General features: G+C 36.4%; 3 protein-coding genes across 4 annotated transcripts in view; 1 reads left to right on the top strand and 2 right to left on the bottom strand.

Annotated features, from left to right (window-relative positions):
* Positions 1-15,752, bottom strand: part of TM6SF2 (transmembrane 6 superfamily member 2) — a 21,319-nt gene extending 5,567 nt beyond the window's left edge. Inside the window, exons 1-6 of the mRNA XM_074307020.1 lie at positions 15,325-15,752; positions 6,760-6,863; positions 5,775-5,872; positions 5,589-5,692; positions 2,327-2,409; positions 132-256 (exon numbers count right to left, since the gene is read on the bottom strand). Of these exons, the coding sequence (XP_074163121.1) occupies positions 132-256; positions 2,327-2,409; positions 5,589-5,692; positions 5,775-5,872; positions 6,760-6,863; positions 15,325-15,419 (609 nt within the window). The 5' untranslated portion in view covers positions 15,420-15,752. The remainder of the gene's footprint in view (positions 1-131; positions 257-2,326; positions 2,410-5,588; positions 5,693-5,774; positions 5,873-6,759; positions 6,864-15,324) is intronic.
* A 6,863-nt stretch (positions 15,753-22,615) lies between these two features.
* SUGP1 (SURP and G-patch domain containing 1) lies at positions 22,616-59,839 on the bottom strand. 2 transcript variants are annotated; one of them, XM_074306986.1, is made up of 14 exons: positions 59,496-59,839; positions 49,967-50,138; positions 46,817-46,920; positions 44,236-44,463; positions 42,893-43,016; positions 42,535-42,638; positions 41,435-41,558; positions 39,452-39,795; positions 31,973-32,079; positions 31,014-31,191; positions 27,050-27,156; positions 25,524-25,669; positions 23,648-23,777; positions 22,616-22,797 (listed from the first exon to the last, which is right to left on the bottom strand). In XM_074306986.1, exons 1-14 carry the CDS (start codon positions 59,515-59,517, stop codon positions 22,771-22,773), a joined length of 1,917 nt encoding a protein of 638 aa, XP_074163087.1. In that variant the 5' UTR covers positions 59,518-59,839; the 3' UTR covers positions 22,616-22,770. The 2 variants fall into 2 exon arrangements, with proteins under 2 accessions (XP_074163087.1, XP_074163095.1); XM_074306994.1 differs by lacking the exon at positions 59,496-59,839 and adding an exon at positions 54,865-54,953.
* Positions 59,840-59,854: 15 nt separating this feature from the next.
* On the top strand, positions 59,855-126,959 carry MAU2 (MAU2 sister chromatid cohesion factor). The gene is made up of 19 exons (XM_074307008.1): positions 59,855-60,237; positions 81,773-81,790; positions 81,983-82,048; positions 83,960-84,055; positions 87,912-88,006; positions 89,366-89,393; positions 94,935-95,090; positions 96,719-96,865; positions 97,983-98,073; positions 98,398-98,501; positions 99,414-99,491; positions 100,879-100,944; positions 101,705-101,788; positions 106,889-106,938; positions 108,011-108,088; positions 112,765-112,876; positions 120,144-120,234; positions 125,603-125,730; positions 126,742-126,959. Exons 1-19 carry the CDS (start codon positions 59,899-59,901, stop codon positions 126,814-126,816), a joined length of 1,902 nt encoding a protein of 633 aa, XP_074163109.1. The 5' UTR covers positions 59,855-59,898; the 3' UTR covers positions 126,817-126,959.
* The last annotated feature ends 17,220 nt before the right edge of the window (positions 126,960-144,179 follow it).

The following is a 144,179-nucleotide window of genomic DNA, read 5'->3' as shown; positions in this document are numbered from 1 at the left end:
AAAAAACCTTTGTAAAGCTGTTAACTATTATTATCATCATGATAAGGGCTTTCTAGAGACAGAATACTCCCCTTCATTGATCTGAGTCATTGGCCAGAGTACAAGAAAGAACATAGAGGCAGTAAACTTACCATATTGGCCGTGGAGCCTGTTGGGCCCCGGTCCTGGCTGAAGAGGTGTACACCAGCCCAGCAAGGGATTAACATATAGGGAACGTTAAATAAGAAGGACAGTCGGAGCTCCGAGCTGTACTTGCCTGGAGATTGGAGAAAAGAATTCATTTGAGAAGACAGATCCAAGAGCTGACTCTGGCCATGGGACTGCTACTTTCTTCCATCCTCCATCTCTGCAGCTAGTCCTCCCAGCATAATTAATAGAATTTATATAGTGCTTTAAGGTTTACAAAGAATTTTACAAATATTGTTTCATTTGATTGTCTTGGTGCTATAGTTATCACCATTTTACAGATGAAGAAAATTAAGCAGACAGAAGTTTTCTGCCTTTTCTATTGAAAAAAAAAGTTGATCTTACAGTTACTCTCCTTGTTATTCCCCATACATACTTTTAAATCCTTATTTGAAATAAGGTTATTGAATAAGGACATTATATTAAAATAAGATTATTTTTAATAACCTTATTTCTCTGTCTGTCTGTCTGTCTGTCTAAACCCTGTAATCAAGAAAGGGAGGGAGGGAGAAAGGAGGGAGAGAGAAATAGAAGTGAAGGAGGAAGCAAAGGGAGGGAAGAAGAAAAGGAAGAAGAAAAAGAAAGGTAAGGATGGAGGGAGAGAAGGAAGGAAGATGGGAGAGAGTTTGAATAGTGGTACAGAGGACTAGCTAGAAGCAAGGCTCATGGTCTGGGGGTACTGCTATTTCTAGAGTTCTTGAGTTTATCTACCTTTTGGTAGGAGCTGGTTAATAATTGGTGTTGATAATGGTGGGATGGAAGAAATCTTATTCACAGGTATGCTATGATAGCTAGACGTTAACTGCCAGGGCTCTTAAGATAAATAAGACCTTGTTACAAAGCCTCCTTTCTTTCCAGAGGTGAAGGTCTATGAATGTGGAATATTGCATGCACTCTCAAACACAATGGATGTATTCATTGGTTTTTCAGGGCTATTTTATTTTTTCTTTTTAATCTTTGTCACAACAAATATTTCATTGGAAAGGGGAAAGAGAAAGGTTATATTTGGAGATGAATGTGATGGAATAAAAAAGATATCAATAAAATAAAAAAACACAGTTCAATGATACATGCATAAGAAAGGGTAAACCAAGTGCAAGGTAAGATGAAGGAAACAATACTACTGACCAAGAAGATCAGAGAAAACTTCCTGGAGGAGATGGCATTTGTTTTAGGTTTTAACAAATGGGCAGGAATTTAACAGGCCCTTGTAACTACTGTCCAAGTGAGAGACAGTTGTGAAGATACTCTCAGGCATCTTCCTCTGTAGATGCTGCAGAGAATAGGTACCTAGATAGCCAGAAAAGAAAGGTCCCACCCCAAATTTTTTAATTTATCCAGTGGTTTAATGACAAAAACAGATATGATTTTATCAATAGAAAGGAAATGGAGAAAATGCATGATCATCTGCTTTACTGTTACAACCTAAGGACCACGGGCCCTTTCCATACAATTTAAAGCTGAAAAATCCAATAGGTAACTCTTGAAAGCATGGACTGTTTTGTTTTTTCTACTTGGATCCCTAGCATTGCCTGGTAAATACTATTTAAATGTTTTTCTTCCTTCTTTTCTCCTTCCCTTCATTTCTTTCTGCTCTTCTTCCTTTCTATTTGTTTTTCTGCTCTTCTTTTCTCTTTTATTTCTTCCTTTTTCCTTCCTTCCTCCCTCACTCTTTTCCTCCTTGCTTTTCTTTTTTAATTTTTCCTCTCCATGGCTTCCTTCCTTAATTCTCTCTCTTCCTCCCCCTCCTTCTATCCCTTCCTTTCCGTTCCTTTCTTTTTTCTTCCTTCCTCTTTCTTTCAGTGAATGTTTGTTGAAAGTGAAGAATCCTTCCCAAAAGCTGTTGGTAAGAGGCTATGTTTAGCAAGATGAATCCTCTCCCACCACATACCCCAGAACTGAAAACTTGGAATAGGTCTCCCTCTTCTCCAATGGAAAAGATGGCTTCTTCTGGGGGAAGAAGGGTAGCACAGGAGAAGTCTGACTGCACTGGTGGCGAAGCTCCTGGCCCTCTGCCTGGATCAAGTTTCAAAGTTCCCTTCTTTCCTTCCCTCCCTCCCAAACCCCCTTTCTCTGAAGCTTTGCCACCAAGCAGGTCACTTACCAAGCATGTGGTACATCTCAAAGGTATCACACTTACCAAGGATGTTTCCTGGAACAAAAACCATGATGCTCATGACCAGTGATCCCAGCCAGTATAGTCCCAGACTTCTATATCTCTTCCTGAGGGAAAGAGGAAGAGAAGATGGAAATATTCTTGATGGGCACATGGGTAAAAAGGTTACAAAGGTAGATTCCCTATACAGAAAGGGAGGTTGGGAGGAGAGATCAAGAAAACCAAGTCAACGAAAGCTTTCAAGGTTGGAAAGCAGTAAGAAAAATGGGCCAGTAGGAATTTTGACTCCATTGGCCAAGCCTGAGAATGTCTAGTCTATTCTGTACCAAGTCTCAAATCTTCTCTAAGCATTTCTGGCAAATGATCATCAAACCTTCACTTGAAGGTTCCACTGGGAGCAAGCAATATGGTAGAGGCCGAGGTGAGCAGAGAGAGGCAGGGTGGAAGGAGGGAGAGGGTATCATGTCCTGACTATTAGGGTATTTTTCCACAAGTAAAGTCAAAATCTGCCTCCCAGCAGCTGTCCCCCATTGTTTCTAGTTCTGTCCTTTGGGTTCAAACAAAATGTGCCTGATCCCTCTTCTTGCACATGACAGCCTTTCAAATACTTGCAGACCATTATATGCCCCTTGAGTCTTCTCTTCTCCTGGCTAAACATTCCTATTTCCTCCAACCAATCCTTGCTAAAGATTTTTTGGCAGCCCTTCAAATACTTGGAGATAGCTTCTTAATTGGTCTCCCTGCTGCCAGGCTTTCCTCTATCTAATCTATTCTTCACCTCATTGCCAAATTGATATTTCTAAAACACACATCTCACTCTATAACTATGAAATTTCTCTTATCAAAACTTCCGGGGCTTGTACTCGCTTTATGGTCCCATACAAAATCCTCGTCTGCCATTTTAAAGCCCTTTCTTCCTTCTTTCTTTTCCCTCTCCTTTCTTCCTTCCTTTTAAAATTTTTTCTTCCATCCTCTTCCTTCCTTTCTATTTTTTCCTTTCTTCCTCCATCCCTTCCTTTTTTCTTTCTTTTCCTTCCTCTCTTCTTCCCTCTCTTTTTTCCTTCTTCCTTCCTTCCTCCCTTTCTTTATGTCCTCCCTCCCTCTCTCTTTTTCCCTTCCTTTCTTTCTCCTTCTTTCTCCTAATACTTATTGAGGCCCTCTAAACAATAAGTGCTTGGTAAATGTTTGTTAAAGGTGAAAAATCCTTCCCCAAAATGTGCTGGCAACAGTTTGGGTCCTAGCTATGTCTCCAGTTTTATTTTGTGTTACCTCTCTTCCCAAACCCTCCTTCTTGTCACAACCTAACCTTCCAGCCGTTCCTTGAGCAGTATTCTCTTACCTCCATGCACCATGTTTGAAATGTATTCCTTTCTCAGGGTCACCTCTTAGAATCCTGTCTTTCATCCAAAGCACAGTTCAGGTGCCATGTCCTATAGGAGGCCTCCCCTTCTTCTCCTCCTCTCCCATCCTAATTATTAGGGTTATCTCCATCCATTTCATATTATTTAATGTGTTTATCTACCTAAATATTGTAAGCCTCGGTAGACTGAATATATTCATAGGGAGGTGTCATATCTCTTGCTTTGTAACCAGGTATAAGGAGTCTTGGTCAAAGCACATCAGTAGTACCATATTCAAGTCTGGAAGTATGTTTCAGGAAGGATGCTAATAAGCTAAAGAATGTTCAGAGGAGGGCAGCTAACATGAAGAAGGGTCTTGAGATCAGACTATCTAAAGATGGGTGGAAAGAACTCCTCAAAGTAAAATAGAAAAAAAAAATCACTAGCTTTGGAGTGAGGAGAACCTGAATTTGAAATCCAGCTCTGATACTGCTACCTTATGCTTATTATTTCTGTACTTCATTTTCCTCCCCTGTAGGAGGAGAGACATCCTTCCCAGCTTTAAATCTATGGTCCTGTGAACTTTTTATTATTTAGTTGTTTTCAATCATGTTTAACCCTTTGGGATCCTTTGGAGTTTTCTCAATAAAAATACTGGAGAGGTTTACCACTTCCTTCTCCAGCTCATTTTACAGGTGAAGAAATTGAGGCAAGCGGAATAGAGTGACTTGTCCAGGATCACACAGCTAGTAAGTGTCTGAGGCTGAATTTGAATTCAAGAAGATGAGTCTTTCTGACTCCAGTCTGTGTATTCTATCCACTATCCCATCTTTTTGTTGTTCCAATGTTTGAATCATCCCAATTCTTCCTGACCCCATTTGGGATTTTCTTAGCAAATATGTCAGAGTAGTTTGCTTTTCCTCCTCCAGTTCATTTTATAGATAAGGAAGCCAAGAAAAGGCACATGAAGTGCTTGCCCACACAGCTAGTTAGTATCTGAGGGTACATTTGAATTAAGCAAGATGAATCTTCCTGACTTCAAGGACCCAGCACTGCCCACTGCGCCACCTAGCCGCCTTCTTGTGAACAATTTTAAACTGAAAGAATACAAGATTTAAAAGTATTTGTATTGAAATCACATGCAAGACCGATTATACTTGTTCTGCTTAGCCCCAAGGATAAAATTCAGAGCAATGGAGAGAAGCTGAGAAAAGCCAGGCTTATACTTGATGTAAGAAAAAATGTTTCAAATACCAAAATATGTTTAAAATAAGTGCACATGTATAACATATATCAGATTGTTTGCTATCTTGGGGAGCAGGGAGAGAGGGAGAGGAAAAAAAACTGGAACTCAAAATTTTACAGAAATGAATGTTGAAAACTAATTGGAAAATGTAACTAAAAAATAAAATACTATTGAAATTTCTAAATAAAGGAAAAAATGTTTTAATCATTAGAGCTTTCCAGAAGTGCAAAAGGCTCTCTCTGAAGGCAATGGGTTCTTCACTGGAGATCTTTAAGCAAAGGGTGTCTGAAAGCAGGAAAAGGACAGATTTCTTTGTCTCTGTGACCTTAAGTAAACCTTTCTGAACTTCAGTTTTCATACATATAAAGTGAAGGAAATGGCCTAGATGATTTCTCATGTTTTGACAATCTAGGTTCTAAGAGCCCTTCTAGCTCAAAATCCTGTGTTTTGTGTTGCATATTTACTTCTAACATTCTAGATTGTATTTTCTAGAGGCACTTCTAGTTCTGAAATTCTGGATTATAAGGCTCCTATACTCTTGGGAATTTCATGACTTCACCAACTTAGTCCAGAACACCAGAAACTAGAGTTGTACCCCAAGAGTTTATTTCTGAGTCTCAGCCCTGATGCTTTCCTGTCTCCTTTCATAACAAGAAATCGCTTTTCTTCTTGCCTCAACTCTTCCAGGAAGGCTTCTTACCTCTTAGCAATGGCCCCTGTCATGATGAGGTAGAGCAGATAATGGACAATGCCGTCCCAATAGCAGCTAAAAATTCCATGGGCTGTGCGCAGGTATGGTTCTCTCTGGAGTAAAACAGGAAAAAAAAGCCAGCCTAGAGACAGCTCATGAGTCCTTCCAGCAGAAACAGGGAAGGACAGGGCTTACCTCCCGAGTATAGAATTCCATGAAATCCATCCCATAGCCATCCTCCTGAAGGGCAATGAATAAGTCGATGAGGGAGGTGAAGGAAAAGATGGTAAACACTGTGGGGAGAGCACAGACAGGTCAGATTGCCCTCCCCCCAGGCCCAGTTCCAGTAAGGTAATTTAATTCAGCAATGTGTTCAAGGCTCTAGATACTGGAATACAAAAATGAAACAGTTCACAGTCCCCACACTCAAAAAACTAATAATCTTAATTGGCTCGCAAGGGACCCAAATGCAACCAAACACCAAACACAAACCAACCAAACCAAATGTTAGAATTAGATCCTTAGACATATAACAAAGACTGAATGAAGGGGATCTTAGAAAATGTAGAGAAGGGACATCCCTGGATGTGGACAACTTCTCAAGACCCGTAGTACACAGAATGTCAGAGCTAAGAGGGCCCTTAAAATGCAGAATAATGTCAAAGCTGGAAAGGCCCTTAAAATTCAGTGTTAGAGCAGGGACCCTCCAGAGAGCACTGAATGTCAGAGCTAAAAGGTTCCTTGATACATAGAATATTGGATTTGGATAGGCCTTTAGTATATAAACAAGATCAGAGCTAGAAAGACTTTAGATACAGAACATGGAGTGTTAGAGAGTAGCAGACTTGGGAGGAGACACAGAATTTAAGAGAGAAGACTCTTTAGAACTTAGAATATCAGAACTGGGAGTGGAGAGGTTATTGAACAATGAATGACAGAGCCAGAAGATTCATGGAAACACAGAATGTCAGAGTTGGGAGCACTTGAGAACCCAGAATACAGAATATTGAAAGGGACCTTGGAACTCCTTGGTTTGGGAGGAGGTACATGCTTCCCTGATACCCATCCCCAAGTCTAAAGTCAGGGCACCAGACCAAAGGTCATAGTAACAGAGGATTTTCCCCACTGTAATTCCATGAAACATTCCGTAGCTCCATCTCCCTTGCCCCCAAGGACTCACCAGCAAAAAGTGGGTTGTGGGAGGTCTCTCCCTGGGCCAGACTGGAGAAGGCCACAAACAGTAGAGCCAGGATCATTGCACTCAGGATAGCCACACTCAAGGGACTGGGGAGCAAATGAAGAGTCAAGATGGTACCCAGATAGGGGATAGTCTGACACACTTGGGACTATCAGGAAGGACCCTTGCTAAAGTCCAGGGTATTCACTTCCCCCCTGCCCACTCACTCCCTTCAATATTACTTCAGCCCTCATCATTTTACTGAAACTGTTTTCTGTAGTCACCAGTAACCTCATTTCCAAATCTGATGGCATCTTCATAATACTCATTTTGGAACAGCAAAATAGACATGCCCAAGGGGACATGGGTAATAAACTTCTGCATTGCTTACGCTCATGAATACCTTTCCCACCTTCAATACTTCTTCCTTCCCTTGACATCTATAACACCCTTGGTCCTCCTAACTTGTCTTCTTAACACTACTTCTTAAATTCCCTTTTCTCCTCCTGGTCTATCAGCATTTATTACCAAGTGCCAGGCACTGTACTAAGCACTGGAGAGGAAAAGAAAGGCAGGAGAAAGAGCAGTTAACATGTAAACAACTTCATGTGTACAAAATATAGAGAGTGTAAATGGAAGATAATCTCAGAGGGGAAGCACTAGAACTAGAGGGGAGGAAAGTCCCTGAATGGGAGCAACTTCCCAAGCCCCTCCACCTGCTTCTCTCTGTAAAGTCTCTCATTCATTCCCAAATTTTCCCCATCCCCAACTTCTCCACAGAGTTCTAGTCCCAGACATCTTTCTGATTTTCAGCTAGACATCTCCATCTGTGGGTTCTACTGGAACTTCAAATTCATCATGTTCAAGGTTGAACACAGCCTTTTACTGCCAAATCCATTCCCAGTTTCCCTATTTCTGTTGCTAAGAGAGGTAACTAGGTGGAGCACTGAGTGTGGACTTAGAAAAACCTGTTTTCAAGTCCAACCTCATATACTTATTAGTTGTGTGAGCAAGTCACCTAACCTTTTTTTTTTGTTTCAATCACCTCAACTGTAAAATGAGGATAATGGTAAAACTTATCTCCCAGGATTGTTATGAGGATAAAATGAGAATGCTTAGCACAGTGAATGGTACGCAGTAGGTGCCATATAAATGCTTATTCCTGTGAAAGCAGTTTGCAAACTTTAAATTAATATGCATATAATGAAATACAAAATTAAGTTAAATACAGAGAGGGAAGAGGAGAGGTAATCAATCAATAAACATTTATTAAGTGTGTACATAGCTAAACACAGGAGATGAAAAGAAAAGCAAAACAGTCAAAAGAAGCTTTCATTTTAACATGAAAGACAACATGTAAATAATTAGTTACATACAAGATATAGATCTGAGAGAAACAAGACAGTTTCAGAGGGAAAGATAGTAGGGGAATAATGTGTAAGTATAGAAAGGAGCCAAGTTATGAAGAGTTTTAAATGTCAGTGGATTTTTCTTTTTTTTTTTTTATCCTAGATGTAATTGGGAGACATTGCAGTTTAAACAAGGGAGTCACCCAGTCAGACCTGTGCTTTAGGAAAAATTGCTTTGACAATCCTGTGGAAGATGGAGTAGGGAGAGACTTGAGGCAAGGAGACCAATTAGGATCTTCTCATTAGATAATATGGAGTGAGAAGAATGAGGGTGAGGAGTCAAGAACAGCTCTAAGGCTGTGAACCTGAAGTTATGGGAACTGGAAGGGGTGTGGTATCTGTGATAGTAATAGGAAATTTTGGAAGAGGAGAAGTTTTCTGGGGAAATATAATGAGTTCTTTCTGGATATATTTAGTTTATGATGCCTATGAGACTCCTAGTTAAAAGTGTCCAATAGGAAGTGGAGCTCAATGGAGGGACTAGATCTGGATTGAAAGGTTATAAAATCATCTTCATAGGTATGATCATTAAACACATAGAAACTGATAAGTTCACCAAATGAGATTGCATAGTGTGAAAAGAGGAGAGGTCTCAGGACAGTGCCTTGGGAGACACCACAGTTAGTGATGAAGACCCAGTAAAGGGGACAGAAGGATTGGTCCAATTGGGAGGAAAAAACAGTTAATATTACCCATTTCTTCAGAGATAACAGGAACGATAAAGAAGACAAAGGAGATGCTATTGTATCTAACATTTAAGAGATGATTATTAACTTGGAGACAGTCATTTTCGTTAAGTAATAAGGTTGGGAGCCAGACTACAAGCCAGAAACAAGTAAGAAGAAAGGGAGTAAAGATGTCTGTTTCTAGGAACTTGGCCATGAAAAAAAAGAGAAATCTAAGATGATAACTTGAAGGGATGTAGGGTCAACTAAAGCCTTTTTAAAGGACTCAGGGTGGTTTGTAGGCTGCAGGGATGCAGCAACTGGTACTTAAGAAGAAACTGATGATGAAAAAGGAAATGAATGGAAGGGTAATTTTCCTGTGGAGATAGGTAAAGAAAGAAAGAATGAAAGATGACAAGATTTCTAGATGTAGAGTGGAAAGGAAGAGAGAGCTCTTTAGTTTCTGAATAAAGTACAAGGAGAAATCCTCTGCTGAGAAGGGTGAGGAGTGGGTGGTGTGGGTGACTTGAGGAAGAAAAAAAAAGATTTGAAACATCTACAGTAGGGAGTGTGAAAATCAATTAGGAGTAAAAGAATTGCTTTTTGGTAATTAAACCCCTTCGAGATTAGACAACATAAATGTGCAATGGACCCAGTCTATACTGTTGGACAACTACCTTTATTGACTAGTTTATAAGTAAGAACAAAAGAGGTAGATAGTAGGAGTAATTCAGGGATTGTTTTGTTTTTAGCATGCATGAATTGTATAAGGACACGTTCTTTCTAACTAGGGTATTGAGGAAAGAAAAAAAAAAAAAAAACTCTAATCTAAAAGAAGGCTCAACTGGGTCCACATCCTCCCTAATAGATCACAGACATATGTAATGGGGATAAATGCAGAAGCTTGAGATAATTTGGGACTTTGGGGAGAAAGCAAATCGCCCAGAGCAGGAATGTCACTGAATGTCATAGCTTAGAGGATCCTGAACAAATAAGAGCTGCAAAGAACCTGACAGATCATGTAAGCCAACCTTCTATCTGATACCATAAGGGAATGTCTTTTACAGCTTTCCTTACGCATAATTAAGAGACAGTTTGATTCTCAAAAGTCTTTCTCCCTTTTCTCCTTATATCTTCTTTTCCTCATCCACCAAAGAGCATCTACTTTATTTTCCAGATGGAAAAATTGAAGCCAGAGAGAAATTAGGGCCTGCTGGAGACACATTCCAAAGCAGACTTTCATAACCTGATCCCAATCCATATTTTAATATTCATGGAATAGGGGGAGTTCAAGAGTCAAGAAAAATGTAAAGGAGCTAGGATTTTGTTGCATCCTTCCCTGGCCTTAGAGTACCCCTCCTTTCCAAGTCATAGAAAGGGACACATAGTTTCTTCCAGCTGTGACATCATTTGATTTATAATCAGAACATCTGGATTCAAATCTCACTTCTGCTATTTGTATGACTTTGGGCAACATACTTTCCTTCTCTGGACCTCAGTTTCCTCATCTGAAAAATGAAAGGATTGGACTAAATGGTGGTTCCTTCGAATCCTAATTCCTATGAAGCGTCTATTCTCTAAACATATATGTTCCTTCTAATGTTCTAATGCTGTTTTGTGAGTAACAGTAAAGAAAGGCTTTGTGGAACACATTTTGTGTACAGGAGTGACCTCAATTGAGGTCAAGAATTGTCACAAACGTGCAGACTGTTCAGATGTGAGACCACTCTCTCTCTGCAGACTGCCTCTCTTCTGACCTACCCACAAACTCAAAACCAGCAGAATGAGACTTTTGCTGGTCACATAGGTGGCAGGGGGAGGCCTCTATGTCAGGAGGTTCAGAGTCCAAAGTAAGCAGGTGGAGAAAAGAGGGACCATTCCAGGAATACAGCTTGTTAGAGCTAAAAGGGACCTCAGGGATCATCATATCTGACCACCTTGTTTCACAGGTTGGGAAGCAGAGGCTAAAAGGCCAATTGATTTGCCTAACATCATCAAGTAGCCTGACATTCTAGGACGGTGGCAAGCTTTTAGACCAAACAACCCTCCCACCCCAACTCTTATGTGTCTGGGGAGACAAGGTAGCCATAAAAAACATAGATTAACAGACTATAGATTAAGCAATTGTTTCATATTTAATTACTGGTGGAAGGGGAGATCAGCAGACAGACCAGTGAAGTCTGAAGAAGGCAGGGAGAGCTGGCTGGGCATGAAATTTAAGTTGGGTCTAGAGAATTATAGGATTTAGATAAGAGGAGAGAGAGAAGGCAGGCATTTCTAACCGAAAGAAACTGAATTAAGATAAGGATTATTATGCGGGTGCTAATGAGACTGATCTGGCTCATCAGTTAATCAAACATTTATTAAGCTAATGTGTATTAGACATTTTGATTGGTGACCTAGAAATTAAACAGTCCTTTCCCTATAGGAGCTTACATTCTATGGGGAGAGACAACATGTATGTATGTATGTATGTATCTATGTATGTATGTATGAAATAGATTGGAGGTCTTCTGGGAAAGGAAGCATTAGCAGCTGAGAGATAGAAGTGAGAAAAGATTTCATGTTAAGAGTAAATCTTGAACTGAATCTTAAATGGAATTAGGGATTTTAAGATGAGAATGCAAAGGTCTGGAGAAAGGAAATTGAGCATTATAGGTTAGGAACATTAAAAAAAATAAAACTATTGCTGGATGGAAGAGTATGAGGAAAGAAATTTTAAATAAGCTTAGAAAAGTAAGTAGGATCAGATTTGAGATCCCCCCCCCAAAAAAAAATCTGTATTTGATCCTAGAGGCAATAAGGAGCCAGTGGAGTGTATTATGGAAGGAGTCATGTAGTCAGACCAGCACTTTAGGAAAATCACTTTGGCAGCTATGTGTAGAATAGAGTGAAGTTAGGAAAAGCAAATAAAAGGCAATTGAAATAGTCTGATTGAGAAGTGATGAGGGCCTGAACTAGGGTGCTAACCAAATGAGTAGAAAGAAAGGGCCTGTCTGGGAGCATGCTACTCAGCTCCTAACAAAGAGGTAATAGATAGAGTCAGGCTGCAGAAAGAAACATGTTTTTTTTGTTTTTTTTTCAGATAAGATGAATGTGGAAATTTATGTTGCTTAACTGCATAACTGTTACTAGGATTTTCCTTTTCTTTTTTTTAATGGGGTAGGATGGGAAGGAGAGATCATTTATTTTTGTTTATTAGAAAAATAAAATAATTTTTAAAAGAAACAAAGAAACTGGGAGGCAAGAAATTTTCTAGAATTATCAACTGATAGAAATGTGAAGTGTGAGAGAATGAAGAGTGAAAGATAATTGAGGCCATGAATCCAGATGACTGGGAGCATGGTGTGTACTCTACAGAAATGGAGCTGTTTGGAAGGGGGCAAAATGATCTGACTTTTATTGATTCTATTTACAATTCATTGATTTTTGTCTTGTCACACTGCCTAAATCATGGGATTTTTTGGTCTCTTAACTTAGCTCAGAAATTCAGCTGTTATAGAAATCCAGTTCTCCTTTAATCAGTCTTCTATTCTTTCCTCAAGGAAATCCGTTATCCTTGAGGGATGCAGATGGACGCCAGGGAGTCTATCTTTATAACATCAAACTATCCTTCAAGTAAATAGTAAATATCAGTGCAGGGATCTGAACCCAGTTCTTCTCATTTCAAATCCAATAAGTACTCTATCAGATAAATAAGAGTGATAGAACTGCTCAAGTAGGAAGGAGCTACTACTGGACTTTGAGACTGGCTGCGAGTCAGGAGCTAAAATAGACCTGAGCAACTAAAGTTTGATTCCAGCTTCTTAAACTGTGGTTCTTGACTGCATTTGGGATCTTGTAATTGGATCTGGAGGTGGTGAAATTATGATTTATTATCAGCAAATATCTTATTTATATACCTATTTTACATACTTATATTTAAAGTTCACCTTTTCAGATGAAAAAGGGTCATGAGTGGGGAAAGCTTAAGAAACCCTGAGTTACATAATGTAGTTTAGATTAGTCCCCAACTCTAAAACTAGTTAGATTTCTTTTTATAGACACACTTAATGATATTCCCTTGTTATTATTTCTGAGTCTGGATGTTTTCTTTTCCTTTGTTAATTTTCTTGTATTAGACTTGCGATTTCATTAATGTAGGGAATTCCCCTCTGATGTAAGGAGATGGAAGAGAATGTAAATTCTCTCTGCCAGTGCAGTGCCAAGAGGGAACTGCTATGAAGCTTACAATTTAGGAGAGTCGTCTGGCATCCTAAGAGATTAAATGGCTTGCCCAGCCACAGAGACCATACATGTCAAAGGTAAAATGCTAATCCAGGATTTAATGACTCTGAGACCATCCTTTTATACACTATGCCATGGTTTTAAACTCTTATGATCTACCTACGTTAGCTTATTTGTTTCTGTAACAGGATACTTGGTCTCCAATATCCATGCTTTTGAACTGGCCTAGAATAGTCCCTTTTCCCAGACGCTGAAACCTCTGTTTTCTTGGCTTTTTTTAAAGACCGCTCAAATCCCACCTTCAGCAAGAGGCCTTTTTCAGGTCTTCTCCTGCTAGAGCCTTCCCATCTACTACTATTACTCATCCCTCATTTTTGAAGAGGACCGATGGCATTGCTTGAGAAGTGGATTAAAGTGAGACAGTTGCACCGTCATCAGCCTCTCTTCCAAAGTTATTCAAGTTCGATGGCAGGACAAAAGCCAAAATGTCTGACAAAGCTGTTAGCTGCCTTCAGGGCCTTTGCAACAAATTGTTCTCAAATGCTCATTCTGCCAAGGGAAGTCTTCATAAGCTTTGGGCTAGATATCCCCCTAATTCACCAAAAGGCGAAATCAAGACAGTTTATTGGGATGTGGCCACTCTGCAAGTTACAGCTTCTTTGGAGCCCCAGGGGACAAGGTGGACACCAGAGGTAGATGTGGAGTCCAGTGTAGGACTCGGGAACACCTCCCACCAGTTGCTAGTCCTCCCTGAACAGCCCATTCATTCCAAAATTTGTTGTTGTTGTTATTCAGCCATGTCAAATTCCTCATGCCCTGTTTTTGGATTTTGGATTTACTTGGAAAAGACACTGAAGTGATTTGTCATTTACTTCTCCAGCTCATTTTACAACTGAGGAAATTGAGGCAGAGTGAAATGACTTGCTCAGAGTCACACAGCTAGTGCTCGAGACCAGACTTGAAGTCAGGAAGATGAGTTTTCCAGATTTCACAGATTTTCTGTCTGCACTACCTAGTGCCCACAGATTCAGGACCTATTAGATGGCACAGAGAAAACCAGCATTGTCTTGGGAAGCAAAGGCCTCTGGTTCGAATTCTGACTCTGACAAGGACGACTTCTCTAGGTCTCAGTTTCCTCGTAAAATGAGAGGGTTGTATTAGATTGCCTTTGAGGTCTCTCCCACTTCTAAATTTATGAAGCAGTCAGTGAACAGAGCAGGAAACCGAAGGTCAGAGACAGAGTAGCTTTCCTAAGATCACACAGCGAGCTAATATCATAAAAAAGAATGGGATTATCCGCCTTCAGTCATTAAGGTGCCTCTCAAAAATCGATCCGGGGAACCTTCATTTAAAACACTACTACTAAAAATGGGAAATTGTGCCATGAGGAGGAAGGAAGAGGGCTGTGTCTCCAGGAGTCCAGAAAAACAACCCTTGTCAGGGAGTGAGAATGTCTGATGCTGTCAAAGCGGGAGTTAGCGGGCCTCCTTACTATAGAGGAGAAAGCTGACGCCGGAGGGTCGGTGATCTGGCCAAGGTCTCCCGCCCGTAATCTTGGAGAACGGTTACCCTATGCACGCGACTCTCACAAGGTATCTTTGCCAAGAACCTTGGCCCTTGAATATCAAATTTGCATTTAGTTAACCTACTCTGTTATTGTTCTCTACCGGGGAGTGTGATAAATCCAGCCTTTGATCACCCCTCGGATCCAAGAGGGCAGGGACTGTTGTCTCCTATGGAGACTAAAACAGGAACCAGGAAAACCAAAAGCAGCTCAGCGCTGGCAGCCAGTGGTTGTTGGCAGCTTTGGGAAGCAGCTTTCCTGGGACTTGGATTGTCCCTCCGACTGCAGCAGCTGGCCACCCGAGGCCACCCTCTGATAGGCATGACCAGTCTGGGCCGTCGGAAATCTGCCTCTCAAGCCCCATCAGCCTCAAAGGAGAAACTCCCAATCCAGTCAATTTAGCGAGGCTCTTTAGGAAAGAGAATGAATTTCCTGCCTCCCACGTACACTCCGAGGGGGGAGGTGACCACGGGGACAGCGGGTGGGAGAAAGCACCGGAGCCTGGTGGCCTGCACTTTAATAAAGGCCGATCTCCTAAACGATTAGGTCCCTTACTCCCTGGCACTGGTCTCCACCCCTCTTAAAAAAAAAAAAAAAAAAAAAAAAAAAAAAAATTAAGTTTCCTTAGTCGCAGTGAGTAAATCAGCGTTCTTCTTGGCCCTCCTCCCTCCCCTCCCCAGCCCCTGCCGTGCCCAGCACTCACTGGGAGAGCTCAGAGAGGTGGTTCAAAGTGTAGCACACAGGGAAGGCGGTGAGGGAGAAGGCGATGACCTTTCCGGACAGTGCGGGAAGCTCCATGGCTGAGGAGGGCTTGGGGGCTGGCGACGGCGGGGCGGAAGGCAGATGCCACCTGACCAGGTGCTGTCGGGTCCGATCCGATCCTCCTCCTCCAGGTGTTCGCCCGTCCTATCCACCGCCAGTTGCCTCGTTTCTTCGCCCCCCGCCTCCTGCCCACTCCGACCAGCCTTCCCACCTGGGCTCGCGTGGGTCGCCGGGTATGGCAAGGAATTGGCTCCTCCCCGGGCGGTCAACTTGGGAGCCTAAAGCTCCCGGCCCGAGGCCCGGATGCCACCCATGCAAAGGTCACTGGTGCTCATCTCTCCGGAGGTCCTCGATCCCTCCCTCGATGGTGATTTCGACATCTCCGCTGGCCTTTAAAGGGACTGTGACCTCTATCCTCTCACAGCCACACCCACCCTCCCAGTCACAGCCCCGGCCTCCCCCACCACACACAACACATGTCCCAGGGAAAGTCCCCGACTAACCGACCTGCCTCGAGTAATCTTGAGGACAGATCTGGGCCACGCAGCGCTCCCAGGCCAAATCACCAAAGAGGTTATTCACCTCACCTGGAAAAGAAAAAAACCTCCAGCAAAGGCAACGTACCCTACCGGAAAGAGCAATGGATCCGAGGATTTCTGGAATTAAACTAATTGATTCCTATAATTGCTTCTAGCTTTAAAGATCATGGTATCCCAAAATGTGGGAGCTCTAAGTATCTATTCTAACGCCCTAACATTTTACAAATGAAATTCATAGACATTGATCACCTCTGCCTTCTCTTATTTCCATCGAAAGAGCTGATGAAACATGATCCCTACACTCTTAATATCTTTTCTTTGCAAACCCATAAAAAAAGAGGAAAACATGAGATTCTGAGACCAAATCTTATTTCATCATTGTACTGCCCCCTGCCTCCTAAAACAGGCTCCACAAAGAGAAGGCAGGAAATTTCATTTCTAGCATCCTCCACAGCAGCTCGATAAGTAGGGGAGTAGGTTCTCTCTAAACTCCAGTAAAATTTTTCCAAGTACTGGGCTCCTACAAGCCCAAGTGGATTTTCCTAAAGGACAAAAAGGGAGTCAGTACCAGCTGATACATCCACTGTAGTTGATCAGAAGAAAACAAGCATTTCATCCTAAGATCTGCTAAACTGGAGGGCTCTTAAATCCACTTTTCCCTGGATGGTCATATTGTGCCTTCATTTCCTGATCAACAGCCTCAAAGTTCTCTTAGTCTGCGTTTTACAAATATTTGGCTTTAAAAGAACTAAGACTTGTCAGTTTTTGCCCCTTGAATAAAAATGAAGTATGGCTTGATGGAAAGAGCATTGAACTGGCAATAGGTGACTGAAGTTCTTACCCTGGTTCCCCTATCAATAGCCATCTTTAGGGTGGGGCAACCTGAACTTTGTCCAGAATGTTGAAATGCCCCCTTCTAGTGTTCACTCCCCACCCTGATCCTCTGATCAAGAGAGGGCAGATTCCAAGTTCCTGGCATCCACAGGTAAGAAACAATGCAGTGGAAAAGCTGAGATCTGGGCAATGCAGGAATGAATAGGACAAAGGTGAACTCCACTAAACTACTTTCCATCCACAAAGAGGGGATCCTTCAGGGGCCACAGTTGTCTGGCCAGAGGACCACCTTCCCTGGATCTCATTCCACCTGAGAAGATGGGTCACAATTCTTGGGACAGCCTCAAGGTCTTTCTAATCTAGAACATGAGAGGACTATATCATGGCAGCATATAGGTCCCTTCATAGTTAAGTCTCCTACATTAAGAATTGAAGGACTGCTAGAGATTTGTTAGAGGTTAAAATAAAGACATTGGGGTTTAGGTTTTGGTTAGTTTTTTTTTTTTTGTTTTTGCTGAAGGATTTGGGATCACACAGCTAAGTGTGAAGTGTTCTTGGGGCCACATTTGAACTCATCCTCCTGACATTAGAGCTGGTGCTCTATCTATCTACTGTGCCTTCTAGCTGCCCTTGGTTTTTTAAACCATTCAAGATGAAACTTGAAACTTATAGAAAAAATTCAACAATCACACTGCCACCACCCTAGTTCAGATACCCAGCATCTTACCTGGACACCTAGTGGATCTCTCTTGGCCTATTAGAATGTAGCCTGCCTAAGGGATGGGACTCTTGCTTGTTTGTGGCTAGCTCATAAGGTATTTAATGCTCTAGCTAGCTAGAGTCTCTCTTATGCAATCATCCTTTGCCAACGCCATCACTTCACTGGCAGGGAGTCACAGAATTTAGATCCTGCCTCTACTACTTAATCCTTGTTCGTCCAAAGTGTGGGGGAGGGGAAATCATTTGATCTCTTTAGAAATCTGCTTCATCTTTAAAATGAAGGGACTAGATTCAAACTTCAAGATCATTCTCAGTACTAAATCTATGATCTTCACATGCAGATCAATTTCCTTCACATTTAACACACCCCCCCTTCCTCTTCAGACTCCAACCTGTCTTTCCAAATTCACCCAATGTTCCCTACATGCCAAAATATACTGTCTTCCATCCCCACAATTTCATTCCACCCCTTTCCACACCTGTGTATTTATATAGATCTCCCCTCATCATGATGTAGAGAATATGAACCTTTCATGTTTGTTATTTGTTGATTCTTCTTTCCTTACAAAGTCCAGTTCAGATTCTGACTACTCCAGAAATCCTCCACCCCAAGCTGAATCACAGAAGATAAAATTTCCATGAGATTAATGCAAATCAAAACAATTTTGAAATTCTCTACCCCCAGTAAAAATGGGAATGGGCAACACCAGAGGGGCTATTTTATTTACATGTAGTTTCCCCCATTAGAATGAATTCTTTGAGGGTAGAATTTTCACCTTTATTTGATACTCTATAAATTTGTTACAGTGCCTAGTATGTTTAATCAATGCTTGACTAATATATATTGCTGGTATAACTATTAATTGGTCCAACCATTCTGGAAAGCAATTTCAAATTATGCTAATAAACTGACTAAAAAGTTCATAACCTTCATCCCAGAGGTTTCATTACTAACTAGACTTATATGCCAAGGTCACCTTGATATTCATCATCTAAAGCATATCTAATCATGTGTATGTTTTCTCCCCCTTCAAATGTGACTGTCCTTGCCTTTTTTCCTATTCTCCTGGTGCTTGGCAAGATGTCTAACATGCTCACTGATTTGACATGATGGATACTGAACCTGCCATTTCCACATGAGGCATTTCCCTCTAACAATACAAATGAGCATACCTCATCCACAACAATTTTAAGGAGTTGCCTAGAACACTAATGGCTGAATGAATGGTCCAGGATCATACAGCCAGAAGCAAGACTTGAACCAAGATCCACTATACCATGCTGTCTCTCTGACATAAATGTAATGGGAATGATGACTAGAAGAATCCAGGGGAGCATGGGAATACTTACATAAGCTGATGCAAAATAAAGGAAGCAGAATCAGGAAAATATATATAAAATTACAATATAAGTAAAAAGAAAAAAGAAAATGATGAAGTTTATCCCTGAAAAAATGATGAAAAAGACCTCCCCTTCCCTTTTTGCAGAGATCAGGGGACTCTGGGTATCAAACATTGCATCTACTGTCAGACTCATGAGCCAGATTGAGAAGTTAGTAGATTTTGCTAAATTGCTGGCCCAATTATTTTTTCCTCATTAAAAGGAATAGCTCTCAGGGTGAGAGAGAGTGTAAGAGGAATATCTGAAAACGATGCTTAAAAAAAAAAAAAATAGCAATACACCTAACAAGTCCCTTAGCTCCTATTTCTCATGTATCCATACTTATGTATTTATATTTGAGTAGTGCACATATACCATACCTTTCCTACTAGACTGTAAGCTCCCATTTACTTGAGACTTAAGTTTCATTTTTATACTCAGCACTCAACACAGGCAATATGCACTTAGCGGATGCTGCAGCAAACCAGGTGAAAGTTATGAAAAACAAAACAGCCTCTAGGGCAATGCCAGTCTGGTGGAATGGAAGCCTCTTATAGAGAGGAAAGAAAGAAAAAGCACTCAAAATATACAAAAACCCAAGCTCTCTTATTCAAGAACATTAGTATTGTTAAGAATTTCATATGAATATGGAGTTTATAAAGCACTTACATAACTAGCACCTCCCTGATCTTCATAACACCCCATGAAAGAGGCATCCTGGGTATTATGTTTATTTCATAGATAAGAAAACTAAAGCTTTCCCCCCAAGGTAGTGATGGAATTGGCACTTGGGACCTAGGCTCTCCTTGCCCAGTCCAGTGCTTTACCATATCAACTAGTAAAAAATGTGCAGGAGCCTGGGGGCTAAGCGCAGAATAATTTTTAAAGACAGAATAAGAGACCAAGGCATGTCAACTGAAATCCTTCTCTGTAGGCAGAGGGAGTGATCTTTTGTGTGATGTGATTTGAAGGGTACCTCAAAGCCCCTCCCTTTTCCTTTTCCCAGTCTTTTCCCTTCCTATGTCCAATGTATCTCAAATCATATAATCATTTATGTTACAACATTTAAAATCTCAGTTAAAACCAAGCTTTCTTTCCAAAAAGGGTGACACCAAATTCTAATCAACAAATATTGATTCCTATAATGTATAGTGCTGAACACTAAGAGAGACAAAAATAACTAAGACATGGTTATTAAGCACAACAAGCATCCATCCATAATGAGGGGATACATGAGGACATAGATAACTCTACATATGCAGGGTTTAAACTAGGGTGAGAGGCAATGGGTTTAGTAATTCAGGATTCATGAGATCTTGTTCCCAAAATGAGTATAATGATAGCCACACTGTCCTGAGCTCTCCTCCTATACAATGGACACTCTGGAGGGCATAGGAATGTTTCATTCCTGTCTTTGTATCCCCAGTAGAGTGTCTGGCATACAGTAGGTGTTTAATAAATAGCTTTTAATTGGGTATCCCAATTAATATCCCATATCAGTTCTGGACAGGTTTTAGGTAAGATACACAAACTGGAGTACACAGGAGTGTGAACAGGATGGGACAAGGACTAGAAAGAAGGCCATCATAAGATTCAAGTGAAGCAAGTGGGGACATTTAGCTTGACAGAGAAAGAACAGACTGATAGTTCCTATCACCAAAGTAAGCACTTAATAGAGAGACTAGAATGAGCTGCTGCAGAACACCGTAAAGGGGAGTCTTGCTCATCAGGTACAGGTTGAGGCTCTGAGGACACCACAAGCAGGTTTTCAGAATTCCTTTCATATTCACATGGCACCAGTCATCTTAACAAGTATAGGAGGCTGTGGCAATATTTTACAGCTGAAATAAATACACTACAAAAGGTAAGCAGATTGGGCCTAAATTCCACAACAGCAATCAAGAGGCCAAGCTATTCATCCCAGCCATGGCATATAGGAGTACCCTTTTGGCCTTAGTTTCTTCATCTGTAGAATAAGTGACTGGAGAAACAGATCTCCAAGCTCAATCTACTGCTTCTGCTATTACACCACACTGTCTCTGACTTAAGGATGTCTGGTTACCTTTTAGAAAATGAAAATGACATTTCATCACATCTAAAAAGTTCTTCACAACCTGGTTCCAAATGATCTACAGACTCTTAGAACTCCAAGTTTTCTTTAAAACTCAGTCCAAGTGCTACTTTCCATATGAAATCCTCATTGGGGCCTCCCTCCATCTCTTCCCCCCACCACAGATACCTGTAGCTTTCTTCTAACAAACTAAGTTCTTTGAGGGCAGAGCTTTTTGCTTTTGTCTCTATCTTTCTTGTGCCATCACCATGGTTGGCATACAATAGGTGCTTAATAAATAATTGCTAATTGATTCTAAGATGAGAAGGACTTGAAAGCAACCCAAAATTAAACATACTAGTAGGCTAAGAAATGGAAATGTGGGATGGACATGCCAAGATTACTCTTCTCTCCAAAGTAGAAGAGTTCAGGAAGAGACCCAAGTCCCTGCTAAGAGACCTGGCCTATTTCCGCTGTCTTTAAAGAGTAATCTAAGGCTCAGTGAATTTTGAGATTAGATACTCAAAGTTGAAATTATGCTCATTTGGAAAGGATTTTGGAGCACAGAAGGCAAGAGAAGGATTCTGAGAAAGTAAACTGATCCCAAGTGGACTGGGGGAGGTACTGGCATCTTGGGCTCCCAGGTAAAGTAATGGGGAAAGCTTTTCATTTAAGAAACCTAACATACTGATTTTACCAAAGGGCCAGGTTCTGTCATGGACTCTAAAGAAACCACATAGTCCCCAGCAAGACAAGCACCATTATCAATTTAGAAAACTTCATCATGCAGAAAATAGGATTTGAAGAGGCTATATAACTGGAGACCAAGCACATTTAAGAGCTCTGAGTTACAGAGGAACATCTGAAGGATGAGGACAGGGAAGAAGGTATAGATTAAACAATATATAAAAAGGAAGCTAACTAGGCTCTTCGTGTTAAGTATAAGGCATAGAGTTTTTTCCTGTTCAGGGAACCTGAACTCTCCTTCAGATAATCAAGTTAGTCACTGAAAGGCAGCCTCCCACGAAGAGTCATAAAGGACCCTGCAGGTGATCCCATATCAACAGGAAGTTAACAATAGTGGGGCCTCCCACCAGGAATTCTTGGAGGTATAGAGACTCCTCTTGTTTATAGACTCAAAAGAAGCTGCTGGGTTTTTCCAGATATACCTCAAAAATTAGAAGCAGGCAAGTCCAAACTGCCGACTAGGATTCTAGATAAAGGAAATGAAAGGGATTTAGGTTGGAAAAGTGAAACTTAAGTTTGTTGCCTCATATTGTTTGAGGACAACCACCTAATGATAATTGTCACAGTTTAGGATATAACAATGTCTGGGGCAGAGGACTGGCTCTGTCATGAAATTTGTATATCAGGCTCAATCTTTGGACCTCAGAATTTTGTTTTGTTTTGAATCTGTATAGTGAGAGGGATAGATTAAAATCTAAATTTCAACCCAACTTGGATATTCTATGTTTCGAATCAAACTAATTTTTGTCACTGGTAAGGCGGTATCTATCAAGAGAACATTAGAGGATTCTTAATGAATTCTTTGGTGTTCCCCTTTGGAAAGGATGTTATAGAAAGGTTTCCATCTTAATCCTTGCTCTTTATTCCTCTATGACACCACCACCTTTGCAAAGATGCTGTAATCAAAGAATCATGTGTTAAGTTTGTGTACCCACCTGTCAGTGTTACCACACTATTCTGGGTGAAGGAGAGTACTGTGACTTTTAATACATTTTACAATATTTGCAACAAAGAAAAAAAGACAGGGTATGGGGGTGGGAATAATGCAGTTCTGTAACATTTCACAGTAAAATTACATTTGTACTGAAAATACTTTTTTTTTTTTTTGGGAAAATACTCAGTAGTAAGGTCTTCTGGGATTGTTCTGTAGGGAGAAAAAAAAAAAGGAGAAAAGAGTATTAATATTTACAGATATAATCACATCATCCAGAATTAGCCAGCAAACACTTCAACTATAAAATGAATAAAAATATTGAGGAAGAGAGGAAAGCAAAAGTCTGCTTTCTCCCCTCTCTTCAAAGTCCATCCCAGAACAAAAGTCAAACAGAAGTGTGTGCTTCAGCCCATGGGAAATTCACATTTAGAACAAAATTTGGTGGGCTCTTTTCCAGACCAACTGCTGTTCCTTTTGTATGGGGGAAATGTGTTAATACTTGGTCCAAGTGTCAGCTAAATCAAAGCTGTATTGTTAAAAATAACCTCAAAGTAAGTTGTCCATCATGTTCTATTCTGAGTAATTGAACCATAGTTGCTAGATGAAAACTCAAAAGGAGAGAAGGAAAAAAGGAAACCTCCCAGCAGGAAGATATGTGCACATTTCACAGATGAATTATGATTTAGCTTGCTGAAAAATAATCCCTTTTTTGCACAATTCTTTGTATTTTTCAAAGCATTTTTGCATACACTCTATCTCATGTAAATCTCACAACCAGAGTAGGTGTGGTAAATATTATTCTCTAATTTCCAAACTCTTATAGAAGGAACACCAGTCAGAAAAATTATGCTAGCATCCTCATTGATGCTTACAACTGTGTACCTATGTCCCAGAATCTCTCAGCCTTAATTTGTACAGCTGAGAAATGGGAATATTACTTCCAATAGCTGCCTCACCAGGATGTTGAGAGGTTAAATCACTATTTACAATTTTGATGCATTCAGTAAGTATGGAAGAGTGGCTAGAGAACAATCTGTTTGCCTAAAAAGGATCGCCATACCAGCGGATTAGGTCGGAATCTGTAGGCCAACATCATTCTTTTACGGAATGCTTCATACTCATCATCTTCTTTAGAGAGCTCAGCAGGCCGGTCAATGCCAAATCCAGCTCCATCCACTGCCGTTGTACCCCTGGAAAGAAACCCATTCACAAGATGAGAGGATGAAGGCTTACTCTGTTCTTTTCTCTGTAATACCAATAGGGCATTAACTTACTTTGCCTTGTCGGGAAGATATCTTTATGGGATTCTTATGATTTTCTTTGCCCTTTACTAAGTCCTGACCAACAGAGTTTTCAGAGCTGTGTTGTTGAAATGGAGAAAGAACTATAGGAAATGTATACACACACACACACACACCCTGCTTTGAGCAAACCAGAAATAGGAAACACCACATTCAAGACATGAGAATGTTGCAACTGGAGAAGACATTAAGAGATCATCTAATTAAATTTGCTCATTTTACAAAGGAGAAAATGATTATTGGGGGGGGGGGGGAAGGTGAAATTTCTCCAAAGTTAGAGAAGACAATAAAAAATCAGGCCTTGAACCCAAATCTGATTCCAAATCCATTACAATAGAGGGGATTCTACTATATCACAGCTAAAAAATTAGGGGTGAGTATTCTCTTGATAAGAAAGCATTCATTTATCATAGGATTTCTTTAAATATCAAATCTCTTTAACTTAAAATACAAAACCCAAATTACTTTAGTGACATTTTACACTTAATTTACAAAGGAGTGTGCATTTATATATAACATTGTTGGGGATGAAGAGCAAGGAACAATGGCTGTCCAGTAGGACTATAAACAGCATGAACTCTGGCCTGATCCTCTGGCCTATCTTAAGGTCTAGATGAAATTTCCCTGGCTCCAATACCAAGAAAAAATGAGTGACCTCTTCCCCACCTCCATCAAACATCAAAAATCCCTCTTTCAGGTTTCTGAAGCAAAGTAGCCTCTTCTCTTCCAAAGATTCTTCCTACCTAGAAAGAGCCTATGCACTAAATAAAAGTAGGTGAAGGGCAAAGGAAAAAGTTTCCAATTCAACTTCCTTCCCTTCAGAGGCATAGAGGCAATATGCTTCACTGGAATATGATGTGGACTGCAAGCTAGGAGATCTGGTCCCTCTTTTGTCATAAACCAGCTGTAAGATTATATTGCCCAGGGTCACATAAAAATTTCTTGGGCAAAAAGTAACAAAAACAGAAAAAGTTTAAGAAGTCTTGACATAAAAAGATTAGGAGGCCTCCAAGGTCTTTTTCAGATGAAACCAAATAGGTAATAAATTTCAGTAATCAGGACAAAAAAATCTTAGACACACTAAAAAAAAAAAAAAAAGCCAAGGAAATGACAGTCTGATTCCTTTATAAAAAATGCCTTTAAGGTTCTGCTAAAACATCATCATCTCCCCCCTTTCCAGAGTCTCCGAGTTGAAAGTTATGCCATTTCAATTAAGACATTTATGAAGCACCTATGGGCCTGACTATCCAAGATGTTTCTCTTCTCATGAATTTACCATTTGTAGGTTCCACTTCTGTATTACTTATCCATCACCATGTTTATCTTGGGTATCACCTATATCACTGATGCATCCTTGGGTATGTTACCACAGATGTTATTTCCTGTGTATCCTCTGAGTATATTCCATATATTCTTATGCAATCCTATGTATCCCTGCCTCCTACATTTTAACTCCTTCAGAAGCAGAGGTTAGTGTCAACATTACTCACAGCCTAAAGCCCAATGTCTCATCTACAGCAGTTGCTAGCAAATGGGTGATGAGCTAGTACTGAGCAGGGAATGGGAACAATGGGAAAAGGAGTTTTGAAGCACTAAGTTAATATCATTCACTTATGAACTAAGCCATTTACTTACTTGTTAACTGGGTTTTTGATCCCCTGCCCTTCTGAGCCAAGGCCTTCACCTTCCTTCCAGCCCATCTTCACCAACATTTGGTAACCAATATTCTCCACAGTCAACTTGAATTCTTTGTACTCTGAGTAGTCTGGCTCACGACCTTCCTGCAAAGGTGACAGATCTTACTGATTAAGATGAAAAGGAGTGCCTTGTCTGGCCTGGAAGCCAGAAGTTAGTCTAAACTGGCCCTGGAGGGCTCTTTGACATTCAACAAGGTACTTCTCAACTTTTGTTAAAGAGTTAGGATTTCTCATTTGTAAAATAAAGGGACTGAATTAGATTATCCCTAAGGTCTCTTCTTGTTTTGATAGTTTGAATCTGAGTCCATTTACAAGTTATTTTAAGCTAATAAAGAAAGCTTTGTGTGGCTCCCCCTTTTAAGTTTCTCTTTCTAGCAGCCTTGGAATAGTAAATGAAGCTTAAATACTATTTGCTTATTGCTAAGAGGGATATTTTCAGTTACAGATATCTCCCCATGGCAAAAGGGTACTAGCCATTAACTATTCTCCAGATGTTAAGAGACTCAAGTCTTTCTCTGGCACACTTAACAAGAGGACCAAAAGGTATAACATTTTGTTTCTTGCTCAAACTGCACATACTAATGGTTTCAAGTGAGGTTCTACTTTTCCATCAAACTTGATTGATATATGCTAGCTTCAATTAGTTTTAGCTAACAAAAAGGAAAATTTTCTACAGTTTCAAAAGTCAATAACCAGACAATAATAAAGGCTACTAAAATTATGACCATCATGCACTAGAACCCTCTAAAGAGTATGAGAGAGAAAAAAATTTATGTAGGGCTAATCCACCCATTACCAGCTATCTTCACATTTAGTCTAGGATTCAATCTCCAAATGGCAAGGACTTGTATGACTCATCTGATTGGCCTTTTTCATCTTTCCAAAGGAGGTTCTTGAAGAGCAAGGCTTCTGTGTTCAAGTAGGACCATATGTACCAAAAAACCCCTCCCATAGTGTCTGGGATCCCTCCTTTAACTGGCCTATAGTATGAATCTGACTGTCTTCTTATAGGTCAGTCTACTGAGGACTGGGATAAGAGAAGTGAGCATATTTTATTCTTGTGTTCTCCGGACATGGAATACTCTGAAAAAAGAAGCACTATTCATCTGGAAGAAAGAACTGGCCCAAGCAAGTTAGAATGCTAGGAGGCCCACATGCAGCTCTGGCCATTAAGACTCACCTCTCTAGTATGGCAAAAAATTTAAATGAGATCATGTATAAAAACTACTTTGGAGGACCAGCCCTAAGTCAAGAGGACCCGAGTTCAAATATGGCTTCAAATACTTAACACTTCCTAGCTGTGTGACCCTGGACAAGTCACTTAACCCAATTGCTTCAGCAAAACAAAACAAAAACAAAAATAAAAACACTCCATCCCCTCTGTACACCTTTAAGAATTATGTAGCACCATGTAGCAAAAATACCCTCTCAACATCAGTTGATTCAGTTCTTTTTCTCCCTTACCTTTAATGCCTTGAATGTCTCCATGAACTTCTCCAGCTCATCAGGGGGCAAGAAATCACCAATGAAGTGCTTTCCTCTGCCCATTTTAGTCAACTGCTCCGCCCATTCTATGGAGAGATATAGGAAAAGTGAAGACATTAACAACCCAACAAGGAAAAAGAAATTCAACTGAAGCCCTTCCCTCTCATCACATATTTTCTGAGGGGAAAGGGAGGGAACAAGCATTTATTAAGCATCTTCCAATGCTTGTTGGAAGCATGTTCCAAATACTGTGTTAAGTACTTCACAAATATCTCATTTGATTTCAGCAATAAGCCTCAATGACTCACTCAAAAAGCAGAATCAATTGTCTTGCTTTACTAGGACCTAAAATAATCAGAAAATTCACACTTTAATATCCAGTTCTACTTCGACACCAAGTTATTTCTACATCCTAAACGCCTTTGCTGTTGTACTAGAACAAACTCTACCAAAGGAAAAATCTCCAACAGGTTCACATGGCAGTTAATAAAAGCAATAGAAGACTACCAAGACAGGAGAGCTGTTTTCAAACCTACTCTATCACTAACTATACTAGACTGTGTCCCTTTCTCTTCCTGATTACTAAGGCAGATAGGCTGCACAATTAGTAGTGCTCAAGTTAGGAATTCCCAAATTCAAAATCTGCTTCCCTTACTAGCTGTGTGAACCTAAGTCTTTTCTGTTATTATCCCCAGAAACTGAGGTGGAGAGATGTTAACAGAACCTACCCTGTTGTAAAGTTTAAATAATGTATGATTGTTTTAAGGCTCAAATAAGGTAACATATGTAACTGCTCTGTTAACCTTAGCAGTTTTATCTAAATGCTAAGCTATTATTTCCCATTTGTAAAATAAGGAAAGGTAGAATAGATGATCTTTTAAGTTTCCTTCTGCCTCTAATATTCTAGAACTCAATAATGTTCTTTTCGTACAGAATTTTAAAAGATACTCATACTGAATGCCTAAGATATTCTTAAGAATAACAGCCAGTCTTTATAGAGCATCTTAAAGTGTGCAAAGTACTTACCTTACAATCCTAGTGGGTTTTTGCAATTATGATCCCAATTTTATAAATGATAAAACTGGGGCATATCCAAATCACAATTATTAAGTGACTGAGGCTATATTTTACTCAGGTCTTTCTTTTTAAAAACATCTTTTCCTCAATTATATGTAAAGACAATTTTTACCATGTGTTTCCTACTCCAAGACAGTAAATAATTTCATATAGGTTATACATGTTTAGTCATGAAAAACATATTGAAAATACAGACTCAAAGAAGAAGCAATATGAAAAAAAATGCTTTGATCTGCAGTCAAACTCCATCAGGTCTTTGGAGATGGAGAGCCTTTTTCATCATGAGTCCCATAGAACTGTCATGGTTTACTGCATTGCTGAGAGTAGTCCAGCTCTAAAACTCTATCTACTGTACCCAATTGCCTCCAATTAAACCAGTAATCATAAATAAGCACTTATTAAGTGTCACTAGTCTTTTAACAATGCCAGAAATTGGGAATATAAAGACAAAGACAAAGCAATTCCTTCTTTGGAAGATCTTATATTCTAATAGTGGAGACAACAAGCACATACATACTTTTGTATAAAACAGATACAAGGTAACCTTAGGAAAAGAAAAGCTCTGGCAGCTGAATAGAAGCTTGGGCTAAGTCCTAAGGAATCCAAGAAAGGGAGTCCATTCCATGGATAGGAGGTAAGGGAAAACATAAAACACAGAGATGGGAGACAGAATCATGTGAGGACTAACAAGAAAGTAAACGGGGCTGGACAGTGAGATGGGTGAAGAGGAGTAGAATGCAATAAGGCTGGAAAGGTAGGGTGGCATGGGGATATGAAAGCTTGAAAAGTCAAAAGAGAAGTTTAGATTTGATCCTGGAGGTAAGAGGACATCTTGGGATTTGATGAGGACATAGACATGATCATAGACATGAGTGGAGACTGGGTACAGCAGAAGGGGATAGAAGAGAGGGAATCAGGGAGAAGGGTTACAAACAGACAAGCAAAAGACTACTGCAATAGTCCAGGAAAAGGTGGTGAGGGCCAGAATTAGAATGGGAGCAGTGAGTAGAGAGAAGGCAATGTATGTTTAGAAACATTGTGGAGGTAGAATGACAAAAATTAGCCACAGAAGATGAATGTGAATCTTTTTGGTAACTGCTGTGAAGACAATAAAAGGAGAATAGATTCAGGAAGGAGACAAAGTATGAAATGCTGGCAGATGAAGATCTCAAACACTGCTGATACCACAGACTCTGAAGCACAAAGGAATATTATCTCCTTTCAAAGAGATGGCTTCCAAAATTTCTTTTAGTTTTGATGCTATGTTTTTAAGAAATTACTATGTGAACTACTGTCTTTCCTGCTTTAGGTAAGTAATTCAGGAAGCAACTCATTTCTGTAAGATGACAAAGGCCCTTGGTTTGAAGGGTTCCACTAACCTGGGCATCAACACTGATGAAACACTTCTTAAGAAAAAAAAAAAAAAAAAAAAAGCAATTTAAGAGATTCAAATTTACACTACACTTATTTTACCTGTGCAAACAGTATTTCCCTAGTTCACTCTAGAAAATGTACACATTTTCAATACTGAAACAGCTTTTTTGTTCTTTTTGTACTTTTGTATATTTTGCCTTTGCATCGCCAGTGCCTGGCACAGTGACCCAAACATGTTATGTGGTTAGGGCTTAGGAAATTCAATAGTGCTTTACAGTTTACCAAGCTCTTTCTTTACAATGGCCCTATGGAACAGGAAGGATCGTTATCACTATCTCTATTTCATAGATGAAAATGAGGCTTAAAAAAATAAACTGACTCAAAGTCACAGTAACACACCTTAGGCACAAATCCAAGTCTTAAGACTTGTAGTTTGTTTTCCTCTCCATTTCATATGCTGCCTTAAGACTATATTATGTTATATATTGTATTTAATTTATACTTTAACATATTTAAAAATGTATTGGTCAACCTGCCATCTGGGGGAGGGGGGAAAGGAGGGGAAAATTAGAACAAAAGGTTTGGCAATTGTCAATGATGTAAAATTATCCAAGCATATATCTGGTAAATAAAAACTATTAAAAAAAAAAAATAAGACTATAGTATGTTAATTTCAAATACTGTCATTATCAGAGTATTTATTCTCTCTAGAACCAGTTACTCATTTCCAATCATGTCATCCCCTTTACCCAATACTTTGAACCCATTTTTTAGTGTTTGTAGATGTTTAACTTAAATGCTATTTTTCTTTAAATATGCAAAATATTCCAAATAACTAGCTAATCTGAACTGACAAAGGAAGTTTCCTACAGGAATAAGAAATCACTTCAACCCCCAAAATTCCTTCCATATATAAAAAACAGATTTGTATTTTCTCCAGTTGTGCCTACATAATTCCTAAAGGTAAGAGTTATCCTCCCTTCTCCCCCAAAAACATGAATGAACACTTATTATAATGTTGTAGAAAGATACATTTCAATTAGACTAAGTTTAGGTAGAGGATGTTTGAAATCCTCTCCAAATGAGAATGTTTGGTGTTCTCTTAGACTCCTTAAAATGAGATTCTACCTGCAAGATCCTTTCATCGAGCTCCTCTGGGCAGGGATCCCCATCCCTGTACATTTTTAGTCTGGTCCTCTGAAAGTGATTATCTAGCCTCAAGATTTTCATATCAGAAATTTGATTATTTCATGAGACAGTCTCTTCTGTTTCTAGATCATTCCTAATTAGGAAATATGTCTCTATATTCACATACACACTAGTTCTTTCTACTTCATGACAACCCTTGATACCTGCAAGGCAAGAATCTGATCGCTTGCAAGTTTTCTTTTCTTCAGACTAAACATCCCAAATTGTATCCAAACCTTGCCTAATTTCCCCAACAATGTGGATGTTACTCAGGCCAAATCTGTAACTCTGTGATCAGACCTACCTCTTGTCTTGTCCATCTCCATGCGACGCAGCTGGTGCTCCCAGGTTCCCAGCTCATTGTCTACCTCCTCATCACTATCATAGTCATGCTGGTGTTGCTGGACTGCTTTCTCCCACATAAGCTGCATGTCCTGCATGGCCCGCTTGTGCTTCATAATCATGTCATACATCTGCTGCATCTGAGAGGAGATAACATAATGTTCCATCAAGTTCCAGTAAAGTCTAACTGCTTGCCAGGATAGCTGGCTAAGCTACTACATGATTAATAATGAGAAAAATAGGAAAGTGGATAACATCCTCCAACAGGTTCAGATTAGCATCTGAAAGGTCATTTTGTTATGGAGCAGTCAAAACCTGTCTTACTACCCACTATCCTAGAACTGAAGTAGACATCAAGACCCTTACCACTGTACCTGTAATACAGAATTTCTGTAATACAGAAAATGATTTCTTTGCTGTTTATTAGGTAGTATGAGGAGACCCAAGTATGAGCCTCGATTTCAGTTCTGAAGAGCTAGGTGAGTCAACTTTCTTTTCTGAACCTTCATTTCTTTATAGAGAAAATAATCTTGGCCTTGGCTGTCCTATAGAGTGATGAAAACCAAAGCTGGAACATTTAGTAGCTGCCCTTTGAAAGAATACTGGATTTGATTATTTGAAGGCCTAAAAGGAGTTCCTCATTGAACAGTGTTCCCAGGGAACTGCAGCATGCCAATGTCCTCAAACCTTGTTTTAACATTCTTGGTCCAGGCTATTCTTAAAGACAGACTGGGGTTTCCCTTCTAATCATGGCAGCTATGGACAAACAAATGCAGCTATGGCTTAGAACTGGGAAGAAGCCTAACTAAGGTTGTTCTGCATGTTTATATACCATAAAATACAAAAAGAGATGTCAACTGGTACTGTTATTAGTATACTCCACATGCAGGGGGAAGTGACTCAGTTCCCCTCCAGGCTTACCTCCTGCTGTTCTTTCAGCTGCTTTTTCTGGGCATCAGAGAGTTCTGTCACCCCGACAAGGCCAACAGGTTTTCCTTTCTCATAACCAAGCCCTTTAAGGTCCTGAACTGTAAGAGAAAATTCTGATATAGTCACCTCAGAGGCAGAGGAAGATATGACCAAAATCATAATCATTTCAGATGGGTAAAGGCACCACTTGATTCTCTAGACACAAATAGGGAGGACTGATCCTTTACTATACTACTGACTAGCCATGGGAACTTACCCAATCATTTAATCCTAATAAGCCCTCATTTCTGAACTAGCTATATTACAAGTTCACTTGGAGGCTTAAATGAAAGAACATCTAAAACCAAAACATAAGTCTAAATTATTCTATATCTAGGTATTTCTTATGATACCTAGATATCAGTCAAACTCTTATTACACCTCTTATTATGTGCCAGGCACTATGCTAAGTGCTGCGACTATAAAGAGAGGCAAAAGATCCCTGCTCACACATTAACAAAGGCAGATGAAAATAAAATTGCGAGGAGGGAGGGAGGAAAGCACCAGAAATCTCTGCCAAGGCAGAGTTGGAAAACATGAAATGTATTGCTGTGTGCTTATTACTCTACTCCTCAAAACCCTTTATGAATACTGAATTACATACTGTGAATATTGTACTGTTTACCTGGCATCCAAGGACATGCACTAGTTGATTCAAACATATCTCTGCATTCTTTTTGCACTATTCCTCTTCATATATTCTATGCTCCTGCCATCTAGTCACTTAGTCTCTGCACCTTTATATATACAAAATTTGTAATAAGGGTAGGATTACCAGAGCTTTGTCCCAAGGAGTTAAATTTAGATTGAATCAACAAGATCATTTCAGTGGAGACTTTTCCCCCTGTCCTCAACTGTTCACCTCTAAACTCCCATAGAAAATTTTCCCATGCCCCTCAGCTAGAAGTAAGCTCTTTCTATCTAATACTCACAGCATTCTGCACTCTTTTTAAGCAACTGCCATATTTTAATCTGTTCTACAGTTATATTGTCTTTATCTTCTACATTAACACACTTAAGGCCAGGGTCAATTTTATTCACTTTGCACAGAATAAACACTTCATAAATGTTTAATGAAAGAGAAGCAGTAAGTACTGGAAAGATAATAAACATTTATTAAGAGCCAACAATGTACCAAGCATAATGTTAAACTATCATGATACAAAAAAAGTCATAAGACAATCCTTACCTTTATGAAGCTAGTATTAATGGGGGAGAAAAAAACAATCAGACAAGTACAAAGAAGCCATGTTACAGGACACACAGGAAAAACTAAAAGAGGGAAGCACTAGAATTAAGGATGTTGGGAAAGGCTTTTTCTAGAAGATGGAATTTTAATTGGAACTTAAAGGAAGATAAACAGACCTTCTACAAAAAGTATTCTAGTAAGGTGATGGCCAGGTGAAAAGTCCAGGGCTAAGAAAAGGTGTGACTTGTTCACAGAATAACAAGGCAGCCAGTGTCACTGGATCAAAGAGCATGTAACAGAGAACAAGAACATCAGAAAGATTGGATTTTATGTGTCAAACAGAGGATTTTGTATTTGATCCTGGAGATAATAGGAAGCTTTAGTGAGGGGAGGGTTGGTATGTTGGAACTTATGCTTTTAGGAAGATCACTTCAGCAACTGAATGGAGAATGGATGGGGAATGGAGAGAGACTAGAGGCGCATGAACTCACCAGTAAGCTACAGATTTGGCCCAGGAATGAGGTGCTGAGTTTTTGCACCTTGATTGTGAGCCCAAGGGACTGGAAGGATAAAAAGGCAGGCAGGTAGAGGGGATGGGTTAGGGGTAAGGTCAGTGAGTTTAGTTTTGGAGATATTGAGTTTAAGATATCTATGGGACATTCAGTTCGAGATAACTAATAGATAGCTATAGATAATGAAAAGACAAAGCAATGATTGTGTGCAAAACTTATGCTGCAGTAAAGTCAATTTAATGACAACACTGAATCAAGTCATACCAAATTGCTTCCCGTACAGTCAAAAGTCAAAACTAGAAGAGATATTAAATCTCACAAACTATAGCAGACACATTTTCCAAGCTCAAAGGACAGTTCTAGCAGATTCCCCCCCCCCCCTCCAAAAAGGGACCTGTGTGTGCCAAAATGTTTGTAGCAGCTCTTTTCGTAGTGGCTAGAAACCGGAAGATGAATGGATGTCCATCAATTGGAGAATGGTTGGGTAAATTATGGTATATGAAGGCTATGGAATATTATTGCTCTGTAAGAAACGACCAGCAGGATGAATTCAGAAAGGCTTGGAGAGACTTGCATGAACTGATGCTGAGTGAAATGAGCGGAACCAGAAGATCACTATACACTTCAACAACAATACTGTATGAAGATGTATTCTGATGGAAGTGGATATCTTCAACATAAAGAAGATCCAACTCACTTCCAGCTGATCAATGATGGACAGAAACAATTACACCCAGAGAATGAACACTTATGTAAAATATTAGCACTACTGTCTATCTACCCAGGTTACTTATACCTTCAGAATCCAATACTTAATGTGCAACAAGAAAATTGGATTTACACACATATATTATATCTAGGTTATACTGTAACACATGTAAAATGTATGAGATTGCCTGTCATCTGGGGGAGGGAGTAGAAAATCTGGAAAAATGAATACAAGGGATAATGTTATAAAAAAAATTACTCATGCATATATACTGTCAAAAAAAAAATATGTTGAAGATATCCACTTCCATCAGAATACATATTGAGTTCCTCTTATTGTAGGACCCAACTAGAGCCCTCACTATAGCCAAGACAAACATTCTACTCCTCCATAACTGATCCAATTCATCACAGCTACTGTTCCAAACCTCCTTGTGTCTTAAACTTCCTATTCCCAACTCCTATCATCTCTGCTGAGGATCCTGTCCCTCATGCTTCACCAAAAATATGTGAGCCACTCACTGAGAATTATCACTTCTTCCCCCCTCATTTCTTCACTCAAACATCTTACCCTACTTTCTCCTCCTTGCCAGGGCAAATTCCTCTTCTTGCACCATTTTTAACATTCATTGTATTCTCCTTGAGATTCTCTTCTCTCTAGGTTTTTGAGATACCATTCTCTCCTGGTTCTTCCATCTGACAGCTTCTCAAGTTTCTGGTCCTTCTCACTAACTATGGGTATCCCCTAAAACTCTGTCCTGGGCCCTCTTTTCTTCTTCTTCTATACTTCTATACTTCTTCACTCAATTCCTCAAGCACCAGGTCCTTCAAAACTTCTCTTTTCCTTCAGCTCTAAGCATCTAGTTTCCAAACCCATTACTCAATGGAAATTTCTCTTTCCAAAGTTACCAATGATCACTTAACTGCCAAATCTAATGGCTTTTAAAAATTCATTCATATCCTTCACAACTATTCTACAATATTATATTACTGATCTTTTTTTTTGTTGTTGGATACGCTCTAATCTTTAAATTTTCAAGACACTGCTCTTTCCTTATTCTCTTCCTCTCTGTTAGACCATTCCTGCTCAGTTTTCTTCATCCATATTATATCATCCATAATCATTACAGTTCACATTTATCTAATGCCTATGATGTATCAAGCACTTTGCTAAGCACTTTACAAATATTACCTCATTTGATCCTGACAACAACCCTGAAAGATAGATGCTATTAGTTCCTTATTTTACAGTTAAGAAAATTGAGGCAAACAGAGGTTAAATGATTTTCCCAAAGCCACACAACTATTAAGTTTCTGAAGCTGTCTCAGATTCTTCCTGACACCAGGTACTAAGCTTGGGCCCTGTACCACCTAGCTGCCTCAAAAAGAACCATGGCACTGAGAAGACAGAGATAAATAGTCTGGAACAAGAGGGATTTCCAGGGGGCCTACAATAACTTCTTGGTATTCCTAGCTGGTATCCGACTGCAATCCAGGACTGAAGAGCTCTTGCTGACTAAAATATTCAGCATGACAATTTGGTTTCCAATGACATTGAAATAGTAGTTATTAAAACAAAAAAAAACAAAACAAAAAAACAGTGAAGCCATCGCTTCCAATGGGTTCAATTATCATATACACATATGATTTTCAGATTTCTGTATATGACCAAAACTGAAGGCTACATAATCATAATGATCAAGCTTGACTCCTCTACTTTGAAAACTTGGGGGAAAATATAAATGTGGAAAACTGCAAATGTCAAGATTTTTAAAATACAATGCTTTAAAATATATTGGTTAGCTCTGCTGTACTGTTTTTCCTGCTTTTTTTCTCTTTATTATAAGAAATGCAGGAAGAGGTCTTCATTGGAAAAATAGTTGCTATAAAACCAAAAGATATTAATAAAAATAATTTTGTAGAAATAATCAAAGCAAAGTCTTTAGTGAATTTTAGTGAATCGAGTCCCAGAAGAATGATGATGAAAAGAATGGCAGTATTATAATATGCAATGGAATAAAGCACCATAGAGGTCACAAAGCTATGGAAAGAAGTATCAATATACAATAATATAGCTACTCTATAATTTTTGTTATATTGTATATTATTACATATCACAACCACTGTAGGTTGTATCTTGCCTGCAAGAAGTATAAAACATAGAAGCCATGTCTTAAATATTTTCCTACATCCTTCAATGTATCTCCTTCAATGCTACGTAGAATAATACTCTATACATGCTACATACAGATGTCAGAATTAACTAAAACTTTTAGTACCATATCAAAAATTTTGTGATGGCAAAGAGTAAATGTATCATTCTTCATAGCATAATCATAGAATCTTTGATTCCTAGAGTTGGAGGAACAGAATTTTCAAACCCAAATTATGCTGACAACTGGTGAAATATCAAAATTCTGTACTCCAAACTGTTTTGGTGAGCAGAAGATAAGGAAAAGGCAGGAGCAGGATACAGATAAAAGAAGGAGGGGAATTGGGATTGTGTTCTAATATTCTTAGATTTTAAGAAGAAACTTCAGGAGCAATAGCATTGTGGTCTATTCTCTAGTTGACAAATTGTCAAAGGATATGAAAAATCAGTTCTTAAAAGAAGACACTGAAAATAGCTAAGATCATGAGAAAAAAAAAAAGTGTTCCAAATTATTAATAACTAGAAAATTGCAAATTAAAGCAACTCTGAAATTTAAATCTCATACCCATCAGATTGCCAAAGCTGAGGAAAAAAAGACAAATACTGAAAAAATAGGAACAATGAACTAAGAACATATAGGAACTTATATTAAGCAGCTATTATGTGCCCAGTATTGTACTAAGCACTGGAACTAAGAGAGTATTCATCTAAAGACTGAATAAATCATGGCATATAAATGTAATGGATTAAAACTGTGCTGTAATAAATGACAAAAAGTACAATTTTAGAGAAACCTGGACAAATATATGAATTGATGCTGTGCATTTATAATATAACACTATAAAAAGAACAACTCTGAAAGACTATTTCATAGGACTGATAGCTGAAAATGATAAACTCCTGAAATTATAAGAATGAGACAAAAATTTACAAGAAATAGCCAACAAGAACTTGATTTGTTTAATTATGTAAATTTTTAAAATAAGTTTTTACATGTATTTTTTTAATAACACTTTGCAAGCCCTTAATGCACCACATAAATACTAGTTAAAAAAAAAAATTTTTTTTTAAATAATGTTAAAATAAGCCCCATAACTTAAAGCACTAAACAAGCTCACAGGATCCTAACTATGAAGCTGGAAAGTACCATAAAGGTCATCTAGTCCAATTTCTTCATTTAACAGGCGAAGTAACTGAAATTCAGAGACATGACTTAGGAACCAAAGTCACACAGTAATAAATGGCAGTCAGAATACTAAATTTGGTCATTAGACTCAAAAACTCATTCTTTCCAATGAACTTCAGAGAAGTTGTTGAAGCAGAAAGGTAGGAGCTATGACAGTTCAATTATGACTTGTTTTGACAAAAAACTTAATCATATTTTCCCCTTACATGCCCCCTCTACTTCCTTCACCTCCAAAACAAAGCAAATATCATGCTAGTGAAGTCAATAAGCAGCTAAATCCTTAATTTACCTTTATAACACAAATTATGGGAAAAGAGATTTCAAAGACATCTGAGAAAGAATAGGTAGGATTGTATGGCCTAAGATTCAAGAGGGCAGGTCAGTTGACAAGGGATAGAATGCTTTCAAGATTAAAATTCTTAAGACAAAATTTTCAAATAAGGAGTAAAAACAAATTATTTGTATATTCTTTAAGACTCACAAAGGCTTTTTTTCATACTAATCCTGTCAGTTTGAGTGGGAACCAGATGTTTGAAAATAGATTTTTAAAGTTTTTTTTTTTTTTTTTTTTTTTTTTTTAATTTTATAATTATAACATTTTTTGACAATACATATGCATGGGTAATTTTTTACAACATTATCCCTTGCACTTACTTCTATTCAGATTTTTTCCCTTCCTCCCCCAACCCCCTCCCCCAGATGGCAAGCAGTCTTATATATGTTAAATATATTACAGTATAATTTAGATACAATATATGTGTGTAGAACCGAATTTTTTGTTGCACAGGAAGAATTGGATTCAGAAGGTAAAAATAACAGTTTACATTCAATTCCCAGTGTAATAGATTTTTAAAGTTAAAAAAAAAAAAAAAAAAAAAAAAAAAAAAAATCACATCCCCAACTCTTCCCTTTCCAAAGTAAACATCCCTGCTGCTTCAACTTGTTCTCAAATTATGTTTTTTTCACTGATCTCCTTATCTTGGTTCTCCCTAAGTTCTGTTGTTGGATTTCCCCTTACAATGTGGAACCTAGCATTATTTTCCTCCCCCTCTATCATTGATTCAAAATCTCAGTAAATAATCCAATGTATCACATTCTGGGCACTGAAGTACTGAATTAAAATAACTGGCTCAGTCTTTACACAGTTTTTCATTTGAGGGAGGCAAACCAAATGCTAAGCCCTAGGATGAAAAACTGCAACAATGTCTGTATGCTGTCTTTTTTGATGCATCTTGCTAAATGTGACTTTCCTAAATAAAGGAAAGATCAAAGATTTGATCAGAGAAATGATAAAGATCTAGAACAGCTGAGCTCATATTTTGACAGGTGCTTCTTTTGACCACCTCAGATCCTAGAGGAAAGCATCCTTCAATGGTTGCTCAGGAAAAATACCCTAATAATACACAGCAGGTTTTCTAGATAACCTAAGAAATGACACATTCCATTCCCAAATCATAAGATAAAAGTAGTTTTATCTACATCAGCACACAAGGAAAGCTATGTAAGAGGCTGAATTTAGGACTGCTGAGCAGGACAGGAGACAAATATGTGGTATGCCCGTTTATAGGTCTTCTTGTGGTTAAAAAAAAAAAAAGTCTAATTAACCTAATTTGAACCTGACTATAGTGTAGAGTTGGTAGAAGGAAATTAAATGGAGTTTTTCAAAATAGGCAACAGTTACTACCTGATAGAGGGGAAGGGGAAGCATCCACATCCTGCTGGACCATTTCAGGAGGAGGCAGTTCAACCTTCTCCTCTTCTGGTCCCCATCTACTCTTCCTTTTCTTCTTGGTTGTAGTTGCAGCCACTGCCTTGCCAGGAGCTAGAGTGGTGGAAATGGTGGTGGTGGTGGAGGAGGACGAAGGGGACATAGATGAAGAGGAAGAAGAGGCTTCTGGAGGTGTCTTCCGTTTCAGACCAGGATCAGGTGTGGGGCTTGTACCTACGGAGCTCGCCTTGGCTTTCCGGAACTCCTCCAGTTTCTGTCGGTAGTATTTATATCCTTTGCTATTTGGCTCATATAAAAACCTATAAAATTGGATACAAATGTTTCTAACTAAGACCAAACAATATGGAATCAAGTTTACTTGAACCTGACTAAGTGCTACCAACTTGGAAAGGCTTATAATACACAGATCCAGTGAAAACTTGTATATCTATTTTCTGAAGACCAAACTAAGTTTAGGAAGATTCAGAACTAAAGAACAGACAAACAGAGATAACTTGTCTTTGGCCAAAGTAGCTCATTAAAACCATCTCTTAAAGGTGTGAAGGGAAAGAGTTTTGCAAACAGTAAGGGCCATGCAGACATGAATTATATTCCCTCCAAAGTTTTAAAGGAAATTAGCATATTACAAAACTTGAAACATGGTCATTTTTCTTTAAAATACCATTCAAAATACAGAAGAAAAATTCAAGTTTCAATTGATTTTATTAATTTGTTATCAATATTTAATTATTTATTATTAATTTATTAAGTTGACTGGCCACACAGGATTAGTCCTAGGACCTAGGGCTTTTTATAGGGTTGACAGAAACCAACAAACAGGTTAGTCTGCTTCTTCTGACATATTTGCAACTGTTTGTTAAGGGGATACATCAATGACAGAAGCAGGGAGACAGAAGTCTTGCATGAGATTTCTGCTGCTAATTTTTACATAGCATAGGAGACAAGGGTCTTTTTGGTGAGTAAAAGGGGGTTTCAGATTACTGGGTCATTTTAAGTTCTCAAACGCAGGTTTCCTAGGAGCTGGGGCTATAATTCTAACAATATAACACTTTATTTGCCAAGTATTGTACACAAATTGTTTCATTTAATCTTCACAACCCTGTGAGGTCAGAGGTATAGGAATTTATTGTTCCTATTTGAAGATCAGTAAGCTGAAGCTGAAAGAGATTAAATGACCTAGTCAGGTCACTCAGGTAGTAAGTATCTGAGGTAAAATTTTAATTCATGTCCTAACACACTACTTCTTGATATAAAGTCAGAACAAGATTACATGAGCTATGCCTATATAAATAATAACGGACATGCATCAGAACATTATACAAGGGCAATTTTTTATACATTAGCCTCAACAAAGAACATAGATCCAAGAACAATATTGAAAAAAAAACAAACAAAAACAAAACAGTTAATTTCTACCTTGAACTACTTGGGAAATATAGCTTGAATAAATATCATCCCAGGAGATGATCAGCAGAATTTTGTGAGGAAAAAAGAAACTCATTTTGCAGTTGAAACCTGGGTTTTAATCCTGTTTCTAGCACTATATGATCACAGGAAAGTCAGAAAAATTTTTGGGTTTCAGTTTGTTCATATCCAAAATGGGGATAAAAATAATCATACTACCTACAAAGATAGCATGCTGCTACAAAGAAAATTGCCTTGTAACCACAACAGCACTTAATAAGTGTGAATAGCTTTATTATATTATTATTATATCAAGATCAGAAATTCCATATGTTATACAGTGGCATATTGGGGGGGTGGGGGGAGAGAAAGGGGGAGGGCCTCGTGGAAGGCCAACTTCATTAAACCCAGTTATCTATTTATATCCTCAAGCAAAAACAGCACTTCTGCACACAGTATACATCAGCATTACAGTCAATTGAATCCTGAGGGCTTTCTTCCCATAAATGTTAATTTCAATCATGCTCATCTTACCTGAATGCATGGTTTTCCCTGTTGTTCTGCAAGGCAATTGTTTCCACTTCTGGACCCCCATCAGCTATAAACCTGGCCAGCTTCTCAGCAAAAGTCTTGGTCTCTTCATCCTCTGGGGGTGAAACTTTAAGCAGGCTGTCAGTACTGGGTTCAACTCACCACACCCAACAGTCAAAAGCCTAATATGTTCTAAGAACCCCAAGGGCAAGAGGAGGGGTTTATTGGGGGGGAATGATACAAAGAAAAACAGGCAAACGGTAATCAGGTTACTTTACTGGGAACAAATTGTGGTGCTTACTAGTCTGACTGCTCTGAATGACCCCTGGTCAAGAATTTAAACCATATATCGTCTTTGAAATGGGACATGGCCTTTCTCTTTTGCAATCCAGGTTTATATCCTACTTTCAGGACATGATGGAATTTTGGTGAGATATGCCACTGTTTTAAGATACCTTTTATGGGGCTTGTTTATGCTAGGCCCAGGATCATGGAATTAGAAAGAAATATAGGTTTGTCCCTGTGTGTGGCTTCTCCAGGGAATTTTGGTTAGATCTGCTTCTCATTCTTACCTGTTGAAGAAGGTCGCTAAAGGAGTCCTATTCTGAGTAGAAGGAATAAGGGGAAGGAATAAGAAAAATAAAGAGCAACTGGCTCTTTATGGAACTCTTAAAAGAACTTTTTCTGCTCAACCATTGATTTTTCCCCCATTGCCCTACAAATAGTTTAACATTCAGTTGGGATATTACTCCATTTAAAATATGATGACTACTTTTTCATCTTTCATTTGAAATTTACTATAGTGAAATCTTAAAAATTCATTTCAATTCCTCCCACATTTATATTCTGAGAAAGAGATGGCACCTCTGAGCTTCAGTGTACAGTGAAAATAGGCATCTTAACCTTAAAACTCCTTTCGTATTCATAGCTAAGCTTCTGCTACTTGGGAAAGAATGAAGCTGCTGCTCTTTTTAACTGGCCTGCATGGTGATGCCCCAATCTAACTCTGCAGGCTGCTGCCCTTGCTGTGGCCCATTCAGATCCAATACAAGGGAAAGCATTTCTGACCCTCTGTATTGGGATTTGGCAGCACCCTCCCCTACCTTTCTGAGAAGATGGTGTCTGGGCATTCTGGTTTTCCTTTTTCATCTCTGCCACTTTCTTTCTGTAGTACAGGAATTCTCTGCTGTTCTTATCATGCAAAAATCTAGAAGGATGGTCAGAAAAAGTCACAGAATATGTTACCCTACAGTTTAATTCTAAAGCTTTAGATGGTTACATTTCTAAAGACAAAAATAGGCATCTTAAGGTAATATAATCTCTGAGAGACATCACACCTGGAGCTGCTGGTGGAGTTTAACAGCTTTTTCAATGAAAATTTTATCAAGTTACACACACCATACCTTAACACTAGCAGTTAATGAGATGATTAAATAATAAACTAAGCATACTTATACTTACGAAAATGCAGGGTTATCCTTGTAGTCTTCCATAGCAACCTTTTCTAATTCAGGGCCTCCTTCTGCCACAAACCTGGCCAATTTCTCTACCACTTTCCGGGTCTCCGCATCCTCTGGGGGTAAAACTTTAAGCAGGCTGTCAGTACTGGGGTTCAATTCATACACCCAACAGTCAACAGGCACATTATTTCTAAGAACCACAACAACAGACAAGAATGGGATGGGGGAGGGAGGGAAGAAGAGGGATGAAATGGGGGCGGTAAACCTAGTATGATGTACAAAATTACCAGTGACTGACTGCTAGGGGAAGGGATGTAAGCCTGAACAATCTCATGAAATGTTCGGGAAGGGAAAAAGCTAAACCCATTTGGGTCACTGACAGAAAGTGAGTATACAAAACAGATACTAACATACCCTCAATATGGCCTTCAACAAGAAATTTTTGTTGCTTATAGTAGGAAGGAAGGAGTATGCATGGAACTTGTAATGTGATTAAACTGGAATCTAATAACTTTCACCTTCCTAGTAAATTTAAATGATGATCTCTAAATCAGAGTAGTATCAATGAACTATAGAATGTCTAACATTACAGCATGTTCTTTCTAAGGAACATCCCTCACAAAGCATTCCCTCTCTAGAATACAAAAAAAGCTCCTGTAGCCAAACGACAGTCATGACTTCCCTTCCTGCATCTTCCCAAAGCAGGCCCAGAATCAGTACAAGTTAGTGAAATCAAAGTACTAAGGACCAATATTATTATTTTCCCCCAGGGCAAGAACAGTAAGAGTAACATCTTCCACTACTCTGCTCACATGAATCCTTGATCAAATCTGGATGGAAGACCCTAAAAACAAGAGGAGTGGAATTCCCAGAACTCATTCAGAGACATGAGATGAGTGGATTAAATTACTCAACATGGAGTGGGGGGAAAGAGAGAACTTAATAAATGGGAATCTATTTAGTTTGCTCACTAAAGGACTTTAGAAAAGGAAGCATATTTTACAGAAGTAGAAACAAGCTTGATGAGGGTCAAGAACTTGCCCAAGGTCTCATGGCCAGTTAGTGACAAAGCTAGCACATGAAATTCAAGTCTCCTGACTGTTAATCCAAGATTACTCCCACTTTAACATGTTGTCTTCCATGAAATAAAGTTTCTTTTATCTTAATATACAAGGAAAAGAACAACACTAGAATCCCTTCTTTAAGGCAAAACACTTGTCATTAACCTAAGAGACAGTCCCTATTGGAAATCTAGATTTGCTGAGTATTCTCACTTCTCTTGCTACTGAATATGTCAATTTATAAGAAAACTTGAGGGGTTGTGGGGCGAACCTCTACACTTACTTTTAATTTCCAACCACTGCTCATAATCTTCCTCGTCATCATCATCTGGAGACTGGAAGACACTCAGGCGATTAGCCACAGGGCTCTGCTTGGCATGAGAGTAGTTTTTTACTTGATTGAGAGGGTTGCTTACTCCCAGGCTGGGTCTCTTTCCAATCAAAATTGGTTTTTTCCCAGTGCTTGAGGTAGAGACATTGGAGGGAGCACAGGCAGAACTTGGAGAAGCATCTTAGAAGGAAAGAAAACAATGACAGGAACAAAAGAAATAGCATTTACTGAAAACAGCAATCACTGACTGAATTATAGAGTTGAACAGGGCCTTGAGAAGACATCTAGCCTATTACTATGCCTGCAGGCACTGTCACAAAGATGTGTACACCTTATCATTTCTATTCCAATAACAACCTTTTCAAATGGAAAGTTTTTTCCTCTTAACTTCTATCTTAAATACTTCTGATTTCACTTTTAAATTATTTTCCCCCAGTGGCAAACTAAGTTACCATATTAACAATCAATAGGAATTTATTTTCATATCAAAACAACCTATTTGATGTGCAAAGAAGAAAATAAAATTCAAAATATTCTACTTTATTTGAAATTATGCCTCAAAACTTACCTAATTAATTGTATAATCTTTGAAACCATACTACTAATGGCCTAAATATTTTTAAGTGCTTTTTTTGTGATGGCAAAATAAATGCATGTCTATGAATTGGCTGGAGGTTGAACAAGTTACCATTAGTAAATGTAAAGGAATTTAATGTAAAAAATGGTGAAAGGAACAATTTAGCTATAAAAGTTTGTAGAAAAAGGTTATAGAAAACTTCCATAGAAGAACCTTAAAAGAAACTTGAGAAGATTTGTATGAACTGACACAGAGTAAAATGAATAAAACCAGAACTATAACAATAAAATTATAAAAATGAAAAACTTCTGAAAGATTTAAGAGCTCTGATTAACCCAATGATTAACCGCAATTTCAAAAGACCAATGATGAAGAATACTACTCACTTTCTGACAGAGATTAATATGAAGAATGAGATAACAATTTTAGATACGACCAATACGGAAATCTGTTTTGCTTAACTATGCTTATTTGTTACAAAGATTTTGTTTTCTTTTTGGGGAGAAAGGGAAAATAAATGTTTGCTAACTTTTAAAAAATAAAATTTAATTAAAAAAAAAAAAAAAAGAAAAATATCTGCTTTTTTCTCTACTCTCTGTTATTATTATTAATGTGAATATTGCTATTAGGCCTTATTTCTGTGATAGGTATCTGGTATAGGTAGGTAGACAAATATTATCAGAAAGGGAAAAGGGGAAGAAAATAGAATGGATAACTAACATAACAAATTATAAATATAAGATTTCAGATTTGAAAAGGACCATAGAATGTTAATTCAATTCTTTAATTTTCAAATAAGTAAATTTGTGAGCATAGAGAGCAAAAGAATTCCTTAAGGTCATAGGTAGAAAAACTAAGATTTGATCCCATTATCTGATTTCAAATCTATTACACACTAAATATACAATGCTGCCTCTTAGCTACTGAATCAGGCTGAAACAACACTAACTTCTGAAAAAAAAATAATAACTTATAATGATAAGAACTCTGGATTAAATATATATATGTTTAATATATATATAATATATAAATATATAATAATATAAAAAATATATATATTTAAGTGGTACCTTTAACATGAATTTATTTCATGGCTGTGGGCAAGATAGTCCATCTTTGAAACTCATTTTTCTCCTGTAGAAAACTGGAATAATATCCATCTCACAGGAGTGTTGTGAAGATCAAATGAAATAAAATATGGTATGATTTATTGCTATCATTATTAATATTATATTACATTAATTTGTATTCATGCCATATGAATCAAGCCTCTTGATTCCAAATAAAATATAGTGGTAAGTATTTTCTACTTAAGGTCTTTTTCCAAAAGCTGGGCTTTAAAGTGATGTTTGTTAAAAATAAATAGCTTTAACTTTGGGTTGTATCATAATAGAAACTAATCCAGATGAATGTCTCTAAAGAGACTCTAATGATGTAACTTCACTATTCAAAAGCTTTTAGTGGTTCTTTTGAACTTGGACTTGGACATGAATACTTTTCTATTCCTAACTCCAAGAAGATCAGCTTTTTGTCCTCGATAACAATGGTTAACAAAGTTCAGTTGAAGGACTTCTAGGAGTCTCCAAGACCTTTCAGGACAAGTCAAAACTATTTTCATAAAACCACTAAAATGTTTTCATTTTTAATATGATAAACTGATAGATAATTACTCGATTTTTAAAGAAAAGCCTCTTTAGGGGATTTTCAGTTTTTAAGATTATAGAAAAAGGGTCTTGAGTTCACTAAGTTTATGTATCTCTGCCCTATGCCGTGATGCCTTACTCCTTTCTAATTTATATTATATCTGTCTATAAATCTGTTCATATATTTAGCAAAATTCTAAAATCCATAACAAATCTCAGGTTTATTTTAGTAACCCTTCCCAAAATCACCAAATAGCAGGAACTTAACAAAGCTCCCAGAGTCCATCAGGCTCCTGGGTTGAAATGAACTTACCTGTACAGGATCTTTCCTTCTGCAGCTTCAGAAACTGCTGCAGGAAGCTACCATCATTGGCAAACTTGTTAGAGACAGAAGCAGCATTTGGTGCACTTGCAATTCTAAGCCCAAAACAAAAAGAATAAATATGAGATAACAAACAGGATTATTTTTTATTTAAAAAAAAAAAAAATTCTCTCTCTCTCTCTCTCTCACACACACACACACACACACACACACACACACACACACTCTCTCTCTCTCTCTCTCTCTCTCTCTCTCTTTTAGACTGGGTAAGCAAAGACTGACAATCATTAAACTTGTACCTATGAGTGTTCTGCTAGGCAGCAGGAATACAAATACAAAAGTGAGACAATCTTGTCCTGAAGGAGCTAGGGGAATATAAGATGTTCACTTATAAATACAGGGTGTATGTCAAATAAACAGTAATTTGGTAGAGGAACTAATAACAGGGGAATCAGAAAGGAGTGATACTTCAATGAAACTTTTCAGGGAGCCAGAGCTTCCAAGAGGTAGTGGTAAAGAAAGGCAGCACCCAGAGCATGGAAGAAAGCTTGTGTAGAGGCATGACCGGGAAGATTAAATATCTTACACAAGGAACAGCAAGGACAAGTCAGTTTGTCTGGAGTTTTGACTGTGTAAGAAGTAGTGTATAATCAACCTGCTTAGACAGACTAAAGCTAGACTATGAAGGCCTTTCAATGCCAAAGGAAGTATTAGTATTTTGTCCTACTGATAAGACTAGTTATATTATATGAAAGTGTCATCACTTTGACAGCGATGTGAAGGATGGTTCAGGGAGAAGCATATCAATTTAGAGGCTATTGCATAACTTAGGTAGAAAAAATGAGGGCCTGAATTAGGATGGTGGTGGTAGAAGCAGAAAGAGATAAACAGATTTAGAGCTAGAAGATACCTAAGATGCCACAGAGTTCAATTTCTGCCCTTTAGAGAAGAAGAAACTGAGGAACTGAGAGATAAAGTGACTGGTTTTAGGACACCCAGCTAGAAGGTATCTGAGGGTGGGAACTGCACTGTGTCTTTCCTAACTACAAGTATAGGACCCTATCCATAATCTCCCAAAGGAGAGATGGGTAGATAAACCTTGGTAACTGAGGTTATGAGGTGGAAAGTAATGAAAATAAAATGTTAAGATCAAAGATAACAACTTTCATCCTGTAAATGCCAAAAATGGATTCCATTTAGTTCAGTGACATTCTCCTTAACTGTTCCTAACAGATACAGGATTCCTTCAGTGTTTTTACCTAATGAGAATTACAACTTCAAGATCACTAGATTTCTAGTTTGAAGGAATGATGGACAACAAAGAATGTGAATACTGGAAGAGATCTGGGACAACAGATTATTAAAAGCCAATGTGTAATCCTGGAAAGAGAGTCTTGAAGCTGGAAGGAGCCAAAAGATCATTTTAATCCAAATCCTTCATACTTCACAAATAAGACAATGAAGGTTTAGAAAACTGAAGAAAACACCAGCAAATCTCTTAGTGGAAGAGCGAGGGCTTGAATTAGAAACTTCTCACTCTAATTCAATGCCCTATGTCTTTTGCCCTACACCATACTCTCTTCCCTCTCTCTTCTCAAAGTGGGTTTAGAAGGGACTCTCTATATTCAAACTATATATATATATATATATATATAAACTAGGCTTCACTGAAAGAAAAATATTTGTCAAATCTTACAAAATTGTGCTTATTTGCCACATACCACGTACCATCCATTTGACTCTCATTCAGGAGTCAGCTAGTACCACCTGTTTTGGTATAGGCCCAGGAGCTAAGAATGGTTATAGGCCACTGATACCTACTCTAGATATAAACTACGATTGGAATTGGAAAAATAAAAAGGCAATTGTAAGAAGTTATTGTTTTCTTAGCAGAAACACACTTAATAAATCTAACTATTTAAATTAGCACACAGAACCTAGTGTGGAAGCTCCCTTTACTAATGCAGACCAGTAACTTATCTGGGACTTCTAGTGTTAGAGCGCTGCTCAGGCAGTGAGAAGTGTTGTGATTTGCTCGTGATCAAACAGCAAGATTTGAATCTTTCTGATTCTAAGGATCACAGTCTTTTATGTAAAGTTGCCTCAGATTATAAATCTACCACTTTGCCCAATTACTAGAAATTATAGTATAATTTATTCTTGATGCTCTTTAGTGGGATACTTTTGCTATTATAAGCAAAATCTAACTTGGCAAGATTTGGGCCTTTCTTCTTAAATGATGAGGTATCACATATAAATCTGATGTAATTTTTTTTAAAGGTGAGTTTGTTTTGGTAATATGATTAACAGAAACACATATACACTATTCGTAAATATTGTCGACTAAGACAGCCTCATTTTTTTGAGATAGACCTTCTTTGATGATTTCCTGTTTTGACCAGAGTTAAAATCATTGAGAAATATCTTTCCAGATATCTCACATTCTATGATATTACACTTCATGCCTTATAATCTATAGTCTAGCTAATACAGACTATTATCAGTCCCTCACTTACATTATTTTTTGTGCTTGGAACAAGACTCTTCCTCCATCTATTCCATCAGCCTCTATTTAATCAGTCAATAACCATTTATTAAATGCTTATTATGTACCAGAAACTATACTAAATACTAGGAAAATAAAAGTCTCTGTCTTCATGTAGCTTACGTGCCAAGGGAGGGAAGACAGAGACCAACTGTACCTCTATGTGTAAATATTATGTACACGATTTACAAAACGAATACAAGGTAACTTGGGGTTAGCACTATCAGCTTTACATAGAAAGTACATCCTCACCCTCACCCTCTACTCCCTTCTTCTTTTCTCTCCCTCTCTCCCTTCCCTTTCCCAAGCATCAAGACACTATCTTGCCTTCCTCAAATTTCTTGCTTTCTTGGTCTTCTCCTTTATCCATTCTTTATATTTGATTGTGTACATATCTTTCCTCCCTGTTAGGCTGTAGGCTCTATGATACCAGGATCTATTTTCTTCCTTTGGATTTTCAGCACCGAATTTCTATGCACTGGTGCTTAATTTTAAATGTCTATTGAATGAATATGATTACTAATTGAGATTCTGTATGACATGCAACATTCCTGAGATATTGTAAATATTACAAAAGCTCTCAGGATTATACTCACTCTCTTGGTGGTGGGGGCTGGGGAGTGGCCACATGACTCTGCTTGGCTTGTTGCTCCATTTTGGCCTCAATTTCCCGCTTCTTCTGAGCAATAAGTTCCTCTTGATGGAGAATATTCATGTTCATCTTTCCAGATTTTGGTGGTGCAATTCCAAACCACCTGTTGGCTTTTCCTGCAGAGGTAAAACACAAGACCAACAGAAATCATCATCCAACAGCTTGATATGAAGTAAATAGGTGATGGGCATATAAAAAGTAGAAATCAAGGTTCCTTGCTTAAAGAAGTTTCTAGGCACTTAAAGATATATTAAAAAGTGATAAAAATTGATCTCATAAAGTCCATATCTTAGTAGGAAGATATGATGTGTACAGAAACAACAATAATGTTAAGAACTTGGGCTCCAGTGAGCTGATATATGATCAGTATATCAGAAGCAAATTATGGAGGACTGAGATGAGAAAAAGCATTAAGAACAAGGATAAGGAAAGAAAGGTTTCATGAAAGGAAAAGGTTAGAGAAGATCTGAACAAGTGGAAAAATCAGAGCAGATGAAACTGGGAGTTAAGGTAACAGTTGGGAGTTTTAGGTATAGAGAAGTGGAGCAAAGCAAAGGCAAAGGCAGGAAAGTGGACAAGTAGTATGGCAACCAGTACAATCTGGCTAAAATATATAGACACAGGATATTGTCAGACTTTGGAAGACCATCAATGTTAAGTACCAACTTAGCACCTAGTAAGAACCTAACATCAAAGTTCTCCTGGGAAGTCTTGTCCTTGACTCAATCCAGACTGTCCTCCAGGATCAATGCTGCTTCCTTTTATCCTCCCAGAGAATGGCCTTGTGGGTACTCCCAAGGGCTTGTGGGAACTTCTTACAGCCAATGAACTTGCTCCTTTTAAAGGTATGAACTAAAGGTGTGAACCCTGAGCTAGAGAATTGTTAAGTACCAACTTAGCACCTAGTAAGAACCTAACACATCAATGTTAGGCTAATAACTCACAAAGAGTCACTGAACATTGTTTTTAACATATGGGTAATATGATTGGTGATTGGACTAAATGGTCCTCAGCATGAGGAAGATGAGTCTGGCTAAATGAATACACTTTTTAAAATAGTATCTAAGAGCCTCATGAATTCAAGAGAAGGTGACTCTGTATATTAGTGTGATTAGAGGATTCCAGGTCTTGCAATTAGCAAACAACTATGAATACTGTGAAATTATAATAAAAAATATCAGAAGGAAAAGTCTTTCTTGGAGGGGAATGCCTAGAGATATGGAACACAACAGATGTAAAATTTTTTTTCAATGTGCTGGCTAGTTTTGCTAAATCCCCCCCTTTTTTTTAATATATGCTTTGATACAAACTGATATCTTTCATTGAGGAAAACTGAGAAATTTGTGTTAATATAAAAAAAAAAAGTCAGTAAAATTTTATTTAAAAAAATTTTTAAAGAGCATTGGTAATTCCACAGAGAACAGATTCAAGTTAACTAATGGAGTCAGAAGTCATTCTGCAAGACTAGAGATAAGAGATAAGCCAAATAGGAGGAAGAAATACAGAACATTTCATTTTCCAGATCTTGTAAATAGATCTAGAAAATGTACCAGACTGAATCTTGATTGAGGAAAACCAAAGGGGAAAAATATCAGAATGAGTTTTTTCTAACCCAAATCCACATAGGGCGACAGACAATAAGATTTACTGACCCTAGGGGTCTAGTTTGATAAGGAGGGTGCTACATAGAACATTTCAGCCCAGCATGATGCTCTGTAAAAGGCAAGAAGTGATTAGTATGGAGGGGCCTAAATTTGTGTAAAGTATAAGAAAAATGGCAGCTCTATTGTTCACTACCCTATTCCAGTCATATTTCCAGAGCAAAATAAGAAAGGGAAAGTATTTGCACGACTCTATGCTATGTACTCAATCAAAAAAGCACAAGTTCAGAAGCAAGCAGCAGTTGTGTGGCTCTGGACCATGTTATAAACCTTGCAAAAGAATATGGACAAGAATCCCATACCAAAGGGAAGTCTACAATTTAGTTACAGATCTATGAATTTATCTATCAAATATATATGCTCTTTCAAATTGTACTTCAACAAATATTTATTAAATATTTGAGCTCTATCATAGGCACAAAGAGAATAAAAATATGATAGACTTTCTTCTCAAAAAGTTTGTAAGAATTTGTAATTGATGTTTTCTAAGGTCCATTCCAGTATTAAAGCCTCTGGTTTAATAGAAAAACATAAAATACACCCCCCCCCCCCAGGTAAATTAAATACAAAGAAAAGGACTGGGTAAAATGCTAGTAGAAATTTGATGAAGGGGGAATCACTTTTTTTTTTTTTTTGGGGGGGGGGAGGAATTGGGAGTAAATGACTTGCCCAGGGTCAGACAACTAATAAGTGTTAAAAGTGTTTTTTTTGTTTTGTTTTGTTTTGTTTTTTAAGGTAAGTATCTAAGACCACATTTGAACTCAGTTCTTCCTGATTTCAGGGCCATGTTCTATTCACTGTACCATCTAGTACCATTTAGCTGCCTCCAGAAAGAATCACTTTCAAAGAATTCAAAGGGGGGTGGGGAGAGGTGGAGGCCTAGCATAACCCAAACAAGTGAGGGTCAAAGAGGCCATAAGACTTCCCCAGAGTCACATAACTGGTATTCAACTCCAGATCCTAGAGCTCCAAATTCAATAGTGCTCTTTCCACTGCTCCAGGATGCCTAATTAGACTACAGGTTGAGGAAGGTTCAAAATCAAAGAAAGCTTCAAAGAAGAAATAATCCTATACTTTAGGGATAAGAACCTTTTCTTTTTTTTCAGCCAATAGCCATTTGATATTTCTAACTTCATACACAAGTCACACAAAATTAGCAACTCAAATAGTGATAAGTTGTAATTGCCTGCAATTGCTCGCCTTTTGTGGCCTTTAGTTTCTTTCACCTTTATCATCTAGCAACACTACTTTTTCCAGAGGATCTTGACTTAGAATCTGAGGTTGCAGCCAAAGTGATCAGATCCTCTGACATACAAACAATTACTTCCCTCTCCCATTCTGGTGCTCTGCTTCAGCTGGTGGGTCACACTCCCCATGGATTTTCACCCTGATCAATGACCTTAATCACTTGAAGACTTCTTACTCAAAATCCAAGAATGTTGTAGTTTTCAAGCTTAAAAATCATATCTCTGCCACAAGCAAGTAAGCTCCCCTTCTTTTTTTTCTTTTTTCTTGGTAAGCAATTGAAGTTAAGTAACTTGCCCAGGGTCACACAGCTAGTGTTAAGACCTGACTGGATTTCAATTCTGGTCCTCCTGACTTCAGAGCAGGTGCTCTATACAATGCACCATCTAGATGCCCCATGAGCCTCCCTTCTTAAGAACTTCACTTATAAGAGGGAGTTCCCTCAATTTGAAATTAAGTTTCTGTTTAATTCCTGATTCTGTTCAGTTCTGGTTTAAAAGCCAATTTAAAAGTCAGTTTGATCCAATTGACACCCTCTATCTACTCTTCAATACAGTGACACAAGCCTCATTGTTCCTTGAACAAAACACTCTTCTTCTTGTCTCCAGGCATTTTTTCTGGATGTCCCCACAAACTGGAACTCTCTCCCAGATCATCTCTGAATACTGGGTTCCTTGGCTTCCTTGCAATTCCAACTAAAACTCCACTTTCAATAGGAAGCCTTTTCTGTATATAACCTTATCTGTACATATTCTCTTGCTTGCTTCTTCCCTACATTAGAAGTATCTTTTCCCTTTCCTTTATTAGTGACTGAGATTGAATTCACTCCAAATAGATTAAAAAGCATAAGCAAAGGTACAGAGACAACAGAAATCAAGAAGAAAACAGGGAACAGATTGATGAGATCTTGGGTAGCTAAGCATAAGCAAAGAAAGGCAAGCAGAGATAGGATTATAATACTCCCCACTGATGGGATTCTTAAGTGTACCTTTTGTTTTTAAGTAGGTCTTTGTTTCAAGTGGACTTTCAATGACAGTCCCATCCCAGGTATGGATCTTTAGAAACCCTACCTTACTATATCCAATCAGAAAGATAAGTTATAATGTCAACTCTCCCACTCCCTTATAAAACATGGGTTCATGATGTAGATTGTGAGTTCTCAAACTACAGCCCTATGGCCAGATGCTGCCCCCGAGGACGTTTATGTGGCCTGCCAGGTTATGGCAAATGGACTAAGGGGCAGAGACAGAGTGTGAGCTTTTGTTTTTACTATAGTCCAGCCCTCCAACAGTCTGAGGGACAGTGAACTGGCCCCCTACTTTAAAAGTTTGAGGACCACTCATATAGAGCCTTGCTAAATCCCTCTTAGGGTTCGCCCACCATGGCATTCTCCTGTCTCACAATGTCTTCTCCCTGCCTTCCTCTCCCTCTCTCCCACCCCATGCCCATGCCCATTCCCACCCCCATCCCTGCCTCTTCAGGGTGTCTTTCTCCTTGTTATAGGTAACTCTTTTAAAGTGCTAAGTCCCTTTTAGGGTTAGCCTGTCAATCAATGGTGTAATTCTCTTTCCTTGTTAGTCCCCTTTTAGGGTTAGTCTGCTACATTCCTTTATGAATTTAATCTGCCAGTTAATGGTATACTCTTACCTCATGGTATATTCCCTTTAATGACATCTTCCTCTTGCTTAATTTTGAGTTTCAGCAAGAAATTTGTCTTTCCCCTTGTTCACTATCAAAACCTCTTTCTTTGCTAACTCCAATGTGTTAATTCACATCACACATAATAAATAGCACTTCTTTGTACCTATGATAGATGGTTTGTAGGGTTGATCCATGTCACAAAACTGAATCTCTATTATGCTATTTTCATATAATATCTTTACCCTCAATTGTCCTCCTGAATCTATTTCATATTTACTCCCAGTGCCTATTTTACCTCTTCAGAAAACAGTCCAATTTGGATGACCAATAATTACACAAAGGGAAGCAGCATGAGAACAAACAGGACAAGTAGCTTCGTCACCTTATAAAAAAAAAAAACTTAAATGAGTTTACACTTTTTTTTTCTTTAAGCAATGGAGATCAAAGAGCCATTAAAGGTTTTTGAGTAAAAAAAGTGTCATGAACAGAATGATATATTAGGAAGCAGACTGGGCAGTAGTATGAAGACTGATTGGAAATAAATAATGAAGATAGAACAGTTTAATTATTACAATAATATAGGTAGAGAAGAATTACTGAATAAGAGATATTCAGAGACAATGTATTAAGTATAAGATATTATTGCTTCTCAAAGAAAAAAACTTTATTATCCTAAAACAACCTTTTTATAAAAGTAAAAATACTCTGCTACTGGGTATTAGGAAATCATAAAGGAAGGAAAAGAACCCATATGTACCAAAATGTTTGTAGCAGCTGTTTTTGTGGTGGCAAAGAATTGGAAAATGAGTAGATGCCCATCAATTGAGGAATGACTGAATAAATTATGATACATGATATATTCATATGATATATGAAAATGAACAAACTGATTTTAGAAAGGCCTGGAAAGATTAACACGAACTTATGCTGAGCGAAACAAGGAGAATCAGGAATATATTATATAATAATAGCAAGATTATACACTGACTGACTCCCTCTCAGCAATTCAGTGATCCAAGACAATATAATCCCAATAAGCTTTGGATAGCAAACACCATCTGTATCCAGAAAAAAAAATTTATGGAAACTAAATGCAAATCCACACATGGTTTGTACATTTTTTCATATGATTTTCCTCTTTTGTTCTGATATTTCTCTCCCAACATGATTCATAAAGTAATGTTTTTAAAAGTTAATATATATGGATAACTAGAAAAAAATTAAAAACTAAAAAATAGTAAGGGTACTCCTACCTCTCTAGTTTAAAAATAATCACTTTCAAAGTCTTGGGCTATTCTTGCTATGTATTTTCTGGATTACCAAGCTGAAGAGTTAAGGGTCAGAGAAAAAGTCCACATTTCCTTTTTAATCTAAAAACTTCTACTGCCTAAACAATGCTTGTTTTTGGAAATCTTTTTAAAAGTCACCAGATTTTTAACAAAAGAAGTTTTCTGTTTTTGATAATGAAAGCTGTATTGATATCTTGTTTTTTTTTAACCACTTACATTTCCTAATCTATCTTTCCCAATTCCTATAACAAAAAATATAAAAGAGGAAGGAAAATAAAAACCAGATTAGTAACACATTTTAAAAGTCTGATACCAACAGTATTCCACTATTGTAATGTCCCTCCCTCTACAAAGAAAAAAAGCAGGTACCTTTTAATTTCTCATCTTTGAATAATTAAGGCTATCACTGAGAAAAGCATATACTTTTAGAATATAAAAGATGTAATCAATCATGAAGCTTAGAAGTCATCTACTCCAGTTTCTTACTCCATACAGGCTGGACATGAACTTTAAAGATGGATTTAAAAAACGGAAGAGAAGCTGACTTGTCCAAGGTCATACACGTAATGATAGTGACAGAGCCAGGTTTCAAACTCAGATCTCCTGACTTCAAATATAGTTTTCTTTCTATGATACAATAATAGCACATCCTAGTATAAGAAATTAATATTTCATGGCATACTAATTTTTATAATGGCTATCATCTGGTAGTCTCTCCCACTTTTAATTGACATAAGAGGCATGGTTAAAAGGGAATAGAATCACTACTAGCCCCAGGAGCATTTGCTAGCTAACCAATTTAACTTGGGACTAGTTTGTTGTTTTTAAACAGACCAGCTTAAACAGATCCTCCTTTCTTAAAGACAATTCTTCAGTTTTTGTAAGTTCCAGAGAAATTAGGGATTGCTTTATCTCCCCTAAAAAGAAAGATCTGGATTTTGGTTGTTCTGATTTTTCTAGTCAAGATTATAAAAGGAAAGGGGCAACTAAGTGGTGCAGTGGATAGAGCACCAGTCCTAAAAGTCAGGAGGACCTGAGTTCAAATCTGGCCTCAGACATTTAACAATCCTAACTATGTGATTCTGGGCAAGTCACTTAACCTCAATTGCCTCAGGGGGAAAAAAATTATAAGAGGAAGTTGAATCCCATAAAGCAATTAACATTCCTTTACTGTCCAAGAGGGTAATGATTTACCATCAGTCCATCGCACTCCCTACAAGTAGGCCCAATGTAGCTGCTTAACTACAGTAGCCCTGAGTATCAATTAAAAAATCGTCTTTTTTATCTCAAGAATATCACAGTGGCATTATTCATAACCGTTATCTTCTTCAGAGAATCAGTTTGCTTTTGTTGCGGTTACTCACATTTTTACTAAAATTACCAGATACGAGGAGCTTACTAACAATCTATCCTCTACAAAGTTGCCAAAGTTGATATCCCTAAATGCCGTGTCCCCTGTTCAAAAAGTTCCAGTAGCTCACTTCTCTTGGAGCAACTGCATGACCCTAGGCAAGTCACTTAACTGTTCACAGCAGCTTCCTCAATAAATGAATTGGAGAAGAAAATGGCAAACCACTCTACTATCTTTGCCAACAAAACTCCCAAATAGGGTAATGAAAAAGCAGATCATTGAAAAACAACCTCACTTCTTCATTCTAGAATAAAATATAAATTCCTTTGTTGGAAATTTGGAGTTCTTAACTATTAAGTTTCAGCCTGCCTTTCTAGACTCATTATAGAACATTCTTTCCCAAGTAGTTCAAAAACTAAATAAATTCTGTACAGCATTTCACTTCTGAACTGATGATCCTACTTGACAGATTCATATTTTAACAGGCCCAGATTGTCTATTTTTCTAAGAACAAGAATGAGGAAAATAAATCTGCATGGAAATAGAAGAATGGAGAACAAATTTAAATGTCATCTGAGAAAATAGGATTTTTAGAGCTGAAAAGAAACTTAGAAGAGGTTGTCTAGGCCAATCCCTTCTCATTAAAAAAAAAAAAAAAGAAAAGAATCCTATGTTAAGTGACTTGCCCTAGGTCACAAGCAGCAAAACTTTAAATACGCACATCTTAAAAAAAAAAAAAAAAAAACAACATCTGAACCAAAATCAAAACTCTTTCCACTGAACCTGCTGCTTTAAAGCCAAGATGATGCATGACTCTAATATTTAATTCAGTTACTAACCATGGGGCAAGTCACAAATTTTTTGATCCTCAGTTTTCTCTTAAGTGGGAAATATTAACATTTCTTCTTTCCCAAAGTGGATTAAAGACTCTGTAAACGTTGAAACATTATGTACCTTGAAACATTACTGTAGGCACTGATCACAAAATAAAACACAAATTTATAAAGACCTAGAAAAAGCCCACAACACAGAATGGATTTTCTTTTGGAAATTCTATGGGAACACAAAAATCACAGTTTGAGAAAAGGAGTAAAGCAATCTGTGGTATCAGTGGAGTAAGTGATTACACACTAAGTATTGTCTAGAAGAGCATCAGTTTAGAAAATCATTATTTCCAACAAGCTTGGGTGGACCTACCCTTAAAAGGGCTCTACTAAAACAAAGGTAAATTGGAACCTCTGACCAAGTCTTTTAGATGCCAGTTCAAGTATTAGAGAAGAGGGCGTTATGCTTGGCACAGAAATATTACCAGTGCTACAAAGTTTACAAGTCATAATCACAGTTGACATTTGTGTGACACTCTAAAGTTTGCAAAATACTTAATCACACATTATTTTAAGTCTCTCAATAACTGTTTTAAGACATTTTATGTTTTATAGATATTGGAAAAGTTAAGTTACTGGCTTATAATTACACAATCAAAAATCGTCAAAGTCCCTGCCTCAAAAAAGAAGAAAATGTTCCCATTTCACAGATAAAGAAATTGAGTCAAAGTAGAGATAGCACTAGAATGCACTAGAAGCTTTCTGTTTCCAAATTCAGTGCTCCTCCTCCTACATCAGGGTGGCAGAGAAGCATATTTTGAGTCTTTGCTCTTTTACTGATGTATGATTTCAGGCAAGTCAGTCCCCCGTCTCGGGGAAGAGACAAGATACAATTCAATCCAACCCAGCAAATTAAGCAGCAGCCATGTGCCAGGCGTCCTGGCCTTCTAGAAGGTTATACTCTCCTAGGGGAAGGGAGAAGCCAAGGAGAGAGACGGTAAACGTGAAATAAGAGGAGGAGGAAAAGAGGGAGAGAAGAGGGGCGAGCGCAGTTTACAATAGGACTTGGAAGGCTTCCCGCAGGAAGTGACTCGGGTGGCCCCTTCCAGCTGAATTCGCCAGCACTGGGGTAGGACTGCTGCAAGGCTGGTTAGCGGGGCAGGATTTCCTGACCAACTCCTGGTTCCCAGGCTGCCCCGCCAAGCCTCGCGGCCCAGGAGGATACGGGGCTAGGAGCGGTCGCAACCAGGGAGGCGCCGCCGCCCCCGCCCGGCCTCGACCCGCCCCCGCCGACTGCTGAGAAGACCTGGGCTTGGGGGAGGAGGGTTCTCGAAGAAGTGCTTCGGTATCCAGCCCCAGCGACGCGGCCAGAAGACCAGAGGCTGCGCGGGAGGCCCGCCTGTGTTGTGCCTCTAGAAGATAGCGAAGCGTCACGGAGGGGGACGGAGAAAAAGGCTGTTACCTGCAACATCCCGACTGTCCATCTTGAGGTCCTCAATCCCACAGTGCACCGCGCCCCACCCTAAGGAGGGCGGGGATGTGTATGTGTGCGTGGAGAGCCTGAAGAGGGGGAGGGAAAGATGATAAGGGGGGGAGCTGTTATGTTGCGCACAGCCTACTGGGATGTGTAGTCCGTGCCTCCGAGACCCCTCGAGAGGGTCACTATAAAAGAGCTCTTAAAGCGTTGGGCTCACTCTGGCCTCAGGGCGGCTTCGGACTCGTCCTCTGTAAGGGAGGGAAAACCTTGTGGTTGCTCTGAAAGTCACCCCTTCCCGATTGCGCTCTCTTCCCGCGGCAGCCTACAACTCCCATGAGGAGCCGCGCGCGCGAGGGAGTTAGGGAGGAATTCTCACGAATGCCTCATCATGTTCTCGCGAGAACCACCGTGGCTTCCGTCCGGCGCCCCCTCCCCCAACATAGTTCGGCGGCCGGTTGTTGTTGTGCGGCCCAAGATGGCGGCTCAGGCGGCCCAAGCGGCCCAGGCCGAGGCCTCGGAGTCGTGGTACCTGGCTCTGTTGGGCTTTGCCGAGCACTTCCGCACGTCCAGCCCGCCCAAGATCCGACTGTGCGTACACTGCCTGCAGGCGGTGTTTCCCTTCAAGCCTCCGCAGCGCATCGAGGCCCGCACGCACCTGCAACTTGGCTCCGTGCTTTATCACCACACTAAGAACAGCGAACTAGCCCGCAGCCACCTCGAGAAGGCGGTAAGGAAAAATTCTGGGATCGCGGCGTGGCGGGGCGAATGGGGCTGCAGTCGTGCCGCCGGCGCCGCCGCGGCCCCGGCGCCAATAGCCCCGCAGCTAGGCCAAGTCTGGGGCGGGGGGAGGGGGGCTGGACCGGGAGGAAAGGCCTGAGTTGAGGTGACAGGTGGGAGATCTCTCGTGACTGCCGTGGCAGAAGGAGGACCCCCAGACTGAAGTGACAGAAGGCAGAGAGCTTGGGCTGACGTGACAGGAGGGGGGACTCCTAGACTGAGGGGACAGAAAGGGGGAACCCCGGGCTGAGGTGCCGGGAGGAGGGGATCCTAGCCTGAAATGACAGGAGTGGGGGGCACTCTGAGCTGAAATAATAGAAGGAAGAAGACTTAAGTCACTGAAAGGGGGAGCCCTCAGGCTGAGGAAACTGAGAGGAGATTAAGGATGGGCTTAAAGCGTGGCATCAGCTGACAGAAAAGGGAGGACTCGGGAGCTGTGGTGATGTCGTAGGAGGAGAGGAGCCAGGATTGAGGTGATCTGAATGAGGACCAAAATGACAGGGGAGGACTCCCCAGACTGGAATCATGGGAGGAGAGCTAACTGGAGGGTGAAATCCCGGTCTAAGGTGACCAAAAAACCAACCAAACAAACACTCCCGAGCTGAAATGAGTTAAGAGGGGGAGCCGCGGTGTAAGTGACAGGAGGGAGGCAATCCCAGGATGACAGGGGCTGGGGGGAGGAATGTCAGACATAAGGTGACCAGAGGAACTGGCTGCGGTGAGAGACAGGGACTGTTCCAATGGCCTTCCTAGTTGCAGGTGTTGATTTCACTTTTTAACTTAACTGTATTTCCCTTTCCCTCTTGCTTTGACTGTCACAGTCCTAGTTTGGAAAAGTAATTGGTATAGTGGCCATTGCTATGTGTTTAATATTATCACAGTTGTAAAGTTGTTTCTAGTAACAGTAACACTGTACTACATCCCTGTAGATAGTTTGCCACCAGATTGGTTACTTAGATCGTACTTGCTACTGTACTAAATGCTTAGTTGGTATTGTATGTAAAATAAAGATACTAGTTTAACATTGATTAAACAAAGGAAGATTTTTGGGTAAAATTTCATTTGTTTTTCTTTGGTAATATTAACTTGCATTTATTTAGCACTATAAAATTTACAAAAGATTTTCCTCCAGCTGTGAGGAAGATAATACAGTTTATTGTCTCATTTTATAGATTTGTAAATTGAGGGTCACAGTTGAAATCCCTATTCTTTTTATTTTTTATTTTATAACTTTTTTGACAGTACATATGCATAGGTAATTTTTTACAATATTATCCCTTGCACTCACTTCTGTTTCAGATTTTCTCCTCCTTCCCTCCATCCCCTCCCCTAGATGGCAGGCAGTCCCATACATGTTAAATATCTTATAGTATATTCTAGGTACAATATATGTGTGCAGAACCAAATTTTGTTGTTGCAAAGGAAGAATTGGATTTGGAAGGTAAAAATAACCTGGAGAGAAAAACAAAAATAATGCTAACAGTTTACATGTTCCTTCTCTGGGTGTAGCTGATTCTGTCCATCATTGATCAATTGGAATTGAGAAATCCCTATTCTTAACGAGTGACTTAGCTGAGATGAGATCCTGAGTCCTTATATTTCTGTATTTCACTGCTGCAGGTAATGATAATAGAGCTTTCAAAAGAAAGCCAGACATTTCTGGAAAATCTTACTCTTGCAATGACATTGATGGTTGCTAGGCAGCTTGGTACGATGGAAAGAGTACTGACCTAGGAGTAAGATGTAGGTTCAACCCCTGCCTCAGAGACTTAGGAGGTGTGTGATTTGGGGTGGGTCACTTAACCTCCATAGGCCTCACATCCCTCATCTGAAAAAAGAGGGGAGTTGGATTAAATGACTTCTGAGTGTTAACTGCAAGGAAGGAATATTTCTAATTGGTGTTTGAAGTACTTTACCACAAACCTCATCCACTTTAAATGTAAAATTACAGTTTATATTCATAAAATGCTTTAATAATAACTGACCTCAAGTATTTTATAATTTACAAAGTATCTTTATGACCTTAGGCAAGTTACTTAACTTTCCTGAGCCTCATTTTACTCATCTGTAAAATGAAATATCTGGACTATATGACCAAGTTCAAAACAGTTTTCTCCTATTACACTAAAAAATCTGTAAGAATCAGTCTTCCTCCATTTATAAAATGTATGTTATTCCTCCCCTTTCCCCAAGTAGAATATAAGATCCTATCTGTAATTAACTTTTTTTTTTTTTTTTTTTTCTCTGTATGGACAGTGCTTAGCACAATTCCTTGCACATTGGAATAAAAAGTTTAGCAGATGTTTGAGTCCAAGGCACTGTGGTAGGTACTAGGGATACAGAAATATTCCCTGCCCTCAAGGGGAGAATTCTATTAATTCTGCTACTATACATTCTACTAAGGTATTGATAGATGAGGACTTGCAAAATATGTACAAATTTAGACAGGAAGAGAGCATCAAATATAGTTTTGCTCTTAACTCTATTAGTATCTGTGATTATTATTTTCATTGTCTTTTGCTTTTCTTGCCTCCTCATAAGTCATTTTGGTTTTTTAATATAGTTTTCCTATCATTTTAAAAATATTGATGTTTTCCATCTGCTTGATCATATTGGCCAGGTCTAAGTCATAGTAAAAGGAATTTCATTAGTAACTATAATTGTTCAGTTGAGTTTCAGAATTTCTAACAACCTCTATGGGTGGGGAAGGAGAGAAATTTGCTACGTGTTATAAGGCATTTGTCAAAGTAGTCCTGGGTATTTTCCTTCCTTCTGGGGCATTCTCTTGAAGTTGAAACTATGATATTCTGTTATGGGCCAGAACTTGAAACAAAGGATTCTTACAAGGTACTAATAAGTCAGTGGAATTGGTAGAGATAATAGTAATTTAGCAAGGTTCAGTATGATTGATTTAATCCTACAAGATGTTATGGGCCAGAAACAAGATACTAAGTGGAATTGGTGAGACAATGATTAAATCTAGTTTAGCATTGATTCAATCCTGCAACAAATAATGGTTTCCTAGTGATATAATGATTGGTTTATACTCAGTGCCAAGCATATAAGGGAGAAGCTCTGGGAGGCTGAGACAGATTACTTCACCTTTGTAGTGGCTGGAAGCTGAAGCACAAGCAGAAGCAGAGAAGGCAAAGGACTGACGGCAGGAGTTCAGGCTCTCGGAAGCAAGGAGAGATACAGGCCTCTAAGAAAACTAGCTGAGGCCCAAGTGAAGGAGACAAAACTTTGAAAGAGGCAATAAAGGATTTGGACTTTAACACCTGGCTGTACTTGTGGTGATTATTGAACTGAAACAAAGGCTGCCTCCAGAGACTCCAAGAAAAACCTCAACAGAGAACATTGCTTTTTAGAGAGAACATTACAATACTTATGTATTCCAGAGGTGTGATCTAATTCTACCAAGATTTAAATTTGACTAACACCTGTGTCCACCTAACTGTTGGCTTATTTCCCAGATTTTTATGAATCTCAAAGCAAATACATTTCATAAGAAGAGACATATGGTGGCTTTTTTTTTAACCTGGTTTTGTTGCTCGTTATTTTGACAGTTGGCAGTGTTATCTAAATTCTTAGCATCATATAGGGTTTCTGGCTAAATATTTTGTGATCTTAAAGGTGTATACTTTATTGTGCATATTATATACATTGTACATATTATACATAAGTTACTTGGTGATGTAAGTGTAAACCAATATTGCTGATTCAGCATGAATGTATTTTGTGTGTGTGTGATAAAATATAGAAATATTATTCGTTTGACCATGTGGAATTCATATCAGGAATACAAGAATTGTTTACTATTAGGAAAACAATAAAATAACATCAACTCAATTCAAAGAGATTATGAATTAGAGAGAACCTCAAAGGCTAACCTGTATTTAAGCAGCCATCTCCTCTAAAACATAAAACATGGTCATCCAGCCCTTGTTTAAAGATTTTACAGTGACAAAGACTATACCACCTCTCGTTATGCTTTTTGATAGAGATATTCCTCTTCCCTGAATATCCCATACATCCCAGAGAGTTGGAGCTCCACAGACCCAGGATCTCCTGTTTACTAGACAAGTGCTTTAACTAGTTGAACTTTTGAGAGCTGTTCATCAACCTTTGGTGTCCATCTTCATCCAACTTTCATCTATGGCTCCAAGAAGATGTATTGTGCATCAGTTGGACCCCAGTAAAACTATCTTGGTAAAGTCAGGTTAATGGTAATTGACAGGCTTACATCCATGGGTCAGTCTCACCATTTTATAATGTCTACCCTCACCTTTTTTCTGAAATTAGAGGCATTTGCCTCTTTCCTGTCATATAGTACTTCTCTTGATCTCCATGATATTTTAAAGTCCCTGGCAATGATAGCCATCATGTCAACCAGATCTTCCCAGACTTCATATGTAGTATGCATGGGTCAGGTGGCTTCAACATATCAAGGGCTCTTAGGAGCTTTTTTATTTGCTCCCTATTCAATGTTGAATATTGGCTCCTTATTGTGGTCTTTGTTTTGTCCTTTCCAGTATAAAGGATCATTATTCTTAACAGAAAATGCAAAACAAAAATTACCATTAATTCATTTCTCTAGTCCAATCCTCTGCCTTCTTTGAACTTCTTTTCTCCCATTATAGTTAAAGGAAGAAAACCACGTTATCTTTAGTTTTCCATGTCAGCTTCATTTCACATTCAGCATTAGCTGTCTTAACAAATTTTTCTATCTTAGACTGATGCATACTCTTTTCTACATAACTACAAAAAAAAAAAATTTAGTTTCTTGTGTGTATCCAAATCATTCTTACTAATCTTTGTTAGATCCACTACATTCCTGTTCAGGGGCCTGCCATTGCTACATTTTAAGTCATTGTCCAGAAATTCATAATTCATTTTCAGACAATTAACAAAGATCTATTACATGCTAGATATTGTTCTGGAGACAAAAAAGACAAAAGAACACTCTCTGCCCTCAAGGAGCTCACATTCTGTTGAGGAGACAAAATACACATAAATAAACATATACAAGTTAAATTTTTAGAAAGGAAGGCATTAGTAAATAGAATAATGAAGAAAGTTTTCAAATGAAGATGCCATTTTTGGAAGTACTTGTCCACATTCCCATACTGAAAGTAACACTGTTTCTACCCACTGGATGTTTACAATTTATATAAAAGGATTAAGGCCCACAGCATACATAATTCTAATACAAGATAATGTAAATGAGGGTACAGAAAGGATACATAGTTGTGTAGGAAAATTTGAAAAGGGAGAAAACACTTTTTATAGCCAGGAAGTTTCAAGGAAGCTTCATAGGAGAAGTGATGTCTAAGCTATTTCTTGAATGCTAAGAAGAATTTTGAAAGATAGGTTGGGAATAAGTTATGTAATATTTTAAAAGCTAAACATAGAAATTTTGTATTTTACCATCAAGGGAATAGGAAGTCACTGAAGTTGATTGAGTAGCAGAGACTTGTGGTTAGATTTGGCTTGGAAGAAAATTACTTTGGTAGCCATTTGTAAAATGCACTAGAGTAGATCAACTTGATCAGATACTGCTGCCATAATAGAGGCAAGAAATGATGAGGCTCTCAACTGATCTGTTACCTGAAGTGGTACTTGAAGTGTGACTTGAAAAAAAGGGCTACAATGTGATATTGTGAGGGTTGAAAAAGGAAAAACTGGCAATTGACTATATGTAGGAGTGAAGAGGGAATGAGTTCAGGATAATGCCAATGTTATAATCCTGAGAGTCTTGAAAAATGGGAGTACTTTTGATAAAAATAGAGAAACTTAGAAGAGAGGAGGGCTTAAAAGGAAAAGATATTTTGTTTTAGATATGTTACTTTGGAATGCCTCCAATATGTCCATTTTGAAATATCCAATGGATGGGACTGAAGCTCAGTTTATATTTTTATACGTACTTTATGCTTTCAGATATACATGTATGTTTGTACAAATACAGATAGATATAGATACATACAAACATATATGATAGTTATCATCATAAAGATGGATATGAGTATGCCCTTTATATTATGGTAAATGGTCTTCATGATAATTCATTGGTTGAAAAAATTAATAGCAACAATCTGGTGGCCAACCCTCTAGTTAACCAGATGTGTATATATGTGTATATATGCATGTATATGCCCATTGTTTTATAAATATCAGTAAACATTTAGTCCTTGTGTTCCAGGGACTGTGCTAAGTTCCAGGAATTGTTACTGGTTAATCATTTTTTCAGTCTTTTTGAGGTTTCTTTTTTGGAGTGGTTTGCCATTTTCTTCTCCAGCTCATTTTATAGATGAGGAAACTGAAGCAAACGGGGTTTATGCCAAGAGTCATATAGCTAGCAGTATTTGAAGCTAGATTTTAACTCGACCTTCCAACTCCTGGCCCAGCAATGTTGTCATTAGCTGCCAAGCACTGGGAATACAAATTAAAAAAAAAAAAAGACAGTCCCTGTCCAAAAGGAACTTACAGTCTAATGGGGAAAACAAAACACAAAAAAGAAAGTGAGCATTTGGACATAAGGTTATGGTGGTAAGAGTTAGAGAAGTCTCAAAGTAGTACAGCTAGGTGAAAACTTATTACTGTCCTTTTCCAGTAGAATGAATTTCTTAAGACCTAAGATTGTTTCATTTTTGTCTTTCTATTTCCAATACATAAAGTCTGGCACAATACTGAGTGCTTAAATAAGTATTTATTGAATGACTAATTGCACATTACTCTTTCTGGATAATGTTGTCTAGCCCAACAGTCTGTTCCTTTTCCCTGAGTTGTAAAATTTCTGTTTCTTTTGCATTTAATCACCTGCATCTAAAACCTTTCAAGCATTTCTTCAACTTGAACTATGTTCTTTACCTTTTCTTTTATAGATTATTCCAGCTCTATTTCTGTAGGAAACAAAACATTGTATAGATCTAAATTATTTATCTTGCTGATAAGATTCTATATATTTCTTGTTGATAATATAACTTTACACTTTTCAACATGGTTTCTAGGCCCTAGGATTTTTAAAGTCTCTTAATGATGTACTTAAATGCATCATTCATAATATGCACTCTTTTCTTTATTTTTAACAGTCTCAAGCTTCATTTGCATTTGATATACCTTATCCACAATTTATATAGAAATTTTTTCTGTTTTCACCAGAAACCATGAGAGTCTTCCCCTCCCAGATTAAATTTTATTTTTGGACTCGATTAAAAAAAAAAAAAAAAAAGGCCATTATTTGCCTCATTTCTTTTTTAGATAGCTTTAATCACTGAATGAGCAATTGCCTTAATCAAACTGAGCCAGTAAACTTAATTATTGGAAAATTACTATGGATTCACAAATAGTCCCTTAAAAAAAGTTGCCTAAGTGCATCAAAAGAACATGCTTTTCTTTCCTATTATTCATTGGAAGAGATATTTACTGTCTGAATGAAGACATAAATCCTTATTTAGCATAGTGTAGCTGGAAGCTTAGTTAGGAGAGGTTCAGATTCCACTGCAGACATAATGGTTGTCATTTACCCTCAATTTTCTAATTTGTAAAATGGGGAAATAATACTTATATTAAACTGCAACACAGGAATTGTTGGAGGATCAAATGAGGCAAAAAGATATCGGAGCACTATATAAAAATACCAGGTATTGTTAAGCCTTAGTGACTCTGAATTTAGGTAATTACATAGTATCAATATTACATGTTAATATATATGCTCTCTATAGTAATCAAAAAATCAGTGTTTATTCTCTAGTTCTACCACCTGATAGTTGTATGTCCTTTAATTTTCTTGACCTTTCCCATATTTATAAATGAAAGCTTATATAGATAATAACCTGCCTAGCTCAACTCACAAGGTAGTTATAACTAATTAAATAAGGTACATAAAGCATTTTGTCAAAATTATTCTAGAAGTATACACTATTATTTTTATTTGATTTCTCAGCTGACAACATACAAAAGCAGGAAGTTAAAGTGTGTGTTAATAAGAGTTAATGCACTGATAGCAGATAATGAAAGTATGGAAAGAAAAAATAGGGTCACACAACTACTTAGTCCATAAATCCTTCATAGTAGATTTAGCTTTCATGCTAATATATATGCTAATATGTTGGGAATATTAGTGTGCCATTTGTGCTATCCATTTTTGCCACTTGGACAACCTGTGCTCTCTTTTTCTGCTTATTCATGTCCTTTATCTTTTACTGTGCTCTTATTTTCTAGTCATTACCTAGAAAATAAGATTCTAATTCTGCCTACTGTGTGTCTTTCAGTTCTTTTTTGTATTTTGTCATTTTTGTTTTTTTGAATTCAAACTTGTCCATGGTTTTCATTTAAATAGAATTATCAGGAAAATATCAATTATTAAAATATAAAGCAATAGAAAGCTGATTGGGATTATTGAGATTTTTTCCCAATCCAACCTGATTTTATCTTCATATTCAGTTCTGGACTTTGTTCATTATCCATAATACTTGTTTATGTTTTGAGAAAGTGGCTCAGTGGGCTCTCCATATCAAATTCATTGTCTGGCACATAGTAAGCACTTAATAAATGTTTATTGACATAGATGGAATTTTTTTCATTGTTTTTCTAATATAAATGGCTTAGTCATTCTTGTCATAAAATTAAAGAATCAGAAAGAATCTCATAAACCATCTAATTCAACCCACACCTACACAAGGTTCTTCCCTAAAAGATAAATAAATAATCAAGCTTTTGCTTGAAGTCCTCTAATATTGAAGCACTTGCTCCCTTAATGAGGCAACAGTTCCACCTTTGGATAGTTCTGATTTTTTTTTTAAACTTCATACTGAAATTTGCTTCTGCAATCTATACCACAGTTTGATAACTTTTTGGACACAATTCCAGATTGCTCTCCAGAATGGTTGGATTCATTCACACTTCCACCAACAATGCATCAGTGTCCCAGTTTTCCCACATCCCCTCCAACATTCATCATTATTTTTTCTTGGCATCTTAGCCAATCTGACAGGTGTGTAGTGGTATCTCAGAGTTGTCTTGATTTGCATTTCTCTGATTAGATTTGGCTTAATTTTATTTAATTTTTTAATAAATTTTTGACAGTATATATGCATGAGTAATTTTTTTTAATAACATCTCTTATATTCGATTTGTCTTAATTTTAAAAGTAATAAAGATTGGTTCCTCTACCTCACCCAGACTAGAAGTACAATGGCTACTGGCAGGCCTGAGCCCACTGTTGGTCACTATCAGGAATTCACTATATCAATGACAGACTAATTGTGTGCACCCAGTCAGTTTATCACATAATTATCAACCTAATGCAGTACACTAGCTTTAGCCTCTCTGGTGTAGTGATTATAGCTGTGTTCCACTATATCTGTCAACAAAGTGTATATAAATTTATATACATTATATACAATAAAGTATATATAATAAAGATAATTTCATCCAAAAAATAAAAGAGAAAAATAAGCTGGATTAAAAAGCAAAATCCATTGATAAATTATTCATTCATATATTTACATATTTAAAACAGAAATCCACACAGAGTTAAATAGGAAATCAGAGCAAAATTTTAACATGTTTCAATTGACGTAAAAAAGGCAGGGATAACATCATTTACATGTCTTACATTAGATACAACTCTACATGTTTCTCAGCTGTTCTTGACACCCTTACAAAAACTGATAAGCAAAAACAAATAAGCAAAAACTTAATCTTATACAGTTATTATGTCAAATCATACTGAAAAAGTATACAAAAACTCTGGTGCATCTCTAGGGAAAAATTTATATTTTTAAACATTTTTATCCATAAAAGGTTGATCTGTTGATCAACAAATTGAGCTTATAACAGAAAAATCCTAAAAAGCTAGAAAACCAACAAATTAAAAACTCCCAATGAAACATTGATATGGAAATCCTGAAAATAAAAAAAAATAACAAAACCAAAGCTTATTTAAATTAGGAGCTGGACTTTTTGAGGAGAAAAAAATTAGGTAAACCATTAGCTAATTTGACTTATTAAAACAAAAAGAAGTAATTGATAGTATCAAAAGTAAGAACAATGAATTCACAACAAATAAAGAAGAAATAAAGGAAATTATAAGAAAGTGAATTGGATGAATACTTATAAAATATAAAATGCTTAGATTAAACGAATAAGAGAGCTTAATCTAATCTCAGAAATAAATTAATCAAGTCATAAATTAACTCCAAAAGAAAAAATCCCAGGAGAAGAATTTACAAGTGAATTCTATCAGACATGTTAAGGAAAAAATGGGAAAAGAAAAGATTCTATCAATGTTTTTCCATGATATGAATGTGATCTTGATACCTAAATCAGGGAGAGGAGAAATAGAAAGAAAACAATAAACCAATATCCTCTAATAAATATTGATGCAAAAAACATTTTAAATAAAATTTTAACAAGCAACTTAAAACAAAGAGTATACATTATGATTTTGTTGGATTTATCATAGAAGTTCAAGTTCAGTATCTGGGAAACTTTTAAAATAACCATATTAGTATAACAATAGCAAATACTAAATGAAGAAAAAACTTTTGGCCCTAGGTGTAACATCCATTTCTGGATGTTTAAAAAAAAAAACACTAGAAAGTAATAGAATAAATGTACCTTTCCTTAAGTAGTATCTAAAACTAGGAGTGATACTTTTATGTTAATCAATGATGTCTGATATTACTTACTATATAGTGCTAGAAATGCAAATTATTATAATAAGACAAGAAAAAAGAAATTTAGGGAATACAGTTAAAGAGGATACAAAATTACTGTTTGCAAATGATGTAACCCCTCAGTAACCCTGTTGTCAAATAAAAAAATTCCGCTGAAAGGGTCATTTCAGCATAGTTGCAAAAAATAAATCCACATGAGTCATAAGTTTTCTTTTTTTTTTTTTCTCCTAAGGCAATTGGGGTGAAGTGATTTGCCCAGGGTCACACAGTTAGGAACTGTTAAGTGTCTCAGGTCACATTTGAACTCAGGTCCTCCTGACTTCAAGGCTGGTGCTCTATCTACTGCACCAACTAGCTGCCCAAGGCATAAGTTTTCTACAAGTCACCAATAAAACTCAGCAAAAAGAAATGGACAAAATTCAATTTTAAATAACTACAGAATGTATAAAATACTTGGAAGTCTACCTACCAAAACACATATAGAAACTATATGGGTAAAAATCATAAAACATTCTTCATGAAGAAAGACATTTAATTGGAAAATATTAGTTGTTGGTGGTTATATTTAACCAATAAAAATACTACCCAAATTAACTTATTTATTCAGTGTCATGTCAATAAAACTTAGTGGGTGCAGAAAAAGCATTTGATAAAATCCAACATCCATTCCTACTAAAAACGCTTGAGAGTATAGGAATAAATGGACTATTCCTTACAATAATAAGGAGCATATATTTAAAACCTTCAGTAAACATCATATGTAATGGCGATAAACTAGAACCTTTCCCTATAAGATCAGGAGTGAAACAAGGTTGTCCACTATCACCATTACTTTTCAATATAGTATTAGAAACTAACTCTAGCCTCGGCAATAAGAGCCGAGAAAGAGGTTCAAGGAATTAGAGTAGGAAATGAGGAAATCAAATTATCACTTTTCGCAGATGACCTGATGGTATACTTAGAGAACCCCAAAGACTCTGCTAAAAAGCTATTAGAAATAATTCAGAATTTTAGCAAAGTTGCAGGATACAAAATAAATCCACATAAATCCTCAGCATTTTTATACATTACCAACACAATCCAATAGCAAGAGATACAAAGAGAAATTCCATTCAAAATAACTGTCAATAGTATAAAATATTTGGGAATATATCTACCAAAGGAGAGTCAGGAATTATATGAGCAAAATTACAAAACACTTGCCACAAAAATAAAGTCAGATTTAAATAATTGGAAAGACATTCAGTGTTCTTGGATAGGCCGAGCGAATATAATAAAGATGACAATACTCCCCAAACTAATCTATTTATTTAGTGCTATACCAATCAGACTCCCAAGAAACTATTTTAATGACCTAGAAAAAATAACAACAAAATTCATATGGAACAACAAAAGGTCGAGAATTTCAAGGGAAGTAATGAAAAAAAAATTTAAATGAAGGTGGTCTAGCTGTATCTGATCTAGAACTATATTATAAAGCAACAGTCACCAAAACCATTTGGTATTGGCTAAGAAATAGACTAGTTGATCAGTGGCATAGGTTAGGTTCACAGGGCAAGATAGTGAATAAAAATAGCAATCTAGTGTTTGACAAACCCAAAGATCCCAAATTTTGGGATAAGAATTCATTATTTGACAAAAACTGCTGGGAAAACTGGAAATTAGTATGGCAGAAACTAGGCATGGACCCAATTTAACACCACATACTAAGATTAGATCAAAATGGGTCCAAGATTTAGGCATAAAGAATGAGATCATAAATAAATTGGAGGAACATGGGATGGTTTACCTCTCAGACTTGTGGAGGAGGAAGGAGTTTGTGTCCAAGGGAGAACTAGAGACCATTATTGATCAAAAAATAGAAAATTTTGATTACACCAAATTAAAAAGTTTCTACACAAACAAAACTAATGCAAACAAGATTAGAAGGGAAGTAACAAATTGGGAAAACATTTTTACAGTTAAAGGTTCTGATAAAGGCCTCATCTCCAAAATATACAGAGAACTGACTTTAATTTATAAGAAATCAAGCCATTCTCCAATTGATAAATGGTCAAAGGATATGAACAGACAATTTTCAGATGATGAAATTAAAACTATTTCCGCTCATATGAAAGTGTTCCAAATCACTATTGATCAGAGAAATGCAAATTAAGACAACTCTGAGGTATCATTACACACCTGTCAGATTGGCTAAGATGACAGGAACAAATAATGATGAATGTTGGAGGGGATGTGGGAAAACTGGGACACTGATGCATTGTTGGTGGAGTTGTGAAAGAATCCAACCATTCTGGAGAGAAATTTGGAACTATGCCCAAAAAGTTATCGAAATGTGCATACCCTTTGACCCAGCCATACTACTACTGGGCTTATATCCCAAGGAAATCCTAAAGAAGGGAAAGGGACCTGTATGTGCCAAAATGTTTGTGGCAGCCCTTTTCATAGTGGCTAGAAGCTGGAAGATGAATGGATGTCCATGAATTGGAGAATGGTTGAGTAAATTACGGTATATGAATGTTATGGAATATTATTGTTCTGTAAGAAATGACCAACAGGAGAAATACAGAGAGGCTTGGAGAGACTTACATCAACTGAAGCTAAGTAAAATGAGCAGAACCAGAAGATCATTATACACTTCATCAATGATACTGTACGAGGATGTATGCTGATGGAAGTGGATATCTTCAACATAGAGAAGAGCTAATCCAATTCCAATTGATTAATGATGGACAGAATCAGCTACATCCAGAAAAGGAACACTGGGAAATGAGTGTAAACTGTTATTTTTACCTTCTGAATCCAATTCTTCCTAAGCAACAAGAAATTCGGTTCTACACACATATATTGTATCTAGAATATACTGTAATATATTTAACATGTATAAGACTGGCTGCCATCTGGGGGAGGGGGCTGGGGGAGGAAGGGAAAAAATCTGAATAGAAGTAAGTACAAGGGATAATGTTGTAAAAAATTACCCATGCATATGTACTGTCAAAAAAAAAAAGTTATAATTATAAAATAAAAATAAAAAGCTTTAATTTAAAAAAAAATCAAACTTAGTGGGGCTTTTTTTTATAAAGCCAGAAAAATAGCAATCAGATCTCAAACTAAACTGCAAAGCAGTAGTCATTAAAATACTTTGGTACTGGTGGAACAGATTCACTATACAATATCCAGATGCATAAGAGCACAGTGGCCTAGTATTTTGTAAATCAAAAATTCTGTAAATCAAAAGAATTTACACAAAAACTTCTGGAAACTGAAAGACAATCTGAACAAAACCAGGTATGAACCAATACCTTACTGTGCATGATGAAGCAAGGAAGAAGTCATGCTTCAGATTTCTGCATGCAGGAAGAGTTCATAACTATACAAAATATAGAGGATCATGTAAATTTAAATGAACAATTTTGACGTAAATTATTCACATTGTGGCTAAAATTAAAAGGGAAGCAGATAATTGAGAAAAAAATTTGCAGGAAGTCTGTGATAAAAGTCTTAAGTCAATTCCAACATGAATATGGAACTGATTCAGATTTATAGAATTCTTCCCCCAAATGATAAATAGTTAAATAATATGAACAGGTAGTATTCAGAAGAAGAAATCCAAAGTATCAATGGCAAAAGGAAAAAAAGTGCTCCAAATCACTAATAATAAGAGAAATAAATATTAAAGCAACTGTGAGCTTCCTTTATCTCATGCTGATCAAATTGGAAAGTTTGGGGGAAAATTGGAAAAAAAAAATGATGCAGGGACTCTAGGAATATAGATACATTAATATGGAGCTGGTTAGTCCATCATCTGAAAAGCGGTTTGGAACTATATCCCCCAAATTACTGAACCTTGTATAATTTTTGCTCCAGTGATACTATTAGTAATTCTATACCCCCTAAAAAAGAAAAAAGGATATATATGTACAAAAATATAGTATCTCTTTTTGTGGTAGCAGCAAAAAAATTAGAAACTAAGGGAGTATATGTTAACTGGAGACTAAATTATAAAATATTAAAATTTAAAAAGGGTAGTTTTGAAAAATGCAGAGAACATTTTTAAAGAATTCTGGGAGGATAAAAGAAAATCCTGGTAAAATTTGTATGAACTGGGGCGGAAAGAAATGAATAGAACTAAGAGAACAATTTATAACAACAACATTGTAAAGATAATTTTGAAAGACTTATTAAGAACTCTGATCAGGGGCAGCTAGGTGGCACAGTGGATAGAGCACCAGCCCTGAATTCAGGAGGACCCGAGTTCAAATATGATCTTAGACATTTAACACTTCCTATATGTGTGACCCTGGGCAAGTCACTTAACCCCAGCCTCAGGGGGAGGGGGGGAAGAGCTATGATCAATGTAGTCACCAATCATGATTCCAGAACACCCAGTGAAATAGCTTCTGACTTCCTGACAGAAAGCTGATTGAGACACAGTTCGCTATCAACTTGAAGAGAAATCTGTAATACAGTGCTTTTAAAAAACCTCATACTTGATACATTTTTATTTATTTTACATTATTGTTATCTATAAAGAAAGTATATGAACTTTCAGATGATATGGACCTTATAAGGGTAGGAAACATTGGCTGACAGAATCAGAATGTAAAATTTAGCCCAACAGACTAGAATGTTGGGCAGGATATAATAAGCTAATTGAATAGGATTACATAGAAGTCATATACTTGACTTTAAAAATCAAGTTTCACAAGTTTAAAAATGTGAGAGAAATACTTAAGACCACAGTTTGTATAAAATAGCAACATTTTTATGGACTCTGTGTCAGCAGTGTGAAATAGTAACTAAAAAGCTAATTCAGTCTTATATTGCATGGAATCCAAAATAAAAGAGAAGAGATTTCTGCTATATCATGTTCTGATGAAGCAGATATGAAGTGGTTAAACTAATTGAGAGACTTTATAATACAAATATTGAAAAACTAGGGATATTTAACTTAGACTAGAGAAAATTTGGACAAGAGATGGAACATGATTGCTTTCTTCAACAGTGAGGTGATTCAGGACAATCCCAATAGACTTGGGATAGAAAGTGCCATCTGCATCCAGAGTGAGAACTATGGAGACTGACTGAATCAAAGCATAGTATTTTCATCTTTATTGTTGTTGTTTGCTTTCTTGAGCTTTTTTTCCCCCCCTTGGGTTTTTTTTTCCCCACTTTTTTTTTTTGACATTATATATGCATGAGTAAATTTTTTATAACATTATACCTTGTATTCATTTTTCCAAATTATCCCCTCCCTACCTGCACTCCCTCCCCTTGATGACAGGCAATCCCATATATTTTACATGTGTTACAATATAACCTAGATACAATATATGTGTATAAATATCATATTCTTGTTGCACATTAAGTATTAGATTCCGAAGGTATAAGTAACCTGGGTAGATAGACAGTAGTGCTAACAATTTACATTCACCTCCCAGTGTTCCTTCTCTGGGTGTAGTCATTTCTGTCCATCATTGATCAACTGGAAGTGAGTTGGATCTTCTTTATGTTGAAGATATCCACTTCCATCAGAATACATCCTCATACAACATTGAAGTGTACAGCGATCTTCTGGTTCTATTCATTATTTCACACAGCATCAGTCTCTCCAATCCTCTCTGTATTCATTCTGCTGGTCATTTCTTACAGAGCAATAATATTCTATAACCTTCATATACCATAATTTACCCAACCATTCTCCAACTGATGGACATCCATTTATCTTCCAGTTTCTAGCCACTACGAAAAGAGTTGCCACAAACATTTTGGCACATATAGGTCCCTTTCCCCTCCTCAGTATTTCTTTGTGATATAAGCCCAATAGCAGCAATGCTGGATCAAAGGATATGCACAGTTTGATAACTTTTTGGGCATAGTTCCAAATTTCTCTCCAGAATGGTTGGATTCTTTCACAACTCCACCAACAGTGCATCAGTGTCCCAGTTTTCCCACATCCCCTCCAACATCATTCATCATTATTTGTTCCTGTCATCTTAACCAATCTGACAGGTGTGTAGTGGTATCTCAGAGTTGTCTTAATTTGCATTTCTCTAATCAGTAGTGATTTGGAACACTCTTTCATATGAGTGGATATAATTTCAATATCATCATCTGAGAATTGTCTGTTCATAACCATTGCCCATTTATCAATTGGAGAATGGTTTGATTTCTTATAAATTAGTGTCAGTTCTCTATATATTTTGGAAATGAGACCTTTATCAGAACCTTTAACTATAAAAATATTTTCCCAATTTATTACTTCCCTTCTAATCTTGTTTGCATTAGTATTGTTTGTACAGAAACTTTTTAGTTTGATGTAATCAAAATCTTCTATTTTGTGATCAGTAATGATCTCTAGTTCTCCTTTGGTCATAAATTCCTTCCTCCTCCACAGGTCTGAGAGGTAGTCTGTTCTCCGTTCCTCTAATCTATTTATGATCTCATTCTTTATGCCTAAATCATGGACCCATTTTGATCTTATCTTGGTATATGGTGTTAAGTCCCCACTTTAGATTTGATTCTTCCTGCACAGCATGATGAATATGGAATTATGTTTAGAAGAATTGTACATTTAACTTATATTGGATTGCTTGCTATCTTGGGAGAAGAGAGGGAGAAAAATTTGGAATACAGGGTTTTGCAAAGATGAATGTTGAAAACTATCTTTGCATATATTTGGAAAAAATACTGTTATTAAAATTTTTAAACAAAGGTGTGTATATAAAGATTTGCCTTGGCAAAAAAAAAAAAAAAAGGTGGACGATAATTGAGGAAAATATCTGAGTGATGTGAAATAAGAAGAGGGAGTTCTCTAAAAATAGTTTCAGGTTTTTGGTGAAATGAGGTCCTTTCAGAAAAGTAGATAGAGAGACCTCCTGATGAGTCTTGAAGATGTTAATGAAGGTTTGGAACAGTCTTTGTGGAGGGTGAAATCACTAATAGGGAGAAATAGTATCTGATGAAATACTGTTTGGTACTTGCTTAACCAAGAAGAATTTTCAAACTATCCTTCCATTTAAGAAACACTTCTTTACATCATCTGGTTTCACATTATGGTAAGATTTAGCATACATGTCATTCACTTTTCCTAGTTGTGTAAGGCTTTTGCTAGATGGACATAGTATGGTGAGTAGGAGTAGGGATGGGGACTGAACCTATTATTCCATTAGTATTAAAAGCTCCTAGATTAGGAAACTCCTTTTCAGTATAGGCAACATCTTCCCTGCAAATTAGAGTTTAAAGAGTTTCCTAGAACGTTATTCTTTTAAACTTTTTCCACTTGCCACACCTTTTCACCTGTGAAATATTTATGTGACCCTGGGTATACAGGTATGTAAGACAGGTATACAAATCAAACATTAACTGATAACAAATCATTTTTTTGTGTCCTCCACATTCAGTTAAAAGACTCCATATGGGGTTGCAAACAACAGTCTAATACAATGGGACTTAGAATACTAATAGAACACTAAGAGGTTAAGTCTTGAGTTCAGGGTCACACAGTGATTGAAGGGTAGGACTTGAACACAGCACTTTGTAGTTTCATGGGTAAGAGTTTAATTTTTATTTTATTGTAGGTGGTCTAAGAACATTTTTATTCTTAGTATTCCATCTTGTTTTTCTCCTACTTTATTACTGTTACTATGGAAGTAGAAGATTATAGTTCTGAGGTGATATTATTTTTGTATTTTCAGTTGTCCTGGCTCTAGATGGAGATTAGTTACATTTCCATATGTGGCTAGTTTACATCACTGACACAAACTAGAAAATTATAGTACTCATTCAGAGGGTAAGCGAGATAATTAAGAGATGGTAGAGATTATGAAAGTGGTTTCACCAGAATTTGTTCCCCAAAATATTTGACATATATACCAGGCCCATAAAATGTGTCTGAGACCAAAGAAACACTTAGTGATCAGTATCTTTGAGAAGTTGAGGCTATGACCAAGGGATAAAAAGTGTCCCAAAGAATCCCCTCCATTAGTTAAGATATTAAGACAGTAATTGAGTGTGAGGAAATATAACATCATTTTTTATGAGTATTTAGTAAAAGACCAGAGTGGGAACAGAAGGAAATTAAATTTGGTCAAGTAAAGATAGTAACCATACTGCATGACCTTAAAGAATGACTTAAATGTGAAAAGAAATTAAAGAATCATATAGATATAATAGTTGCTGGCTTCTTTCTCTTCTTTGGAATTGAGAAATAAAACATAGTAAAGATTTTTCCTTTCTACTTCTCTCCATACTCCCCGGTAGCCAAATGATTGGCTTTTTCTTCCATTCAAGTTTAAAACAAATGTCTCTTTGTGTAATCCTAAGTCCCAAATGAGGAACTTGGGTAGGAAACATGGTGAGAAGATCACTCTGTCACAAATATAAAAGGAAAATTTTTTAGACCAACTAAAGGGGCTTCACCCGATTTTCTTGTCTTTTCTAGCAGTAGAGTTGCATATCAAAAGTCCTGGAAAATTGGACCAGTTTTATAACTGATACTAAGAGGTATTTGTCAGGTTTTGCTTTGAAATAAATATGACAGCTACTGGGGGAAATGTATTATGAACGATTAAATCTTTGGCTAGTTTATGTCCATTAAGTTAATTTTTAATTAGTCGTATAACTCACAAATAAAAGGAACAGTTCTTAATTTGTTTAAGATTATATTAATATTCCTAGTATTATCATTTAATGTTTCATGAGCTGTCTGATGGTTACAACCCTTTAGGAATCCAGCTGATGCCATACTTTTGCTATCCTTGAATTCTGTTTGGGGTTTTAATGGGGGAGGGAGGAGTTCAGTGTCCTGTATCATAAAGAATACTTTATATTTTAGATGGATAGATCATATATGCCCAATTTAAGAATGTAATCCCAAGCAGTCACTATCAACCACTAGGGGATAAGGAAAGACCTTAAATAGAAGGTAGTCCCAGAACTTAGTCTTGAGGGAAACAAATCTTTCTCAAAGGTGGAAGTGAGGGAGGAAATGCATTTTGGGCAAGTACAAAAACATGGAAGTAAGCATTGGAATTCCAAATTTGGGCGACAAGTAAGGCGGTTTGTCTGGAACATTGAATCTGTGGGGAAGAATAATATGAAATCAATCTAGAAAAGATCATCTAAAGCCAAATTATAAAAGTATTTAAGTTCCAAAACAGAGGAATTTGTATTTATCCTAAAGGCAGTAGGGGGGTTGCTGAAGCGTCTTGAGCAGAAATGATAATGGGCAACCTCTGCTATAGGAATATTAGTTTAATAGCTGTGTGGAAGATGGAATAAAGAGAAGAAAAAGTTAAAAACAGGGAGATCTATGAGAAGCTAAAATATAGTTATGGTTGTTAGTGGAGAAAAGAGAATTGATATATGTTGTATTGGAGAATTACTCCAAATTTGCTGCTGATTAGAAGCAAATTAGCATAAAGAGTAGACAGTGACTCTTAGTTTGGTGGTCTGAATGATTGGAAGAATGGTGGGTAGCCCTTGACAGAAATGGGAAAGTAGGGCAGATAGTGAATTCCATTTTGGATAGGTTGAATTTAAAATGCCTTTGGAACATACAGGTGTTCTAGCATGCAGTTGGTGATAATGAATATAGAGATCTAAGTTATTTGTGTTGAGGTGATTAATTAAACCAATGGGAGCTATTTAGATATTTAAAAGAGAGTTCATAGAGAAGAAAGTTTTGAAAGTTCAAAATTATCTTGGAATTGCCTAGAAAACACCTATGATTAAGGGACTGGAAATGAATGATGGTCTAGCAGCAATAGAAATTAAAAGATAGTACAACTAAGTAGAGAACAAGGAAAAGATCGCATCATGGAAACCAATGGAGGAGAGTATCTGGGAAAAGGTCAGTGGTGTCAGAATCTGCCGAAGGGTTAGAAAGAGAATGAGAATTTAGATGGCTTTAAATGAGAGAGCATTGATAACTTTGGCTAAAATTATTTCAATAAAGCATGAAAGGAGGCAGTATTGTAGGAAATGTAGATAATTAATTTAGACCCTTCTAATGAGTGTAGCTGTGAAAACATGAAGAAATATAACATGAGAGCTCCTGGAAATGGCAGAATCAAGTGAAGGTTTTTAATGTAGGAGACTTATATATGTTTATGTAGGCCATAAAGACTGAAAATGAAAGAAAGAGAAAGGACAAGAGAAGGGATGAACAGAAATAGAGTACAAGTGGAATAACTTTTGCAAGAGGAAACATATTCACCAGCGACAATTACACAAGAAGATAGAATTGAAGATATTATAGAGGGATTTTAGCGTCCACTAACCCTTCTCTCTCTCCTGCTACCCCTGTGTGGGGAGTAAAGATCTGTGTGCAGTTACAAGTGTGGAAGAGAATTATGTGTGCTGTAAGTCAAATAAGGGAGCTATCACTATTGGATGATGGGAAGGTATTAGTGGAGGTTTCTCAGAAGCAGTGGTCTTTGAGGTTATCATGAGGCTTAGGATATCATTAGCCTTAGTGAAGCAGGATGAATTTAGGGAGTGAACAAAGATCTAGAGGCAGAAAAGTACAGAATGCATATTAAGACAAAGAGCAGTACAGCTGACTACAGGGTAGAGTACAGGAGGAAGGTGCTGAGTGAACTAAAGATAGTCTGATTGTTGGACAGCTTTAAAAGCCAGACTAGTCAGGCTTAATAGAGTGAAAATTCTGTCCCCAATAATAAATCTCCTTTTCAGGAGATAACAAATACTTGACCTTCCCACAATAATTCACCTCAAATGCCTTGTCAACTTCTGTTGTGTCATAGTCAAGTTATTATCTAATCCCTTTTTCTTTTTTTACAGTGGTTAATATCCCAACAAGTATCCTTTTTATGTTGTTATTTGTCTTACATTATTGTTTTGTTAGATAGCATGGTATGTTATGAACTTCGGGTCAATGGCTAAATATTAGTTGGTATAACTCAGTATAACATTGGGATTTCAATGTTGATAGGTCTTTGTAATATATTTTTTTTTGGTAGTTTTCATATTTCCTTAACTAGGTAACTCTAGATTCCACAGTTTGAAGATGTCAAATTTGAAGCAGCAAGTCTTCTATCTGAGCTGTATTGCCAAGAGGTAAGAAAATGTTGTTGTCACTTAAAAATTGAGCCGCTATTTTATAGCTATGATCTATAACAAAAGGAAAGCCAAGAGTAATTTTAAATTAGAATTAAATTTTTTAATTTAAAATTTCTGAAGTTTGAGGCAGCTAGATAGATGGTGCAGTGGATAGAGTACCAGCCCTGAAGTCAGGAAAACCTGAATTCAAATCTGACCTCAGGCACTTAAATACTTCCTAGCTGTGTGACTGTAGGCAAGTCACTTCCCAATTGCTTCAGGAAAAAAAAAGAAAAAAGAATTTCTGAAGTTTTTAAAATATCTTATAACTTTGCTACTTCAGGTTCCCTGTTTTTAGGTAATTTATATAAACACATTTAAAAAAATTTTTTTTTAGTGACATATAGGTGAACAGAGAAAATAAATCCCAAAAAATCTGAATATTTTTAGTTTGAAGACTAATTGTGTTTGCATGGGAACTTTTTAAAGTTCATATGTATATTTTATATATAATATATATATATATACACAATATATTATATATATTTTTATATAAACTATAATATAAATGTGTGGGATGGGTCTAAGTCCCCCTTTCCCAAATTAACTAATCAGAGACATCTTCAGGTACAAAGAGAAAGCATTTAATCCCTGCAGTGAGAGGGCCAGACACACCTGGGAGCCATCTCAACTCCTGCCAAGTGCTCCTGGAACCTGGCCAGCTTCCGCCTTTTCCAGGACTTAAAAATAAAAGACCTGAGCCTTTTCACTGGATAAAGTAAAAGGATCTTTGACCAGTGGTCATCAATGTTGTCTGCTTCCTGTGGGTCACATCACTTTCTGTAACTTCACTAACTTGCTGCATTCCAGGGTTTCAGGCTGTGAATAGGGATCATGTGACTTTCTGAAACCCAAGGCTCTACTGGGTATAGAGATCATGTGACTTAGGCCCAGTCCCACAAACTTGAGAAAACTTCATCCAATCAGTCCCATTCTTAAACTTTTAGGGTCTAATTTCCCCTTATCAGTAATTCACTTTATGATTTTTTTTATCCTTTTAATTGTATGTTTACATATGCTTGTATATTCGGGGTTTGTTTTCAAACAAAATATAATTGTGGGACTTTGACTTTTTTCAGTGATGTGATATAGATCTATACATATTTTTGTATAATTCTTCCTATTCCGTTCTTTATGACTAGAACAACAATGCAGTATAATACTTCATTGTTTTGATTTACTTGCACCATAATCATAATAACCTCCCTAAATACTATTTGGGTTGCGACCAGCTTTTCATTACTACTACTATATATATATGGCAATTATCCTTATTTAAATCAATTTTCCTTAGAATATGTACATGGTAGAGCATTGTAAAATTAAAGGGACAAAGGGGAAAATAATTTTCTGGTTGTTTCATAGTTACTAGACTATTCTATGGGAAGATTATACTAGTTTATTTTGTACCAACAATATATGAGTGTACCTCTTTCCTCATAGCCCCAACAAAGTTTTGATTTTATCATTTTTTAAATTGATGAGCTGAAGTTCTTGTATTTGAACACTCTGTTTTTAAATATTATTTAAGAGAGTCTGGATGATAATGAGCTGGGTGCTTCAACTAAGAAGGTACTACTGTCTGTGCTGGAATAGTAAGACTGAGGTCTACATCTAATTTGACTATATGATGTTCTGTACTTGATTGTTTCAGATTTGTCCAGTGATAAATTGTTATATGGAAAATGCACATAATCTTTCATACAAAGCTTAATAAAGAATAGTTGGTTTTTATGTGACAAATTGCCCCCCACATATTCCAAAACCTGTAATAAGCATGACTGATAATCAGAAATTGAAGTTGCTGTGTAAATAATCTTATTTGAATATTGATTTTTTTTTTCCCCCAAATTAAAAATGTCCTTTCAGAATTCAGTTGATGCTGCAAAACCTCTCTTGCGTAAAGCAATTCAGATTTCACAGCAAACACCCTACTGGCATTGTAGACTACTCTTTCAGCTTGCAGTAAGTATCATCTATATATATTTATAAGAAATGCCTGAGAAGCATAATTGTATTATATTTTCTTTTTATATAGCTTTATAACCATGTGCAGGTGACCAAACATCTTTGAATTTTTTTCATCTATAAAATAAGAAAAATACTTGCAGGCTTAGCTAGAATTGTTCTGAGAAAAGTGTTTTAAAAGCGTTAAAGTAATATATATTCCAACACTATTAAGGAACCATGATTTCATTAGTGTAAGTATTCCCTCCAGTGACACAAATCAAAATCCCTCTCCAACATAGCACTTCATAAGTCACATTTGGCTTGACATGTCCTCAGATGATAGGTTTTCAGTGTAGCATCAGGCCTAAATTGGAAGCCTTTCCAGGTTGTTAGGATCTGTTGGAGCTTGTGCTCAAATAGTACAGCGTTCAGAAATTCAGAATTGTCTCTATGGTGAGACATCAGAATGTAACTAGTGGAAGAAAGTGATCTATAAATATTAAATGATTATCAGAAATAGCTTAGGGACTGACCAAATAGATTTGGTTTCAGTCTTTCTTCTCCAACTATTACAAAGAGATCACAAATATTTAGGAAAGTATTAATTCATCATTCCTTCAACAAACATTTATTAAATATCTATTTGTCAGGCACTATAGCTTAGCCCTAGGGGTACAAAGACAGAAATTAAAACATCTAATCTCCCTTTGATCTGTTTGAGCTTACAGGAAAAATCACATGGAAATTTAATATAGAGTAGATGCAAAATAATTTTGAGGTAGCTTAAGGTTATTAGCAACTTGGGGAAACTAAGGATAAACTTTTTTGGGAGTAGCATCTCAGCTGAGCTGAGCAAAGATAAAATGAGAGTACAATGTAGATATGGAGAATAGTCTATATAGAGGCATGCAAATAGGAGATGTAAGGTCATGTATAGAGAATCCCAGATAAGCCTCTTTGTCTGGAATGTTGTGAGTGAAAGAAAGTAATATACAGTAATCTTGAAAAGAAAGATAGTAAAAGGACTTTAAAAGCCTAACAGGGTAGTGTTTTTTTTGTTTTTGTTTTTGTTTTTGTTTTTTTTTTTTTTTTTTTTTCTAGAAGCAATAGGGAACCATTGAAGCTTCTTGAACAGAGAATTAAGTTGGTCAAAACTGTGTTTTGGGAATATAAATTTGCTGGGTGTGTCAAAATTGTATTAGAGGAACAAGAGCCTAGAGACTAGAGAAACCACTTAAAAGACTATTGTAATAATTCATGTCAGAGGTGATGAGGCCCTGAATCTGGTTGGTGGATCTGTGAATGGAAGATAAGGAAAAGATAAGAGATGTTCGATAGAAATAAAATAGATGTGACTTGGCTACTGATTGTATATAAGGGAAAAGATAGTCCAGATTAACTCCCCAGACTGTTGGGTAACTAGAAGCATGGAAATAGGAAAGATTGGAAGAGGAGATATCTTTAATTAGAGATGCCTATGAGACATCTGATTAGAGATGTTAAATAGGTGATTTGTGTGGGACTGGAGTTTAAGATTGGTGCTAGAATTCTTATATCTGTGATTCACTTGCATAAAAACAATAGCTGTTCCTATGAAAGCTCATGAAATTACCAAGAAACGAGAGAAAAAGTTCAAGGACAGAGCCTTGATGTACACCCACACATATGAGGGTAGAACTTTGATAATGATCCAGAGGAGACTAAGAAGGACGGACCATACAAGTTGGAAGAGAGGCAAGAGAGAACTATGTCACAAAAACCCAGAGGAGGAAGTAGTCAATGATATCAGGTGCTATAGAAAAGTCAAGTATAAAGACTTTTTTAAAAGACAATTTGATTTGACAATTTGACAATTGGGAGATTACTGGCAATTTTGATAGAGACCACTTTCAACTTAATGTTAAGGTTGAAAAGCATATTGTAAGAGGCTGAAAAATGAATGAGAGATGAGAAAATGAAGCCAGATTATAGGTACTTTTTTTTTTTTTCTAAGATTGGGATAAAAAGGGTGGAGACATGGATATGATAGTTTGATGGGGCAGCTAGGTTGTGCAGTAGATAGAGCTCACCAGGCCTAAAGTCAGGAGGACCTGAGTTCAAATATGGCCTCAGACACTTAACACTTCCTAGCTGTATGACCCTAAGCAGCTCACTTAACCCCAATTGCCTCAGAAAAAAAAAAGAAAGAAAGAAAAAGGGGAAAAAAAATATGGGATGATGGGATCAAATGAAGGATTTTAAGGTGTTCTTACCCCTGAATTTAGAAATGTCTCTGACCAGCAAAAGATCTCTCTTCTTAGCCTCCTACTAGTTGAGACTTGTAGTTGATAGAGGTAGTCTCGCTAAGATGAACATTCTTTCAGAAGGATTTCTAAAACTTCTTTCTCCTTGAGGGTTAGTTTAATATCTTTCTCCTTTGTTTCTTCCATTGCCTACGTAAATTTAAAGCACAAGAGGCAACTTACCTTCTTAAAGAACTTATATTTTATTTCCAGAAGATTTACTGGCTTCTGAAGAATGGAGCTTAAAAATCTAAACCTTTCTTGTTGGCCTGTTAAGGCAAGAATGCTCATTTTCCCAAAGCCCATATGCTTGAATTCTGTTGAAGCGTAACTAGGCAAATTGTAATATTATGACCTCTCAACTCTGATGCCATATGCTGATTTCCTAGCAGGAGAATATTATTAAATAGCTCTGTATAGACCACAGTATTAGCACGTAGAGTTCAGAATACCTTTCTACTTAACTTTATTCTTCCATACTTCATAGAATCTCACAATTAGAAAGGCCCTCAGAGGTTATTTAGTCTATTTTCCATGTGGTATAGTGAATAGGACACTGACTTTGGAATCAGAAGACCTGGATTGAAGTCTCTGCTGCCACTTAACTGCTGCATTTAACATCTATATGACTTTGGACAAGTTACCTAAACTCTCTGGGTTTTAGTTGCCTCATCTGTAAAATGAGGGGTTTGGAATGGCCTCTTCAGCCTCCAAATCTGTGACAGCCCTTCAAGTATTTGAAGACAGCCAATATGTAAAGTTCTTGAATTGTGAGGGTCTGGTCGTCTGCTCAATTATAATCCTTCTCTGGGAAGAGATCTGTAAAATCTTTTCCTCTGTGCGCAGGTTTCTTGGGAGCTCTGAATCTCCTCCAGCTCTTGTCCTTCCCCAAATCAGACTGGTCTCCTTTCAGCCTGCCTGGCGTCACAACTCTATTCCAGAGTAGTTTTTTTTTTCCCCTCCAAGCTAAAGGGCCATAGTTATTTCAACAGATCTTAGTATGGCATAATAAGTGTTTATAATATAACTTAAGATGTGAGCATCTGTTAAGACCTAGGGTTAACACTGGGATAGAGAACAATGAAAATATAGGGTTATCAGGCTTCCAGCAACAGTTAAGACATTTCCAGTCTTTTGATTTTCTTCCTGCCTCTTTGACTCTGCATAATTTAGCTAATATTTTTTCATGCCTAGCAGTATTTTATCACAGAGAGATGTTATTCTCCTTGTCCTTTCTATAGGGGGTCTGATATCTGTTGTATTTTGCTACAGTTTATTACATATACTACTTGTCAGATAGAGTTTTACTCCCATCTGCTTAATGGTCCTAAAACGTTTTATGGACATAATGTTAACTGTTTACCTCACATTTGTTCTGTCATTAAACTTAAATAAATTTCTGTACCAAAAGCATTACAAAACAAAAAGATTACTCATTAGAGCTGATGTAGAAATAACTATTGAAACATGACAGGGCCAAGCTTTAATTCTTTAGCAAATAAAAATGTATTGTAGTATAAAAAGTGGCATGTTGTTTAAAATGGAACATTTGAAATTAAAAGATTGAGTGTCTCTTCTCTATTTTTTAGCAACTCCACACACTTGAAAAAGATTTGGTATCTGCATGTGACTTACTTGGAGTTGGAGCAGAATATGCCAGGGTAGTAGGATCAGAATATACCAGGTATGCATATATTCTTCCTTTCCTTCCCTGATTTGCACACATTTTCCCTTTTTTTGATTTCTTTCCTCTTAGTCATTCCAGATTTGTTTAGAATAACTCAGAAATAAACAGTCTAAAATTAGTATAGCAACCAGATTTCTATAAAAGATTATTTGCAAATTTTCTGAATTATAGTTTTAGCATTTTCCTCTTTATACTGACCTAAAATTGTTAATAAAATATACCATTTAACCTTACAAAATAGTATATAATCCAAACTGGAATCCACATTTTTATCTGCAGAGGGTACAGTTCTTAGTATTAATCTTATCCCATATTTGACATAAAATAATGCCCAAGGTATCTTAAACAAAATTACTTTGATTTTAACATTTCTTAAGTTGAAAGTTACAAATGATAAGGTCAATGAAAAGTAGTGTGACACATATGAACAGGCATGGGACAGTGTCCCAAGAGCTAGATATGAATCTTTGTTTTCCAATTTGACCTTAAACAAATAACAAAAATTCCTAGTCTTCATTTTTTTCTTTCATAACATGGAAATAATAGTACTTAGACTATGTGTCTTAGACAAGGTTGCTGTATGAAATATAATGCATAAAGTTATGTTTTCCTTGTTTAAAATTTATATTCTCTCCTATTAAAATCTCCATTTATTGCCATTAGTAGATTTATTATGACCCAAATCCATTTATAAACAAATCTGGTAAAGATTTTTCTGGTCATTCCTTTTTAATTACCATTGTAATAATAATAATAATAGTTCACATTTTAAAAGCTCATTAAGGTCCATAAAATACTTTCCTATTTCATAGTAGCGACAGCTAAGTAGTGCTGTGGATGGAGTACCTTTCCTTGAGTTAAGAAAACCTGAGTTCAATGGGTCCTCAAATACTAGCTGTGTGACCCTGGGCAAGTCACTTGACCCTTTTGGCTCAAATTCTTCATCTTTAAAATAAAATTGAAGAAGAAATGGCATACCACTTCATACAATATGATTGCCAAGGGTTATGAAGAGTCAGACACAGCAAAAACCACTAAACCACACTTCGTAATAGCCTTGTGAAAGTAGTGAGGTCAAATATTAGTTGTCTTCATTTTGCAATTGAGGAAACAAGATTCAGAAGGAATTAACAAGTAGATGTAGCAAGGTGACTTTCCATGTCATTTGCTAGTATACTTTAACTGTGGAGGACAATAGTAGTGTACAGTGAACCTTCATAGAATACTGGTTGTAATAACTGACTTTTAAAATCTATTAATGTACAACATGTCCATCTGATTACATCTGAGTATTTAATTATCATGTTTTAGTAACTCAGGCCTTTGCTGGCTCTCACTCTGACTTCTTATTTTCAGGGCATTGTTCTTGCTGAGTAAGGGAATGGTAAGTAAAGTTTGTTTTTTAATTCTCCAGTGTGAGCATTGCACAGGAATGGGATGGACTAAGCATCTTAGTGGATAGAACTTCAAGAAAATAATCAAGATTATTCAAAGTCATCATTAAACTTTAGTTTTTGTATGCCTAAAATATTTGCCTCCAACAAAATATCTTCTGAAAACTAAACAGATTAAATGAAAACAAAGTCTGAGAGCATTTTGACTTTACATGTATTTTAAGTAGTTTGTAGCTATGAGCCTTTGTTGTTATTACTGTTTTTGAAAAGTTTAATTTTACTTCAGCCAAGTAAATAAATAATTAAAGGCTCTGATGGATCATTCAACAAACATCTGTGAAATACCAGTATTATGTAAGGCACTGTCCTGGAATACCAATTTATGTAACCGAGACTTTGCTATCAAAAAACTGTCTATTAGTGGAAAAAAGACATGCATGCAAATAACTACAATATAAAGGAGGATATGATGATCTAATTCAAACATTGATGTGCAACAATAAAAAATAACAATCTACTGCCTCAAAATGCTCATGGTTCTTCAGGGGGAGAAATGAAATGTACATAGACAGGGATCTTACAAAATAAAATATGGTAGGGCCAAAAGAGAGAAACTCTTAAGTGCTCCAGGAAACTTTCAAGAGGGATGGATTGCTTAGACTGGGGAAGTTCAGAAAGGCTTCATGAAGAAGAATGCACTAGAAGAGAGCTTTTAAAGAAGGGTGGTATTTCAACAAGAAGAAGTGAAGGTCAGGAGAGGAGTCTGTTCAAGGCAAGGAAATTATGCAATCAAAAGTATATATGGAAAAAGGAAAGAATTTGATAATGATGGGAAATGGAAAAGATCCAACTTGACAATAACTTAAGAATTTCTATTTTATTTGGTTGCAATGGAAAGAGAAAATTCAGTTATTTTAACATCAATTGAAACTGCCTTGGTGCTAAAAGTAAAGAGAGCAAACACATCCTGGGCTTGCCTTACTAATAATAATCGTTCTTCAAAAAATGGACCAATGAAGGAAACTTGATATTCTGGGCCTAGTTCTCATTCACAAAGTAGAAATCTCAAAGGAAAAATAACCATTTTTGTCTTGAAATTTGTAATAGAAAGAGGAAAGGTGGGAATAGTCTGTACTATAGATTTTTGAAAAGCAGATTTCAAAGGATTCAGAAATAGAGAGGAGTTAATGGACAAAATTCTACAATGGAGGTCAGTCCAGGAAAAATGGAAAGCTCTCAAGTACACAGAAGATATTGATTAAAGAAATCTGGAACTCACTGATTAATTTAGATTTTTTTTTTTTTAAAGATATGCCAATGATAAAAGCAAGGATAGATAATGAAGGATGAATACAAAAACATGACATAGGCCTATAAGAATAGTCTCAAATATACTAATGCTCAAATTGAGCTGAGGCTGGCCTAAAGCTAAGACTAAAACAAAGGATTTTATTTTTGTCTTTGCTTCTTTGTTGGATTTATATTTTCATCTATGTGGATGCTCCTTCCATTAATTCAAATAATAATCTTTCCCTACTTCCTATACAAATCTTGTCCATGTCCTCCCATGTATGCAACTTAGGTGGTTGATTCAATGTACTGTAGGCCTTCAAAGATGATCAATCTAGAGCTGAAATGACTCTCAGAAATCTAGATGAAAAAGGGGAGAAGTTAAGTAACTTGCCTCAGGTCACAGAGATGGTATAAATTCACATCAGGGTTGAATTTGACTCATGGAACATTGAGGCTGGCCATCCCTTGCTTTTTTTGCCTTTGGTTTTCCCATCATACACAAATATATCTCAACCTCACTTATCTCTTGTAATAAATGAAAAATAAAATAAGTACTTTATCAAAATCAATTAACATCAGCTTTATCAATATGTAGTATCAGTCTCCATAACCTCTTTCTTCCCCAACCTCTGTAGTGAGGAGAAGAAAATTTACATCTTCTCAACTCTTCTCCAGGACCAAACTTGGTTGTTATAACTGCATAGAATTCAGTTTCATTTATTCTTTCTCTTTACATTGTAGTCATTATATATGCTGTTTTGTTCTGCTCACTTTACTCTGCATCATTTCCATCAAGTCTTTTCTTATGCTTCTCTGAATTCTTTATATTTCTTTATGGTACCATATCTTGCTTCCTGGACTTTCCTGTAATTTGTTTAGTTATTCACTAATTAGTATATCCCTCCCGTTTGTTAAATAATGGCTTTCAGTCATATATCTCTCAGATGAATTCCTTTATACAATTCTTCATTGATAATATGCTGCAGGCTAATCATGTTTTTGTTTTTTTTGACTTGTACTTTTGTAGACTATAGTATTCTGTGACTCAAAGCCATATAGCATTACTGTAAGAATATTGATGGGCCTTAGTTTCAGGAAGAAGCTTCATGCCATTAAAATGTTGCATAGGTTTTCAAATGCAATGTAGCTTACTCCCATTTAATTCTAGGCCCAGTGCATTGTCCATCCTCAGTATTTGTACCAAGACATATGCACTAGTGTTAATATCTCTATGAGATATTCCTCCAGGAGCCTATCATAATCTAGAAAATAGGGCTTTTTTTTCCCCTTTTCTCATGTGGATGATTAGGGCAAGCTCTATTGTGTTTGTGTTTCTCGTAGGCTTTATCTAAGATGAAATCAGCGTGTCATCTATGAAAAAGTAGTTCATATAGGACTTCAAACATCTGCAGGGAATACCTTTTTCTTAAAACCTTCTTTTGTCCCTAGCAATGACAAAAACTTTTAATGATACTGCATATTCTTATTTTAATTGCTTAATATTTGCCTTATTTAATCCTGATAATGACTAGCTTGACATTACTAATATCTGGCTTGATATTAATAATCATTGTACATTGTTATTTCTGTTACATCTTTTGATAAATTTCATATAATTTTAATATTTAACATGTGCATCAGAAACAACATGTTGGAGAATATTAAAGATATTTTGTTCTACCAATGAAATGCATTCTGCTTTGGGCCTACAAAGATGCAATCTGCTATCATTTGTGGAAAACTTATTCTCATGTACCCTTGAGATTTGTGTAAATTATCATAAAGATTTTTTAGAGATAGAAAAATAAGTATATTTCAGTCATCTTTTTTCAGTAATAATCAGATCCATGATTTCTTCCAAATCTTTGGTATGCTTTAGCTCTTCTCTTCCAGATACCTTAAGAACTGAACTCTCCACTTCTCCAAATTGGCACTTCTACCTAGACGTCATGACTGTATACTAGTTCTAGTTTGGTTGTTCTTCCTAACTTTATTTTCTTTTTGCTCTTTATATTTCATAATATAGTACATCCAGGAGTCCAGATGTAGTGGCTCCATTGACATTGAAGATAACAGAATCACTTGGTTCTCTCAAAAATCATATTTTGATGGAAATGTTGATAGATTACTTCCATTTGTTTATTGGCATCCTTCCAATTTTATTCTTAAATGCTCTCAGAATGATCTAATTTAATTGGATCTCTCACCAAACCTTATATAAACTTTTTTATATCATATTATTTATATAATATATATTATATATAATTATATATGCCATATATAATTTATATAATGTTTTATATAAATTTTTTTCTTGCTAGTGCATCTCATTGTTTCTTGACATGATAGTCTTCATAATCTCTCACCATTCTCCTCTGCAAACAAATTTGTTGTTTTTATTCTAAACCAATGTTGTCCACCGTTTTCCATCTCTGTCCTCTTGGCAAAGAGATAGAAGGTGTTTTTTGATGATGGTAGTTTATAGATTCTTTTTGTTTCCTTGTGATGCATTATATAAATCTGTTTAAATTTCCTTAGGAAAAGTTATATTACCATGTCTATTCTGTTACTCATTTCCCATTTTTCAGTGTTAGTAGATTAATGAAATAGTCAGGTTAAAGTTATCCCCTTTGCATACCATATCATCTTGTTTGCATTCTTCTGATTTGATATTATTTCTGATCCTGCCTAACAAACCATTTATCTGTCTGTGCACAAAGAGCTGATTTGGAAATGTCTTCCACTTTAGTAACCACTTTCTTGTTCTCTTTTAGCATATAATCAGTTTCATATTTTAAAAATGTATTCCAATATTTGCCATGTATAGTACCTCATGTGAGACCTTTATATAATCTCTAAGCCTTTGGCTCCTCTTCAGGTCTTCTCCATGTTCACAATGAAGCATCAGAGTTGAACTTTATGGACTTTTAAAGATACATTATAATTTTTTAAAAGGCTCAAAGAAAGAATAAGATGGAGTAGTGCTAACCAAAAAAAAAAAAATTTGGTTACTCAAATGTTATATTTGATTTTCTATTTCTGCCAAGAGAGAACTAGAAAAAGACAAAAATTTTTGGGCTTGAAAGGAAAAAAATAAATAAATTCAAGAAATGCAGAGAGATAATAAGAGTTACCTAGCTTTCCTCACAAAAGGGAACAAATTCAAGTCAGTAAGCCCAGATGGGCTTCATTCATGCCAAAAGATCTGGCATATATAATTTCTGAGCCACTGTGGTTAATCCTTAAAAGATAGTAAAGAACATGCAAAGTGCTATAAGATTGAAGAAAAGCAAATGTAAAGAAGAGTAAATTACTCGCTAGCACAGATTGAAATGGATAGAAATGGAAGCCACAGGTTGAATTTAGAAGTAGACAAATTTAGGTTTGAGCATTTAGACCTCTCCAAAAATGGAACAAGTTATCTAGGAAAATAATTATAAGGTTTCCTTCAAGACTAGATATCATTTATCTTCTATTGTAGAGTAGTAATTCTAACATAAGTATAGTTTGCACTAATTTCAATTGAATATCTATGTGTCTCCTTTATGATACTGCTGAAGTTCTTTTCATCTCAGAGATTCTGTTCAGTTTGCCTTTAAACTCAGAGAATGAGAAAAAGTGCAGACGATGCTAGCACATAGGGCTTAAGATATGAAGTTCTCAGGAAAAAGACAGATTTCATTAATAAAAGGAGATAGATTAAGTATAGGCAGAAATAGATGGGGGATGGGGAAGGAAATAACCAGATGAAAAAATACATCAATGGTACCATATTGGAGGTATACAGGTAATGGAAGGGACTAGTATAGAATATGGCTAGAGTTAATACATATGAGAGTATGAGAAGAGATCACAAGAATAAGGATTTTATCCATTCATTTGTTTGCATGGTAGTCATTGAGTGAATAGAATCTTAGCAAGTGAGCTGAATGAGGACCAGATGTTAGCTATGGAGTAAGGATAGATGTTACAGATAGACAGAGGTTGTTGATAGAAAAGCTTGTAAGCAGCCCCAAAGTTTTTTGTAAATGAAATTAGATTTATGTTTTGCTGGAATAAAATGACAACCTCACTATTTAGCTGATCTACAAATCTCGAGTTGGATGTGATCTGATTTTTATATGAGAGGTTTACTGTTCCATGTTAACATGAAGTGTCACAGCCACTTATTCCTTTTGAAGCTGTCAGGAATATTCAAGTTAAAACAAAACAAAACCCCAAATAGCCTTTTCTTACAGCTCCTTCTGATGGAGAGGAAGTTACAAGAAGTCCATCCCCTTCTGACTCTTTGTGGACAAATAGTTGAAAACTGGCAAGGGAACCCCATACAGAAGGAGTCTCTCCGAGTTTTCTTCTTGGTCCTCCAGGTGACACACTACTTGGATGCTGGACAGGTACATAACTGCTTTGTATCTATATTTGACAGACTCCTCTTGGAAATTATTGCTAACCAATGTTAAAGTCTAAAAAGTCTAGACTTATTTAAGTAAATATTTTAACCAAAGTTAAAAGTCTAGACTTATGAACTGAATGAAATAAGTAATTTCAGTGAAGATTAAGCTACAGTGATCTAGACTTCTGATGTATTATAATATTTAGATACATTATGTGTGATTATATTAAAATTGCATCCTGGAAACTGCTTCTTCAGCCAAACTGGAAATTAAGGCTGTGAGTTAAAAATATTGTAATCATATAAAGATGAGGAAAAATCTTTCATGAGGCAAGGCTCAGAGATCTGATTTAAGAACAGCAGTTGCAGCTTACCCTGCTGAGTTTTAGCAGGTCTGTGAACAATAAATCTGGAAGATTGCTCAGTCTTTAGGCCTGGCTCATTGAGCAGTATAATGCCTTTGGAGCCTACAGATGGATTCAGATAGTAGCAAGGAAAATAACAACATGAAACTCTAACCCTTTGTTTCTAGAGTTTCCACTCCTCCCACTATACCTCATGCCCAGAAGAATCCATTTTACCATCTGGTACCTGAGCAAAATCGAAGAGGAAGGGTTTTAGCAGATGCTGCCTTTAAGGCAGGCAGCAGTAACTCTTCATATTTTGCCTACCCATGGGCCCCACATGGCAACTTGTCAAGAGCCCAAGTACAACACTTAATTTGCACAGAGTGCAACTGACTGCAGCTGCTCTTATTTTTCAAAGGGAATTGGGACCTGTAAGACTCCAGGTTTTAGCCTTCCAAGGTACATCCTGATCTATAAAGCCTTCTGTTCAAATAAAAATAAAGAATTCCTTTTAAAGCCCTGCACAATATGCTATTTTGAAAAAAGAATAGCCAAAGATGGATGTCACATTTTTCCTGACCAAAGTTCAGGTCCCTTCCTCCTGAGGAATCCAACTAAAGCTATTTTAAACTTAGTTATGGATCCTAGGAATTTTATACAGGCACGCTGGTAGGCAATAAATATTTATTAAGCATTTATTATGTGCCAGATTATGTACTAAGAACTGGTGATATAATCTCCCCCAAAAGAAAGAAAACCCTGCCTCAAGAAAACATTCTAATGGGGAAGAACAATACATAAAAGGGAGCTGAGGGTGAGGCTGTGTGAAAAAACAAATACAGAAAGTCAGAAGCATATCCAAGAGTGGAATTTATCATGGTTGAGCTCTGAATTCTCCTTTAATTACTTTATACTGTTCATTCCAAACATTTATACATGTTTGTTGATTTTTATCCATTATATTTTAATCACTTCCTTGCTAACCTTAGCACACACACACAAAATGAAATGATGGCATAAATGCTATTGCAAGAAGGTGGCAAGTCCCAAGGTTTCTGAAGTTGAAAGTAGGGAGCAGTTCCAGGTGCTAAAATATATCAAATTGGTAGATGAGAAAGAATGCATAGAGGTTTTACAGATTGGATTCTGGGAGTAGAATGTCGTGATCTCTTATACTTCATTATACCTGAAAGTGGGCTTAGAATGAAACACTCTTAAAGCAGTCTCCACTGTTTTCATCTTAACACAATGAAATTCTGCTTTATCTATATTAACTTCCTAGGTGAAAAGTGTAAAGCCATGTCTAAAGCAGCTTCAGCAGTGTATTCAAACTATTTCTACTCTTCATGACGATGAAATTCTACCCAGCAATCCTGCTGACCTCTTTCATTGGCTGCCCAAAGAGCATATGTGTGTATTGGTCTACCTGGTGAGTTTTTCTTTCTGCTACTATCATAGCATAAAGTTTTTCACTATGTTCTGCCCAAATGTATTAATATAGCTCTTCCCACTGAAAACTCAACCCAGCATTTAAATCACGTAAGCATTTTCATGTCCATAAAGTTGCCATATTCACTAGATTTTGGACAGAAACAATGAAATGAAATGCATGTTAGTTACAGGACAAGAATTAGACGTGTAAATATTTCTTATCTGATAATTGAGGTCATTATAATAGTGGAAAGGACTGTGTATTTCATTGGAACGAATGTAAGAATGAATTAATGGAGTCTTTCAGAAATGATGAGTTCTTTGAAGTAAGCATACTTCCTGAGGATCAAGAGATATTCCAGTGAACAGAAATCTGTTATGTGTATATGCACAGGATTGTTTGTAAGATAAACTAATATTTTAGTTTCAATAGTCTACAGCAAGGTTTATCCTGCTTTATATAAAATGTTGGAATGGTAGATTTCTCTGCAGTATGATATGTTTCAAGTAAATATGTATTTTTCTTGAGAGGGAAACAATGGTGTGGTGGGGAAATGATTTACATTAATAAAGACATTTTAAATATTGGAGACAATATTAATTGCTCATGGGTGGGCAGAACTAATGTAGTAAAAATTACACCATTACCTAAATTAATGTATTTATTCAGTACCATACCCATCAAACTATCAAAAAAATTATTTTCTAAAACTAGAAAAAAATAAGACTTAACCTGGAGGAATACAAGGTCTACAATTTCAAGGGAATTAATGAAAACTTATGAAAAGGGAGTCTAGCAATACCAAGTCTCAAACTGTACTAGCAAGCAGTGATCATCAAAACAGTTTGGAGGGTTGTTGAAGTACAGTCTCTTGATAATCAAGAGTTATAGGTTCTAGTCTGAGGTCTGCACTAACTTCCTGTGATCTTAGATCATTTTAACTTTCCTGGCCCTCAATCAATTTCCTCAACCAAATAGAATGATATTCAGCAACCTATAAATCTCAAAAATTCTTTACTTTTATATAACTCTTTATTAGAGGACCATAAATGCTTTCTATTCAAATTGTTGGAATATCTTTCAAATGTGTGAAATTTATTTTTTTCCATGTCAGGTGACAGTAATGCATTCTATGCAAGCTGGCTACTTGGAGAAAGCACAGAAGTACACAGACAAAGCACTCATGCAGCTAGAAAAGTTAAAAAGTAAGTAACATAAAAAGCAATGTGAGTGTGAAGGCCTTAGTGTCTTAACTCTGTTACTAGCTAGTTGTTTTTTTCCCTATTTAGGCCTAAATAGTCTCATCTGTAAAATGAGAGGTTTGGTCTGGTCTCTTGAATTCTTCCTGGATCTGATATTCTGTATGTCTTTATGCAGAATATTGGGTATCAGATACAGAACCATCCTTGTAACTGCAATTCCCTCTAGTGGTACCATGTCAGCACATTAACTTTCTGGCACATTTTCACTAAATTTGGTTCTTTTGATTTTCATGCATATCATCTAAATTTCCTTGATTCTCTTGTTAGTGTTAGACTGCAGTCCTATCTTGTCATCTTTCCAAGTGATATTGCTGGAACACATAATCATGTGCCGACTTGTCACAGGACACAAGGCCACTGCCCTGCAGGAGGTAAGTTTGACATGTCTGGTTTCAGCATTTGCTTGCAAACTTAGTCTGTTAAGTGTTTCTTCTAAATCCAAAAAAAGCAAACTTCCATTTTAAGTCATATTTACTTATATTTATATCTGAGTAAAAAGGACACTGAACTTGGAGTCAGAAGATCAGAGTTTAAATCCTTATTGCCATTTATTAGACATGTGGCCTCAGAGAAGTCATATAATTTCTCTGATGATACTTGCACCAACTTCTCAGCATTATAAGGACCAAATGAGTTGATATGTAAAAATTTTTTGTAAACTGTTAAGTAGTTATAGCATATACATTTAAATAGGAATTATGTAATGGCATGATATGCTTAAATTGTTTTTGTAATTAGGGACAGCTGGGGTTCCTAAACTTTTATTGCTATATACTCTGGCTTTTTTGGAGAAGCTAAATGGTAAAGTTGTGTTCCTTATGAATGAAATGGCACTCATACTAGCAACTTTTAGGCTTAATGGCAGGGGAGGAGGGAGTCATTTGTGAACCATAAAATGTTTTGTTATTGTTGTTCTTGAAAGTCTGATGTTCTCCTGGTAATTCTGCATTATTATAAGGTATATTAGCAAAGCTAGCCAGCTTAGCCAAGTTTATACTAGAAAAGTAGCCAGTAGGTGATGAATTTCTTTGGGCACAGCAGCTAGTTAAACTATCTAAAAAAGGCTTAAAAAGTTAAAACCCTATGTCTCAAGGGAAAAATTTTGTCTACAAGAATAAAATCTCAGATCTTGTAAAAAAGATTGCAGTAAATAGTGGTATTGTTTATCCTTATTAATATTAGCAGTAAAAATTAGCCATTATTGAACTAATTCTTTCTCTGGTTTGGCCTTTTAGGAAGCATAGAACACTATAATAAAAATGTGTTTTTCTTCATTATAACAGATCTCACAAGTCTGTCAATTGTGCCAGCAGTCTCCAAGGCTATTTTCTAATCATGCTGCCCAGTTACATACTTTATTAGTGAGTATGAAGTCAAAGGTGTAAGATCAAGCTTTAAATGTCTAATAACCCCTTGGGAATTTCTAGAGGAATCTTAATTCTGCCTGGGAAATTTAATTCTCTTTGATCAGAGACAACTGATACTGTAAAAAGAACTCTGGAGCAGGTGTTCGATTCTATACATGGCTCTGACCACATGTAATGTTGGGCAGCTCTCTTCCCCTCTCTAAGCCTTACTTCCTAATTTGAAGGGGGAATAAAAGTGGATTTAACTAGCTCATCTCTGAGGTTCCTTTCAACTCTGACAACTATGTCCTTTGTTCTAAGAAATCTGCTTCTAAATTGCTTGATAGAACAATTAAATATATTTTCAGTAATTACTGAAGTTAAGATGCCAACATCACTTTTTTAAATGTGGAAAGAAATTTGTTAATTTTCTTTTCCTTTAAGAGGAAGCTAAAATGTATCGTAATTTACTAAGATCACTCTAACTTGCTACGTCATAATTTAATCAAGCTGTGATGAATGGTTCAGATATTGTGAAGGTAAACTGAGTCAACATTCAATGACACAGTATATATATATAGATCTGGCTGCTTCAAAGCTGGTGATTTACCATAGAATGAATATTACATGAAGCAGTTACTTTATAGAAAGATAAAATAGCCACAAGAGCTAGTTGTTTTAGAAGATCTAAAACAGCTTTTCAGCCTAAGGGATATTTTGAGTATCTGGCTTAGAATCTATCATCGAACCTTGTCAGAGGTATTTTAGGGGAACTCTCATCTAGAAATGTATTTCATGAATCAGCTGCAGCATCTTTGATATGGGTAATCTCAACCTTCATTGATAGAAAACTCACTTCCTCAGGTAGCCCTTTCTACATTTATGGAGCTCATTTTTTAAAAAAAGAAATTTTTAAAATATCCAAACATTCTATCTTTCCAAAATATCTCCCTGTTGTTCTTAGTCCTTCTCTTCCCTCCCTCCCCTCTTGAATCCCCAGTGCTTTGCATAGTGCCTGAAAATAGCAAGTTTTTAAAATAAATGTTGTCTTTTTATCTAAGGTACAAGTAGAACAAATCTAATTCTTCTGTGTGACAACCCTTCATATATTTAAAGATACTTTTCCAGACTAAACATTTTCAGGTGCTTTACCTGTTTATATACATTTTGAGAAACTTTATCAGTCTGGTCCTTTAGGAACCCCCCAGCTTGATAAATGGTTTCTAGTACTATATACAATACTCCATAGTATCTGACCAGAGCAGAGGCTGCCTTCCTCTGTTAAATTATAGTTTCCAAAGTTCATGCAATGGGGCAAATTAATGACCATTCTTTCAGGAAACTCCTTGAATACAGTGACATTCAAATGTTCCCTCTTTTCCTCACCCCTTCTTCTCTTTAGGGTCTGTACTGTATTTCTGTTAACTGCATGGATAATGCAGAAGCTCAGTTCACTACTGCATTGCGGGTAAGGTTTTAACTTTACTATTACTCTTTAAGTTTGGGAAGATATTTCTCAAAAAGAATATCTCCATTTTAACTTTTATAAAAACACTAGCATCACCAGTATACCACTTTGATAGTGGAGTTTTCTGTTCCCAAAGATCCAGCTTATAAGATTAAATACTAAAGGGCTAAATGCCAGAGAACCAGTTTAACTTGTAATATTAAGACCCAGATTGAAGTCCCAATTCAGATATTCACTAGATTTCTAATATTAAAAACATATTGCAACATCCTCTGAGTCTCAATTTACTGATATTTAAAGTGAAGCTAATAATATTTGTATTTGCCTACCTCATAGTATATTACAAGGGAAGTACTCTCCTCCCGCCTTCCCACCCCCCTCCTGCCCCAATGAACCTATTGTGAGTTTGTATATAGCCCTATGTAAATATAAACAATTATTATTTTATTCCCAGGATGGAGAAGCTTCTACCTCTATTTTTATGGTTTCTGGCTTTGTCACTGGGATGCACATTTTTCTTCAATGATAACAGTAAAATTAGTTTGATAACTGTCATGCCTAGCTTTCCCTGTTTTCTTTAAAAACTAGGTTGGTATTACATTTTAGGGGAAATTAAGGGAGATGTAGAGATATATCATTGAGTCATCCAATAAGGCATCAAAATAAACTGATCCAGAAAGTTTGGGATCTAACAAATGGGAATGTGTATTCTGTTTTACTTCTATTTTTAATGTTGTTCATTTGTGATTTTCAATTATAGCTTACCACTCATCAGGAGTTGTGGGCATTTATTGTGACAAACCTTGCCAGTGTATACATCAGAGAAGGCAATAGACACCAAGAGGTAGGTGACATGCCTTTTCTATACCTTTCTCTTAAATTATCTTTCTATAACTTGATAGTATAATAATGGTATAGTGTTCTAGTATAGTAGAAATAGCAGAGGTTCATAGATTTAGAGAAAACTTTAGAGAAATATTCAGACCAGGTGTTCTTAACCTGGGGTCCATTAATTTGGTTTTCTCTTATATTTTCATAACTGTGTTTCAATGTAATTGATTTCCTTTGTAATTTTATGTATTATATATTTTAAATTATTTTTAATATCATATAATGCATATTATATATGTAATTTAAATTATTTACACTTAAAAATCATTCTGAAAAGGAGATCCATGGGCTTTACCAGCTTGGCAAAGGTATCTTAAAAAAGGTTAAGAGTAGCAGCACTTGAATTAATGATGAAGAAATTGAAATCTAGAGAGACAGTCTCTTATCCAAAATCACACAAGTAGTAAATGGCACAAAACTTATAGTCAGAAGACCTGTCACCATTTAAAATTTTTTTTAATTTAAATGTAATTTTTTAATAGCTGTGGGGCCTTGGACAATTGTCATAATTCAGGTTACCAGTGAACTATTAATGATTTCATTTTTGACCAGTCGATAAGCATTCATCTAAGCCTAGAACATTTCAAGCACTTTGCTAAGCATTGGGGTGAAAGAAAGGTAAAATAACAATCCCCAGGAGAGAAAACAATCAAGCAAATATACAAACAAAAAAATACACAGAATAAATAGGAAATAATAGGGGGAATGTACTAGAATTAAGAGGGATTAAAGGCTTCCTGTAGAAGGCAGGATTTTAGTTGGGACTTGAAGTAAGCCAGGGAAGCCTTGAGGGAGAAATGAGGAGAGAGAGCATTCCAGTCTTGAGAAAATATTTGGAGCCATGTGAGGAGTATTTTTTTCATGAGATATATGGAACACAAACATCCCTAGGCTCCAGGCTTTTTCATGTCTTTCCCTCAGGCTTGGAATGTTGTTCTTCCTCTGTTAGGTTCTTACTAAGTGCTAAGTTGGTACTTAACAATTCCAGCCTTTACTGAGAGTTTTACTTGTGAATTCCTGGGGAGGAGCTTGCATGCTTAGGAGGAGCAAGTTCATTAGTTGAAGTGATTTTTCCCAGAAGCCCTTGCATTATCCCACGCCCATTCTCTGGGAGGATAAAAGAGGGCAGCTCTGGAGGAAAGGGAGAGTTTTGTCTGGACGAGACTTGAGGCTGCTCTCTGCAGTAAGGGAAATCGGCTCTACAGGAAGAAGAATCTGTCTGAGAGATTTGAGTTGACATGGCAGATCTCCTCCCAGAGAGCGATCAGCAGCTTCTGGAGACAACAACACATTACATTCCTCTAGTTTAAAATCCAGCTAATTACACTATTGCCTCATGCCTGTCTAGGATTTCCACAAAGGTTGCTTGAAATTTTTTTTTTAATCAAATCTGTTAAAAACTGGCTTGAATAGCTAATAAAAATCAATTCTGGAGAGTTAATATGCTAGATAACAATTACTTAACAATATTAGCAATGTTAAATTGAAGCTGGTACAATTAAATTTTATAGGATCAATGGAAGTATCAGTCTCAGAATTTTAGTTGGAAGGGACCTTAGAGGGCATATAATATAAACTATACCTAAATAAGGATTTCCTTTACATTGGTGCTATCAAACTCAAATAGAAATGGATCCCTGCTGGCAACATATTGAAACCACAAATTAATATTATCTGTTGTGTTGTATTTTTATGTATTTTGTTAAGCATTTCCCAGTTATGTTTTAATCTGGTTCTTGGATTTGGGGCTGTTTGTCATACATTCAACACATAGTCATCCAGCCTTTGCTGGAAGACCAAGTTAGTTCATTCCACTTTGGAATAGCTCTAATTTTGTTTTATCTTATGTTAAATTTAAATTTACCACTCTGCAGCTTCTGCCCAATTTTCCTATTTCTCATTGGAGCCAAGCAGAGTAAGTCTGAGCCCATTTTCATGGATTTGAGACAAGACTATCAGATTTTTTCTTTTCCTCATGTTAAACTATGGGTTCATTCATTCTTTTTCTTGTTTTCACAATGTAACATATTACTCCCCCTTGGCATTTCTCTTATTTATTTATTTTTTAAATTGAATTAGTTGATGAAGTTCCTCTGCATTCACATGGATGATTTATCCTTTTTTCTCTTTTCCTATTCATTAGAATTTTTCTCTTTGATTGACTTTTACCCTAGAAAATTTCATTTGAAATCTGCTCACCTAAGATTTTGATTCTCTGTCAGATTCTGTCCAGTTTTTCTGTCTCTATTCTCTATCTCTAGGTTGATTATCATTCTATATTTCAAACACATCACTTTATGTAGTAAATATTTCCTCAGTTATCTTAGAGAAGTCATTTCCTTGCAGAATCTCCATCATTTCCACTTCATCAATCAGTTCTTTCTTATTGATGAGAATCAAATCCAAAGTAGCAAAATAACTACCCTACTTGGTTCCTTTGCCTTTTAGGGATGAAATCATCATTAAACTAAGTCAGAGAATTATTAGATGACAGAGGGATAGTGATCCAGCTAAAAGTCCAAATATATGAAATTCCCCCCATAACAACTATATCATGTTACCAAGCCAGGTGTATTAACTATTTCCAAAATTCTTCATTTATTTCCTTTTTTTATGATTATGATTTCCTTATTTTATGATTTTTTTATGATTAGGGTATATAAGTATACCTTAATATCACTATTGCTTCTGTTTATGTTCCTATGGATTTTCAACCAAATGTTCTCCACCATGATTGCTTCTTTTTCTTCCTCATTTTCCTCTTATGTCTTCTTAATATATAAGAACATTCTCTCCTTTCCCCTCTTTTGCTTACTCTGTTCTTTTTGAAAAAGGTCAAAGTCATTTTATTTTTCTGGGTCTCAGTTCCCTCATGTTTATAATAGCAATAATTCTTTCTGCCTTAGGATGGTTGTGAGGATCTGTACAAGATAGTGGTTGGGAAAGTATTTTGGTAAATCATGTGAAAGTGTATTCTTGTTCTATATTTTAGACACATCACTTTATGTAGCAAATATATTTCCTTAGTTATGTTTAAATTGAATATAAAAATCAAATCAGAATTAGTCAATGACTTCAAGTCCTTTTCTTAAAGAATTTTAGAAGCTACTTGGGAAAATAAGACAATAAGCCCTATACAAAGCATTACATGCTTACGTATTAGGTGAGATGCATTGACCAAAAGCATCATCACACAGATTTAGAGAAAAGAAAGTTCATAGTGAATGAGAATAGTCAGGAAAAACATCATGAAAAAGACCCTCAGATGATGGACAAAATTGGAGAAGACAGAAACAACCAAGAGTATTGTGGTTACAGCTTTGGAATCAGAATACTAAAATATCCATGACCACAAACAAATCACCTCTGAGCCTCAGCTTCATCATTTAAAAAAATAATAATAATAATTTTGCCAATTCTCAGCACTTTGTAAATTCTAAAGCATTCCAGAAGTAGGAAGTAGGAAGGAGGGGTAGAACAAATCAGAGTTTAGAGTCAGGGAAAATAACACATTGTTTTAAGGCCCACTAGTGAGAGACCTTGTAAACTAGACTTTGAATGCCAAGAGTTTAAACTTTATCCTTTTGAAAATAGGGAACAATTGAACTTATTTCTGCCTAGAACACAGCAGAGGTTTATAACTTCTATCAGATACCAGATTCTATCTTGGAGATAAAGGAAGGAGGGAGAAAAATTTGGAATATAAGTCTTACAAAAATGAATGTTGAAAACTAACTTTACATGTATTAGGGAAAATAAAATACTATTGAGCGGAAAAAAAGTCAGACTAGTATAAAAAGGCAACATTAGAGTTAGACCTGGGTTCAAGTCCTGCCCCTGGAATATACAGGCTGTGTTAAACTGGATATATCACTTAACTTTTCTGTGCCCCATTTAACTTTATAAGATGATAAACTGCAGAGCAGATTCTCATCAGCATTGGTAGAAGGAATTCTTCACCAGGAACTCCTTCCACTGATGAAATCATAGGTGTGGTTAAAAAAACAATGAGAGTAATACTTTTTTATTTTGTAATTATAATGACAGTAATACTTTTCTTTCTGATCTTTGCAGATCCTCATATTTGAACTTTTTTTCTTAGTTTTTATGTCCCAGCATCCTCTATCTTTCTATAAGAAATAGTAATGCAATATCTTCAGACATAATAATGTACCAGGGAATTAGTTGTTTAGTAAAAAGCTTTATTGATAGAATCACAAAAAACAAAACTTCTACTTTGGATTTTTGAGTTTTAATTATCAAAATATAATGTCTGCTATAAAAATAACCACAGTATCAAAATTTTAAAATATTTTCATTTGCTAAATCAGTATCAAAGGGCTTCTCTGTGCAGTAACCACACTTCATGAGAAATACAAAGGGGGAAAAGGCTTAGGGCCTACTTTCCAGAGCTTTATAATCTAGGGGTGGAATAAGATACCTATACAAATGACTACAATAGAGGAGACATGAAAATTCAAAGATAAAGTTGATAAGAATTGGAGATTAGAGATTATTTCTATCCAGGTCAAGGAAGAATTTCTAGAGTCCATAGAATTTGCAAGGACTTTGACAAATTAGGAGAAATTGCTGGGAAGGCATTTTATAGCAAAACATAATATTCCCAAAGAATTTATACCCATTATTTCCATATCCATATCATAATAGAACATCAATTAAGTAGTCCAACCTATGAAAAGTTTATGCTATTTATGTAGACCCAAGGTATAACATTTACAAACTTAGGCTCTCCCTGTGCATATGATGAATTTCAATCATTACTAAAATTGTATTTTGAAAATGGGATTACCAGGACAATGGTGACCACAGACCTTGTTGCTCTGCCAGACCCTATTTATATCCCACATATTCCATTAGATTATTTGGTGATGTAGAATCAGAAGCAGTCAAGAGATAGCCATGACATGATGGCACCACATTGCCAATCATACTGAGAAAATCCAGGAATCCCTTGAGAGGGGGCAGTACCTGTAGGACCACTATGGAAACTACTGCTATAGATTTTGATGATGTTTCTGATTTTTACTTCCAGCTATACAATTTATTGGAAAGGATAAATCCAGACCACAACTTTCCTGTAAGGTAATAATTCTAGATACAAATTGAATGTCCTGAGGGCTTTTTTATAACATGATTTTGAGGTAAGCAATCAAACACATAAAAGACCCCAAACAGGTTGACTTGATTTCAGAGTAGCCTAGTAGGATGAATGTTGCATTTTCTTGTAAATGCAACTGTAATTTTTTTCTAATGGCTCACAAAGTACTGTTTGGGAAAAAAATTATTGCAAAAGTTGAGGGGAAGAAATTTAATCTTTTGCTAAATTTCATAATAGACCACTTCTATAGAAATATGAGAAGGATTTGCTATTTACTTTGAAAGTTGCTTTGCATAACAAAATTCCATTTAATTCCACAGATATTTGTTAAGCCCCTCTCTGTTTGCATCTATGTGTTCATTCTGGAGGGAATTGAAACTTTAAATAAGCTATGGTCCTTATACTCAGAGAACTAATGGGGGATGTAACCCTCAATTCAATACAGGTTTATATATACCTGATAAAACACATAAGAGACACAGAGTTGTTTGTGAAAATTGAGGGGGGGGGGGAGTTGGTTTCCAAATGAGGGAATCAAGGATGACTTAATGGGAGAAGTAGCAATTGAGCTGAGACTTGAAATATAGATAGAAATACAATTAGAAGAGTAAAAAAATATTACATTTCCTGATAACAGTATGAATATAATACACTGATGGAATAGATGAAGGCACAAGTGGAACATGGTCAATTTGTCCTGCTTAGTTGAAGATTGTATAGAAGAAGGAAAGTATTGAAAATAAACCTGAGGGGCAGCTAGGTGGCACAGTGGATAGAGCACCATCCCTGAATTCAGGAGGACCCGAGTTCAAATCTGGTCTCAGACACTTAACACTTCCTAACTGTGTGACCCTGGGCAAGTCACTTAACCCCAGCCTCAGGAAAAAAGAAAGAAAGAAAAGAAACCTGAAATGGAATGGTGGAGAGCTCTCAGACTAGGTAGGGTCTTGAATGCCAGGAAAAGAAATTTGTATTTTATGCAGTATATTGAGAAAAAGAAGCACAACCATTCACTATGATCCCAAAAATGAGTTCAATTTTTTGCCTTTCCTACAGTTCTCATTGCCTGAGGGCTGCTGCTTTCTACATCCGAGGACTCTTCTCTTTCTTTCAAGGAAGATACAATGAAGCAAAGTGAGTATGAGATCATTTCTTTCTCCAAAGGGCTCCTTTGAAGGTGATGTGGAATAGAATGTGGAATCCCAGAAATCTGAGACCCAAATGATTCTTTTCCCCATTGATTAAAATAAAAGGGAAAGATAAAGATAAATGCCCCACTTAACTTTCACATTCAAATTTTTTCCCTGATAGTTGCTATACTTTAACTGGGTTATATACTTTAAAAAAAGAAAAGAAAAGGAGGGATGGGGAATTTGGCAGTTTCTTGGGAAAAAACATCATCATAGAATCTGGATAGAACTGGAAGGAATCTTAGACATCATCTAATAAAACCTCCTCGATATTTAAAGCAAGAATATCCAATAAGTTGTTGTCTGCTCTTTTCTTGGCACTTCCAGTGCCAAGAGGCTCATTATCTCCCATATTTCAGCAAATCTTTATATTAAGTATCAGATGCCAGATGCTATACTAAGCTCCAAAGAAAAAAAGTAAAATAGTCTCTGTCATCACAAAGTTTCCATTTTGATAATGATGATATAGTGCAGAAAGTAGCATATACATTTATAGATTTACACAAGAATCATCTACAGATAATCTTGGATGGGAGTGCACTAGCAACTAGAGAGCTTAGGACAGAAATTGGCACTAGACCTTAGTATTGAAGGACTCCATAGATTTCAGGAGGTACAGTTGAAGAGAAAGGATTCTAGTTTTAGAAAACAACAAATGGCAAAGGTATGGAAACCTCAAGTAGACTGGTATGAGTAGACCCCAGTTTCTTAAACTATAGTCACAACCCCATATGGGGTTTCATAACTAATGTGGGGGTTGCAAAATTATGATTTATTATCAGTAAATTTTTGATTTGCATACCTATTTTATGTACGTGTATACCTGGAACCATGTAAAAATTTCTCAGGTGAAAAGTGGTCTCAAGTAGGAAAAGTTTTAAAAGCCCTAAACTAGACCATACAGTACACCAAGAAGAGTTGGTGTGTAAGATGTTTCATTTGTAAGATGTAAGTGTTTACTCTTACACTTACACTTCACTTAGGGGCATTTTAACTTCCAAATATAATGGTCCTTTCTCTGTCTCTTGCCTTTTTTGCTGTGCTTGATACTATTGATCACCTCCTTCTCTTTGAGTTTCTCTTCCTGTTTGTCAGACTGTTCCTTCTCAGTCTTTTTTGCTGATTTATCATCATTGTACTACCTATTTGTAGTATTTTGTGCCTCAAAGCACAGAGCCCCTAAGCCCTTTTCTGGCATTACACTTTTTTCTTTCTGAGAACTCATTAGCTCCCTTAAATTAACTTATCATCTCTATGTAGATAATTCCCAAATCTATATATCCAGTCTCAGTTTTCCCCCTGAAATTTAGTCCTACATTTCCTAGCAATTTTTTGGACATTTCAAAGTTGCTATCTTGTATGCATTTTAGAAACATGTTCAAAACAGAAATCATTACCTTTCTTCAAAAACTGCACTATTTCTTTTTGAAGGTACTAGGCTCTATTGTCCTGTTTGTCACCTTGACATTGTCCTTGATTCCTTTCTCTCCCTTCCTCCCATGAATCCATTCAATTGCCAAATTTTACTGTTTCTATTTCCACAACTATCCATTGTAGAGCCATTCTCTCTACTCACATAGCCACCAGCTCTCATTACTTCTTGCCTGAATTATTACAATAGACTCCTAATTGGCTGCCTTCTTTCAAGCTTCTCTGTACTTCAGTTCAGCTACAGCTGCCAAAGTGATTTCCTACATTGATCATGTCACTCCCCAAATCTTAAGTGGCTTCCTGTTGTCTCTTGGATCAAATACAAAATCTACTCTAGCTTTTAAAAGCCTTCACAGCCTAGATCCCACCTATCTTCTTAGCCTCATGCACCATTCCTCTTGACACACTCTTAAATCTAGCCAACCTTAACTGCCTTTCTCTTCCTCACACACATCATTTCTCTCATCTCTGTGCTTTTGTGCTTGCTGGCTGTCATCCCTACTCTTAGAATATAAGTCTTCACCTCCACCTCACAGAATTACTTACTGTCTTCCTTCAAGAAGCAATTTGAGGACCACTTTCTACATGAAACCTTTCCTGATTCTTCTCCCCATTGCAAATTACTACTTTGTGTTTGTTCCCTTTATATTTATTCTGGTTACACTATGTACTTATTGTCTCCCCTGATAAAATATGTGCTCCTTGAGAAAAGTGAATTGTTTTATATTATTATTTTATATATATACCCATTGTCTAATAATATAAAATAATTGTCTAATATAGTCTGAAATATAGGTACTTAATAAATGCTAGTTGATTGGTTAATTGAAGAAGACTAGAAAAGTTGAAAGAAGTCAAGTTGTAAAAAACTTCAAATGCCAAACAAGAATTCAGAGATAATAGGATACTACTGAAATTTATTTAGTAGGGGAATGGTCAGATATATACTTTAGGAAAATAGCTTGATCAGGTATGGGGAGAATGGATTGATCTGAAGAAAGATTTAACACAAGGAGATTAAATTTGTAGGCTACTGAAGTGGTGGCTGTGTGGCTGTTGATGGTTCATATATAAGAATTATTATAAAGGTAGAAACAACATTTGGTAATTGATTAGATACATAAACTGAGTTAGTGCAGAAAAGAGGATGTAAATAAGGTTTAGTACTAAAGGGGAAATTGGAGGGGGGGAATGGTTAGGTTTGAATCTAGTCATAGTGAGTTCTGTTTTGAACAGGTTGATTTTGAGGTGCCTGTAGAACATCTTGTTCTAAATGTCTGATGGGCAATTAATCCCTCCTGTTGTTGGACAGCTCTGGTTATTAAGAGGTTCTTTAGATTGGTGCTAAATTATTCTTTCCAAAATAAAATCCTTCTGATATTCAGACAGAAATCATTCCCATCCCCCTTTCAAGATTTCCCCAGTATTAATTTAGCAAGTTAATAGAAGTTGTTTACCTCTTTTGTGGGCATATCAATGTAGTAGATAGTATGGGGAGATCAAAGTAAAATAGCTACCAAAATACTAAATTTGCATAGGATATTTTGAGGTTCAGAGACGATAAGAAGTTGAATTGCTGCTTTGACATTAATTCACTTTTTAACCTTAACCAAGGCATTTGGCCTCTCCTATCCTCAATTTCCTAGTTTATGAATTAAAGTTGATAATTTCTGTATCACCTGCCTCATATGGTTGTTATAAGAATGTCAGCTAATGAGGGAGCAGGTAGGTGGCACAGTGGATAGAGCACCAGCCCTGAAGTAAGGAGGATCTGAGTTCAAATCTAATCTCAGACACTTGCCTCAAAAAAAAAAAAAAAAAAAAGATTGTGAGCTAATGAGCAAGAAATTGAAATAAAATATGAATATCCACTATAAATTTTACTCACTAATTGAGACCAGAGACCTAGTCTCCTTATTTCTATTCACAGCTGATTCTTTTCTATGTAGGAGTTAACAATCCATTAAAGGAGTTGAGGTAATAGGGAAAGGATCAGCAGGAACATAAAACAAACATAAAGAAAATAAATGTCTCATACATGACCAGTTACATTTCCTCTAAGCTGCTTGGAAAACTGGGATAAGCAGAGATCTATCAAGAAAATCTTCATGCAAGTCTTTGACAGTGGTTTTTATTTTAGTTGGGGAATGAGGATCATATCAGGGCAATGATACATGCAAAGACAAAAATTAGAAAACTGGCAAAAGCAAATTTGTCACTTGTAATAGGTGTAAAGTTGTTTAACTGGCACAGACCGTGATCTAGATTACTAAAATAAACATACAACAGTATGAGACAAATGAGGAGTTTGCTAGAAGTGCTTTTGAGAGGGCTTTTCTGAAGGCAAGTATATAGTGTAAAGAGCCCTAGAGTTTGAGGCAGGCATTCTAGATTTGACCCTGCTATTAATAGCTCTGTGATCTTGAGGAAGTTGTTTAATATTGCTGAGCTTCAGCTTGCTTACCTATCAAAAACAAATAATACTTTTATTTACATATGAGATTTTGCTCTATTATGTTGAACTCTAAGCTAGAGCAATCTATTATGGAAAGGAAGACTGTATGATGATGTAGACTTACTAGCACTCAAATTATTCAAGTAGAAGTTGAGTCTAAGAACATCTGTTGATTGTAAAAATTGTAAAAATGATGGTTGCATTAGGTAAGAAATTATACTAGACCTCATCTCAGAGTACTAGGCCTAGAGTCAGGAAGTCTTGAGTTCAAATTTGGTCTGAGTTACTATGTGACTCTGGGCAAGTCACTTAATTTGTTTGCCTCCATTTTCTAATGTTTAAAATGGGATTAATAGTAGCATCTACTCGATAAGGTTGTTTTAAGGATTAAATGAGATAAAATTGTAAAGTACTTAGCACAATTCCTGGCATATAGTAAGTGCTATATAAATGTTAGCTATTATTATCCATTAATAGCCTAATTAAACATTCTGTCCTTACAAAAAGAAAACTATAGTTTTCTGATTCTGTGTGTCATCAAGATTGACAAGTGGGATTTGATTTATAATTGCCGAATTTACCTCACCTAATTTGTAAGTATTAATGTCATTGTAGATCAAAGTTAATCTTGTGGTTTCTGTTTATAAATGATTGTAGGCCCATTTTTCTGTTTTCTCCATAAGGTGTAATATTTTAAGATGGTTTTATCTTTTCTCCTATTTTTACTTTTGTAGGCGATTTTTACGTGAAACCCTGAAAATGTCAAATGCAGAAGATTTGAACCGGTTAACAGCTTGTTCCCTTGTCCTCCTGGGACATATATTCTATGTATTAGGGAATCATAGGGTGAGTGTCAGTCATTATAATGTCATTTTAAAGCGGAAATCACAGAATATTTAAAGTTGGAAGGGACTTCCAATATGAGCTGTTCATTTTCAAGTGGTTGTCCAATCTCTTCTTGTTGACCTCTAGTGACAGGAAATTCACTGTCACACGGTATAACCCATTCCAGTATTATATAGTTCTGATTGTTAATAATTTTTTGCTTATATTAAGCTAAAACCTTTTCGCTATCACTTGTATTCTTTGATCTGTAGGCTAATCTCTTCACACCACAATCCTGACATGACTTTAAACAATGATCATATTACATTCATAATGTTTTTAATTAGATATTATCTTTTAAAAATTCTCACAATTACAGTAATCATTTCAATGATCTTTTGGAGATGCTATGCATTTGTGCATCACAGAATATCACTTGATTCTGAAAATACAAAATTTCAGTGCCAAGGGACATTAGGATGTATGGTATAGGCTGGAGCATATTATCAAAGAACTAACATGCAAAACAATGGCATAAAAGACCTCCTCCAAGAATTGTCTGTTCATATCCTTTGACCAGTTATCACTTGGTAAGAGAGGCATTTAAGGGTAATGGGAAGCCAACCTATAGCAATAAGGTTTCTTAAAATAGAGTAAGCAAAAATAACTTAAGCTATAATATCTTTTAAGAAGCATGGATTTTTTTTTTTTTAAATCTCAATTTTTAAAAAAAAAAAGCCATATTAAAACAGGGATAAAAATATAAACTTAACTCACAATTTTACATGTGAATGGTTTAAATAATCCAATAAAGCAAAAGTTAGAAATTGAGGAAGAAAACACCCCCTCCCCATCTGTTGTTTATCAATATTGTTTAGAAGGTTTTTCTCTCTTTTTTTTTTTTCCCTTTACAAAATTTTGTCATTTATGGAATGTGTCTAGTGAAGAGAGAGAGGTACTAGAAGAAATTAAGCACTGTAACCACAAATTATATCAATAAAAAATTTTAAAGAGTATAAAAAAAATCTCATCCAAGAAGTATATAATCAGAAATATAGGTGGGGCAAACATATAGAAAGAATAAAAAGAATAACTGAATCTGATTGAATGCTGCCTTGGTGTTCAGATAACAGAATAAGACTTGCAGCATATTTAGTGGTCCTCCTATGAAGGATATTGGGAAGGATATGGAAAAGAGTTACTCAGGATGAGAAGGCATTGAGGGATTTCTGTCTGTATCACTAGAGGTAATAACTATTTATCCTTTAGGTCATTAATCCATTGACATATAAGTATAGCAAGGACATTGGATGTTTATTGAATGCTTGTTACCTTTTTAATCATTTGGCTCATTTTGCTTTTACATGGGAATGGATTGACAAATTCCTGAAATTCACCTATAGTTTCCCTGTTTATCTTTTCTAGAACCTATATCTTAAAGAAGGAATAATTTTTGTGTAGATTGGAATATTTCTCAGTTATTTTCCAAGCTCAAATGGGACTGGGAAAAGGAGAATTTATTTATACACTTAGGATTATATTTAGAAAACCATTAGATAATCATCAAATTGAAGAAAGGATTTATTAAGTGCCTACTTTGTGCTAGGAATTCTACTAAAAATTACACACTTTTAATGTTTAATCTAGTACTGATTAATATTATCTGTTAATTTACAAAAATTCAGGGGTGCATATGAGCTAATTTTCCTGGCACCTGATCAAACTACCATCACTACCTCAAACCACTTTTTTATTATAAGAGTTGTTGGCCATTGCTACATAGCACTTTCAAGAATCAATATACAGTAGCCTACCACCTAGCCCTCAAAGAGTTTTATTACATAGTCACCTCCACCCTGCTCAAAAGACTCAATTCAATTACACTTTGAATATGTCAGAAAAATAAGCATTGCTAGCCAGTTTTGACCCATACTTCTAAAAGGTTACTCATCTCTGCTTTTTGTCTTGATTTATTTAGTACAGCACCCTTTACTTCCACTAATAGATGGCCATCATGAGTTAAAATAAAAAATTTAAATCACTAGTGGCTAACTTGTCAGTAATGAATCTTTTGATATTTAGCCTCATCTTTGGACAGTAGCCATATATGGTCTTTTCATGTGGTTTATATCAAAGCTTTTTCCATTTGAGAAGGATTTGTCAGACTCTTACTCTACTGACACAGCCTTTAAGAATTATGGACACTTACACATTATGGTAAGATGTTGGAGTAGAATTTTAGTGGAAGAACCTCTGCTCCTATAAAAGCCACTTATTACCAAATGAAGGAAGTTAAGACAGTTGAGCAAGGTGCCAAGAAGATCTGAGTTCCATTTCAGCCTCAGACACGAACTTGGTTGTGAGACCCTGAGCAAGTCATTTAACCTCTGCCTCAGTTTCCTCAGCTATAAAATGGGAGTCATAATAGCACCTACCTCCCAAGATGGTTATGAGGATCAAATGAATTAACATTAGTAAAAGCATTTAGCACAGTGTCTGGCAAAATAGTAGGCACTTAATAAATATTTATTTTCTTCCTTCTTTCTTTAAACTTGCATTCTCTCAGGATAAACAACCTCTATACATATGAGTACCACATAAATACAAAGTTATTAAATACAAAATAATTTTGGAAGGAGGCACTGGCCAGCTAGGAGGATCAAGACAAAAAAAATTTAGTAGTTGGCACAAGCTGAGCCTTGAAGGAAGCTGAAGATTCTAAGAAGCAGATGTGAGGAAGGAGTACATTCCAGACATCGAAGACAGCCTATACGAAGGGCACAGAGACAGGAGATGGAATATTGTATTTGAGGAACAGTAAGTAAGCCAGTTGGACTAGAACATGGAGTGAATTAAGAAAAGTGAATAATGTGTATTAAGCTTGGAAATGTAGGCTGGAACCAGATTTTGAAGGACTTTAAGTTATGAATAAAAGAATTTATATTTTATTCTATAGATTTTTTAAGTCCAGGGGTGACCTGGCATATTTGCATTTTAGGGACATCACTTTGGTTTTTGAGTAGGGTATGCATTAGAGAAAGGAGAGACAATAAGGCAGAAAAATTAATTCAGAGACATAGTCTAAGTGAGTGATTAATGAAAATGCCATCAACAAGATTTGACAATTGACTGGATATGTGATTGCGGGGAGGGGGTAAGAAATGAATAGTCATGGATAAAATCATAGTAAAATGAAAGATAATGATATCACCTACCTCCCAGGGTTATTGTCAGGACTAAATGAGATGATAATTGTAAAGTGCTTAACACAGTGCCTGGCACATAGTAAGCACTATATAAATGTTAGATATTATTAATAATCACTTATATTTGTATAATAACCAGAACTGCATTCATTAATTGACATCAAGTGTAGTGAAGGTCTAAAAATGATGCCATTTGAAGGGACCTCTCCTAACACCTGATGAACTGTAATATAAAAGTAGAATTAAATTTGCTCTTCTTGGTCCAAAAGGGAAATTTAGGACCAGTAGATAAAAGTGAGAGAAGTAAATATTAGCTCAATATAAGGAAACACTTCCTATTAATTAGAGCTATCCAAAAGCAGAAAGTCCTGCTTCATGAGATAGTGATTCCTCCATTACTAGAAGGGCTTCAACCTAAAGCTGGATGATTCAGTTCAACAAACATTTATTATGTCTGCATGCAAGATACTGGGCTAGAAATATAGAGACAAAGATGAAACAGTTCCTGCCCTCAGTGAACTTATATTTTCCCAGAAGGAAGAAAAAATTACATAAATCAGTGTAGTGAAACCAAAATTAAGGTAGGAAAAAAAGAACACTAGGGAAACAGGAAAGGCTTCATGGAAGATCAGACACCTGAATTGTGATCTGAAGAATGAGGATTCAGAGAAGCAAGGTTGAAAAGGCAGTGCATTCTAAGTTTGAGGATTAGCTTATGCAAATGTATGGAAGAGAAAGGCAAATGTTTGGGTTCTAGGAGTAGCTAATATTCCAACAGGAGTTAGCAGGATGTCCTTTATATAAACTGTGATTTCCATTCTCAGATTTTGGTCCCCCTGCATTCAAACTTTTCCCTTCTGTTCCTTCAGTCGTGACTACCTAGGCTACCCAGGATAACTTGAGCCCAGTGGCCAAAATGTGTATAAATGGAGTCTGACAACATCAGACCTTGAGTGTACATCTGACTATTATTCCATAACTTCTATTTAAGACCTTCTTAGAAACCAGAATATTAAACCCCTGATCACTAGTTAAGTAGTAAAACCAGTGATCTACCAGCTACAATTAACCTCATTGCTCAAAGTTCAGGATTAATTGAGCTTATGGTTGCAACAGTACCCTGACCAGCATCTAATAAGTAGGTATGAGTATAGGGCCAAGGAAAGAGCATAAGATCTTAGAGTTAGTAAAGGACTTTGTCCCACCAAGTCATGATCTGAATGAGGAATAGTATCTTAATAGCCACAGTAGAGTCCAGAGTGAGCATGGCCTATCTGACATATGACTAAGCCAACACATTGGGTTGAGGAAGGAGGATACAACTCAGTTGCCACCAAGGTAAAAGGTCAGAATCACCTCTTTTATGCCCTTTGTATTTTGACCTCTTGGCTTGGGTCCCCTGCAAGCAATTTCTGCTTTGTCTCAACCCACTGGCATTCTGAAGAAACTCTGTTACCAATACAACTTACCCTTTTGTTTTACCTTTGGTTGGCTCCACTCTTCTTTCTCAACAAAGGATTGCTCATTCCTCCTTCACTTACCTTAATTACCACCTTATGCTAACCCTTGCCAAGGCAGCATGCAGCATAGGCCTTTTTCTGCCCTGTTCTCTCCTGCATCCTGTGCCACATTCCCCCCAAACCTTTTGGTTGCTGGATTTCATACAATTATAAGGAAACATAAAATAAATCCTTGCCTCTAAAGCTGCTGAGCAGCCATTACCAAATTGGCCTATATCTTTCTTTGCTGGACTTGCTAGGGTATAAGATGTGTCTATCTCTGTGTACATTTGGATCTTTGAATGGTTTTTCTTTCATTTGAAGATCCAACTTGACTCATAGGCTAAAATTAACCTAGTCTTTCCTTTGCAAGAACATGTTATCTTTTTTAATTTTTTTATTTTTAACATATTTTCACATAATTAATCTATCTTCTATTATCTCCTATTGAGAAAATTTTTTTAAAAGCCCAAAACATCCCTCAGTGTATAATCTATATAGTCTAACAAAACAAATTCCCATATTAGCCATGTCCACAAATACATCTTTCTGTATTTTAAGTTCATTAGTTGTGCCAGAAAGTCAGTGGCAAGTGTTATCTTCATTCTTTTGACTTTGTGGTTTGTCATTGTATTAATCTGAATTCTAAAGTCCTTTAAAATTGTTTTTGTCTATAGTATTGTTATCATTGTGTAAATTGTTCCACTAGTGCTGCCCTCTTCACTGTACCTCATTTCATAAATGTTTTTCCATTTTTCTCTGAAACTGTCCTATTTCATCATATAGCATAGTAATGTTTCATTTTATATATATATATATATGTATGTATATATATATGCTACAATCTGTTTAGAAATTCTCCAACAGAAGGACATTCTTTATTCTTTATTTTTGGCTACTGAAGAAAAAGAAACAGCTACAATAGCAGCTAGGTGGCACAATGGATAGTGTCAGGAGTTCAGGTGTGTGACCATGAGCAAATCATTCAACTCTGTTTGCCTCAGTACCTCATCTGTAGAATGAGCTAAAATAATGAAAGGACAAACCACTCCATTATCTTTGCCCAAAAAAAATCCCAAATGGGGTCAGACATGACTGTTTTTATACATATACTAACTACATAGGTATCAGAAGATATGCACAAGCTTGATAATTATGCAACTTTCTGAGCATAGTTCTAAATTGCTTTCCAAAATGGATGAACAATTCACAACTCCACCAGTAGTTCACTAGTGTATTTGTTTTCCCACAGATCAGTCCTCCAATATTTTTCATTTTCTTCTTTTTAAGTTTACATTAGAAACTGATATTTCTCTAATTATTATTGATTTAGGATATTTTTCATGTGACTAATAACCAATAGCCTAGATTTCCTTTGACCATTTATTTACCGTAGAATAGCTCTTAGTCTTTATAAATTTGAATTGTGTTTTCATCTTAAATAGGGAGAGATATGTAGTAAGTAACTTAGCCTGAGTACTTGAACCCCAATGGTGTTAATTTTCCTGAGCATCATTCTGCTCACAATTACATTTGAATCATTTATCCTCTTCCTAGGACATTATTTTCCCTGGCATTATGCTTTACCAGAAGTAGTTAATGATGGTTAGTAGGCAAATATGCCTCCATTAACCATTAGTATGTATTCAGTATCCTGGAAACTAAGATTTAGCAGAATAATCTATTTAACTTATTTTGAGAGGAAAAAAAAATGAGCTTTAGAGCAGCAGATTTCATCTTGTTTGAGGAATTATATACAATAGGGATAGTGATGATTTGTAATTTTATTGGTATAGTAAATTTCCAGGTGAGGAAATTCCCCCTATCATTACTTATTAGCACCTCCTCTTCAACTTGTAACCATAGGAATTTGCCTAGAACACTGAGAAGTTAAGTGATTTGTCTACTACTACAGGCAGTAGTTTTCAGAGGACAGACTTAAATCCAGGTATTCCTGATTTCAAGATCAACTTTCCACTCACATTCAAATGTGATAATATTAGCACAGTATCTTGTAGTAGGTGCTCTGTAGATTCTTGTTTCCTTCCCTTTTCCCTTGTATCTACTGCGCCATTGTCTCTCATATATATAATAATATATAATTATAGTAGTCTCTCACACCAGTATGTTATTTTGCAGTTACAAAGTAATTTTACATTCATTATTTCATTTGGATTTTACAGCAACCTTATTAGGTAGGCAAGGGAAAAACTAGTAGTTACTTTATACTTTATACTTTAGTTAAACTAAAGTATAAATGGGTACACAGCTAGAACATAGCAGATCCCAGGTGTGCTGATAGCATCAGTGCTCTACCCCCCCTACACCACCGTACCTCTCTCCAATTTGGCATTGTGGCTGCAGGTGAACATTTTTGTCCTCCAAATGGGTTCATTTACAGATTTCTATGCCCCATGGCTAGGAGGTTACCATTGCCTACAGTCTCACTCTGTGGCATGTATATTGCCCACCAAGATGTTCTTGCTCACCAAGTCAGCAAGTATGATCCTTTGCTCTTAGCGCCTATGGATGATTTATCACTTCATAGTGCTAACTGAGATTTCTCACTTGTTTATTGATCAGGAGAGTAATAATATGGTGGTACCAGCTATGCAGCTGGCTAGCAAGATTCCAGACATGTCTGTGCAGCTGTGGTCTTCAGCTCTACTAAGAGGTAAGTCTGATGGGCAACTCCCTGCAGACTTTTGATTGTAGTTAAGCACTAATTTGGAAAATTTTCCTTAAATAGATGCCCTTTTGTCATCCACCTGAGTTCTGAGATTATATTGAAAGAGTTCATATCTCCTTTTGGAAGTGGGAATAATAATAACAATATTCACATTTCTATAGTACTTTTTATTGATTTATATGTTGTTAGAATTAAAAGAAACCTAAGACATTATCTAGTCTGAACTTGTTTGTTTGTATTTGTTGCTGCTGTTGTTTTAGAGGAAAGAATACTGTATTTGGAGTCAAAGGACCCAGATTTAAATTCCATATTACTACTTATTAATTGTATGATCTTGAGCAACTTGCTGGATTTTTTTAGGTCTTGGCTTTCTTTTTTTTTTTTTCTTCAGTTTTTTTTAGTTTTGAGTTTCTGATTCTATCCCTCCTTTCCTGACCAGGTACGCAGACAGATGTAGACTATACATATACAATTATGCAAAGCATTCCATATTAGTCATTTTGTACAATAAGATTTGAATTAAAGAAAGTAAAATATAGCATATGTTAATCTGTATTCAGTCAATATTAGTACTTTCTCTGGAAATGGATAGTATGCTTCATCTCTTTGGGATTGTCATAGATCATTTTATTGCTGAGAAAGCTAAGTCATTCACAGTTCTTCATCAAACAATAATGCTATTACTCTGTACAAACATTCTCCTGGTGTTGTTCACTTCACCATGCATCAGTTCATGTAAGTCTTTACTGGCTTTTCTGAAATCATCTTGTTTGTCATTTCTTATAGAACAATAATATTCCATTCCAGTCATATACCACAGCTTGTTTAGCCATTCTGCAGTTTATGGAGATCCCTTTGATTTCCAGTTCTTAACTACCACAAAAATTGCTGCTATAAATATTTTTGTACAATTAGGTCCTTTTCCCTTTTTTCAAATGTCTTTGGGATATAAATCTAGTTAAGGTATTACTGGATCAGTGGGCTTGCAGTTTTATAATCCTTTAAGCACAGTTTCAACTTCTTCTCCAGAATAATTGGATCGATTCACAACTTCAACAGTGCATTTAGTGTCCCAATTGTCTTACATCCCCTTCAATATACAACATTTTCCTTTTTTTTTTGTCATATTAGTTACTCTGATATGACCCTCCCAATTTACAGATGAGGAAACTAAAGCTTTGAGAGGTGAATTAATTGCCATGAGTATACACATCTATTTGGTAGAACTAGGATCTGAACATTTTCTGACTTCTAGTTTTATGCTACTTCTCCCTATATGCAAAAGTGTTTTTCTCATTACTACCCTGGGAAGTAAAAATATTCCCATTTTACTTTATTGCTCAAAGGATCTGTAATTCATTTGTATTTACTTCTCTTATGCAGTAATTGGCCTGTAACTTAGTAGATGGCTTTGAAAAGTTCTCCAACCAGAGAATTCTTTTATTCTTTTAACCAGTCTGTGATGAGCATCACTGAACTTAGCCAGAATAATAGCACCTAACTTGAAAAGTAATTAAGTGTCTATTCTTTTAAGATACCAAACCTGGGAAAGATGGGTCCTGTCATAGAATCTTCCAGAACTAAAGGTTCACTCCAAGTTCATGACAAGGCATCTAGTTATCCTTCAGTGGAGAGTCCCCTTTTTAAAGAGTTGAGGAAGCCAAGGTTCAAAAAATTCAGTTCAGTCCAGCAAATAAGTATCTACTGTGTGCAAAGCATTGTATTTGCAAAGGCAAAAACAATCCTTTTCTTCAAAAAACTAGCCTTCTGCTGAGGATATACAGCATGTATACCGATAAGGAAATTTAAAATTCGTTTGAGTCACAAAAGAACACTCAGCCAGGAGCTCAGGAAAGGTTTTCCATCAGAAGTGGCACTTCACTTAATCCTTGATTCTTAGAGGTATTGAAAAGGAGTCATTCAAGTACATTCCACGTTTGGAGAACAGGTTGTACAAAATAATAGACACAGGGATTGAATTGCTAAATGCATGGAACAGTTAGCAGAAAGTTTAGTTGGAATGTTGGAGTGCTTTAAGAAGATTGGTTGGACTAAGGCTAACAAAATAGGCTGGAGCTACACGGTAGAGTTTAAGGCGGAAGACTTTAAAAATACCAAGGATGAGGAGCTTGTATTTTATTCTAGAAGTAATATAGAGCCACTAAAGATCTTTTAAGTAGGAAAATGACATGGTCTGATTAGTGTCTTAGGAGCATTGATTTGGCAACTGTGCAGAAGACAGATTGGGGAAGGATAATGCTGGAGACAGGAAAAACAACTGAAGTAATTTCAGTGGTTCAGACAATAAGTAAGGAATTCCTGAACTATGGTAGTAACTGTGAAAGTGAAGAGCAGGAACACAAACTGAAAATAAAATTAACAAAAATGGGCCATGAATTACATAATAAAGACTTCAAAGTTCTGAACTAGCACGACAGGAATGGTGGTGCTCCTAAATAGGGAATATTTATATTCCCTATTATAATAGGGAAATTTGGAGGAGGGTTGAGTTTAGAAGAGAGGATAAGTTCTATTTTGTACATAGTAAACTTGAGCTGTCTATGGAACATTTAAATAGGGAGATACACCAGATAATCAGACCTAATAAAATAAAGTTGTCATACAATACAATACAATAATCAGGGAAGACCTGGTTTCATTTCCCCATTTTGACACTTACAGCTGTGGACCTCTGAGCAAATCACTTAACTTCCATGACCTTCAGTGCATTCATTTGAAATATGGGAATCACATTATCTAACAGGATTTTTATAGAAATACCACTAGCTAAATGTGAGTCAAAGAAATTTGGCCTCAGAGCACTGTTATTACAGAGGTAGGGAGGGACACAAGGGGTATGAAATATTGTATATCCTTTCAGATACACTTATATTTTGAATGGTTAGTTTTGATGAACGGTTTTTTAGGGGTTTTTGTCTTTTTTCTTTTTTCTCTTTTTAAATCTTTTTTTAAAAGGAGTGGCTGGGGCAGCTAGGTGGAAAAGTGGATAGAGCACCAGCCTTGAAGTCAGGAGGACTTGAGTTCAAATTTGACCTCAGATACTTAACACTTCCTAGCTGTGTGACTCTAGGCAAGTCACTTAACTCCAATTGCTTTAGCCAAAAAAAAAAAAAAGAGAGAGAGAGAGAGAGTGGCTTACTGGAAAAAGAGAACAAAAGTTATATATTTGGAGATTAATATATGAGGAAAAAAGATATCAATAAAAAAATAGATTAAATATTTTTATGCCAGAGCTAGTTTAACTCCTTTATTTTACAAATAAGAAAACTAAGAAAGGAAGGAACCTGTCCAATATCATAGAGCCAAATTATAGACAAAACTGAAATTGAAGGCTTGTTTTCTGATTCACAGTCCAAGTTTCTTTCCACTACAATATGAATAATGTTGTTTATGTTATTTAACATTGACTGGATTCCTGATTCTCAGAGCTTTCAATTAGAAGAAAGGAAGCTTATTAAGGGAAAGAATAAATTACTTTAAAGATAGGGCAGTGTGAAAACATTTGAGTTTTCCTTTTACCACAAAGTAGGTTATTTAATAAACAAAGAATTTTTTTGAAGAGAAGCAAATAAAACTCTTAATTAGCCAAAAGTGTATGTGTGCTTTTATTGATACTCCCTGGGTCATGTAGATACCTTTTCTGCTATGCACCTTTATTTCAGAGAGGTTATTTTGGCGAAGTTTTAGGAAATCTACCTAGAGATTTTTACCTAACCAAAAATAAATGTTATAGGCTAATATGATACTTTTTTTGGTAGCATTTACCAGTTTCTTTTTTTCCCTCTGAGGCAATTGGGATTAAGTGACTTGTTCACATAGCTAGGAAGTTTTAAGTGTCTGAGGCCAAATTTGAACTCAAGTCCTCCTGACTTCAAGGCTGGTGCTCTATCCATTCACTGTACCACCTACCTGTCCCCCAACATTCATTTTTGAAAGATTTTGTGTTCCATATTTTTCTCCTTATCTCCCCCCTCTCCAAGATAGCAAGCAGTGTGATAAAGGTTAAACATGTACAAGCCTTTTAAACATATTTCTAACAATTCTAACCAGTGTTTTAATAAAACACTTTTGTTTTTCATAAAAAGATCATTAATTGAATTTCTTCCCTCCATACTGCTCCATGAATGACATATACAAAAATTTAAACTAAAATATTGGCCCTGGTCCACATGACTGTATTTATAAGTGAAGCCACATTATCATAAGAGCCATAGTTAGATCCACCAAATTTAATGCTTTTGAGGAGACTGTTAAAGAATGAGTTCATGTATCCATGTTATCAGTAGTAATTCATTTATCTTACTCACAGTTAAGAATATTTTTATACGTATCTCATTTGATAATCATAAGAACCTTTAGCAGAGGCAGGATAGAAACTATTAACTTCGTTTATAGATAATGAAACTGAGGCTCAAGAAGGTGAGAGGACCTACCCCTATCAGTGATGTAACCAAGACTTGAACTCAGATCTCTGATGTAAAATTTTTTCCCACTACACCATCCTGCTTCTTACAAAAACATGTACCCAAAATATGATTGTCATCCTCAGAGAGTTTTATATTCTAATTAGGTTGTCTGTGGTACAAGAAAAAGATCATTCGTTTTATAAAGAGAAGTTTAACTTCAAATCCCTGCTCTGCCATTTATAACTAGTGTAACCTTGGGAAAAGTACAACCTCTATGGATTTCCATATTCTCATCTGTAAATTGGAGATAATAAAATTTTCACTATGTCCTTCCTAGAATTGTTGTAAGAAAAGTCCTTTATATACTACAAAAACTTTTAATAGTGGAAGCTATTATTACCTCTTAGAATTTTTATGAGGATCATGTGATGATAGATTTAGAGCTGGAAAGAACTTTAGAGGGCATCTAGTCTAGCATCCTTCATCTCTTCCTTTCTCTCCCCTCTACTAACCTTCTGTTTTATGAATGAGGAAAATAAGGTCCAGGGAGATATGTGATTTGCCCAATAACACATAGGTATCAGAGGTGACATTTGAACCTAGTTTTCTGACTTACAATCTAACTGGTTTTCCATGTTACCACACTGCCTCCCCAAGATATAGTATGTGAAAATGCTCTTGTAACCATGAAAGTGTCAGTTGTGATTACTAATTGGGAAGACAAAATGTACATGTGGAATAGATAAAAATTTAGGTAAATATGAGGAATATGAATAAGGACTATGGGAGAATAGAAAGGAGAAGGATCCTATCACCCAGAATCTCCAAGGAAAGCTTTTAGGAGGACATCACACCAGCTAGAACTTCACTGACAGTACCTTACTTAATTATCTGAATTCTATAAGTTGTTTTTTTTTTTCCCCCAGACCTGAATAAAGCTTGTGGGAATGCAATGGATGCTCATGAAGCTGCCCAGATGCATCAGAACTTCTCTCAGCAGCTTCTCCAAGATCACATTGAAGCTTGTAGCCTTCCAGAACACAACCTGATCACGGTGAGGAACTTGGGGGGGGGGGTGCTTCGTGGCATTTGCTGCTATATCAGTGATGGTTCTGTGGTGGAGAAAGATGTTTTATGGCCTGTTGTCATACTTTTTTAGCTGATATTCTCATGGTTTTAGATTTTTTAGCATCATTCTCCCTTCTCAGGGAAATATCAGCCCTTGTTAACATAGTAGGCACTACTATTCCTGCCTAAAGAAAACCAACTTTTAACACTTGCCTGTGTCTGACAGCTCAATACATGTTACATCTTTATATTTGTAGTCATAGAATTTCAACACTGCAAAGGGACCTACAAGGTCATCTAGTCCAAAGAGTTTCCCAATTCGGAATTTTCTGTAATTTCTTGAAAGGATAAAAAGAAGAGAATAAGCATTTATAGTGTATATGAGCTAAGCACTGTACTGGGCATTTTGCAAGTATTAGCTCATACAAAACACAACAACTCTTTAAGGTAGGTGCTATTATTATCCCCATTTTAAAGTTGAGGTAAATAAGGGAGATAAATATGAAGTGACTCTTCCAAAGTCATACAGTTAGTAGATGTCTGAGGTTATATTTTAACACAGATCTTCCTGATTCCAGGCCCAGTACCACCTACCTGCCTCAAAAGGTAACTGTCTGCTTTAACATCTTTAGTACTATGGAGCTGACTATTACTTCAAAAAGAGGCCCATTCTATTATTGGACAGCCTTGGTTGTTAGAAAATACTTTATACTAAATTTATATCTATCTCCTTGTGATTCCCCATCAATTCTAGCTTTCTGTCTCATCTACTGTACTTTTCCCATCACAGTGATCATATCCTCCTAAGTCTTCTCTTTTGTAAGCTAAATAGCTTGTTTCAGATGATCATCATGTGCCATGGTTTTTGAGTCCCTTCCCCATTCTTGTCACCCAGGTTGGATGTGAAAAGTGATTTACTTCTTGCCAAAGAACAGCATGTTCTTCATTTTCCAGGTTGTAAATTCCATTTTCTTTCATTTCCATGCATGTTTTCCAGTGGACAGATGGGCCACCCCCTGTACAATTTCAGGCGCAGAATGGACCTACTACCAGCCTTGCTAGTCTTCTGTGAAGGAAAACTCTGCTAAAGTGACACATGCAACTTGGCCCCTGGGCAGAGGAAAATGTATCGTGGGGGACTTTTTCCAGAAGGGGAAAAGGAGGAATTTCCTGTACAGCCAAAAGCCTTAATCAAGATTGAACACAACCTACATTTCAGAGACTCAAAAAGGACATTTTAAGCTGCTTTTAAAGATGAGAGGTGTGTGTCCCTTTCACACAACTTCTGGATTTTTAACTGTATTTGATGTTTCTGGTTTTCCTCTGTATGGTGCAGAATCCAGGACACTATTAGGGGATATTGGAGGGAGGGAAGTCTGTCTTTCCTCATTTACCAAACATCCACTATGTGAAATTCTTCAACCCAATCTTGGTGTTGATTTTCCCAAAGCAGCACTTGGAAATTGATTCTGACCAGATTGCCAATCACTGCTCTAAATATTTAAGTTCTACCTAAAATGAAGTGCTTCTGGTTGGAAAAGGGCCGAGAGTAGAGAAGAGTCTACTACAAGGCTCCAAGTAGCATGTATTATGGGATTTAATCATGACTCTGTGCCTGGGAGTGGGTATGGAGAGCTGGCAAACCTCAAAATCCTTCTCTTAGGAAAGTCCCATGTCTCAAAACTGTTTTGTAGCAAATCACCGAGTAAACCCAGATTAAACCAGTTCTTCTCTAGTGAAGGTGAAAAGTAAGGTTGGTTACTTTTTAACCTTTCATTGCCTGAGTGAGTAGCCATGTGTTGTGAAGGAGGGACAGTATCCTCCTTCCCCATTAACTCTTTAATGCATCCCTTGGACAACTGTAATGAATAAAGCTTGAAAGTCTTAAGTTTAGTTTAATCCCAGCATCCAGATTTGAGGCAGATAATTCAGAGAAAATAAATCACTTTGGAAAAAATGCACATTTGTACAGAAAACAGCTTTTTCAATGTATCTTTTGAATATCCCATTATTCAACAGACTTTCAGTCTGTACTACACTGTACTTTTGTTCAGTCTCACTTAGAAGTCCAAGAATGCCAGCTTCCAAATGTAAGGCACCTTGATCTACTACACTGTTCTGTTGTGTATATTATTATACATAAATATATATATATATATATGTATGTATGTATGTGTTGTGTACTTATATATCTACAGAGCTAGAGGCTTGTGTTTACATTTCCCCTAATAACAGGAACTGATTGTGAGGCTCCTCATTTTGATTTAAATCTACCCCTCTGCCCAGCTTGAAATGAAAGGCACATTGAGGAAGCACTATCTGTTCTCACCTTTGAAAATCTGTTTTGAATAGCAAAACATTCCCTTTTAAAGGACCCCAGGATTAATGGTTTTGGTTATAGTGATTAACAGGGCCAAGGCAGCCACAGTAGCATGTGGGTGGTATGCACTGAGAATGACAACTTTCCAAAGGTCTCAGTTTCCATTTTGCAGGCAACTAGTATAATACATGTCTTATGGTAAGCTCTAAATGAATAATGACTGAAATGACTTAGACCACAAATTAAATGGGCCTAAAATAGGCTAGCAGGATATATTCTAGTAGGTGATTGGAATCCCAGTGAGCTGATATGATATAGAAAGACAAAGCGTTTCACATAAAGCACTTCCCCCAGATGCTTTCCAAGGGTAGCCATTGTTTTTGGTTTCCTGACCTCAATCATAAACCCACTTAATTCCTTCCTTTTTAGGTAGATTGTGGGATTTAAAGGAAAGACCCTTTCAGGTCTCTTTACAAGAACTAATACAAGAAGAGTTATTCACTTGTTTTCTTCCAAACCATCAGTACCTCCTGAACCAACCAGTCCCAATGTACAAGGTTGGTGAGACTCTCAGGATAGGTTTGATTTAAATCTTCTAAACTATATTTCTTATTTGAGATGCTCTCATTCAAGAGGGAATTTATTCATTTTTCTTGTTTATACACATATTGGAAAGCCTAATTTTTGAAAGAAGATGTCTTATCACAGATAGCATTATTGCCCTTTAAAGGAAAATATTTTTAATTTCCCCACCAGAGGAGTCCATGTCTAATTTATGTAGTCAGCAGTGACACCTATAATAATGGCAGTTTGCTTAAGCTAACAGGTGATTGCATGCCTATCTATCCTTAATCAGAGATGTAAATTCTAATTTTATTAGTTCACTGCTGCCTCAGAAACAAGTTAGGTCTACATACTATGAATTATGTGAAAACCTCTTTCTGAGAAAGATAAACTAGCAGAGCTTTGGGATTAATTAGAATGTTGAGATTGAGATACTGGTGAGTGAAATCTAATCTTACAGAAGAGAAAACTAAAGGACAGATATGGGAAGTGACTTAACTAGTCATGCCCTTGTGGAAAATATGGCCATCTCTGTGCAGCTTTTGAAAGGTCCTAAGATTGCCTTCAATTCAGTAGAATCAAAAAAGAAGCCCCAGTGCAGTGTAACTGAAAGAATAGTGGGCCAGGAGTAAGGAAACCTGGGTTCTCTTCTCATCTCTGCCTTTCGCTAACTAGCTCTGTGATCTTGACTAAATCACTTAAATTGCTAGGGCTTCAGTTTTTGGTTGTGTGTGTTTGTGTTTTTTTGTTTGTTTTTTCTTAGATGAGGGAGTGAGGCAGGAATGGACAGAATGGCAATGAGAAAAGGAAAATCTAGAGAAAACAATGATCTCTGAGATCCTTGAAAGCCCTAATTTTCCTGTTTGTTCACTGCCTCTTAAGTGACAGACTCCCTTCATATAAACACAATTCTTTTGAAGGAGATGAAAAGGCTCCCAGGGAGTTCTGGCCTCTGGCAAACAGAGATCTGGGAGCCTTGAAACCTAGGTCTCTTCTTGGCACATAAGTCTCTCTTTGTCAATAATTTCTTACAAGGTTGCATGAAGAAGTCTCCCCAAGACAAGTAGCAGTAAAGCAGATTGTTACCTTATAGACTATAAGGACTCCCTATCACTGTGGCTTCACTCTGCCCCTTCATAATATACAGACTCTGTGTCTACCTGGCCCAGGTGAACTAACCTCTGCATCCCACTGTTTACATCTTCTTGTATGGCATTGTGACCGAATGCATTTTAATTTATTGTATGACTTTACGTGCTTCTAAGGCATTCATCTGTAGCACAATTTAAAATTACAGCTTTGTATTTTTAGCATTAAATGGTCCACCTTAGCCTTACTTAAGTCAGATTATGTGAGGACATGTACATGGCACCTTCCCAAAGGATAGGGAGTGGGAGGAGTATGTAGTGCTGACTGTATACCAGGCACGGTACTAAGAGCTTTACAGTTATCTCATTTGATCTTCACAATAACCGGGAAGCTAGTGACTCTTTCTCCTTATTTTACAGATGAAAAGATTAAATTCTATGGAGGGAGCTTTACCAAAGTGTTATATAGTAGGAAGCAAACCTCAAACATCCAATTCCAAATAAATTACTTTCTCTCCTTATAGCACAGCCTCTCTGAGCAGGAGCTGGCTAGAAAGGCTCCATTCCCCAGGCTGTCAAGTGAGACAGATAACATGCTTTACACAGATATGAATACTGACCAGCATCCCAATCCTCTTCCTGGACAACTGGTTAGAATTTATTTGCCACCCATACAAATTAGTTATCATGGTAAGAAAAGGCCTTCTTGTATTCTTTCTCTCCTTTGAACTCTAGGCTCATAGTGATCATGGAGGAGAAGGCAAGGCCAATTCTTGATTGTCTTCAAAATGAAAGGCTATATTAGCAAGGCTAGTCTCGATTATTAACTAAATCATCTAACTGAGAGAACAGACCACTGAATTAGAAGTCAGAATTTTTAGTTGGCAAGAATCATAAAGGGCATTTATCTTCTACATAGTGGAACAAAATTCCCTTTATTATAACCCTGGCCAATAGTCATCACTTTACTGAGACAGTTTGTCATTGTTGAACAATTCAAGTGGTCAGAATTCTTAGATTAAATTAGTCTGCGTCCTTAAAATTTCTATTCTAATTATTAATCAAAACAAGGAGAAAGTATAGACCCTTTCTATAAGGCTTTCATATAAACATTCCTATGGACTTCATGCAACTTTCCCTTTGAGGACTAGTTTGCAAAACCCATATAGTGATTTCATTTTTGTGTTCCATCATGAGCAGCAAGCAAACAAAATTTGAGAATCTAGGCTACATAAATGAAAACACAAATCTAAAATAATACATATATCCTGATATATAGAAGCAACATGATTTTTTTTTTTAAATTTTAAATAATTAGTCATTGACCCATGACACCTGGAAGTGGTTACACAACATTAGGGACAGGCAGTAGATGAGATAATACTAGCTTATTTATTCAGTTAGTTACTTCAGTGAATATATATATATATATATAAAATTTTTTTTTTTTTTTTTTTTTTTTTTTGCTGAAAATCTCAGGTGATCACATGTCCTAGAATTTCAGGGTTGGAAGAGGCATTTGACCTCATGTAATCAAACAAGATCACACTACTAGTTAATGGGGGAGGTGTGAAAAAGTTATGCTGTGCTACTATTGCTGCCTCAGAAACAAGTTACACTTACATCTCTTGAATTATGTGAAAGCCATCCGACTTTCACTGCAGTTTACTCTAATCATGCTCATCTTCAGCTCCCAGTGGTTATAAGCATTTTAACTTGTCTAAATTTTGTATTTTCTCTAGCACCTAATATCAGGCTTTCCCTACAGTAGGTGCCTAACAAATGTTTATTGAATTAATAAATTTTAAAGGTGGGAACAGTTTATTTGGGGGCAGTGGGAAAATCATCCTTGTTTCAATTTGTACAAAAATATAGATTTGATGATAAATACAAACTTTTTGGTCTCTGTGGATGAAATCATCCATTTGTTGCCCTATTCTGTTTGTAACAAGAGATTTTTAAGATTCTGTGTATAACATAGATTGTGTTTTCATTTGTCTGTTTATTCCATTGTTACTCGTGCTTGTAAATCCTGCTGAGGCTTTTAACCCAGAGAAACTACATGTATGTACAATAATGTTGCTGTATAATAAGACATAACCACTTGCCTTAGCGTGTCTATTGTTAAAATTCTTTTTTCTTCTATATTAGAATTTTAAATAAAATAAGTTGACAGGAAAACCTCACTATTCTTGAATTCTAATTTTAAATATTTGTGTTTTGCCAGTCCCAACCATTCCTTATCAAAGACTCAGAAAATCTCAAGAGAAATGATTTAGATAAACCCTTACATGAAGAATCAGTCCTCTCTATAACATCACCAAATGTTGATTTGTCTTCTGCTTTAATGGATCTGGAGAAAGGAATATCTTATCTCACCAGGCAGCCCATTCTACTTTCAAACAGCTTTTAGGATTTTCTTCCTGGAATCATATTGAAATTTGCCTCTTATTAGTTCTACACATTTTGCCAGCCTGTGAAGAGCTTTATAGATCCAAATTCTGTTATCTAAGCTAATGGCTATTTCTCCTAAATTTGTGTCATTCACAAATCCAGGGAACACATAATATTTTCATACAAGTATTTATTTTTTAATGTCAAACCAGTCATAACCAAGGATAGAATCCTGAAATATTTCACTAGAGAGCTCCATCTAGAGTGACATTATTAAGTGAAATGTATGTGTGTGCATACATAATAGTTATGTATATGTATAATTGTGTGAATTTTTCCCTTTCTGCCCCTTTTTTATTCTTTATTATAATGATTGGCCCTCATAAGTTTCATGAAAACAAAACAAAAATTAGTAAACCCTTTAAATAAAGACACCACCTCCCTCAATTCTTTCAACTGAGCTTTACATCACAAGATCTCAGGTACTTTTCTATATTCATATTACTATTCAGGATATTCCTGCATTTGATCAATGTCCTTATAAAAATGTAGTGTCTGGAACTAAATTCAATATTCTAGTTATGGTTTGATTAGGGGAGAGTACATGTACTACTACCCCATCTATAATAGTATACTGGATACCAAGTCTCTCAATGCAATCTAGGAAAACGTGAGCGTGAATTTCAAAAATGTCATATTCAACTGTCATATTGAAGATAAAGTTATTAAAACTTACAAATCAAAAAAAGAAACTTTAAAACAACTAGCCTTCCTTCTCTATTTTTATGCTTGTGAAACTAAATTTTTTAAGCTCAAGTGTAAAATGTTTTATGTGTCATTATATGATATTTCATATTATAGATTCCATCTAGTAGTCTACCCCTATGATGTCAAGCGGGTTTGACATTAAACTCAAATAAAAACCATCTCTATAGAAGGATCCCTGAAAGATATTCTGATTTCCTTTCAGGCTTTTTTTTTAAAGTGTGATGCTATGTTCTATTTATGTGGTTAAATATTTCCTAATTACATTTTGTCCCAATTACATTTTAATCTGGTTCCAGTGTTGAGGGACTTCCAGTTTTGTTTGATACCTCTGGTCTACCTAGTCAGAATCTTTCTAGATCTTCATATCATCCGATATGGAAGTTGTTTCTTTCAGATTTCTGCCATCTTACAATTTAATAAACTTGCTATTTATTAATTCAAAACATTGATTCATATGTTAAACAGCAGTTAAACTTCACTAGAGATCTCCACCCAAGTTGACATAGAACCATTTGTGATTAGGAATAACTATTCTTTGGATCCAGCTGTGCAATCCATTTCTAAATCCCCCTAATTGTTCTATCACCTAGCCAAACCTCTATCTTGTCCATAAAATTAGCATGAAAGATATATTAGTGTTCAAGAGAATATATGATCTCATTGATTTGGAAGTTACTTCTAACAATGCAAATTGCAACCCATTCATGCCTATACTTTTTTTTTTATTTGGTTCTTTTTTTTTTTTTACAAAAATTTTACGCGTGGGTAATTTTCCAGCATTGACAATTGCAAAACCTTTTGTTTCAACTTTTCCCTTCCTTCCCCCGATCCCTTCCCCCAGATGGCAGGTTGACCAATACATGTTAAATATGTTAAAATATAAATTAAATACAATATATATATATACATGTCCAAACAGTTATTTTGCTGTACAAAAAGAATCGGACTTTGAAACAGTGTACAATTAGCCTGTGAAGGAAATAAAAAATGCAGGCGGACAAAAATAGGGGTATTGGGAACTCTATGTAGTGGTTCATAGTCAACTCTCAGAGTTCTTTCGCTGGGTATAGCTGGTTCAGTTCATTACTGCTCTATTGGAATTGATTTGGCTCATCTCATTGTTGGAGACGGCCACATCCATCAGGATTGATCATCATATAGTATTGTTGAAGTATATAATCTTCTGGTCCTGCTCATTTCACTCAGCATCAGTTCATGTAAGTCTCTCCAGGCATTTCTGAAATCATCCTGTTGGCCATTTCTTATAGAATAATAATATTTCATAACATTCATATACCACAATTTATTCAGCCATTCTCCAATTGATGGGCATCCACTCAGTTTCCAGTTTCTGGCCACTACAAAGAGGCATGCTTATACTTTCTATGTTACTTTTGTCCATATCCTTCTAATTCACCATCCAGTATATTTCTATTGACACTAAGAAAGTACTAATCTGTCTACCTCTCATCCCTACATTGATACATTCATCTTTTATATGTAAGCAGCTAATCTCTTCCTGTGATACAATTCTTTGATATCTTTTACTCCTTTTATTCAAAGTTTCTCAATGATTATATGTCACAATTTAGTGTATCTGTGCATCTCCCTTCCCGGATGTGATCTTCAACATTTCTGAGACCATGTATTATTATTCCAAGGTTGCTATTCAAGAGTATAGAATGAGAGTTTTTGCCAAATATTCTGAAGATAATCTAGATCCTTATTTCCCCCTCTTAATGCCTGATATATATAGAAATTCTATATTAGTAATACTTGTATATATATTAGTAATACTTATCCTGTGGCTGGTCAGGCTAAACTTGAAATGATTACAATTCTTATCCAGGAGGCTCTGCAAATGTTATCACCAACCCAATTTCAATCACAAAAAAGAATACCTGAAACATCTCCCTATTCCAAGGAAATTTGTCTTCAACTTCGACCCAGTGATTTATCTTTTTAATCACAGTGGCAATTTTTTTTTTTTGCAAGAATACATCTCCCTGTTTATTCCTTATTCAGTATCTATGATCATAGCACCATTAAACAATCATTTCTGTTGTATCTTTCAAGGAATCTTGAATTATTTCTATGTGATATGAATGAGAAGTAGTTACCTTGCTGAAAAAGAGCCTCCAAGGCTGTGCTCTGTTTCACCCAATCAGATACTTTGCTAAATCTGGGACAACTATATATACACAGTATTCTCCTGATCTATTAACCTTGTCAAAAAAGAAAAGAAAAAAAAGGAAGGAAGAAAAAGAAAGAAATTAGGTTAGTCTTACATGACCTGTTCTTTTTTCCTCTTTATAAGCTTTTACTTTTAGAGTTTATCTTGCTCAAAATCATTCCCCAGTCCAATCAAATATTTCTTTACAATAAAGAGAAATCTAAGAAAAACTATCTCCAATCTACAAAGCAACCTAGCTTGATATCTTGTACTTATTTATGAGCATGTTGTTTCCCCCTATAGAATGTAAGCTCCTTAAGAGAAGGGACTGTTTTTCTTATCTTTAATTCCTTTACCATCCTCTATCTAGCACAATATTTATTGCTTACTAAATACTTATTAATTTTTGTTGTTCAGTCTTTTTTTTTCAGTCATGTCCAACTCTTCTTGAACTTATTTGGAGTTTTCTTGACAAAAATACTAGAATATTCTGCCATTTCTTCATTTTATGTATAAGGAAACTGAGTCAAACAGGGTTAAGCTACTTATCCAGGGTCATATAACTAATAAGTATCTGAGGATAGATATGAACTCAGGAAAATGAGCCTTCCTGACTTCAGGCCCAGCACTCTGTCTACTTTGCTACCTAGCTGATTTCTTACTTGATTGATTTGAATCCTTCCTAGAAAACAGCCAGGATGTTCCTAAATTTTTTCTGGGACAAAGAATCCAGATTGGACCATTGAAATTTATCTAATTTCATTAGCACTTTGATGTTTATTTCATTTATATAACTATTTGTTGTTGTTGCTCTCAATGTCATCACAGGGTGCTGTCTTGACTTGGGTAAATTGGATTTAATTTAGGCAGTTGCACAAAGTCATAAGTCACAGTCCTTCCAAAGACATTGAAGTGCAGTGACAAGATAAAAGTCAAAATGACTGGTGATGGCCTGGGATATAGTGGATAACCTTGGCATCTTCAATATCTGACCAAGTTCTGAGTGTTCCACAGCTGTTTTCATTGCCTTTGGAACAAATTGCTCTTCTTTGCTCATTCTACCGGGATGGGGCTGTTTTTAGGTAGTTGAGGTAGACATCCCCCTAATTCACCTGTCAGTTACTCTCGGTTTGGTTTAATCTGTCTGCTGAGATGGTTTTTACTGGGATGTGACTGCTACAGCTTCTTGGAGCCCCAAGTGAGAGTTGGATGCAGGTGGACACCAAAGGTGGATGAACAGTCCTAAAAGAATTTGGCAAGCTTTCACACCTAAGGTATTAATTCTCCTTGAACACATCCTAGGGTTCTATCTATTCAGTCACATCAAGAAGTATTTATTAAGGCCTTACTAGATGCTAAGTACACACTAAATTCTAAGAATACAAGTATATTAAGAGAAGCTTCTGGCCTCAAGAAGCTTAATCTGGTAAAAATGAAAAAAACATACATAAAAGGAAGCTTAAAAGCAAAGGAGAAGGGGGGAAAGTGAGGAAGAAAGGGGAGAAAGGGGAAGCAAAGGTATAGTGGACAAAGTCCTGAAAGGAAGGAAAATTGTTCTTTTGGTTCTATTTTCTTCACTACAACAATTTCCTTAAGCCTTCTCTAATAGATCCGTATTCTTCATGTCTATATTCCATTATGTAGGCATACCCCTATTTGTTCAGTCATTGCCTGGTTACTGAATTATCACCAAGAGTACCTGTTTCCTCATGAAGCTCCATTGGCTTTTTGTAATCATTACTTTTTTACTGTAGATATTCACTAGCAATCCCTATAATAAATATTCTAGAATTTTACTAGGAAGCAAAGTTAAGCTCATCAAATTCGCTATTTTATTGATTGCAGATTCCATTTGCTTCACTTTTTTGAAAACTTAGAGAACAATTGTCCATTGGTAGTCCTCTCCTCTCATTCCTTTATTTATTTCAGTTCCTGAGGAGGCAATTTATCTGGGCCAAATGTTTTGGATTTCTTTTTTGAATCTTTATCCTTTCTCACTCCCAAAGAGCCATACCAAAAAAAAAAAAAAAAAGAAAGAAAAGGAAGAGAATTGAAGTTATTAAAATTAATTAATTCTTTAAAATATGAAGTATGTATTATGCAAAAGAGAGAAGTAGTCTTTTCATATCTCTTCTTTGAAATCAATGGAACTTGTTCTTTATCCTTACTAATTGTGTTAACCATTTTAACTATGCCCGGCTTTTGTCTTTGATTTTCTTGCCCCTTTATCCTGGCATTCATGCCCTTAGGTCTTCTCATTCTTCTCCTCTGGCACTACTACCTAGCCACTAGCTACAAGCCAAATCTTGTCACTGAAAATTTATGGATCTCAATTGCTTTAATGCTCCAAAAGAATCACTTAAATCTTTTCTAACTCACATCATACTCCAAAAGGTAGCCATTTTCAACTGAGTTTTCCTTCTTCAAGCCACTAGTAGTATTCCCCACTCCCCTTCCTAAGGCTCATGTCTTACTCCTTCACTACCAGCTTTTATTAGGAACTGCTTATTATTGCTGGGGTAAAATGTCATGGACAGGGCTTTCTAGAGCTTCTCAGTTCGGTTCCAGCTTTATTTAACATTGTTGTTTTTCAGGCATTCTACTTTTAAGCTGAACTGAACTATTTGCTTAATGTTATCAAAAGACTCCATGGAATTGGATTGGGGAGTAAGCCAGGATGAGATGCCCACTGCTTCCCAGTTGCAAGTTGCTCCAGGAATAGTGGTACAACCAACACTTTTGGAATCAGAGAAGAGATCTTTTCTTCAGAAGTTCTCATGAGAAGTAGGTGAGTTCAGTGATAAGACACAGAAGCAAACTGTATACTGTTAGCTCAGGCCCTTAACCTTCCCTTCAAGGTTTGGATTGGTCAGATTTACAATCAGAGTTAGTTACAACTGTCGAATTTACAATCCAAGTTGCAATTAAATTGGATTTATAGTCAGAGTTACAATTGATCAGATCTACACACCTCTTTAATCATCCATTCCATGTCAAAAGGCTTGTGCCCTGTCATTGACCCTACCCAGTTTGGGGTAGTTTAAGTCTGGGCCCCTTTTTCAAGACTCTTGTTGTTAAGTCAGTTATTTGACTCATATGGTGATTGGTTGGTGATTTCTTAACAAGAACTTCATCCCTCCCTTCATCCTATTTTGACAATGTCTATGGAAACCAAACTTCTCATATTACCTAAGCCTGGCACTCCATCTCCTGTTTTCTTTACCTTTGCACAGACTATTCTCCAAGCTAGACTGTGTCCCTTTTCTTCCCCTCAGAAATCTTATCTTCTTTCAAGGTTCAGCTCAGGAGCCACCTCCTCTGACTTTCTTGAATGTTTTTCTAGCCTACCCCATTTCCCATTGCAATAGTATCCAAATAGATCTATCTCCCATCTTCCCTTCTCTAATACAGTGTGTCTCAGCACCCAAAGCTCTAGCTTACTGACAATTCAGTTTGATCTGGGTAAAGCTTTTTCATCAACCAATCAATCAACAAACATTTATTAGATATTTATTTACTGCACAATAATCTTCAAATTTAGAAATTTTATCCAGGACTCTTGACATGTAAAAGAGTCTGAATTTGAGCTCAAGAATCCTAACTCTCAGATGTAATATTTTCACTAAATAATATTAGCTAACATTTACATAGTACTTTCTTACATATTCCTTTTCTCCCTGTATTTTATATTCAGTGACATTAGCCCTTCTCAATGTTCTCCAAAAAGTACCTTGTCTCTGAATGTCCCTCTTTTCCTTTTCCTTCCTAGAAATGCTTACCTCCTCATCTGCAAAACTCAGCTCAAATTCCACCTTGTCCAGAAGTCTTTCCTAGTCTCCTTTCCCCTAAGAATAATTGTCTTTGATCCTTTGTTCTAGAAGAGGACAAAGGACATTTTAGAGTGATGTCTTGAGTTACAAGTGAAATGAATTTAAGTGAGGCAGAGCTGTGCAAAGTCATCAGCCACACTCCTCCAGAGTCAGTCAAGATGGTGAGTGATGACTCCAAATGCAGTGGGAGACTTTGATCTTTTTTCCCCCCATTGCTAGTACCTTATCTGTGAAGGTGACCTCCAAGCTATACAATATATATCTTGTAAGTTGTGCTCTCTGCAAGAGAGAGCATATGTATGTACTATGTACTCTGTAGTAGAAAGCATATATATGTATTATATACTACATACATATCTGTGTACATAGTTGTTTGTATGTTATCTTGTCCATTATAATATAGTTCCTTAGGGATAGGGACTTTGTTTTTGCTTTTCTTGTGAGACTTTTAATAAACACCTGTTGACTACTGATCAGAGAAATGCAAATTAAGACAACTCTGAGATACCACTACACACCTGTCAGATTGGCTAAAATGACAGGAACAAATAATGATGAATGTTGGAGGGGATGTGGGAAAACTGGGACACTGATACATTGTTGGTGGAGTTGTGAAAGAATCCAGCCATTCTGGAGAGCAATTTGGAACTATGCCCAAAAAGTTGTCAAACTGTGCATACCCTTTGATCCAGCATTGCTGTTATTGGGATTATATCCCAAAGAAATACTAAAGAAGGGACAGGGACCTGTATGTGCCAAAATGTTTGTGGCAGCTCTTTTTGTTGTAGCTAGAAACTGGAAGTTGAATGGATGTCCATCAATTGGAGAATGGAGTAAATTGTGGTATATGAATGTTATGGAATATTATTGTTCTGTAAGAAATGACCAGCAGGAGGAATACAGAGAGGCTTGGAGAGACTTACATCAACTGTTGCTGAGTGAAATGAGCAGAACCAGAAGATCACTGTACACTTCAACAACAATACTGTATGAGGATGTATTCTGATGGAAGTAGATATCTTCAACATAAAGAAGATCCAACTCACTTCCAGTTGATCAATGATGGACAGAAATAACTATACCCAGAGAAGGAACACTGGGAAGCGAATGTAAATTGTTAGCACTACTGTCTATCTACCCAGGTTATTTATACCTTCGGAAGCTAATAATTAATGTAAAACAAGAAAATGGTATTTACACACATATATTGTATCTAGGTTATATTGTAACACATGTAAAATGTATGGGATTACCTGTCATCGGGGAGGGAGTGGAGGGAGGGAGGGGATAATTTGGAAAAATGAATAAAAAAAAAATTAAAAAAAATAAACACCTGTTGATTTCCTTTAAGGCTTACAAAATGCTTTACTTATAGTCTTTTCTGAGACTCATAACAACTCTATAAAATAGATGTTCATATCAACATCTCCTTTTTATAGGTGAGGAAACAGTTAAGAGAGATTAAGTGATTTTCTGCAGGGTTACACAACTAGTTAATATAGAAGGCAAGATTCAATTTCAAGTCTTTCCTGACACCTATTTTGCAACTGAATTCAATGTGTCACCCAACTGCCTTCTAAGGCTACTCAAAAATCACAGATTGAATTGATTTAGGAAGGTGTGGTTAGTATTCAGAAAAATATTTCCACTGCCCCTGCAGTTAGTCCTATCCAAATCTCACAGGGGTCTGAGGTACAGCCAGAGGCTGTTAGTAGAAAACAGTCATTAAGGTTGATAACTACTAGTTTGCAGTCAAATTACTGAGATTAAACCCTTAATTGTCTGTAACTGCAACAGACCTTCCAAAGGAACAGGCAAGTAGCTATTGGGCTAAAAGGGAAGGATTAGTCCTTGGTGGTTGGAAGAATTTGCTTTCTCAGAGAGGAGGTTTTTCTTTCCCTAGGCTGCTGAGAAAAGCTTCTGGGATGTGAACATGTTTAGAAAGCACATTGACAAATTGTAGGGCATCTGGAAAAGTGTAAAAAGGATGGAGGGAAGACTGGCAATGAGGATTGCTTAGAAGAAGATGGGATGCCTCAGCCTAGAAAAGAGAATACTCTAATTTCAGTTATCTCAGAACCTTATCAAGATAAAGAACTTAAAAATTAAAAAAGGGAAAAGGACCCACATGTGCAAAAATGTTTATAGCAGATCCTTTTATGGTGGCAAGGAACTGGAAAGTGAGTAGCTGTCCATGAGTTGGGGAATGATTGAATTGTTAGGGTATATGAATGTGATGGAATATTATTGTTCTATAAGAAATGACAAGCAGACTGATTTCAGAACATCCTGGAGAAAATTAACATGAACTGGTACTAAGTGAAGTAAGTAGAACCAAAAAAAAAAAAAAAAAAAAAAAAAATTGTACAAAGCAACAAGATTTTATCATGATCAATTGTGATATGAACTTGGTTCTTTCTAACAATGAGGTGATTCAGACCAGTTCCAATAGACTTGTGTTGGAGAGAGGACTGTGGGGACTGAATGTGAATCACAACATGGTATTTCCACCTCTTTGTTTTTATTTGCTTGCTTGTATTTTTTTTCTCTCATTTTCCCCCCTTTTGATCTTATTTTTCTTGTGCAGCATAACAAATATGAAAATATGTTTAGAAGAATTGCACACATTTAACCTATTATTGCTGCACTTTACTTGCTGTCTAAGGGAGGGGGATAGTGGGGAAAGAGGGAGAAAAATTTGGAACACAAGGTTTGGCAAAGATTGATGTTGAAAACTATCTTTGCATGTATTTTGAAAAATAAAAAGCTATTATAATACATCAAAAAGAACTTCGTGATTGTTTACTGAAATATCTGAGGGGTTATGTGGAAAAAGAATTCAATTTGTTCTGCCCTGTCCCAGAGGACAACATCAGACAATCAGAGAATTTCGGGATTGGAAGAAATGCAGTAACTATTTGATCTAACTAGGGGGAGTAGTGATTAAAGTGTTGACTTACTTTGACGTCAACATGAATTCTGAATGCAGATTGAAGCAGACTATTTTCATTTTTTTTGTTTTTCCTCGTGGTTTTTCCCTTTTGTTCTGATTTTTTCCCACATCCTGACAAATTTGGAAATATGTTTAATATGATTGTACATGTATAATCGATATCAAATTGCTTGCCATCTTGGGAAGGTGAGAAGGTAAGAAGGGAGAGAGAAAAAATATTGGAAATTAAAACCTTTAATAAATGAATATTGAAAACTATCTTTACATGTAATTGGAAAAATGAGAAAATACTATTGGGGGTTGAGAGAAGACCTCCACTAAGAGGGAAGCTACCCTGAAGCAGCCCATTCTATTTTTGGGTAGTTATATCTGTAAGGATGTTTTCCTCTTAAATCTTTGTAAAACCAGGATCATTAAGATAGAAGTCACAGGTTGTTAGATTTTGGCTAAGTAGAAGGAAGGACATATCGATTAAAAAAGCTGTCCATACTTACAATGGGTAATCTTAGCAGGGAGTGAACCTCCCTGTCACCAGAATGGTTCAAAGTGAAGTCTGGATGACTGCTTGTAGGAAATTGTTGAAAAGGAAATTCTGGATACCCACGGTGATACAGCTTTGAAATTCAAATGGTTCCCCAAACATTTAACTCTTAGATCTTCTCTATCCTAGGGCCTTGAATATGTAATTTTCTCTCTCCTTTCTTTCCCACCTCCTGATATTGTTCACTGGCCAGCAAGTGAACAAGTTTATATCCTGGTTTCTAGACTAAATGCCTTTTCCATTCAATCATTCAACAAATATTTGTTAAAATCTACAATTTGGAGGTGGGGTGGGAGTGGGGGTGAGAGTAGCAAGGGTAGGGATGGTGATGATCCAAGTTGAAATGAATTAAACACAGAGGACATTCCTCAGAGATCTCACAATCTGGTTGAAGAGACAACCCAGATCAAAAATACAATACATGATAAAATAAGGAAAAAATGATAAGAAAGATACAAAAGCAATGCTGGGACAGCAGTAAAAGGAAAAAATGGTTTCAGCTGGGGCTCTATTGTATCACATGGGCTTCCTGGAGGAGGTGACATTTAAATTGGGTCTTGAATAAATGAAATAATAAGAGAAAAAAGCATTTTCTATGTGCAAAGCACAGAGCTAAGCCTGGGGATACAAATAGGAAAATATGACAGTCCTTACTCATAAAAAACTAGGACAATTATGGAAGTTTTCAGCTGCAAATTATATGGAAAGATTTCATGGTTCTTGGAAGATACATCAGATGGGAATGCTTTTTCTTTAATATCACTTCTAACAATAAAATGATCCACATTTCTAATACTGTGTAACATTGCCAAGGACCTTGGTAGCAAGAACTTTCTTTTTTTGGTCTTCAGTAGTAGCTGTGTTTGTAGTACCTGTGGGAGCAGTTGCCAGGCTGCATCTCCAGAGGGCATACTTCCCAGGATGATGGCTGCAGGCTCTGTGCTAATAGCTGAAGTGTTATCAGTCCCAAAATCTTGAAGGGTGGGTAGGATTTTGATGGTGAGGGTGAGATATGAGTGGACCTTTCAGGTGACAATATAAAGGGTAGCTTTTTAGAGATATCAAGATTTAAGTACAGTAGGTATAGGAGATGAGTTATATTGGAACAAGATTTGGAAATGAAGGCTAGAATTCATAATTGTCTTCTCTTGCCATTCTGGATTTCTGGACCTTCCCCATAGACTTTTGTTGTCTCATAAGGGGAATGGAAAACAAATACTATCATCTGTCATATATCTGGACCTGAGTCAGACCCTGGGGGATACAAAGTACAAATACAGAAGACACTATCTCTTCAAGGAGATAAGACATATTGAGAGAAAAAGATGAGAGACAATATGTGATTACATCATCCAGATGGAAGTGCAACAGAATTTCTAAAATGAAGGAAGGAGTCCTGAACTGAGTGTTCCTAACTACAAAAAATGTCACTTTCCCTTTCTGATCTTTGGTTGCCCTATTTGTAAAATGAAGGGTTTGCATAGATGATCAATTTCTAGCTCTAGCATTCTGCATAACTCTGAATTTAGAGAGAAAATATGTCAGGGAAGGCCTCCAGGAGGTGAGACGTGAACTGGGGGGGCTTTGAAGAATGGGTAGAATATAGACTAGAGAAGAGAGTCTCTGCTCTAGTTGAGACTGTATTATTAAATTATAGAAAATCCATACTGGGATGAGCTAAGAACATAAAAGGTCAGGGCGGGAAGGATGCATAAAACATAAAATGTTAGAATTGGCTTACCTTATGGCATCTTTCCCCTTATTATAGCACCTTTCTTCTTGTTAATTGTGAGTTCCTCTGGGG

Source organism: Sminthopsis crassicaudata, chromosome 1 (genome assembly GCF_048593235.1).
Source record: "Sminthopsis crassicaudata isolate SCR6 chromosome 1, ASM4859323v1, whole genome shotgun sequence".
Lineage (NCBI taxonomy): Eukaryota > Metazoa > Chordata > Mammalia > Dasyuromorphia > Dasyuridae > Sminthopsis > Sminthopsis crassicaudata.
The sequence above is the reverse complement of the archived record's forward strand: the minus strand, read 5'-3'. Positions and strand labels throughout refer to the sequence as shown.

Coding starts and splice junctions, on each gene's coding strand:
- MAU2 (XM_074307008.1), top strand. CDS start 59,899: ATGTTCTCGCGAGAACCACCGTGGCTTCCGTCCGGCGCCCCCTCCCCC. Junction 88,007..89,365: donor GTAGGATCAGAATATACCAG/GTATGCATATAT, acceptor TCTTATTTTCAG/GGCATTGTTCTTGCTGAGTA. Junction 101,789..106,888: donor AAGGCAATAGACACCAAGAG/GTAGGTGACATG, acceptor TTTTACTTCCAG/CTATACAATTTATTGGAAAG.
- SUGP1 (XM_074306986.1), bottom strand. CDS start 59,517: ATGGACAGTCGGGATGTTGCAG. Junction 31,192..31,972: donor AGCTGAAAGAACAGCAGGAG/GTAAGCCTGGAG, acceptor ATCTCCTCTCAG/ATGCAGCAGATGTATGACAT. Junction 25,670..27,049: donor AGACATTCAAGGCATTAAAG/GTAAGGGAGAAA, acceptor TCACCTTTGCAG/GAAGGTCGTGAGCCAGACTA.